General features: G+C 43.9%; 1 protein-coding gene across 1 annotated transcript; it reads right to left on the minus strand.

Moving 5' to 3' along the window:
* Positions 1 to 3,051: 3,051 nt before the first annotated feature.
* On the minus strand, positions 3,052 to 108,280 carry LOC144752672 (transmembrane domain-containing protein TMIGD3-like). The gene is made up of 5 exons (XM_078640540.1): positions 108,271 to 108,280; positions 87,934 to 88,248; positions 31,260 to 31,281; positions 23,687 to 23,805; positions 3,052 to 3,089 (listed from the first exon to the last, which is right to left on the minus strand). The coding sequence occupies exons 1-5, from the start codon at positions 108,278 to 108,280 to the stop codon at positions 3,052 to 3,054; spliced, it is 504 nt and encodes a 167-aa protein (XP_078496666.1).
* Between the last annotated feature and the right edge of the window lie 35,899 nt (positions 108,281 to 144,179).

Here is a 144,179-nt window from a genome sequence, read left to right on the forward strand (position 1 = left end):
AAAAATTACACTGAAAGTAAATGGTTGTTCAATACATTTCATCATTGATAGTGCTGCATGAACTACATTATGAATATTCACCATAAAATAGTATGTCAGTTCCCTTCATTGTTTCGTGGTTTGGGAAAGATTAAGACTATTAAAGTAAAGTTGCATACCGATAAGGACATCCATCCTGTTGCTCAAAGACATAGTAAAAGTGCTATTCATTTACAAAATGCCATTAAAAAAGAACTTGAATTCTTATTTAAGCATTATATCATTGAGCGTTCTACTGGTCAAAAACCATAGATTTCTCCCCTCAAGGTAGTGACCAAAAAGGACAGTGAATGAGCGATATGCATATGCCCTAACATGCGTCAGGCAAATAAGGCAATAGAATGAGAACGACATCCAGGTCCACACATTGCTGACATGATCACGCAACAAAATGGTGCCATGGTTTTCTCTCGCCTTGATTAAAATAAAGGTTATGATCAGTTGGAACTCGAAGAAGATTTCAGGTACATTACAACCTTTTCCACACATGTTGGTCTGTTTGATACAAAAGACTAAGGGCCCGATTCACAAAAGTAAACTGAGATGAAAGCCTGACTTTACGACTTTTGGTATTCACAAAGGACATTTACTACTTGTAAATGCCTTTGTGAATACCAAAAGTTTAACTTTATGATTTTCGGTATTCACAAAGGGCATTCATGAGTAGCAAATGCCCTTTGTGAATACCGAAAGTCGTAAAGTTAGACTTTCATCTAATTTTAACTTTGTATCGGGCCCAGAGTTTTGGTGTGTCATCTGCTGCAGAACTGCATCAAGACGGCATTTGATATAGAACACAGCTTGTTAAGAATGCTCTCAATTACAGTAATGACATATTGGTTTACCAGGTTGTCCAGGAAAATATAAGAGCCCTGCTGACTTCTTTTCCAGAGTGCCCAATCAAGGTCATGGCACTCCATCCAAGTCAGTTGAAGCTTATATCAACTTCATCATAAAATCAAACACACAAACTGGCATTTTATTAGCCCAGATCATCACTATCATGAGCCATGATAGTGACATAGCTAAAGTTGAATGATATAGTTATACATCAGTTATGGAACCAGCTCACTTGGCCTCTTACCAACAAGGGTGAATATCAAAAATACAGAAACATTAAAGATGAACTGCCACTAACTAAAGAGAGATTTATAGTGTTAGTATCTTGATTCCGGACAGTCTACAGCAGAAAATGATTGAAGTGGCCCACAAAGGACATAGAGTAATTGTTGCCACACAATGAGCTCTCCGAGACTGGGTCTGGTTCCCATATCTCGACTATCGAGTTGAGAAAGAATTCAAGGTTAAAGGTCTCTCATGTATGCAACTGCCTATCTACAAAAGTTACTCAACACACCGTAAACATGTCAGAACCCCCGAAGCAGACCCAGAAGAGAATAGCCATGGACTTTTTCAGTCCACTCGACAAAGGACATCATCCGATGGTGATTGTGGATAAATACTCGCGATTTCCATTAATTGAGGATCTTTCATTCAACACTCAAGAAAGATCCTTTGAGAGACTGGATGGCATCTTTCAGACATGTGATGTTCCAGCTACACTAAAATCAGACATTGGCCTGCGTTAGAGCATCTGAGTATAAAGCATCACAACAGCATTCCATGGTTGAGAGATTTTTGAGTATGCTCAAAAGCTGTGCAGCATGCTCTACTCAAGAAACTCAATTTACAAACTGTGTTGCACTCTACATTGCAAGCTTACCGTTGAACATCTCACTTGAACACCAGTGAAAGTCTGGAAACATTGATGTTCAGGAGGGCAATGACAACCAAGATAGCCAAGTGAATCAATCAGAGATAAAGAGATGAGAAAGCAGCTCATACAAGGGACTTGGTTAAAAAACTAGAGATGAAAACTTATGCTGATGGAAGATAACATGTGAAAAACATAATCTTCCCGAGAGAAAAAAAGTGCTTGCTTGGCAGATGCTGAAAAGAAAATCTGATGCACTCTTTGATGCAGAAACTTTCCAAGTGGTGTCGACCAAAGGACAAATGGTGACTGACCAGGGCCCTGGGAAGTCTATTACCAGAAACTCTTCTGACTTCCAGTGTTTGATTCATAGTTCACCAGATCTACATGGTAGAGACGGATTCTGAAACAACAGTGACTGCTACTGCCTTTTCACCATCCCAGCAAATTTGGATCATAAAGATGTCAGGTCTCAACTTCGCACAATACGTTTGTGTTGAACACTTTCAGCACCAAAGAGATTTAAATGTATATATTTGTATATCTTTTGTAAAATTAGCAATTGTTTGTTTAACAGAGGGGAAGATGTAGGGTCTTGCACATGAATAATGGCAGAAGATTTTTTGGCTCCTGATTAACTCCATAGAACTATGATGTAATAAATAGACTGTTTTGCATTGAAGGTTGCTTTAGAATTTTTATTTCGCAGTTACACTCAGATGAATAAAGACATATGATATGGTGTAGTCATTTATGGGCATCCCATCTGGGAAAACGTTACAGTCACCACCTGTTCTGACACCCTTTGAGGGAGAGCAAGTATCCTAGAGTAGGATTAGGTGCTGCTTGGCAATCCTGGAAACTCACAGAACCTCATCAACCCTGCAGTTCTAGCCATTGTGGGAGCGGGCCCATGGCTTTGGTGGGATTCGTAGGTTGCCTTCAAAGCTGCACTCAATTTGTAATAAATAAATAACTACAGGGGCCCAAAATGTTTCTTAGGAGCCTGCTGCTACGCTGCAGGTATGGCACATCAATGCTGCCTATTGTTGATTTCATATCATGCTTCTTTCTTACATCACCCTGAAATTCCTGTCTCCTTATCACTACTTTTCTGTCTTTTAGTCTGAGCCCAAGTTTGAAAAACAAAATAGGTTCTGGTCCCCAAACATGAGTGCCTGACTCCTGCGACTACCAGCATAAATAAGGCACTACTCTGTAAAACACCGTGCATACGTCAAGACCCACAGAAAAGCATCAACAAACTCCACTATGAGTTTTAAAAGGTCGCCATATCTTCAGCTTTGCTCAGAACCACTAATTCCTTCACATTCATCTGATCATCCAATACAAATACAAGAGTAAGCAACATTTTGAAAAATTGATTACATTTCAGGGCACATCGCTTTGGAACTCCCTGGACAATCAATCAAGCACACTCTACTGCTTAATCAAATCGAAACAGACATTGAAAGCAATCTTATTTATAGAGACGTGCTGCTCACAATCTGGCTCTGTTGGGACCGCAATGTTATGAAAAGTTACCCATGCCGCATACAGGTACTGTGCATTCAAGAAAGGGATTGCATTCTGGAATCCGGGGGATTGGTAAGAGGAAAAATGACGAGGAAAGAAGAGGACGCTTGCCCAAATTGTAATGCTCAATGAATTATAGTTATCTAAACTATTATTGCCTCAAGCACTTCTTGACTTTGTTGACGAGTGGGGGAAAATAGCCACACACATGTAAAACCTTGTCAGATGTCTGCCAAACATCCTGAAGTCTCCTGAAAACAAGCAATGCTTTTTGAGACCTCAGAATCTAGGTGGATGGAGTCTGTAGCTGCTCAGGACTGCTGTAAAGCACACCAAACAGAAAGGAGTACCACAAGTAAATAAAAGGCAACATTTGAATGTGCCTCACATGTGTATATATTTATATAAGAAGCACAAGAAACTAAAGACTTGAGCACAGGACCACGAGTGACTCACGCGCTGAAAGAGAGTGTCATATAAGTGTCTTCTATTCACACCTGCATACAATAATTGCACATGTGTGTCTGTTACACTCACATGAGTATCCAGGAATAGGAGCAAAATAGAAAAAGGACTAACTTAAAATATTCAACCAACCAAAGGCAAATAAGACGGCCACACTGGAGTGACAAACCAAGTCTGCGCACAGAGAGACAAAGTAAATCAGTGACAACTATTACCACTGGTTATATATATATATATATATATATATATATATATATATATATATATATATATATATATATATATATATATATATTTTTTTTTTTTTTTTAGATATATAGTATTAACAGCAAAAATTTAAATGTAAATATTATAAAAATACACATTTCTATCTATCTCTTTATGTCTGTTTATCTATCTTTAGTGGCTCTCCTCTGCTCCCTTCCAACTACCGACCGATCAGTCTCATTGATGTCTCCCAGAAGATCTTTGCAAGACTCATTTTGGACCGGTTGCAGGACTGGATTGATGAGTCAGCAATTCTTAGTCCTTACCAGGCAGGGTTTAGAAAGAACACCTCCACCGTGGACCACATTTTCTGCCTACAATTACTATACTGGAAAACGGTGAGATTCGAGGGTGGCAACCTCTACATGGGGTTTGTTGACCTCCATTCCGCTTTTGACCTCGTACCTCGGGGGAAACTCTGGGCTGTTCTCTTCGATCTTGGCATCCCTACTCATCTTCTGACCATTATGATAAGGCTGCATGAGGCCAATTTTGGCCAAGTCAGATGTGGGAAAAATGGTATGCTCTCATCCAGATTCACCGTTGGCAGGGAGGTACGGCAGGGCTGCGTACTTGTGCCGACCCTGTTTTGCCTCTATGTCAACGGGGTAATCAGGCACCTTAATGGAATTCAGAATAATGACGCGCCAAAGCTGGCAGGTAACAGGGTCCCAGCGATTATGTTCGGCGATGACACCCTTTTGCTTTCCAAATCTCCAATGGGTGTTCATCGAATTTTGGATGGCTTTCAGGAATTCTGCACCGCTAGAGGCTTGGAGATCAATACTTTAATAACAAAATGTATGATCTTCAATCCACCAAGAACTTCACGCCCAAATCCAAGCTTAGGGGCAACGATGCTAGAAAGGGTAAACACTTTTGACTATCTGGGGGTCACAATAAATGAAAATATGACATGGGGACCCCAGCAGATTAAGTCACAACTCAAACTGGCCCAACTCTCACACGGAATTCTTAGGCTATCCTACAAGTCCACTATTAAACCCGTGGGACCACCATTGGAGGTGTACAAAACACAAGCGAGGGGTGCCATCATGTACGGGGGCGAACTATGGGGCTTCTGCAACAGGTCTGAAATTAGTAAAACTGAGAACACATTTCTAAGAGGGCTATTAGCTCTACCGCTCAGTTCTCCACTGATTCCTTTAAGGTTAGACCTGGGAATCAGACCTATCGATGAAGAGCTAGCTCTAAAACCCCTACAATTCTGGCGTAGGCTCTGGGTTACCCCGGAGCTGATACACTATAGAGAGGAACTAAAGGAAATACTGACTGACACAGGTTCAGGAAACATTCCCTGGCTCGCCCATATAAAAAAAGAATTTATTAGGTTAGAGATCCCTGATTTATGGTTAGACCCAGAGGCGGGCTGCAAACGACTGTCTCGCACCCAATTAACGTATATATTCCGTGCAGACAGACTTAATGCCGCACTATCTAACCCCTAAACTGGTTCAATCACTGTTTCCTTCCTGCAAGTTAAAGATTGCTACTTATTTGAGCAGTTTCTTGATGATATATACCCCGTGTTAGCAAAAAAACTATATGTTCAGTGGAGGCATGGTGTCCTCCCGTTGCAAGCCTTTACTAGCAGGTGGTCACCCTCTGCCCCGAAAAATTGTCCGGCTTGTGAATGTGATTCTGAAAGCGAATTACATGTGTTGTTTTTTTGCTCAGGGTATCGTAAGGCTAGGAATTACTGGCTTGTTCCACTATGTAAAAATGTAGCCTTTAAACAATGTATGCAGGCATTTAGAATACTTAAAACTGACACAACTGGTCCGACCGTATGTGCTGTCTCAAACTTTTTGGCTGCCATGTGGCATAAGCGCAGGCTCCTAGTTGCCCGAACTTAAGCTGGGTTCGCCTATGGTCACCTATAGTCTTTTTATCTTGTTCTTAAATGCTAATATGAATTTATTTTTAATTTTTTAACTAATGTTCGTTGTAAATTGTGCCATTGTATGAATTGACTAAATCTGTCTGCGGTTCAACTTGCTGCTATCATTTTTATTATTCTTTAACTGTCATCCATTTGCACTGTTTTTTATGCACTACTGCTGTCTTCTTTTAGGGCATTTTGCCGAAATAAAGATTCTTTGAATTGAATTACAATTAGGACCAAATTTCCATAGGAAAAGCATTTATTGGTGTGCTAATACTTTTGGCACCATTTGACGAATCTTCACAAAACTTTCTTGAAAAAAGTCTAATCCGCCTCTAATCCTACCGGGATAGTTCTAAGGTGGTCCATCAAGCAGTGGTCCAAATAATGGAGGGGTCCAAAAACACATTTCCCTCATTTATTTTTAAGTAGGAAAAGGATCTACCACCTTCTCTGGCCCTGTGAAAACGAGGGACGTGGCTAGGGCGAGGTTGGCTGAGAAGAGGTTTCTCTTGGGGCGCGGAAGGAGATTAGTTCATTGAGGTATTGGGGTCCAGTGTTGTGGAGGGCTTTGTAGGCATGTGTGAGCAGTTTGAAGGTTATTCTTCTTTTGACAGGGAGGCAGTGAAGGTCGCGGAGGTCGCGGAGGTGATTGGTGATGTGGTCATGTTGTGGGATGTCAGAATAAGTCTGACTACGGCGCTCTGGACGGTCTGGAGTTTAAGGAGGATTTTTTTGTTGATTCTGGCGTAGAGAGCGTTTCCATAGTCCAGTCTGCTGGTGATGAGTGTGTGGGTGATGGTCTTCCTGGAGTCGGGTGGATCCACTTAAAGGTCTTGCGAAGTATGCGGCGGGTGTTAAAGCATGTGGAGGACACGGGGCTGATCTGGTGATTCTTGGTGAGTGAAGCATCGAGTATGATGCCGAGGTTGCGTGCGTGGTCCATTGGGTGGGTGGATTTCTGAGGGTTGGGGCCACCTGGTGTTTTCCCATGGGGAGGGGGTGGAGCCGAGGATGAGGTCTTCTGTTTTCTTTGTATTTATCTTCAGGCAGCTGTTGCTCATCTAGGTTGCAACGTATTTCCTCCCTTCTTGGAAATTGCTCCTGGTAATGTCGGGTTCCTTTGTGAGGGAGAAGATGAGCTGAGTGTCCTTGGCATAGGAGACGATGTTGAGACCGTGGTTTCTGATGATAATTGCGAGGGGGGCCATGTAGACATTGACAAGTGTGGGGCTGAGGGAGGATCTCTGTCGGTTCTGAGAGGAAGGGCAGGCAGTATACTTATTCTCTCTGTTCTGCCTGAGAGGAAAGATCATATCTAGTCTCAGGCTGTTCCTTGGATGCCGGTTTCTTGGAGCTTGGTGGCTAGTATGCGGTGGTAGATGGTGTGGAAAGCTGCTGAAAGATCCGGGAGGATGAACGCTGCCATATGGCCTTGGTTGAGGAGGGCGCCAATGTTGTTGGGGCGGCTATGAGGGCGGTCTCGGTGCTGTGATTGCTGCAAAATCTGGATTGAGAGGTGTCTAGGATGTTGTTGGTTTCTGTTGTCTGGTGTTCAGATTTTGCTTACTCTCCCCTGAGGCGGAAGCCGGGGGCTCTCTACTCTATTTCTCCCGCTTCATTGTTTACTTTGCTGCTAATTCTGTTTTAAAAATTGTAAATATTTTAATTGGCCGTTTTACTCACCAAGCGTCCCGGACCCTTGGGTGTGAGGTTAGCGTCACACCGAGGCTCCCTGCACCCGATCCCTTTACCGGCGCAGCCGATTGAGGCGCTGACGCCGGGAGTCATAGGGGGTAGCCGCCATCTTAGTGGGAGGAAAGGGTAGTGGTCCAGCTGTAGGACGCCTCCCGCCCTCCCAGAATACTTAAGGGCCATTCACTGCTAGCACTCAGATTTTGCTTACTTTCCCCTGAGGCGGAAGCCGGGGGCTCTCTACTCTATTTCTCCCGCTTCATTATTTACTTTGCTGCTAATTCTGTTTTAAAAATTGTAAATATTTTAATTGGCCGTTTTACTCACCAAGTGTCCTGGACCCTTGGGTGTGAGATTAGCGTCACACCGAGGCTCCCTGCATCCGATCCCTTTACCGGCGCAGCCGATTGAGGTGCTGACGCCAGGAGTCAAAGGGGGTAGCCGCCATCTTAGTGGGAGGAAAGGGTAGCGGTCCAGCTGTAGGATGCCTCCCGCCCTCCCAGAATACTTAAGGGCCATTCACTGCTAGCACTCAGATTTTGCTTACTCTCCCCTGAGGCGGAAGCCGGGGGCTCTCTACTCTATTTCTCCCGCTTCATTGTTTACTTTGCTGCTAATTCTATTTTAAAAATTGTAAATATTTTAATTGGCCGTTTTACTCACCAAGCGTCCAGGACCCTTGGCGGGGAGTTTAGCGTCACACCGAGGCTCCCTGCACCCGATCCCTTTACCGGCGCAGCCGATTGAGGCGCTGACGCCGGGAGTCAAAGGGGGTAGCCGCCATCTTAGTGGGAGGAAAGGGTAGCGGTCCAGCTGTAGGACGCCTCCCACCCTCCTCCACAACGTATAAAAAGATGATGACTTCCCGTCCGCACAGCGGGCGCGCCGGCGGCGCGCCAAAGGCAAGCCGGTCTGCGACCGGGCTTGCACTCATTCCAGGCTATAGATCTGCCAGTGATCTGTCCGGGGTGTACACAGACTCTCAAACCCATGCAGTTACGCGACGCCAAATTGGACTATAGCATGCTTATGTTAAACTGTAGATCCCTACCAAAACATAGGATGGAACTTGCTCTCATGCTAGAAGAACGTATGCCAGATGCAGTTTTCCTCACAGAAACTTGGCTTACGACAGACTCTAACCCTGACATCGTGACAGCCCTTCCTCCAGGCTTCCAAATCATTCGGCTGGATCACCCTGAAGGGAGAGGAGGAGGTCTAGCTATTATACATAAAGAGCAGTATCACTGCCGAGTAATCCCTGAATCAATTGCAGAATGTGAGAGTCTAGCATTTAGCCTGGAATTCTCCCCAACAACTGTTTCTCAGGCACTGTAGTATACCGCCCCCCGGGGCCCTCTAAACAGTTTCACAAGCATCTTCCATCTATTATAGCCGAACGGGTCACAACTGCCTCGAATTACACGTTGTTAGGCGACCTCAATTTTCATTTTGATGCCACCCTGGATCATACCGCCATTGTGTTGGCAGATGATTTAGCGGCTCTACAGTGAGCACAACGGGTCAAGGCACCCACCCATATTAACCACTTCGACGCTAATGACAAAGCCAGCTCGTCATGGGCGTTACCTGCCCTGCGCTCATGACGAGCTGGCTTTGTCACAAACAAGCCATTTACTCCTTTCTCAGCGCACAGCAGGTAAACGCGGTAGCGCTGAAGCAGTTAAGGGTCATCTATTGGACCCAGTGTTTAGTAACTGTACAGAGCTTGTGGTTGGGCTACCAATTTCCCTCCCCTGGGCTGACCACCTACTTGTGCCCCTTACCTGGACTACATGTAAGTCACCCCTCCCTAGCCCCATCGTAAGGAACGCTAGAATCTGGGCCCGACTACCAGTTGACTCCTGGTCCAATAGACTCGCGACTGCGATAGGAAACTAGAAAGACGGTGGCGCATGGATTACTCACTGGATGAGAAAACCCAATATAGAGAGGCAATCAAATCCTATAAGGTCGAGGTTAAATCTGCCCAGTCTATCTACTTCTCGGACAAAATTATGCGGGCCAAGTCTAAACCGAAGGAAATTTTTCAAATGGTGAAAAGCCTTAACAAACTTCCCTCTCCCGGCATGCACCCGGGTAAAACCGCGGCCCACTGCAATGACTTGGCAGAATTTTTCCACCATTAAGTCAACCAAATCTACTCCTCTTTTCCTTCCATAGTAAAAGAGTCCAGAGCTCAGGGACAGGCAAACCTGGGGGATGTTCCATCACAACCCCCGATAAGTTTGGAACACTTTCCTTTACTAGATCCCGAATCTCTGGAGTTCTTAGCCCGACAAATAAAATCGGGGTCTCCATGTGACCCAGTACCCCCAGAAGTTATGATGCTGGCACCTCAGGTTGTTCTACCCACCATCAAGAACCTCCTGAATGCCTCCATCACCTCCAGTACCGTCCCTCCTGCCTGGAAGCGGGCCATGGTCCGTGCTCTGCTGAAAAAAACGAATCTGGACCCCGGTGACTTCAGTAGTTATCGTCTGATCTCTTTGCTCCCCTGGGTGAGCAAAATTCTCGAGAGGCACATCAATATCCATCTGGTGGACTTCCTCGAGAATAACCAGCTGTTAGATGCCACCCAGACGGGCTTTCGCCCCAGACACGGGACGGAGACCGCTCTGCTGGCAGTCACTGAGGAAACCAGAAGGATATTGGACCAAGGGGGATCAGTGGCAGTGATCCTCCTTGACCTCAGTGCGGCATTCGACACGGTCAGCCATGACACCTTGCTGAGCTGTCTCTGGAATGTCGGAATAGCAGGCGGGTCATGGCTGTGGCTCAAATCATTTTTGAGCAACAGGTCCTTCCAAATTTTTGATGGAGACATGGTATCCACGAGCAGGCCGCTGAGATGTGGAGTCCCGCAGGGCTCCTCCCCAAGCCCTGCGCTCTTTAACATCTATATGAGACCGCTAGCTGAGGTTGTCCGTCTGTTTGGTATTAAAATCATCTCCCATGCGGATGACACTCAGCTGGTGGTCTCCTTGGCACAGGAGGATGGCCTTTCAGCATCAGTGGGGCTGACAAAGTGCCTGGAGGAGGTAAAGGGTTGGATGACGTCGTCCTCCCTCAAACTGAATGGGGACAAAACGGAGCTGATGCTCCTGGGTCCCACGAACCCCACATCTTTCAACTCCCTCTGGCCCCCATGCCTAGGCACCCCTCCAACCCCCAAGGACAACATAAAGAGCCTGGGGGTCTGGCTGGACAAAGCTCTATCTTTTAATACCCAGGCCACAAAACTTTCGGCTACCTGCTTTGGACTCCTTAGGATGTTGAAGAAAGTTCTTCCATTTTTACCTATGGAGGCAAAGCAGGTGGCCATTCAGGGCCTGATTCAGTCCCGACTGGACTTTAGCAATGTCCTTTACCTCGGTGTCCCTGAATACACACTGCGTAAGTTGCAGTTAGTTCAAAACTGCGCGGCCCGCACACTGCTCCAGCTGCCGCGTAGACTGTGAGCCAAACCTGGACTGAGCAGTCTGCATTGGCTACCGGTACGACAAAGAATTGCCTTTAAGGCTATGTGTATATCCCATCAAGCCTTTTGGGACACAGGACCTGCTATCATCCGTGATCTAATAACACAGTACCATCCCAGTAGAAATCTTCGCTCTAGTCAGGCGTTCATGGCCATAGTTACTAGAATAAAAAAGGCAAGAGCTGGCGGCAGGAGGTTTACTTACAATGCCGCCAAGCTATGGAATTCACTCCCCCTTCAACTCAGGTCCAACCCTAATCTGTCCTCCTTTCGGAAGCAGTTGAAGACTTTTCTTTTTAACGCTCCTCATTAATCCTCCAGCGAACTCTCTCTGTTAAGCAAATCACACTTCTCATTAGCGCTTGGACGCCTCAGGGCAGCAATCGCGCTCTACAAATATACATTTCATTTAATTTCATTTCATTTCATTTCTATGAAGTGTGTTTTCGGGGGTTGATGGCCTTTTTCATTACTTTGGTGGCAAAAGGGAGCAGTGAGAGGGGCCTGAAGTTCTTGACATCCGTCGGGTCTGCGGAGGGCTTTTTTAAGATGGGGTTGACTTTGGCATGTTTCCAGTTGTTGTCGGAATGTGGCAATCTTGACGGAGCAGTTGATAGTTCAGCGCAGTTTGGGTGCAAAGGCAGTGGCGGCCCTGTGGAAGATGTGCGGTGAGCAGCGGTCAGCAGGTGGTCCGGAGTGGATGCCTCTTCATGACATTACGTTGTCTTCAGTGGTGAGAGGAGTCCAGATGAGGAGGGTCTGTTGGATGGCATTACTGGGGATGGGAGTTGAGGTGGTGCCGTAGTCTTGGTCGTCAAAGTTGTCATGGAGTGTAAACCTAGGCAGAGTTCACGGAGTAGGCGGAACTCCGCGAAGTGCAAGAAAATTGTGCCATGCTACGCAGAGCTCCGCGAGCAGCGGTGTGCAGTAGATAAATGCTGTTTGAGGTGATTCTCAGTGCCAGGTGCTTGTCTGCACTGTGCAATCATCGCAAACGGCACCATGCACAGCGCAAGTGGGCACTGCTTCCTTTCTGCCGTTCGAGTAGATTTTTACTTGAGCAGCAGCTTTCTCAATGCCAACAGATGGTTTGTCAACACGAGAGGTCATGAGCATACACGACCACTCTCAATGAGAAATCTGAAAGCCTGCGTTGATAGTGATTTTCTAGCTCACACTTGCCAACTTGATATTGGTGATCTCAAACGAGGAAAAATCTCGCCGGGAGGTGGATTTTCCTTGCTTGCGCTTACTAACTTGACGTTCATGAACACGAGCAAGGCAAACAACTCTGCTACGCAAAGCAGAATTTTTCAGAACTCCGCAAACTCTGTGAGCGGAGCGGAGTTCACCGCCCAGACTTAGTCTTGATCTTAAGGTGAAAGAAAGAGCTGAGTTTTTTTGCAGGGGTCTTGGGAGGGAGGGACGTTGGCTGTTCCGCTGTTGGGTCTGGCAAATTTTTGTATGATTTTGAAGAGTTCTTGGAATTGTGGGTGTTGGAGAGGACTCTGTCTTGGATTAAGTTTCTCTTTGGTGATAAGATGAGTTGGTAGTGTGCCGTGATGGCTGATTTGTAGGTGGAGTGTGCTTTCCAGATTTTGCTGTTTCTCCACGTCTTTTCCAGTCATCAACAGGTGCGCATGGATTCTCAGAGGCCTGTGGTGAACCAGTTGGCTTTCTTGTTGTGTTGTCTCATGGTGTCTGTCGTAGTTGGGGGAGTGCAGGTGAGGGCGGAGGTGAGGTGTTCTTTGGAGAATTTGTTCCATCTTCAGCGTGGGGCAGAGCATGCGCTTCTGTGGAGTGGGTTTCGAGAAAGAGAAATGGCGGTGTTGTGATCACTGTTGTTGTCTAGGTAGAAGTTCAGGTCTCCGAGTAGTATGTAGTCTGTAGAGGCTGGAGCGTGGGGTGTGATATGGTCTGCAATGACTTTAGTGAAGGGGTTGTGGGTCAGGGAGGTCTGTAGGTGAGTGTTCCACTGAGTGTCGTTCTAGGTTTGGGCTGGATCTGGAAGTGGATGTGTTCCATGGGGGGCGAGGCATCGTCCGAGTTGGTGGTTGTTAGTTGGAGGGAGCTTTTGTGGACGATGGCGAGGCCTCCTCCTGGGCAGTTGGGGCAGTCTTTCCTCAGGATCTTGTATCTGTCAGGGCTTGCAGTTGCGATGTTGGGTGTAGAGCTGGCGTTGGTCCAGGTCTCTGTAAGGAAGGTGACGTTGGGCAAGTGAGTGTTGAGAAGGTCCCAGCTTTCTATGGATTTCTATAGCGTGTCTGTGCAGGGAGTGTACATTGAGGAGGATGCAGTTCAGTGGCTTGTGTGCGGTGGCGTCTGGTGTTTTGGGGGTGGCTGCCTTGGTTCAGAGTTGGGTGAAGGTATGGCGGCAGTGTCAGCAGGAGATTGGGCCTTGGGTGGTGTTCGCTGTCGAGAGCTGGCAGTTGTTGCATTTGGAGTTGAGGGTATGGAGAGTGCTGGGGTCATAGTGGCAGGGGGTCGGGAGACCAGGGTCCCTGGCGCTGGTCATTCGTGGGCGCCACCGGGCATGCCTTTGGCACACCAGTGCGTGCCTGGGCAGCTGCACAGCAGCCGCCATTCAGTAGGGGTCAGGGGGAGGGGGAGCAGCTGGGAGGTGGAGCGACCCGCTGGAGGATAAGGGGCCACCGGGGCAGCAGCGGCGGGAGCACACAGAAAACAAAAAAAGCAGACAGAGAAGGCAAACAAAAAAGGCAAACACAGAAAAGGCATAGACAGAGAAAAAGGTAAACAGAAAAGGAAGATACACATAGAGCGGACTAGCAGAAGAGAAGGCGGTTCCAATAAACCAGGAGCCTGCGGGTGGAGGAGGGCCTCGAACACCTAACAGAAGCTCAAGTTGCCGTTAAGGGCAGAGCCTTAACAATGGAGCTGCACGAGAGGAGAGCAGTGACTCTGACCAGGACTCTGGGACTCAGTCTCCTGTCCTAGATAAAAGTTAAAAAAAATAGCTGGCAGGGTAGAGACAACCTGTCCCTCTAGATCTGGAACTCCCCAGGATCAAAAAATATAAATGTTCCCTTATCGGCGCATAGGATTTACAGATCTGATAAAAAATGTGGCAGTCTCGTACCTTTAATTAAAAATAACTCTGGGATGGGCCAGGGCTCGGAGGGGTGGCACATTTGCCATTTTTGGGTGAGTGGGCCTACTTCCTGAGTCTCAGAGAGGACACATGGACCACATTCCCACAGGTTCATATGTAATATAAAAGGAGAGGGGGCATTCAGCCTCTTCCATGAGTGTCAGAGAGGCTCCAGGGGACCCATCCCTCTGGGCCTGATGTCAAATAAAGGGTAGAGGGCATGCAACCCCCTCCCGATGCCAATTTTGGCCCAAGGGAACCCATACCCCAGGGCCAAATCTAAAGTAAAGGGGAGAGGGGCAATATGCCCATCTCATTGAGTCATTGCAGAGCTGGGCGACCACAACCCCTGGGCCGTTAGTTGGTGGGCATGGGGGTGTCAGGTACCCTCCCAGATCTAGACCATACACCGGCTCCGGGGGCTCCATCACCAGGAGCATGGTATAGAAGAGTCCCTCCTCTTGACCTCATACACCAGGACACTAGAGTTCCCTGCCCAGGCGAGTACCCTGCCGTACTCTTCCCATGACAGGAAATACAAATTTGTTCTCACCAGGGCAGGAGCAGTGCAAAAAGCTGATCCTGCCTGGGCGAGAGCAAAATAATGGAGCTGGCTCCTGCCAGCACCCAGTATGATGATGTCCAGGGAGCAGGCAGAAGCCGCTGGCGACATGGGGCTCCTCTCACTGCTCTCAACAAAAGTGTCATTGTGGATGCCCTAGTTGGGCATTAGGGCACCGACTTAACCTAAAATGAACACAGAAATGTCAGGCTCCTATCACGGAGGTGGTTAGGGAGACTGTATGGGCCGTGGGGACCTTGTGGCTTCCACAGATGCCCCCAAGTTTAAAACATACAGGTGTTGGTGCCCAGTATGGGTATAGGAGCACCCAAAAATGTAATTTAGAAAGTGTTTAAGTGGCATGAATCGCTCATTTACTATTCCCAGCTTCAGAGCACAATGGCTTGTGAGGTCTTTTTACTTACATTATGTGGATCCTGGTGGTGCCCCTTAAATGGGTAGGGGTGCCACCACCATTTTCATTTAATGTTGTGAAATGTTGCAGAGAGTGCAGCAGCCCCCCAGCGAAAACAACAAAAAACGATAGATTTGCTTTATATATATGTTGACCCCTTGATGAAATAGGCCAACCATTTAAATTTGGGTTTCTGACCCTTTTACAAAGTCAGTAGGTTTTGTTTACTTAAAAGGCCACCCTTTAAATTGTAACATCAGATAGTCCGCTGTGGGTTCCCACAGGGGTTTTCCTCATTGCGCCCAACTCCACGCCGTGCACTTTCACCAGCATGGGGTTGGGCACGCCTAGCACCCAACTCCATGCTACGCTCGGCTGAAGACCATGCAGAATGTAGGGTTGGGTATCGGCGGGATTAGGCATAGGATCTGGGCACAGGCCAGGCCCTGATACCAACCCCATGCAACACATGGCAATGGACATCTTACTTAAATAAAAAAAATTGAAATTGACTGAAAAAAATATAAAGGTTTAAGTGACGTTATAGTTAGGTATGGTAATAATATGTTACTTTGCTTTAAAGAAACTTTGAAAATTTACTGAAAAAATAAAGGTTAGAGAGTAGTGTTAGTTATGTGAAATATCAATTAAGGCATGCAATTTAAATGAACAAACCGAATGAAATTCAACAAGTACATTTATTCAAGTAACTATAACTTGTGTTGTAAAGTAACTATGACTCATGCTGTTTCCATTCACTACTTATGACCTTATATAATAATCACTCATGACATGTTCTATAACATCATTGATAAAATCACTACAATATCTGAAATAACATCATAGATGACAACACAGTGCATGGTGCAAGTTAAGGTTACTTAAGGAAATGTGTTACTAATTCAAACTTATGAGGGAAAACCAGAAGGCCTGAATGAGCGAATCGAACCACAAAGAAAATTGGTGACACTGTGACTTTTGACAAAATTCACTTATGAGGAACCAATATGTCTACATGTTATTGGGAGATGTCAGTTTTTTGCAATTAGGATAAAATTGTTAAAATAATAATTTGACTTACCAAAGATATTACAATGGCTCGCTCCAAAGCAAGAGCAGAGTCTCACATAAGTAACATGGAACTTGGACAAAGTAAGATAACAGATCAAATCAGACACATGAGTATGTAAGGAAAGTCAAACAATTATATAAATTGGGGCAACTAAAGAACTAAAGTTATGCAATAAATGTGAAATGGCGTTTCTGCACCCACGAATCAGCGCAGCTATAAGGCACAAATGTCAATCACCAAATAACAATGTCAGATAAGTTCATGAAACAAGGCACTCCACAACACCGGACCAGCATATCTCAACAGACGACTCCGCTTCTACACCCCCACGCGCCAGCTCCGCCCCGCCGACCTTGCCCTCGCCACAGTCCCCCATATCCGAAGAGTGACCTCCGGTGGCAGATCGTTCTCCTACCTCACCGCCAAGACCTGAAACACCCTCCCCATCCACCTACAACAGGCCCAAGACCTGCTGACCTTCAGAAGACTCTATAAGGCCTGGCTTTTCGAGCAGTAGCCGCATACCCCCACCCCCTAGCACATTGAGACCCTCACAGGTAAGTAGTGCACTTAATAAATACTGTGATTGATTGATTGATTGATTGATTAATTGACTGACTAGGAAAGAGAATGACACATTATGTGCTACAAATGGAAAGTTGAAACGAAGAAGAAGTTGACATATCTCCTACCAAAATTGTAGAAGAAAGACACTTTCTGATAGAAGACAAATATAACTCTGCAAAAAATGAATATTATGAACAAGTAAATTTCATAGATCATAAATGAATAAAATAAACAGCTTCAACTCAGTGAAAAGTAGATCACAATACGGTCACATTTGCATTAGATAATGGGGCAACATGTGACATAATTGGTGTATTACAATGGTGTCCAGTGGTTCAGGGTAGAATATGTAAAATGTTTATTTAAGTAGATAGTATCAAGAGGCCCATCAGAAGCAGCCTTCCTGCAGTTCAACCCATTATGAAACTGATTCTTTCACACATCCAACATTCCACAAATCACCACAAACCAACATTCCACACCCTAGTCACACTGGCGGAGCAGCAGGTACAACACATCCCCCTTCTTTACAAAGAATAACATTAGAAACTCTTGGATGCATGTTTACACTAAAGGAAACAAGAGGCAATAAAGGTGCATGGAAATAACAGGTGGAAAACTTTGCACACATGATGTATACCTGAATAAGCAACAAGTCATTGCATATTAATTGCAAAGGACCATGCATGTTACCACAGCAAATAAAGAAAATAAAGGTATCAAAGCGCATGGAAATAACAGGTGGAAAACATTGCACACATGATGCATAACTGAATAAGCAACATATCATTACATATGAATTGCAAAGGAAAATGCATGTTACCACAGCAAATAAAGAAAAACAGATAACCATATAATAGGAATACACTCATCTTCTCCCTTTTCAACCAGAAACAACATACACCCTAACACACCACGGCTAGACTGCCGACCTTGATGCTGGAAACCAGGGTTCGAGCCTCGGGTCGCGTCCACATCCTGTGATTCTGGGTAAATCACTTAATCTCCCCATGCCTGAATGTGAAAGTACCCGGTGCTCATGTAAGGCGCTCCAATACCTTCGGGTTGAGTTTGCGCTATATAAATATGCTAAAAAAAAAACACAAACTCTCTACTAACCCCCTAATGCCACAAACATGCCAGCTGGCCAGGTTGACATAAAAAACAGCACGCCGGGAACCAACCTCCGGAGGCGCAGTCGGGAACCGCCCATAGTGAATGAACAAAACATCAGGAAAGGTGGAAAATTTCCATTGGTATTAGCTAGGTCGGTTTTGGTATCAGGTACTCTTCGCTCACAAAGTTATATGGCTATGTTCAATCTTTATTATACACCTGCAAAACTTGTTAGATGGGGGGTTGTTTGTGGGGGTAAAGGTTCGTTTTGTGCAAGATGTAAATTTCCCTCCGCAGATTCTGTTCATATGTTCTATAGCTGTCCGGAGTTATCTCTCTTTATTAACCAAATTGAAACTTTTCTTATGCAGATTACTCAAATTTCAGTTAAAATTTCCGCTGAAATGGTTATTACTGGTTATGAATATTCTACGGCCTTGGAAAAAACAAGACATTTGCAAGCTTTTCTTTTTATCTCTATGGCCATTGTTAGACTCTGTGTTACATCACTCTGGATAAATCCTGAACCTCCTACTTTTTGTCATTGGAAAGCCAGGATGTTGGCCTGGTATAAACTTGAGACTTCAGTTCAGGCTTTCAGAGGAAAGAGAAGACGTCTAATCGCTTCTAAGAACTGGGCACCATTTGAAAAATGGGTTGCAAATTAATTAATCAATAATGATCATTTTTTCATTTTATTTGTTTTGCTTATATAATTTCTTTTTCTATGTATGTATCTTGTTTGATGTATGTTTAGATGGTCTACCCTTCCCACCACCACGGGATAAAAGGGGAAAAAACTCAATAAAAAAATAAATTTAAAAAAAAGGAAAGGTGGAACACCTTGTCATATCCACTGCCCTTCACCCTAATTCAACGTAAGGGTGGAACAGCGCTCCAATCACACTTAATATGGCTTAAACTGTGTCCCTCACCCTTACCCCGTAGGTAGAGTGGAACAACAAACTTCAACCTCAAGTCATTTGGCTTAAACCCTGCCTTTCACCCATACCCCGTACGTAGGGTGGAAAAATAAACTTCAACCAAGAGTCATTTGGCTTGAAGCCTGCGCTTCTTCCATACCACGTAGGTAGGGCGGAACAATAAACTTAAACCGCAAGTCATTTGGTTAAACCCTGCCCTTCACCCTTACACCATAGGAAGGGTGGAACAAAAACACCACACTACAAATATCAGTCCTTTGGCTTAACCCTGTCCTTCACCCTTACCCCGTAGGAAGGGTGGAACAAAAACTCCACACTTCAAACACCAGTTATTTGGCTTACTCACTGCCCATCACCCTAACCCAAAGTAAGGGTGGCACAAAACTTCAAACACTCTTAAAGAACAAACACCCAAGTCGTATTCATATCTAAAACACTAGTCACCAGTAACACACAAGATCAACTCTAGATCTCATGCCTCTGAAGCACTCAACCTAATCTCTGTATTGTGAGTGTTCAAAGCCACCTATACACTCTACATCTAACCAAAATAGGAAAAACATGTATCCACTGCCACAACACCAGCCCTAACACAGAGTACAGTCACACACCCACTTTATAAAACCCTATCAAGACGATAGGGCACAAAACCCCATTGGCAATTTGAGGATCTTAGAACACCAAAGACCCTCTTACCCCATACACCATACACATATGCATAATTTAAAGCACAACAGCCATGAGATTCAAATGTTTTCCCCACTCATAACCCATTCAAATTGAAGTACTTATGTTGCATTAACTTTGGGTAGCATAGTCATAGTCTAGGGGGTTGCCCGGTTTACTAGGAAGCACTCCGACACTACCTCTGAAGTACAGTGGTTAACCTCCAAACGAGTCCAGCAGAGATCCCCCCAATAGCGAGGATGTTCCTGCGCCCACACTCCAAACAATCAAGTAAATGCTTCAGTTAACATTAAGCAATGAAAGGGAAAATGACCCCTCAAAATGGCACACAATAATAAATGAACAAATACAGTGGTCACTGTAGTTTTCACCATAAACAGTTTCTTGCCAAGTTCTGCTCTTCTGCTGATTATTGGTACAGACCTCCTCTGATCCTTTTCTAACTTGAAGTATAGAAATCACACCTAAAAACAGACACCGACTCAGTTTATCTTGTAATTGAGTCCTGATAAATGATGATTCTTCAGTGGAATAGTAGTAAATTCTTTATTGTTTCAAAAAAAGGATTCTTTCTTCATAAAAACAGACTGTAGCCGATGCCTACGCATTTCGTCCAACAAGGACTTCTTCAGGGCACTTAGATAGCTGTCTGAATTCTTCGCTGTACTTTGCAAAAGATTTCACTGGTTCATCTTTTTGTTACTATTTGCAAAGGTCACTTCCTTAATACTGTTAGCGGGATCCTTATTCCATAGCTCACTTATAAATATGGAGTAATATTTCTCCTAATGTACATCACTTGAGTTTTTTTTGATTGAAGTAGGAACTGTAATGCGTTGGATTTTTATATGTCCAACATATTGTATTTGATCAGACAGCTGGCTCCGTGGCGTCGTCTCCACCGCAGTTTGCAAATAGTAACAAACAGATTAACCAGTGAAATCTTTTGCAAAGTACAGCGAAGAATTCAGACAGCTATCTAAGTGCCCTGAAGAAGTCCTTGTTGGACGAAACGCGTAGGCATCGGCTACATTCTGTTTTTATGAAAGAAAGTATCCTTTTTATGAAACAATAAAGAATTTACTACTATTCCACTGAAGAATCATCATTTATCAGGACTCAATTACTGGAATAATTGGATATAACGTTGTGTATCAAAAACTGTTATGACTATGTTGTAAAGTAATAGACAATCTTCACTTTGTTAAAGAGTGCTGGACATATGTGGATTATGTTTGTTTGAGACTTGTTAGTCTTAGGGAGATCGAGGGGTTTTGGATCTCCAGTCTTCAGCACCTAATTCCTTTGATAAAAACGTGACACTAGTGGATAAGTGCAACTGCTTATAGCCCCAAACCCATGTGTACTGTGTGTAAAAAAACAGTTTACCTTGTGCACAAGGATGCATAGCTGAATTTCTTTCTTCAACATAAATATGTGGCTGAAGAATGCCCCGAATACCCGCGACTTCCCCGTGAGATGACCAGAAGCCAGTGTCATGTAAGCCAGAAAGACAATCTCCGGACACCAGTCCAAGAGATTTTTTTTCCTTGACAAGGAAAAAACATGGCTGCACATTGAAGAGGATGGTCCCGGGGGGCTCCAGGCGCGCAAATGCTGCAAAACGTCCTTGCGCAGGTGGCGTACCTGGAAGCACTGTAGACGCCACAGACTTCTCTGCAGCACCTTCACAGGACACCATTGACAAGGTAAGGTGTGCAAAAGTCACTATGTGGCCATGCTCTACGAACTATGTAACCGTTGTAACGATGTAACCTGTAACTATGATCTGATGCTCATGTAAAGCGTTCTGATACCTCCGGGTCTAGCCAGCGCTATATAAAACTTTTGAAATAAATGAATAAATAAATAAATAAAATCTTGTGGCCCTTTCAAATGCTGGATCTAGTAACGCCCACTATTTTCTCACGATTTTCCAGGGCGGCACGAGATCGAGTCAACTTCTTGGTGATTGTCACACATCCGAGAACAGGTAATAAGGCCATTTTCTTCACTGTGAATCACACAGGCACACTTCATGACGACTCCGATTTGCTGCTGCAAGGTCCACCAAGGCACTTTCAAACTAGTGCCATATTCTGTCTCCTTGTGTCTCAATAATGGTGCACATAATTCAGGCACACCCTGGTTGGGGTCGACCGATCTTGAGGTCACTGGTGGGGCACAGGGCTGCAGAAATTTAATGCTAAACTCTTGATTTCATGAAAAGTTATTCTATCTGTAGGTTCTTTTAGCTCTAATTTCTTGTAGATTTTGTTTCCATTGTTTCTTCCCTCCATCCATTTGCACACGTAGATTCTCCTTTTGTCACCAAAATATGTTGTCGCCTTCCTGCTGCTCAGCCCATTCTCCAACTGACTCTCTCACTCATCCAACATTCCACAGCCTCACCACTCACCAACATTCCACACTCCAGTCACACTGGCTGAGCAGCAGGTATAACAATATAGTGTGTCTGAGTATAATAACATGACAAACAAGCCAGCACTTACAACATCAAATGTAATGTATTTCAATGGGGAGCAAGAAGACATGTAGACAACTTGGGAAAAAGTAAAAACACCACGGCATATGAAACACTCAGTTGATGGAGGAGGTAACAAAGATGTCCCTGCACCTTGTTTATTATGTAATGTTACAGCTCAAATGTCTGGCTATGACATACAACATGTAAATCATAAAGAATTTCCAAAATTATGTGCAGGGCTTGGCAAATTATGAGGCACCCAGATTACACTATGGATAAATGAGGCAATATGTCCAGTAGTTTCAAATCATTGCAGAGGAAGAAATCCTAAATCTACTAAAAAAAGAAATTACTGAACCAATGTGTGGACCAACTCCTTAAGATTCTCCTATTGTAGTGTTACCCAAAACGAAGTGAAAAAATTGCATTTGAGTGACAATGCCATCCGAGCCCACTTTTTGGCGAAATGATCAGTTGCTTAAATGAAACTACTATATTCTCCAAACTGAATTTATGTAAGACATGTCATCAGCTCGAATTAGATAAACAATCTCATTACATCACCACTTATGTAACACAGGTAGGGCTGTTTTAATACAAAGAACTGCAATTTGGGATATCCTGCTGCAGATTGTTGTGAGGAAAATAATCTATGCGGGGCAAATAATTCGATCAGAAAAAGATAGTTTTTTCTTGTAAATGGCAACAGTCAAAAGGAACATTATCATGGGCTTAGAGAAGTATCCAAGTGTCTATTTGAAGTAGGCTTGACATTCAATAAAATCAAACGTGACCTGGATAAAACAGAGTGGACATTTATTGGGCATATTTTTTCAAAACAATACCTGATTGATCTAAAGTAGAATCCATATGCAGTATACCGACTGATGTCTCAAAAGTGAGATCTCTTGCATGGTGAGTCCTTGTTCAAACTACATTTCTCAATTTGCAACTATCACTGCACTGCTAAGAAAGCTAATAAAGAAGCAGCAACATTATTGCTAGACTCAATGTGATCTATTTTACAATATGATGAAATTAAAAGTAACATTAGTGGAAAATATAGCTTACTTTGATACAATATTATGCACTGAAATAATTGTGGAAGTTAATCCATGTGCATCAGATGGCAATTATGAACACAAAATAAACCAGGTTAAGATTTGCCAAGACTAAAAATGGCATAGGCCAGTCAAAGCTTGACTGCAATAGAACCGGCATGTACTCAAGTGGAAAAAAGAAAGCCTTGCTGTTGCCTGGGCTTGCAAACATTATCACTTTCTGTTTATCAAATCATTCACTATAGTCATAGGTCATTAAAAACAGAAAGGTGGATTATTCGTCTCATGGAAACTGGCAAGGATCTCAACCTGGCTAACTATACATCCAGTTGGGGAAAGGCTCACTGTAGGTCGTACTTTGTACACAGCCAACTCTCTTATGTTTGATGTGATGAAGAATAAAGAAAAACATTCATTTGCGGCTGGAACTTTGATTGTCTTGTTACAAACTATGATTGTAGAATTGTAGACAGTCTCTTCCAACTTGCTGAGTCTTTCATTCACACTGTAAAATGTCCTTCTATTTGTTGTCAATACTCACCTAAAGCTTTATTCTTCCTCATGGTTCTTCTGGAAATCACAGCGACCACGAACAGTAGAAGCACAAAGCCAAAAAGTGGTGTCAAAATGTAATACAACCATGTAAACTCGTCATTGTTCCTAGAAAATAAAATAACCATTAAATACACCCTTCATTATTTGCCGACCATTAGTGTAGAATAGTTATATTAATGTGATGAGCCCATGAGGATGCTGACTGCTTGTCAATTCTACCCAATCAATGTACCATGTGAATGTATTTTTGTAGGAATATGTCCCACAAACCAATCTCCATCTCCATTGTATCTATCACGATAGAGACGGTTGACACACTATTTAGTGCTACTTATGTGCACAATGATGTCCACTGCAGTTCAAAATTTTATTTAAAAAAGATTCAGGTTCAAGATCTGCAGTACTTTATAATGCAAAAGGTGGAAGAACTATGTAGCATTTCTGACATACCTAATTACAATGCTTAAATTGAGCCAGTGGTTTCTGGTGCTCAGCACATGCACTTCACATGAACATCAGCGCTTTTAGCGTGAACTCGACCCAAAGGTATTGGAGCACAGACACATTCATTTTTGGTAGACACAGGAGTTCTGTTTTAGGCACTGCTTACAGCAGAAATGGGCTGGTGCAAACTGCCTCCTGGTGAGAGCCCTGGCACTTTTTTGTTTACAAATTAACCACTGCCTAATTAGATTTTTATTTGAAGGAAGCAGTTTGTTATGGTGTGGGGTTGACTATACTAAAAGCAAGGAACTCTGCAAAGTGTGTGTTTTTCTCAACGATTTTGCATTGACCTTCCCATTCTGGAAGCACATGTAAGCACACTACAAAAATAGGTTGGAGAAGGTGTGTCCCCAGGGTGGAACTTTACTTTTGGATCTCTCTCCTGTCTTTTGTACCATCAGCTACACAACCCCACTATGCTGACTGTTCGCATCTATGATTGGTAGATGTGAGAAATTGGGTTGTTAGTTGACTAGGGTATGAGCCCTGGTCAAGCAACAGCCACAATTCCTTGCAGGGTGAACTACAAAAAGTTACTACATGAACTCGTGCTTATCCCTGCGTAGCTTGGCACAAAAGCAGTCCGGCTTAACTTAAAGGCAATGTGTAAAGTATTTATGCAGCACACAAGCAGTTTAAAGTGAAAACACGATAGAAGAAAAATCTCAAACCAATTCTGAAGAATATAGGACATTTTAATACATTATTTGACACCAAAATAACAAAAATCCAATCAGTCGAGCCTAAGTTATGATTTTTTAAAGTTTTTAGTAAAACCTAGCGCCTAAAGGTTTAAATCGCCAACCATGAACATCTAGTCATGCGAGACCAGGTCAATGTACAAAAATATGGCTGACCATGATGGATCACGGTTCGGATCCAAGAAGTGGATTGACCCAGTAAGAGCTTACCTTTGGACTTAGAAGAAATTCTGAGAAGTGTCTGAGAGGGAACAGTTCATCGAGGCAAGGCTGCAGGAGGTGTCCGAGGAGGGAGTCCAAGGAAGAGCTTGGGTGTTGGACGAGGTTGGATTGAAGCTGCTGTGAAGATTTCTAAGTTTGGGCTACATCCCTAAAATCGAAGTCAGAAATCTCCAGTGGGACAAGGCAGAGGTCTGTAGCCACAGACAGTCCATGAGGATGGATACCCCTTTGGCAAAGGACTGCTGAAAAGGATTTGCAGCTGCAGAGAAGAACATAGCGTACCTCTGGTGGTTAGGTAAATAGGTTGGTTCCACTCTCCTTGTTCTCAGAGCACATTTGGGCCACAATGTATCTAAGTCCTCAGTTTTGGTGTTTGGCCTTTTGGGCACCTTTAGCACCACAACCAAGGGCCTAGGGTAGTGGGGTACCTCTTGGGGCACAGAACTCACTGAGTCTGAGTCCAGGTACGGGTAAGATGGTGGGAGCCTTTTAGGTCCCTGTGGCCCTTGAAGTCACTTCTGGTAGTCCTGGGTGCAGGTGAAGAAGCAAGGCTGGCCTCTGAGGCGTTATGCGGCAAAGCAGTCCTTCCAGGTACAGCAGCAGTCTGGCAGAGTGCACAAGAGGTTACACAGCAGGCAGACCTCTAAGAGTCCTTCCTCAGGTCAATCATGTCTATTGAGTCTCTTTCTGTGGTCTTGTGTTTATAGGTGTGTATTTATATTAATTAGGTTACACTATGTTGGTCAAACATGTTTATTGAGTCTTGTATTTATATTTTCTATGTTACACTTCCTTTCAGCCCTGACGAAGTTCAATCCCTTTGAACGAAACGCGATGGCTGAGGATTGTTGCACATATTTATTGGATTACCAAATAAAGAACGTTTTTCACATGAAAAAGAGAAAATCGACCATTTATTGTTACGGAACCAAACCACTGGGGTAGTGCACCACTCCATTTGTTCTCAACATGAGGTAGCTAACTGCTCCTAATAAAGAATTATAGCTTATTAAATGTAATAAGGAGTCCCCAGTGCTATCCTATTAGAAGGGGTAGGACTCACAGTAGTAAAAAGCGAATTTATGAGTTTTTCACTAATCGGACATTAAAACTGAGAAGTGCATGTCCAACCTTTCAAGTACAGAGCACCCTTCCCTATGGGCTACCTAGGGCCTACCTTCGGGGTGACTTATATGTAATCAAAAGTGGAGTTTAGGCTTGGCAGAGAGGTTTTAATGCCAAGTGGAAGGGGCAGTTTAAAATTACCTTCAGGCTGCAAGGGCAGGCATGGGACATGTTTTATGGTGCCACTTAAATGGGTGGCACAATAAGTGCTGGTGGTCCACTGGTAGCATTTAATATACTGGCCCTGGGTATATAGTATACCACTCTTCAAAGAACTTATAAGTAAATTAAATATGCCAGTTAGGGGGGTCTCTCAAAGGGGCATGGCCAATGTGTTACGGGCGTGGCTTATAAACACGTAAGCTAAAAATCTGTGCTTAGCATAGTGTACCGTCCGAACTGTATTTTGCTGTTTCTGTCATTGTATCTAGATATATGATACAACAAGTAACATCATACCTGCAACAAGTCAGGACTATTGGTTTGTTGATGGTTGTTAGTTACATAAGATAAATAAGCAGCAACTATGGAGTGTATATAATATTGAAAAAGCTACCACATAAAGCCCTGGTGACACCACAACAATGTTGCTGCTCCTGAGTTTCAAAAAGAGAAGGGAAATCCAGAGAGAAAATGACTCTCTATAAAGGATTTCCCTTCCCCCTACCAGGCTCACCTGGCATGAAGTCATGCCGTAACTTCTCCACTAGTGAGAAGTGAGCAGTGAGCAGTGAGCATTGTGAGCAAATGCATATCGATATGCCGCTGTCACTGCAGTCCGGAAAAAATGGACTGCCTGTGCCAGGGCACAAAACAGAGCCTGATAGAGAACCGTTTCAAGGCCTCCTTTAAAAAAACTGCCGGTGCTCAGCAATAGTGAGACTCGGCCCACTTAAAGCCCTGGGTATATGCCAATCAAACTATGTTTTTGGGAGTGAGCACTGGTTGTAGACAGAGTTTTAGAGTCAACAAAATGGAATTTCAGCTAAAAATGGAGGCAAGTAGGCAAAAGGTTTGTTGTAAGACTACCCCAAGGCTGACAGGTCTAACAGTAGCCCTGTTCATGGGATTTCTCCCATCTAGAGGGTAAGACCCAAACTATACAAATGTGGGCTTTCCACTCATCACTTAAAACCCTACAAGGAGAAGCTCTATTTTCTCTCTTTCTGTTTGTTCTTCACCTCTGTCCCCTTTCTTATCTGTTAGAGACATTGAATGTTAAAACATGCTTCTGCTTAGACAATACCCAATTCATTTTCAGAGCATGTTGGACTTGGCCTTTTTGCAGGGTCATCCCTGAAATTTTTGCCTTCCTCCTGTATTTTGTCTGACCTTTTTTGTTGGTTTTATGACTCTGGGCACTTTACCACTACCGATCAGTGCTAAAGTGCATATGCTCTCCCTATTGTAAATTGATGTATGGATTAGTGACTCCATGATTGGCTGATTTGGTTTACTGGTCAGACCCTAGTACAGTGCACTGAGTGTGCCAAGGGCTTGTAAACCAAATGCTGCTGGTGGGCTTGCAACACTGGTTGTGCCACCCACAGAAGTGGCCTTGAAAAATGTGTCTAAGGCCTGCCATTGAAGAGCCTGTGTTCAGTCGGGTACTGCCAGGCTGACTGGGCAAGTGCACCCACTTGCCAGTCCCTAAGCCTTCCCTTTTCTTCATATCAGACACCCCTATGGTAGGCCCAAGGGCAGGGTGCATTGTAAGTATAAGGTAGGACATGCCTTGGTGTGAGTGGCATGTCCTAATAGTGAATTACAGCCATTTTCGTTTTTCACTATTGCAAGGCTGCCTGTTCTCTAAAGGGCAAGAATGAGCAGTTAGATTATTACATTTTATAATCCTAACTGACTCAGGGAACATGGTGGAAATTCGAGTTTAGTATGCCTGAACTCAGAATGATACAATATATCTTGTAGTGAAGTTGATTTTAACATCCTGTGTTTGAAAAAACCACTTTTAGAAAGTAGGTATTTTCTTGTCCAACTATCCAAGCCTGACTCTGCTAGGTTGTGTATTCCTTGTCTGGAGGTTGAGTGACGGGGCTGGGGGATTCCAGGAGACATGGTGTCTGCACAGGGCTGAATAGAGCTATCTGCATGTAGATGGGTGGGAGGAGTTGCACCTGGGACCTGAATAGGGCTGTGCCAGCCTTTCACAATGCCTGCTCCACCTCCTGTGGGGCATCTGATGTTTCTGTCCTGCACTGTGAAAGGAAAGAAGGATTCATGTAAACAGAGTGCTCCAGAACTGGTTTGGACTAGGCTAAGGCCCTTCTGCCCTTAGAGGACAAAGGATTTTGGGGTATAAGTATTGGGACCCTGATCCCAAGAATTTAGATCACTTTTGGACTACAAGAAGAAACCTTTGTTGAGGAGAGGAACCTGAAGAAGCTGAGGAGAGGCTATCCCTAAGCTGAAGTGCTGCTTGGGGGATTAGCCTGCAGTGTATGTCTGACTGCCAAATAAAGGAGAAAGGACTTTGTGTGCACCTTATTCAATGTGTGAAGGATCTCCAAGGGCTTGAAAAAAGAGCTTGACTCCTGCTGAAGTCTCAGGGACAACAGAATTCAACCCCCAGCTCCCCAAGAGTTATTTGGAAGTGCCTGCTGCTGTTTTGGGCCTTCTGAGGGACTGCGTGTCGCAAGGAGCTGGAAGTGCGACTCGTGAGGAAGAAGCATGTCACCATCGTAGCCGCTGCCTTCGAATATCTGAACAAGAGTGTCGCTGCTGTAGGTGAATCATTGCACTGCATCGAGAGAGCGTCTCGCACTGAAGAAGAAGCATATCGCTGTCACAGCCGCTGCCGTCGCAACTCTGAACAAGGGTGTAGCCGCTGTAGCTGACGCATTGCTCTGCATCGACAGAAGCGTCGCGCACCGAAGAAGAAGCGCGACGCAGCAACTGTCGTCGCATCTCTGAACAAGGAGGTCGCCGCTGTAGCTGACGCATTGCACAGCATCAAGAAAAGCGCCCAACATCCACGGAGAAGCATGCCACCGTCGCAGCCACTGTTGTCGCATCTCTGAACAAGGGTGTCGCAGCTGCAGCTGTGTCATCAAGCGGAAGTGTCTTGCATCGAAGGAGAAGAGTGTCGCTGCCAAAGCCGCTGTAGTCGCATCTCTGCTCAAGGGTGTCGCCGCTGCAGTTGACGCATCAAACCGAGACTTCTTGCAACAACGGAGAAGCGTGCCGCATCAGGAAGAACTTGACGTCTTTATTTCTTTGCACCGGATTTTGCCGCATTTCCATCTTTGCAACACTTTCGATGCCCCCTGTGTGTCGCATCTTAAGGTACATTGACTCAAAGTGTTGCATCTTAAGAACTAAAGAGAACTAAGCTAAAACTACCAATTTAAGTACAGTATTGTGGATTTTTGTCGTTTGAGGTCTTGTGATAAGTCTGTATAAAGAATACTTATTTTTTATATAAAACCTGTGTAGTGTCCATCTTTAGTGTTGTCACTTGATTACTGTATGTGTTCACAAATGCTTTACACACTGCCTCTGAAATAAGCCTGTCTGCTTGTGCCAAGCTACCAAGGGGGTGAGCAGGGGTTATTTTAGGAGTGTACTCTCTTACCCTGACTAGAGGCAAGGGTCCCTATTTGTCACATGTACCTACCTGCTCCAACTAGAGACCCCCAAATCTAACAGAACAGAGAACAAAGCTGATGACGTTCCCTCTCACGTTCACTATCCCTTGAGACTGCTCTAAATTGGATGGCAAAACATCCTTCAAATGCTGAATCCCACAGACTCAGAAGTACTGTTCATCTACAATAAACTTAAAAAGAGTGGTACTGAAGTATGGCCATGTGCATTGGGCAATAGCCCAAAACCAGTTGGCGCAGCTCAGAATCTTAGCATTATCTATGTCTCCCAGTTATCCCTAGAAAACCACACTGCACAGTTACTAAACCATTTTTTGAAAAATGTGTCTAAGGCCTGCCATTGAAGAGCCTGTGTTCAGTCGGGTACTGCCACATATTTTTTTTATGTGAAACCCCTACGTTTGACTTTCTCTTCCTATCTCCTCTCACAGGAATACAGAAAACCATGCTTACATTCACTCCAGAATGGAATAAGTCAACTCCGTGTACCTAAAGAGAATCATAGCCCGTTTGCAAACACAATATAAAGCCACTGTCAAGATTTTGTTCAGCCAGAGAAAATTCAACCAGAATCTCTCAGACAACTGCACTGGCTCGCCATTAGCAAAATAATTCAGCTCAAATCTGCTTGCATGACCTATAAAGTAGAGAACCAGCCCCAATTTCCTGTCTGACACATTCCTGAAATACAATCCTACCCAAAGACTTAAACCCGCTGGAAAGATGTATTTCACCATAAATCACTGCAAGTTCACTACACAGGGAGGAATTCCTTGCAGCTGCAGGGAGAGATATTACGGACCACCTGCCCATCAGAACCAAAATAAACTTCCTCAGAGCCAAGAAATTCCTCAAAAAAACCTTTTTACTCAATAATTTGCAGTTTCGCATGTGTTCATTCTGCAGTATGAACCAGCGTTCCCCTATAGCTCCAGGAGACTCTGGGGCTTATTTACAAGCCCCTTGTGCCACTTTTGCGTCACTTTTCCCACGTGAAAAGTGACGCAAAAGTGGCGCAAGGAGCTTGTAAATCTGCCCCTCTGTTTATGAGTGTCAGTGAGCTTTACAAATACCCGTAAATAGTATAAATAAATAAAATGAAGTGACCACCCGAAACAGCAAACCCTGTGTGATAGGAGGGGCATGAAGAACTATTTTAAATTGGTTAATAACAAGGGGGCTCATTTACAAGCCCCTTGCTCAGCCGTTGCGTCACTTTTATTATGGGAAAAAGTGACGTGCAGGCGGCGCAAGGGGCGTGTATATAAGCCCCAATATTTTTTATAGATCTCATTAAAGGTTTGATTGACAAGGCTATTTTCCCACAAATTACTGTAGCAGTAAAACCAAACAAAATCAATCTGAATCGTATTAAAATACTTACATATTCTTCTCGGGTGCATGATCTGCAAAATAAAAAAAAGAGACAATTTATTGCATGAACACTTATGTGTTTAAGTATATTTTTAAAACGCAGTCTAAAAATGCACCCGAAGCAAAAATGTAAACTAACAAACGTAACTATTTAATCTGTTTCGATACTTTACGCAGTGCACCCTCACTGCAAATACTGTACTGGTGACTGCTTCTTCTGCCAGACTTCACCCGCATCATAGAGGTCAAATGTTAGTGAGCTGTGTGGAGGTTGCCCAGTTATAATCAGCTACTCCATTACCGATCCATATGAAAGTTAGAACTGTTAAGGTGTTTACAGTGCTTAATTTGTAAAATAATAAGTCCCAGGGCCCTCTCAGGTGATTACTGCTGCTTGCACCACTAATTGCTCCTACCAGCGCTGTCAACACAACTCCTAACCACCACACACCTAGCAGTGTAACAATACAGACTATTATAGGCCCCATAGCTATATGAATGGCTTGTGCCACATGTTTTAGACATTTTGAATATATATTGAATTAATAAACAAATGTTGTGATGATCTCTAAATTAGGGCAGTCTGCCACATGGTGGTGCTGTTGGTTTAAGTGCCTGTGTTGACAATTAAGTGCTGGTGCTGATCATCAGAAACCACCGGCTGAAATGAAGCACTGGGGCCTTATTATGATGTCGATATCGGGTGGACTTGTGTCTGCCCAACACCGTTGTTGGAACGGAACCACTCGACCTTAAGTCGGCGTTTCTGACATCCCAATTCAGACGGAAACATATATTTTTCAATGGAAGCTTGTGCGATGGGCGTAAAAGGCCAGCAGCCCAAGGTTCCATTGAAAAATGGATGTTTTCAAACATCCCTGCACCCGTGTGGGAGGCACCGTGACACAGTGTAGGGATATTTAGGTGCCCCCCAGGCCCAAATGGCCAGGAGGGAAGGGGGTCTGCTCGTGGTCCCCAATGTTGTTTTTCAACAGCCTTTCCATATCAGAAGAGCCGACATGGAATGGCAGTCGGAAACCGACATCATAATCCTGATGGCGGAGGCGCTGTTTTAGGGGATTATGAACTGCTTCTGATGCACCGACAGGCTCCTGGATGGTCCCCCTGGCTGCTGCCTCCGAATGCACACATTGTAATGTGTCGGTCGGACTGCAGGAGCAGATTGCGGTCGGATCGCAACCGACAAGCCATTAGTTGCGGTCCAACCGCCATCGTGATCAGGCCATGGGTGTTTATCATGGACAAACCGAATCTGGAGACATAGAGCCTCACGTTTCAATTTTCAGGTCTTTGAGACCTACTGATCTGCATTGATTCATGGGTTCCCAGTGCTGTGTCCCTGCAGAGTGACAGAATGAATCTGTAATGATTTGGTTAATCAATGTTGGTTGATTATCAAAGAAACAGAGGAATTGATACGAAGAAGGCACAGCAACTACACTCCACTCTGCACATGTCTTTCCCCTCTCTTGAATGTTCTCAGTGCCTTAGAAGCTGTGGATTCCATGCTGTTACGGCTACTGCATTAATGCCATTGTGGTCAATTTTAAGTACAAAGGGAGCTGAATCTCCATTTGCTTCTCCCTTTGCTGCTGCCCTTCAAACCATACAAAACGTAAGTTTCTCTTTCTCGATCATCCACAGTCAATGCTCTGCTCCAGCCCCTGGTACCAGCTTAATTTTTCCTCATGACTCAGACAGCGGTGAGAGTCCAAATTTCCTCTGGTCCAGTGCTCGACTAGATGATTCTTCGATTCTTGTAATCCATACACCTGTGTTTTCTTTCCTGCCTATTGCCTGCCTCTCTATTGCTGGTCCTGGCCTAATCTCTGATTCTCCTTAAGCAAGCTTTTCTCTTTATCTCTGTCCTTTTCTCCCTCCCTGCCTTGGCTTGATTTTCCTGCTGCTTTAGTATTCCTCCTTGTAATTTTTCTACTTGGCGAACTAAGGGTATGAGAGTTGGCAAATGCAATATTGTTGTAAGTCAGAGACCCACAACAACCGGATATTTCTTAAAATGCCTTGTGGCATTATGTGCTAAAATAAAGGTTTACAATTTGAAAGTGTCTGAGGGAACAGGTGCAGGGATGTTGGCACAATGAGTAATTTGAGATCCAAACTAATATCAATAATTTGATTGAAGACAATAATGTGAAGGTGTCGTAAATACAATCGTCTAGTTGCAATAAATGTCAGTGGGAGCAACTAGAGGCTATGAGCTTGTTCTAGAAGTCCTTGTCCGCAGAAAATTCAACTGTTCCATGATTTATGTCAGAAGTGCTATATCTAGAGGAAAGACCTCAGTGGCATATCCTCCACCCCTGAGTAGTATGTTCAAAGGCAGTCAGCCCATGGCATCTCCACAAAATAAGTATTTCTTTCAAAAAAAGAAGTCTGTGTTATCACTTAACTCAAAATCAGGACCTTACTGTCTCTGTGGATCATTATGGAGGGGATAGAGAAGATCAGTTTAAGCCAATAGTGCACAGAGTTGGATGATAATGGTGGGCTAAGCCTGGTGAAGAATGCTATCGTCAGACTTAGTCACATTTTGGGGCAATCTCCTGGTGTGATGTATAGAAGGGGTTCAACCAAATTGAACTTCATTACATTGACTATGACATACGGTTCCACAAGGGGAAGGGGAACGCCAAATTTAAAGCAAGCATTGGCAAAGCCAGGATTTCAGGCTTGTTTTAATTGTGTGGCCAGGTATATGTTGTTTTTACTGTTCCCCTCAGTGACTCAGAAGCTCTTTGGGCCAAAGGGTATTTCTGTGAGCAGAGATTAATCAGAAGACATTTACATTCATAATAAATCCAGAGTTAAACACATTTCAGTTTGCAATAAGACATAATCTATTAGCTAATTACTTATTTTACCAAAGTACACTGCAACATAAGGCAGCCTGCTATAACCATTTCTGGCTGTTCTATTTTGCTTTATCACAAAATTTGTGGCTTTCCATTTACAGTGATTTCCCCTTTATTACACTATCCCCTCTTACTCACCACAATTTCACCTTCAATCAAAAATTTCACACCTTTCCCTTTCCCAACAACGTACTAGGATGGCCTCTCTTCATTATCACAAAATAGTAAGTGACTAGGGGCTGATTGCGATTTTCGAGAATCGCAATTAGGAAATCGTCATTCCTAATGTATGGAACTCATTGAGTTTCAATTAGCGTAGTGGGTTGCATGATTATTAATGAGGTAGATAACAATTTGCGACCCATTCGGAATCACAGCCATCACAGGGATGGTGGCCTGCTGGAGTACGCAGACCACCATGTCTGTGATTGCTTTTAAATAAAGCAGTCTTTTGTTTTTCGAACGCATCCCGTTTTCCTTTAAGGGAAACGGGATGCTTTTAAAAATAAAAAAATTACCCTTTGGAGTTTTAATTTTAGGTCTCGTGACCTGCGTAGCACTGTGCAGCAGGCGAAAGTACTTTTGTCCGGGGTTCAGAAATGGACCCTGGAATCACACACGCTCATGCGTGTGTTTTCTGTTTTGGGGTCTGTAATTGGACTTTGAGTGCGTGCTTTGTTTTAACAGAGCACACATAGGCCAAAGGCGGGCGCATTGCTCCACCCACGGCCTATTGGTGTCTGTTACGTGCACCAAAGCTCATGTGGTTTCAGTTATCGTGCCCAAACACAGGCGCGATAATTGAAAGCACATGAGGCGTGAGCGTGCGCACCACTCGCGGCGTGTTTTTTTTTAGTGCAGTGGACTGTAGTAACCAAAATGAAGGTAAAATGACAAAAAATCGTTTACAGGCAGTAACGTTTGAAAACCGATTTCATCTGTTGGAATTGGAGGCGGATCTGGCTTGGGGAAGAGGCTCACCCCGGGGCTGGCTTGAAGGACAAACTGATGAAGTTCGGACGAGCTGTGGCTGAGGTCTGTAGAGGCAGGTGGAGTCCGCGAGGATGCAGCACTCTGGAGAATGCAGGGACGGATTTATGGAGGTAAACACGAACTAGTGCCATGACAATGTGTCTTATCTGCTAGTCAAGTGAGCGGCCGGAGACAGGCCAGGGTAACAATGTATAACCTGAATCTGCAAAAACAAAAAACAGTAAATAATAAACTGTAGCATGCAGGCCGATTTGGGGTGTAGAAAAGAACCGAAAAACAAATGAGGAAAAGGGAGGTGACAATAAAAGCTAAGAATCGAGCTAGTGTTTAAGTCCCTCTCCACCGCACCTACACACACTTTAAAAAGAATCACTTACTTGGCTGCTTACATATACTTGTAGCAAGGAATACATAAAACTGCACTTTCAATGCTCTCTAGAAGGCGGGATTCCACGTTGTCTGCCTGGTTTAGATTTTAGGCTAGCTTTTCTACGTCCGAGTTTTACTTCCTCCCCCGCCTGTTGAGCACAGCCACACATGGCACCGCTGCACTATCCGGGCAAGGGGCAATGAGAAGCGCTCGGAGACCGCGTGAAGAAACAATGCATGTCCGGGAAAGAAAACATAAAAAAATTAATAATAAAAGCGAAGTAGAAGTTAACATTAGAAAAAAACAAGCATCCACAAAAAGATGGCAGGCAGGGGCCACAACCTAATTAAGATTCGTTTCAAATCACCAGAGATAAATGGAGATGAAAAATAACAAGCAAGCAACAGGCGGCCACCTCGCTCTGGCACAGGTTAGCTCTGTTACACGCGGGACATGGGGACCCCTATTTCATGTGTTTCACTCCATCTTTTCATCTTTGTTCATTTGTGAAGCGGAAACGACATGCTTTCCTAACATCCTCGGCTTAGAAAGTTACAAGGGACGATTATCGACGTCTTCTCATAACCGTGCCCCGGAGAGCTGCCACCGTGCTCTGTTTGGGGTTCCCCTGCCAGGCAGGCACAGAGGGTCCCTGACCAACAAATGCACAGCACCCCCACGAGGGAGTAGTAGTAGTAAAGCTTTATTTCGATATAGAAACATATCATAAAAGCAAAACATGACAGCATAAAAACAATAATCGAAACAAAGCAATTTTACAGTTCATAATACCGTTAAAACATTCATATTTACACAAAAGAAACATAAAATTTATACAAAATGAAAAAAGGGACGCTCTACTGTAACATCAGTTGTTTGGCAGATCTTAGGCTCCAAGCCCAGCCTAAAAATTTAGCCAGACAAATAGCAAAAAAGGGTCTTGTATCTGAGAGCAATATTCTTATAGCTTCCAGATGTGAGCGAGTTCCCAGGCTCCTACAAAGAGGCTTCAACCACCTCCGTCTAGGGGACATATAAACTTGCCACTCAAATAAAAAGTGTGCAACAGATTCAATTTTTAACTCACAGAAAGGACAGTGCGGTACAGTTTGCAAAGGTGGTTTCCATGTAGAGGTAAACTGACATAGAGGTAAGACCCCAACCCTGAATTTAAAATATAATGCCCTGTCATGTGGGCTGTGAATCAAATCCAAGTATGGTTCTCTGGAGGGGATGTCTTTAACCATTAAGAAATTTGCAACAGATTTTGGATGATTAGATTTAGCTAGTCTCTCACTATCCACCCAAGACCAGTATGCCTTCTTCAGTTCTTGTTTGGGAGGTGCTGTTTTATTTTCCCACGCAGCTCCTAGACCAATTTTGTACAATGCCCTCTTGACCTCTCTGAGCCAGGTGATCTTATGCCAGTCAGGTAAGGACAGTACATCTTTTAGGGCATCTGCATAACTGTGGAGCTCAGGGACGTTCCAGATTCTAGACCATAGCAGTAAGGGGCGTAATTTAGCTTGCTCGCAGATTGGACGAGTACCTGCGTCAAGCAAGATGGGGATTGTGGGGGTGCTCTGGGGTAGCCGCATCAGATCTTTATGAAATTTATTTTCTAGGTGGGCCAAAGTATCCACTCTCTGGGTACCCCAAAGTTCTGCACCATACAGTGCTGCGCTCACAACCCTACCCCTATAAATATCAAGAAGTGCCCCAATAGGTTTTATGGAGGAAGCACGCTGCTCTTTAAGTAGAGCACCAACTACCCTCTTATGGGTTAGGAACACTTTTTGGTGATGGGCCTTCCAGCTCATACTATCACTAAGACGTATGCCTAGATAGTCAAATTCACTGACACGTTCTAATGTAACGGAGTCAAGAGTGGGGGGTTTAACAGATTTCTTAGGCGGGTTGAGGACAAGGAATTTGGTCTTGCCGATATTTATGGCCAATCCTTTAGTGTCACAGAAGGCCTTAAAGCTGGAAAGTAGTGACTGTATGCCTGCAGGTGATTTCGAAATCAGGAGTGTGTCATCCGCAAACAGGAGCGTCGGGATTTTCCTTCCCGCCAGGGATGGTGCATCTGCAGGATGTTGAAGAAGGTGCTCCACCACTCCATTAACGTAAAGTGAAAACAGAGTGGGGGCAAGCACACACCCCTGGCGGACGCCCCTGTCTACTGGAATACACGGGTTTTTTTCGCCCTGGGCACCCCATCTGATTTGGGCAAAGTTGTTTTCATGAAATTTTATCAGCAAGGCCAACAGGTAAGGTGGTAGACCTAACTCGTCGAGGACCTTCCATAATAACGCTCTTGGAACCAGGTCGAAGGCTGTTTTTAAGTCTATGAAGACTAAGTACAAACTGCCCCCTCCTAGCACCACTACCTTCCAATAGAGCATTAAAAGGCGGAATGTCTGCTCGACGGTACCTGTCCCTAATCTAAAACCCGCTTGGAAATCAGACAATATCTGATTTTCTTCCACCCACTCCAGAATCCTGCCCAATACCACTTTCCCCGCTATCTTTTGCGTTGAATCCAGCAAACTGATGGGGCGATAATTAGCTGGGTCTTCCCTGCTACCTTTCTTGAAAATGGGGACTACTTCGGCCCCCCTCCAAGAGTCAGGGAAAGACCCCCCCAACATAACCTCATTAAGAAGGGCAACAATTAGTCTGCTCCAGAATGGGGGATTATTTTTTATCAGGTCGCCCGGAATCCCATCCGGACCTGCCGCTTTGTTAGAAACAGTACTCCTGATTGCCTTCTCTACTTCCAAGGTGGTAAATGCGACTTCATTTGGTAGGGGATCTGTGGAATTGGGCCTTAAGAGCGGGTCTAGTTTCAAAGGCCCTGTATGAGCCGAATACAGTTTGGAAAAGTGGGCAAACCAGGCAACACCAGGGATATTACAAGTCAGTTGTTGATCAATGGGCTTGTCTCTCGATCTTAGCAAGTCCCAGAACCCTTTAGCATCTTTCCTTGTGCTCGCCTCCGTTAGGTCGCGCCAAAAATTGAAATCATATGTCCGCTTAGCCTCAGTCACAGTTTTCCTATAAAGTTGCCTTGCAGACCTGATGGTAGTTTGGACTTTTCCTTTTACTGCAGCAACAAGATTACCCTTAGCAAGTCGACATTTGGCTGTGAACCACTTTTCACTTGTTCTCAGGGTCCCCTTTAAAGCAGTTCTGAAGCTGGGTTTGGGGACGATGAACAGCCCACTTAATGCCGTAACAGTCTCCGTAAATAACGATAAAAACATCTTACCATCGCTATTAGTGCAGTCAAGCCTAGATTCAGCCTTTGATAAGATGGTTTCGGCATGTGTCATCCTAGCCTCATCCGCTGAGACTCTTGCCCATTTGAGACGTCTGCCACAGTTGGATGGAAGAATCTCATGTGAAGCTTTCCATAACTGGATGGTAGTTTCTTGGGACCCAGATTGCCAGGGGGCAGAGATGGTTAGAGCGAGAGGGTTGTGGTCACTGTCACAGGTCTCTATAACCTCCATGTCTTGGTGATATGGCCAGAGGTTGTAGTTGAGCATAACAAAGTCAATTCTGGATGAGTGGCCCGTCCTATTGTATGTATAGGCACCCATGGGATCTGATTTGGAACGTCCGTTAGTTGCTCTTAAATTAAACTCCATGCAAAGAGCATTTATGTCGATCACCATTTGTGTCCATTTGGGGATCGGTTCAAGGTTCAAGGTAGGGATGCCCCTCCTGTTATCCTCCTCATTGATGTCCAGAATGTCTTCTTTGGCTAAAGGCTCAAAACAGCAGTTAAAATCGCCTGCCAGCAGGACGAGAGAGTTGGCGTCACAGGCAGACAGGTTGTTACTTAAGCCTAAAGAGTTTAGAGATCCTCTATTCTTGTTGCCCCTTAAGTAAAGATTAAATAGTTCTAGTTTCCTTCCTCCTTTATAACGCAGTGTTAGCCATTGAAGGTCGGGTGTTTCGGTAGTCCTTTGTGAAACACTGAGGTCTAGTGCAATGTTGATCCAGATAAGAAGACCCCCGGATGGACGTCCTTTAGAACCTTGGTGGCATACAGCCGGTACATAGAAGGTCGAGAACCCCACTCTGTGTCTAGGTTCCTGGCACCATGTTTCCTGTAGCAAGCAAATGTCATAGGGAGCCAGGAAAGTATTCCATTCCGGGTTGTCAAAGTTGCGTGCAAGGCCCGCCACATTCCAACATAGGACCTTCAATGAAGAATCGCCTAGAGAGGCAACGCTAACAAGCAGGTCAGTCTCCATGGAATTGGAATGTACAGGAAGAGGGGAGATCAAGCAGGGGCTATCTGGCCTCGTTTCCGCTCTTTTGTGATCTAGAAGAGCCATTTTGGTTGGTTCCATGGCCCGGGGCAAAACAGTCAGAGGCCCAGCATGGATTGTTGGGGGGCCGTTGGTCGGATTTCCAACTATGTCTATAACCTGTGGAGACGATACTTTTACTAGTTGTGGGCATACTGGGAACATAAAAAGTCAGTCGACCTCCTCCAGGCCTCCATATCTATTGTAGGTTGAGAGCCCATTCCAGTGCAAAAGATTGTTCTTTTGCCTCATGGGGTGGGCGTTCCAAGGATGGTGCTGCACCAAGGACCAGTTATCCACTTGGGTGTTCACTTGGCGTGGGGGATAGAAATAGGATAGTGGCCTTGGTACAACTAGGGAATCTTCGCTAGTTGGCCAGGAACAGATATGGTGCGCCGTGTGTGGGTCTTCGAAAGTTACAACTACACAGTCCCCTTGCTTAGATTTCTTAGTTGGGCCCACCCAGGGTATTCTACGGACCATCATCACTCCGCTTTTGATGCCATTTGGAATCGGTCTGTTGACGTTAAGCCAATGCATAGTTTTGTTTTTCAATGACCAGTGGTTTTCGTGTTGGGCAGTGCCGATCACAGGGACTCCTGTCAACACGACCACATAGTCATTGGCCTCTGGAGGAAGATCTATATAACCTCCTCTAAAATTATCTTTTGGACGAGAACCCTGCATTTCGGCAGAATGGAGTCTGGAGGGAGCTACCAGGTTTAGATTTGCTTTTTGAGGCTTAGGGTTCCGTGGGGGAATCTGCGGTTTGGTAGCCTGAGGATTAGTGGTTATGGAAGCTTGGTCCACAGCCACAGTCCTCGGCTTAGGCACAGGCTTTACAGCAACAGGTACTGGTGGGGGGTGCTGTTCAGCTTGCGAAACAGTTGCTGACAAATGTGGGTCAGGTAAGGACACGCCCTGGTTTTCGAGGCTTCTCAGGCCGAGAGTGGCCAGAGCAATAATGCTCTTCTCCATCTCGAGTAGATTGTTTTCAATCCTACACAATCTTAAATCGAGTGGTGAGAGAAGTTTTTTTAATGTTTCCCAACTGCGTGCGCGGGGAACCCTCAGGAAAAACATTACAAGCCTGAGCGTTGGTCATTGTGAGCTGATGGGAGGCTGCAACCTTTGCCTTTTTACGAAAGTAAGCTGAGCGTGATTGGCGTTTTCTTATGGGTTGTGCACCACTGACACGAGAAGTATTTGGGAATACTTGGGAAAAGGGATTAGGGATGGGGGTCTGGACGTGAGAAGGTTCAGGGAGACTTGGCTCTTCTATGATGCATGGTTGTTCTAAGGGCGGAGTGAGGTTGAAATTGATCGGGGGCTGGTGTAAATCAACCTGGGTGGTAATACTATTTGGACAAGCGGAGCGTACTGGCGTGACAGCAGAGGCTATGTGTCCTAGAGATGATTTTTTCGAGAGGGCGATTACCTCAGACAGCCTACGTGCAGCTACCAATTCTAGGGATACCCGGGATTGAAGTTTGGATATTTCCTCATCAATGGCTAAGTTTGTGCGGGTGATGAAGTCGTCCATAGGACCACTGAATTGTGAACCACCTTTGGAAGCTTTGCTACGTGTCATCCTAGTACTCATTGTGTTTACAATGTTATTTGAATCGTCACTCGACTTGCAGAATAGGGGTCTATAGTTTCAACTAACCTGTCTCAGCACGGTGATACAATGTCAAGCAGGTTTGGGGCAATAAGGGGGGGTGGGCCAGGGCCGTTCTCTGCCGTCCTCGAACGGAACTGCCCTTAGAATCCTCGGTATGGAAGATGAGCCTCTGCCTGCGGTATTGTGAGTCCCAACAAGTGGCAAGGGAAAGCGCCTTTTACAGTCTCAGGCGGGCGGGGGGCGGGCCGGCGGGGAGAGCGGACCGGATGGTCAGTCCGTGGTCTCGCAGGGACTCCTGGATGTTGGAGTCCCTGCACACTCGCAGCCCACGCCTTGCCTCACGCCCTTACCTCCGCCTAAAGTGTCCAGGTGCAGTTGGTTAACTGGAAGCGCACTCCTGTGCGAAGCGGCTCCCGCGAAGCGGCTCCCGCGAAGCGGGAGCGGCGAGCCGTGTGGGCGGAACTGCCCTTAGAATCCTCGGTATGGAAGATGAGCCTCTGCCTGCGGTATTGTGAGTCCCAACAAGTGGCAAGGGAAAGCGCCTTTTACAGTCTCAGGCAGGCGGGGGGCGGGCCGGCGGGGAGAGCGGACCGGATGGTCAGTCCGTGGTCTCGCAGGGACTCCTGGATGTTGGAGTCCCTGCACACTCGCAGCCCACGCCTTGCCTCACGCCCTTACCTCCGCCTAAAGTGTCCAGGTGCAGTTGGTTAACTGGAAGCGCACTCCTGTGCGAAGCGGCTCCCGCGAAGCGGGAGCGGCGAGCCGTGCCCTTAGAATCCTCGGTATGGAAGATGAGCCTCTGCCTGCGGTATTGTGAGTCCCCACGAGGGAGTATGAAATGGACACTGGAAGGGAGACGGGGCGCGCCCTGTTATCTCCTCCGGGTTTCTGATGACATGTACTGCCTGGGCCACTGCCTTTCTCATCCCTACAGACTCCCCATCACCTCTAAGGGTGTCTTCCCTGTACGAAAAAACCCCACATCATTTCTACCCTTAATAAAAAGCAAGAAGGCCGAGACGAGGGGCTTCATAGAGACAACGCAATTCTCTTCGAGCCACGGACCCTTACTCTCGGCCCAAGTTCTCTGTGCTGTTCTCTGTGCTTCAAACAACACAGACAGGGAGTTCCCGGTCCGCCGGCTTGAGCAGGCAGAGCTGAAGGTTTTATTGCAACAATAAGTGACCATGGGCGCTTCCTATGTGGGGGGGTTCAGCCTTCAGCGACCCTTGAATCAGACTGTCCTAATGGGCCGTTTGTGAGGCACACAGATAGGCTTTTATGTACATCCAGTCCTGAAGGTGAGAATTTAGGTGCCCGCGCCCCCTCCTAATTTACAAACTTTCATCCACTGTCCTCCCCCTACAAAGTTCATAACAAGCATTTGCAATGCAATAGGTCTTGCATTATTAAAGTTTGAGCTATTGGTGTTGCATTATTTAGCAATGCCAATAGCTCAAACCTTAATAATTGCGAGACCTATTGCATTGCAAATGCTTTTTTAAGAATAGGCATTAGTCCTTCAGACCACTGCCTGCCATTCCTATAGGATAAGAGGTCCCTTCCCATTTGTGGATGGGTTACCACCAGTTTCCAAATTGGGCTAAATTGTGAATGCTTTGCGACTGCATTTTGATAGCAAAACATTTGTGTATACCAATGCAAATCGGTATTTGGAAGGAATACTCATAACACTCCCCTTAAAAAATACCTTTTTCCAAACCCAAAATGCGATTCTGTAACAGGTTATGAAATCGCAATTTGGGGTTTGTACATTGGGAAATGCCTTTTTGTGTTTGCAAACGGCCCAACTCTGCGAATCAGGCCGTTTACAAACATAAAAATGCTCCATAAATCTAGCCCTTGATTTGCTCCCTGTTTAACTAAGCCTCCTGACCTTCTGCTATGTCCGTTTGCTCAGTGCCTAATTTGAGCCAGTGGGTGCAGGAGAGGTCCACCTGCACTCACTTTTGGAGACCAGCACTTATTTTTCCTCATCAGACATGGAACCAGACAAAGAGAGAGAAAAAGATAAAAGGAAGAAGAAAGGGAAAGTGAAAAATAGAAGAAAAAAAACGTGAGAAAGGAAGAAAGCAGTGATGGAAAAGAACCTGCAAGAGTGAGAAAAAGGGGGAGGGCTTGTTCGATGGTGGAGTAAGGAGGCATAATGTCAAATCACTACTCAGAAATCTTGTCATTCCAGTGCATGTACTGATTTCCACCTTATTGGGCAATATTCTGAAATTCCCATTAATTTCATATCAATGTTGGGCTATGCATTACAAATACTATATTTTTAGAACCCTTGACCTTGTGGCATATACGAGTATTGATTCACAGCTTCTTGGAAAACATTCTGGATTTATATTCAGGTCCATCCTGGATTTTGTGCAGACTGTATACTTTTCCAACCAAAGTCTCGAATCCCTAGAATCACCTGCTCACTGCTTCATCTCCACCCCTGCAGGCCCGGGTGGAGAAATCAGTACACCTGCTGCTGGCAGATGTTAACTTGATCACACCAGATGCATGTGATTACTAGTGAATGCATGTAAGCTCCTGATTTATTTGGTGCGGCTGTAGCAGTGTTTTTGTTTGGCTGAGTCTTTGTTTCCAGATTTTCAACTTTCTGAACAATTTCCAATCCTGTTTTGTAGGCCTTAGCGGAATTCTCAGAGTTGCGATAGGCGGTACTGTGCGAAGGGGTCACAGAACTCCCCAGTGCTATGTGCAGTTCCGCAAATGGGCAGAGTTGCCCAGCACGCCCCGCTCACATTGCATTTCCACGTCAAACGCAACACGAGGTGTGTCTTCGCATTGGAAATGATGCGCAAACGACACCACGCAGTTCGCATGGGCGGGACCATCTGTTTTTTCTGGGGTTTTTTGCAGAGTTTCCTGATTCCTCAGTTATAGCAAAATGTATATAACTCTGTTCTGCAGGCCTTCCTTGTATTGTATTGGAATTTCATTTATATAGTGCTTACTACCCCTGACAAAGCTTAGAAGAGTTTTTTTTTTCTTTTTTACTGAGCTAGTACTATCGCAGCACATCCTTGTTTCTTGAATTTTCACTATTTCCTTCGTTTTCCTATTTCCAATCCCTATCTTCCTTTCCTCCTTCCTAATTTACAGTGTGTTACCCTCTTATCCCTGCTGCCTAATTATCCAGCTTACTGGAGTGATTTATTTGCTTTCACTCCAGCAAATATTTGTTTTATTTTCCTTCTTTCCTGTTAAGCACTATTCCTCTTTAGTTACTTTCCACTCCTAGCTGCAAATTTACCTCTCCAATCTTGCTTTTATTGCTTTCTGTGTTCCTGTGAGATCATCAGGCTACATGGGCACAGCTGACAAACCTGGTGGCTTTTCTCGTCCATTGTGAGTATCGTCTTTGCTATCTTTTACGATATGGCTATAGGTATCAGATCATAAATACCAAAGGAAGGAGTGGAGAGAGAGTGTGTCCCGGCAGACACAGGGAGTGGATTTGATCTCCCCTAGCTATAACTAGTAAACAAGTTGAATACACCCACACAAGTTTGGCGAAAGAAGATAGCTTATCTTGGGTTGGATGTGTTTCCTACATGGGTGGGAAGCACATGTGTTCTTTAAATACCCCTCACACACCAAAGTGCCCTTGGTATCATGCTTCATCATAGGGGTCTTCGCGCCCCTCTACGGAATGCGGCGTGCTACTAACCAGCGGATACGCGGGAGCACTGATGTAACCACTATGTGTAGTGTGAGAGGGGGTGAGTGGTAGGGTCAGGAGTGAATAGTGGGTGAGTGTTAAAAAAAATCCTAGCATGTGAGGAGTAAAAGGAATTTTAATAATCCTCTGTGCCGGTATTGTTAAAAAAGACAGAGCAATGAAGAGGGTGCGCAATAACAACATGGAGGTTCTATTGGAAGACAAGGTTCCCAAGAATCCAGAGGCCATACCAATCTGCGTGACAACCTACAACACCCATTCCAACAGGATATCAAAATTGTGAACAAACATTGGAGAATCCTGAATTGCCGTGACCTCAACTTAGAGAAACCACTGTTCGCACACAAAAGGGGCAGAAACCTTAAGGACATGCTTGTCCTCACATGACCACTCACAGGCCCAGTCACGACCAACAACAATCCGACTCTACAACCAGTCCAAGGCCACCACCCTTGTGGAAACTGCAGCACATGCCACCTGACCAAGAAAAGCAGATGTGTCACGTTTAGGAATGGCAGTGATTGGGAGCAAAGAAAATTCACCAATTGTAACAACCGGAACATCATTTACATGATCACGTTCCACTGTGGTTTAGAGTGCATTGGCATGACGTCAAGACCAGCCAAAATCCACATCGGTGAACTTAGGATCAATATCCAATGTAAAAAGAGTACTAAGAAAATGGCGACACATTACCTGTCTGAAAAACACACGGTAAACTACCTACAGTGGACAATCATAGAACAACTACCATCTATGAGCGGCCTCCTAGAAAAAGAACAATGTTGGGTGTTCCGCCTGGGCACCAACATCACTGGACTTAATGATAATATTCCTTGGAGCCAGTTTACTTGAATAAAATAATCTCTGGGTGTCACTATGATAATCTCAATGAATGTATGTTAGCTCATGTAAGCCTGCCATCCCTCGTCTATTTTTGCTTAGTGTCTAATTACCAACGTACTTCCCGCAGCCACCGGGAGGCGAGCAATTGTTTTGGCAAAACGAACCTGTAGATAAATACTTCTTTTCCCCTTTTTATTGTCCTTCTTTTGTTTTTTTTATTATTGTGATTGGCAATATCATTTTTCATAGCCCAGCGCGATTCCCTCTGGAGCACAAATGTATTCATTCTTATTCATTCTAAATATCCCCGTATTGTGTAAATAATTTCCCATCAAACTCCTACATATATTTATCTTTTTTACAATTATAACCTTGCTGTCCCACATGAACCATTACACCATCTCCGCGCACCATCCCTGGTGCATGTCACCGCTGCACCCTGCACACATAATACAGACATTTATTGCCGAGTGCCAAGATCAGAACAGCGCAGCTGTAGTCAGTTAGTGAGTTAGTGGTCCAGTCTTACCGCAAAGTGCCCCCTTTTTGCAGTTCTGGGTTTAAGCTCACCGGAACCGCTTCAGGACTTTATCTCTTTAGATCAGAGCTGCAATGGGGAACGCTCCCGTCACACACGTACACCACACGAGTGGCGGGAAAATTAAATCAACTAAGTACAGCATAAATACAGAGAGCTCCCGGCTTCACATTAACCACAGAGCCGCGGAGGGGATGATCGAATGAGGTAGTATCCCGACTGATGTAAGTACGGCATAGCCGCTTCTGCAAGGCCACTCCTGCTTGTACCAAGTGAGTGCCCGCACATTGCTAATAAAACCATTCTCCTTACAGAGTGCAATTAGCACAGGGTCCCCACCGTCCTGAATGCTCATGACGCTTCTGGCATCTGGATAGCAAATATGCGATCAGTTTCTTGTATTTACAACTTTTTCCATCCTATATAAACCCGCAGTAACCAACAGGAATTGACCAATATAGAGTGTATTTTTTATGTCAAGTGTTGTGGATGTCTAGTATTTGACCCCCTTTTTTTTTCAGGACATTGCACCAGCACTGACATTCTCACGATTAACAAGATACAATGTATATATCACTTTTACAGGTCACAAACTTCACATCTGGAGTAATTCTACTCACCTAATGTTCTTTTTGTACATTTGTCTTTCTTCTCAGATTGACATTAAGGTATTACCATGTCGCAGTACAATTGACCATAATAGGCATATTTTTCAACATATATTCATTCATTCTACACATAGTAAATCCTGTGTATAGATGGTATTATACTGTCCTTGTGAGTAGGGTAGGGATCTGTGTACCCGTCCTGAAGAAGAAGCAGCACGCTTCACAACATGTTGACACAAGCAGGAGGTTTTGTACATTAATATATCAAACTTCCATCTCACTTTTTTGACCGTACCGGCACTGAGGCTTATTAAAATTCCCTTTACTCCTCACATGCTAGGTATTTTTTAACACTCACCCACTATCCACTCCTGACCCTACCACTCACCCCCTCTCACACTACACATAGTGAATACATCAGTGCTCCCGCGTATCCACTGGTTACTAGCACGCCATGTTCCATAGCGGGGCGCTAAGAACACTATGATGAAGCATGACACCAAGGGCCCTTTTGGTGTGTGAGGGGTATTTAAAGAACACAATGTGCTTCCCACCCATGTACGAAACACATCTAACCCAAGACCATCTATCTTCTTTCGCCAAACTTGTGTGGGTGGATTCAACTTGTTAGTTATATGTATCAGATCTACAGATCCTTTGTATGAGGTCCTACAAGTGGATATTTTGCAGTCAGTATCTGTGACAGCAATTGTGGGTGAAGAACTTACTGAGCTTCTGTCTTACCATGTTGATCCCTGGAATGCTTAATCCCACTTTCCCTTTATTATTAATTTTGCGATATGCATAGCTTGCTAATTCTAGAAGTTAAATATTCAGAAAGCTGAATTGCCTCTTGAGTGCCTGCTCCTTCTGGGTTTTTAATTTTTTTGTTACCAATATTCTATTCACTTTGCCTATTTTGTCACCAGTCCTTGCCAGAACCCTGCAGGTAAAGCTAAAGCACAGATGCATTATGCATCAGTAATGTATGGAAAATTGATTTTAAAAGCTGCAGGCCAGGGGCGTGGCTTGGCTGCCGCGCAAGATGGCCGGCTAGTCGCGGAGCTCCGCCGCACTGGAACGCTTCCATGCAGTTCTCCTGATGTGTCGGGGACTTTTTCCATCACGGAGTAGCGGTTCCAGACACCGGATCTATCGGTGAGCACCCGGGTCCTTTCTGTCATTTGGACGGTGCCGTCTTTCCTCCGCAAATTGCGATGTTTACATCGCGCTCTTCACGGCCGCCATTTCACAGCCTCTGCCTCACTGACGTGCCTTGCGCATTACTCGCCTGACAAGACTCGGTCTTAGCGAGTCGCTGCATTTTGGCTGTCACGTCATTTACTGAGCCCAGGCTAATGTTGCTTCAACGCTAATTATTTTTTCCTGTCATTTTAATCTTTTTTTCCCCTCATGACTGGTTGCTTACTCCGGGAGCCGCCATTTTGGATGCGCAGCAGCGGACCTTCGTGTTCTCCCTCACAACTATGATGGAACACAAACCCTTCCACTTATAATGTTTGTATCCTGTGTAGGGGGTTCGCTATTTTCTTATCTGCTGCACGTTATCACCTAAACATTTGTCCTGGAGGACCTCTTCCTGGCATATGCACTCAGCATTCACGAAATGACTTTCCACGCTCCTGTGAAGTTTTTCCACGTCATATTCTGTACTGTTTTATCATTTTGAGGATATTTCTGTCATCTTTATTGGAGGAACCGGTTGCACCTACATTTTCTTCAGCTTCAGTGTAAAAAGTGGCACCCGTCCTCTTCTGGTTCTCTACAGCAATGTGCTTCTTTTCCAGCTAGTCTCTGGTGGGCTTCCTTCAAGCTCCAGTGGTACCAATCCCAACGACCCATTGGTTCTAACTAGACAATAACATTGTATTTCCTTCACCCTGCCTCCTATTCACCACGGGGGTCTTTTTGTATACCCTTGCCAGTTCTCCTTTTATCATTTTCGTCTCCTATGGTGAACCTGCGCAAGCCTAAGTTTGTATTCCGTCCCTCTAAGACTCCTATTACATCTTCGTCCTCGGCTGCCTCCTCACACCTTGTCAAAATGACGACACCTTCCTCCCAACGCTCTTCTTCTGCTCATTCATCATCATCCAGAACACCGCCTTCTGAATCATCCAGTAAAAGACTGAAACAGAACTCTCCTCCACCAGATTCGCCTCCTTCACCTTCCATGGCATTAATTCTAGAGGAGATTCGTGCGCTGCGCCCATTTATGGAAGACATGAGCAGAGACATGCAACATCTGAAGGACAAGTGGGAGATTATGGACACTCGTATCTCTTCTATAGAGCAACAAATCCCGGAGGTTCACTCCAATTCACAGCGCATAGACTCTCTGGAAAAGACTGTTTTATCTCTACAACGCCACACAGAGGATTTGGAAAACCGAAATAGGAGAAACAACCTTCGTCTTTATGGTCTACAGGAAACTCTTGAGGGTGATGACCCAGTTACTTTCTTCACCTCTTTTCTCCCGAAATTAGTGGATTTACCTCCTTCCACGTCAATCAGTATTCAGAGGGCTCATAGACTGGGCCCCCATTCTTCCACATCTACGAAGCCACGTGGAGTCATCATCCTCTTTTTGAAGTACACTGACTTGTTATCCATCCTCTCTGCAGCCAGAGCCAAACGTCAATTATCATGGCAGGGTCAACGTGTCTTCATTTCTCAAGATGTTTCTAATGTCACTGCTTCTCGGCGTAAAGAATTCCTTGCTCTTCGGCCTTCATTGCGAGCTATTGGTGCTCGTTATGGCTTGTTCCATCCTTGTACCTTCAAAGTAACCCACCAAAACAAATCCTGGTCTTTTCAGGATCCTGGAGAACTACGTAATTTCCTTCTTCTACATAACAATGATGGAATGGAATCCTCACCCTCCGCCAGTGGCTGATTATAGTGTTATTGGTTTTTGGTTACCTGTCATGGTTCTGCAGTCGTAATGTCTTTAACTGCTTTTTCTTATTGCAGCTTCTCGCTCTTGATTCAACTTCCTTTTGTCTTCTGTGCTCCCTTTTCGTTGTTGACCATATTTTTCACTGCTCCTCTGATGTTTAACCCATGTAACTTTTTGTTCTCCTTGTCTCCTTTCTTACAGAAATGTCTCGGATATCCCCTTCACTGTGATCTCCACCCTTGTTTTGTCGTGAAGTTCCGGTGCGGTCATGCCTCTGTTCCTGGTCTCCCTGTCTTGTTACGCAGCACCACTTCCCCACCTCCCTTTCTGTGTCTCCCCCTTCAGGTATGTTTTCCGCAGACATCCTTTTGGATTTGTTCTGTCTTCTATGCATTCTCTCTTTTCTCTTTTCATCTCTTTCCTCTAACTCTTCTTCCTATCTCCTCTTATTCCCCCCCTTTTCCCCTTCTCTCATCCTACCACCTATTTTTCACTCTACTCCTTTACTAGTTCGAATAGTTTTTACCTTTTCTGTTTTACCTTATTACATGTACAGTATATTTATGCACCTGTTGTTTTTGAACAGTTTTTTGAGTTTTCATATTTAAAGTTGTTTCATGGAATGTGAAAGGATTTAATCATCCTATTAAGCGGCAGAGAGTACTTTCCCACCTCTCCTCTTATAATCCTGATATTGTCCTTATTCAAGAAACTCACCTTTCTGACGCTGAATCTGTGAAACTTAAAAGACTTTGGGTAGGAAATGTTTTCTTTTCACCTGCTTCTCAGAAAAAAAATGGTGTGGCTATCCTAGTTCACAAACGTCTTAAATGTAAAGTACTCCTTGAGGAGAGAGATGACGAGGGGCGCTGGGTTTTGGTTAAATTGCTTATAAATTCTATCCCGATCACTTTATTGAATGTTTATGGTCCTACTTGCTTTGATTCTTCCTTTTGGCCCTCGGTTACTGCAAAATGTATCCAATATAAGGATGATTCCTTTGTATTGGGTGGAGATTGTAACCAGATTATTGACCCCTTTTTAGACCGCAAGTCCTCTGTACGTTTCACTCCTCACACACCCCACAAGCAGTTCCTTGATATCATTTCTCAAGTTCACCTCATAGATTCCTGGAGACTCACACATCCTGACTCCTTAGATTTTTCATTTTTCTCTCCTCCACATGCTTCATTCTCCCGCCTAGACTATATTTTCCTCTCTTCCTCCTTGTCTCGCAACCTTCTTTCCTCTTCTATTGAGCCTATTGTTATTTCTGATCATGCTCCTATTATTACTGTCTTTGATCTTCTTCCTCCTGCTCCTAAATCTTCTCGTTGGCGTTTTAACCCCTCTCTTCTCACTGACCCTCTTTTTTCTTCCTCCTTTCGTTCTTTCACTTCAGAATTTTTTCAACTCAACTCTACCCCTGACATTCCTCTGCATCTCCTTTGGGATTCTTTTAAGGCCACGGCCCGTGGTTTCATTATAGACTTTGTCTCCAAAAAAAAGAAAGCATTTCTTCACAAACGCGAGGTCGCCCTAACACACATAAAGTCACTGGAGCATCAATTTTATACCTCCTCTTCACATCAGATGTCTCCTGAACTTCTTCGTTCTAAAATCGCCTTTAATAAACTCACTACAGATTCAGCCTCTTCCTATCTTCTCCGAAGTAGTGCTCGTTACTATGGTGGACGTAACAAATCAGGTAAACTCCTTGCTAACTATCTCAAATCACGAAAAGAGCGCACTCTTATTGACTCTATTTATTCGCCTTCTAACACTCTTCTACACAATGATGAAGACATTTTGGAGCAATTTCATTCTTTTTACAAATCTTTGTATACGCCTGAACATCCTCCGACTCCGGATCTTCTCCAGTCTTATTTTGACCGTTTACCTACTCCTGATACTTCCCAGCTTGACTTCTCTGCTCTTGATTCTGAACTTAGCCTCTCTGAGTTATCCACTGCGTTGCTATCTCTCACCAAAGGTAAGACCCCCGGCCCCGATGGTTTCCCGGTTGAATTTTATCTCCATTTTTCCGACATTCTTTTACCTCACCTCCTCCTTCTCTTTCACTCTTTTTGTTCCACCGGCCTGGCTCAAGGCTCCTTCCAGGACGCTACTATCTGTCTCATCCCTAAGGATGGTCGTGATCCCAAATTTTGCAAAAACTACCGACCAATTTCTTTAGTCAATGTAGACTATAAACTGTTTGCTAAACTTCTCGCTCTCCGTCTTGATCCCCTTCTACCACACCTCATAGGGAAAGAGCAATGTGGCTTTGTTAAAGGTCGTCTCACTTCGGACAACTCCAGACTTCTCCTCAATGTCCTTAATAAAGCTTCCTCCCTATCTATTCCTTTGGCGGCCGTCTCAGTTGATGCTGAAAAGGCTTTCGACCGAGTTGATTGGTCTTTCTTGATTGCTTCGTTGAAGTGGCATGGTTTTGGCTCAAAATTTATTTCCTATGTCTCTTTAATCTACTCTATGCCCAAAGCATCTGTTTTAGTCAATGGCCAACTTACTCCCCCTTTTGTACTTCAACGCGGTGTCCGCCAAGGTTGTCCTCTTTCCCCCCTTTTGTTCATCCTAGCTCTTGAACCCTTTTTGACCTCCATTCGCAATAACCCTTCTATTTCTGGATTTCCGTATGGGCCCCACCAACTTAAACTATCTGCATATGCGGATGACATCCTTTTATTTATTTCCGACCCTACTACCTCCGTTCCCTCTTTACTAACCGAATTTGAGTCCTTCTCTTTGGTCTCTGGATATAAAATAAATTCGGATAAGACGGAGATTCTTCCCTTAAATAAATTCTGCCTCCCACATTTCTTTTCTTCCACTGGTTTCGCTTGGAATAGTAAGCACATCAAATATCTTGGTGTTCTCTTTTCCAATTCCATTTCGTCTTCAGTTCGGCTTAATATGAATGCAGTTATATCTAGGATAGACGCCCTACTTTCCTCTTGGAATCCCCTTTTCCTCTCGTGGTGGGGACGTCTTGACTCCATAAAAATGATGGTTGCCCCTATTTTAATTTATTTACTCTCCATGCTTCCGGTCCGTATTCCGGCTCTGTATTTTCGTCGTATTGACTCCATCTTGTCCAAATTCCTCTGGAAACGGAAAAAGGCACGATTATCACTCTCCTTCCTTCGTAAACACAAATTTAATGGTGGCGTTAATTTTCCGGACTTCCGTCTCTACCATAAATCCTTCTCTCTTCGCCAAGCTTCTCGCTGGTTGTCACAAGACATTACCCCTTTTTCACCTCTTTGGTTATCTGTTGAACGCGACCTCTTACTCCCGTACTCGTTCCAGGAAGTTCTCCACTTCACCGCTAAAGCTCCGTGCCTTACCCCTCCTCTATTTAGTCACACTTCCTCCCTTTTGCGACCATTGATTTCCATTGCCCCTATCTCTCGTGAATCCTTTTTGTTATTGCCCTTATGGTATAACTCCCTCGTTCTCATACGCAACAGACCTATTGCCTGGTCTACCTGGAGGTCGAAGGGTATAATCTGGGTCCATCATTTATTCGATGGTTTATCTCCTCGCTCCTTTCCTCAATTTCAAGCCTTCTTCCACTGCCCTGCCTCCTTTGCAAAGAAATATTTCCTTCTAATGGAAACGGTTCTTGACCGGTACTATTCTCTGGATTCAGCTATCCCTCCCTCGTCGTCCTCCTCTCTACTCCCACTTCTATCCAAGGTTCCTAAAGCTTCTCTTATCTATAGATATTTCTCTGCTCCTGATCCTGCTCGCCCCAAATCCAAGTTGGAACTCTCATGGGAAAAAGATCTCAATACCACGTGGCCAATTTGTCTTTGGGATAAAATCTGGGCTAAATCTCTGAAGACTTCCCGCAATGCCTCTCTAACTCAATCGCTCTTTTTCTTCTATCATAGACTCTATCTTTCTCCACTCTCCCTATCTCGCTTTGTATCTTCTTCTACTGCTAATTGCTGGTCCTGCACTGCTACCAATGCAGACTCATTTCATCTTTTCTTTCTCTGTCCTTCCGTTCGCCTTTTCTGGTTACAGGTGTGGACTCGTATTTCTCAAGTCTTTCATCTGTCTGTTCCTTTCTCCGCCTCTGTTGTATTTCTAGGGAGTCTGTCTGACACTTTTGATCTCCCTTCGCACTCAAGAGGTCTCTTTGATCTCATGCTTGCCCTTGCCCTTCAACACATTTCTTCTAATTGGAAGTCCCTGAACAAATTATCCATAATCTGTTGGTGGAACTTGCTTTGTCACTCACATAGACTCGACGTTGCTTTTGCTGCCTCATGTAAACCCTTTCGTAACGTTGATTTATACTGGTTACCTCTCACTCTCCATTTGGATCAAGCTGCCAAGAAGAAACCCTCTACGTTCTCATCTGCCAATTTTAAACCCCCTTGAATACTTGTACTCCTGCTTACCGATACATTCCTCAATGTTTCACTTATAAGGTTTTATTAGCTTTCTGCTTACCTTTTTAACTGCCTTTAGGACAAATATTTGCAGTTCTTGGTGCTTTTATTGTACTGTTTTGTGCTTACTATTTAACATTATTGCAAATTTGCATTTTTGCCTTATTTAATGGTTTTTTCTTCCCTCCCCCCTTCCCCCCCCCCCCCCCCCTTCCCGTCCTCAACAAAAATGTAAAATGCTTTGTTCCTTACTTGTGGCATTAGCTTTCTTCTGATTATCTCCTCATATCCCCTCCTCTTACCTTATTATGCTGATGTCACCTTGTTGTATTGAGTATTTATTTTCAATAAAGCTTTCAAACATAAAAAAAAAAAGCTGCAGGCCACCCATTTAAGAAAGAAAGAAAGCAAGTGTAACACGTGTGTTCATTGTGGTGAGCATGTTCCTTGTAACTCTTTATGATGTGTATTGAGTGCCAAGGGTTGTTTTTCTTGGGATTGTAACATGGTGTTAGCTAAGAACCGTTGGTGCGGGAGCCAAACTTAAAAGGAACTATGAATATGACTCTACCACATGCCAAAAGACAAATAAAGAAGCTTTTCCTGTTCATCACGTGGTGTCCTAGTTCATTGCTTGGTGGAAATATATTGATTTATTTTGCATTTTGCTGAACTATTGTTTTTGCATTTTGTATTGCACCTTGAATTAATTAATAAACCTTTATGGTTTGCATTTTACTACTGACTCCAGAGGTTTATTTCTTTCAAATGCTAATTTTTCACTTGTGTTTGGGTGCCATTTTAGACCACATTGCCTCATGCATGATTGAGGGTCAACACCGTCCCCGATCTTGCGTAGGCACTTTTTCTTAATTATCTAATAAGATAGCTTCATTGAAAGAGGTAGAGGGAGTACTTAAGCTCTACGACAACTTTCCTGTTTGCTGAACTTCCAACACTTATCTTGCACCTTTCTTGCTTTCCTTCCTTCAGGTGCCTTGGGTTAGTGTGGTTAGGCGGGAATTACTCTGTGTGTAAACCTTCTTCAGAAACAGTTTCCATGGCATAATGGGGTTCAACACTGATATGGAGCTCATCACAGAAAAGGGTATACTAACTTCCATGTCTATTGTGATTCCTTACCCTTGCAATTGTCTTGTGTCTTGCACTGTGTTCCTTTGGTTTTGTTTACAACCTTCACCAGACCACCAGACCAACCTGTTCCTGGCATCCAAGTGTTTGTCCTGAGAATCAGATAATTACCAACTGTGTCTCTCTCAGTCCTTTCCACCTTTTACCCCCTGAGACTCTCTTTGTACTTCATTATCTATTAGAAATCAACAGAGAAGGAGCAGGAGCAGTGGAAATACACAGTTTGGGACTTGCAGACTTCAATTATTGTTAAACTGGCTGGAATTCACAAGCAGATTTCATTCGCTTCTTCATTTCATGGTCAGGCAAAAAGTAGGTGGCCCTACAACCATGGCGTCTTCAAAAGTTTCAACTACATTCTATGGTTTTCTTTGGATTCACCTGAGGCCCCACAATGGATAGGCAGTGGGGACTCACCTGAGCCCCCACAATGGACAAGCAGTGGGAATCATCATCAACAGCAAGGGGTAAACATCCTTTACAACGCAACTTTTACCAAGCAGTGGCTTTACGACGCAACTGTTACAACGCATGTCATTACAACACATAGCGCTGGGGGGTGCTCTAGGATAGGGAATAGATTTAATTTACTATCCAACACCTTCCCTACCATCCACGGGAACTGGAGTTGGAATAGTAAATTAAACTATTCACTATCCAGCACCCCTTAACGCTATGCGTTGTAACAGCATGCGTTGTAAAAACTGCGATGTGAAGGCATGCGTGGTAAAAGCATGCGTTGTAACGTCGTACAACCGCTATTTGGCACTATTTGGATTTTAAACTTCCACTTGGAGTGTGATTTTTATTGTGTTATGTCTTTGACTTTGTACTTCTAAATGCGTTACACATTTTCTCAAGTTAAGCCTGTCTGTTCTGGGCCAACAGTACCAGGGGTTGGAGCTCTGATTTAAACTATGAAACCTTTACTGGACCTAACAAGAATATTGACATTATTACTTATGGGCGCTACCATCCATCCCAACTAATAATCCACTTTTTCACAGTAGTAACACTGTAGTATTTGTTGAACCTGAAGGCACTGCCCGGCTGCTGCTGATAAGAGTAGGCTGGTCTTCTCCATCTGTGGCCCATTTGTCAAATCAATGATGACTCAATAATTGCCTCTAATATACCCCTTAGGCCAGTGGGAATGCCTTGCTGTGGTTGTACAACGTTACAACGCATGCTTTTACCACGCATGCCTTTACATCGCAGTTTTTACAACGCATGCTGTTACAACGCATAGCGTTAAGGGGTGCTGGAAAGTGAATAGTTTAATTTACTATTCCAACTCCAGTCCCCGTGGATAGTAGGGAAGGTGTTGGATAGTACATTAAATCTATTCCCTATCCTAGAGCGCCCCCCAGCGCTATGCATTGTAATGACATGCGTTGTAACAGTTGCGTTGTAAAGGCACTGCGTGGTAAAAGTTGCGTTGTAAAGGATGTTTACCCCAAATAGCACTTGACCGGTACCTAGGTGTGATTTAAGGATGGGGGACTGGTCAGATACAGAAACTACGCTTGTGAAATTCAAAATTTATGTGCAAGGAACATCACTCTCAGGCAATGGACTTTTGGCACCACTGCCTGGTGAAGATTTTTGCATTCTAATTTATGGGCATATTTACAAGGAAACTGTTGGAGAGCGCTGGTAAGCCAAAGTTGCTAACGCCGTATACCGACAGTTTCAAAATGCAGGGATGCACTGCATTTACAAGAATGTGGAGGACTCCTGCGTTCCCCCTAGCGATGGTGCTAAATTTAGCTGCCTAGCACCAACGTAGGCACAATTGCCCCATAGTGTCACTTCCTTCACATTAATAATGGCCATTTGTAACTTCTATTTGTGCTGCAGAATGCAGCACATATAGAAGTTGCATAACGTCATTTTTTAATGATGTTTATGTGCAGGAAGGGACACCTTCCTGTACATGAACAATCACTAATGGCAATTTGCTATTTCTATGTGTGCTGCAAAATGCAGAAGCCATAGAAACAGCATAAACCAGGAGAAATGTTTAATTTCTCCTCATTGCACCTGAGTAAGACCAGGCTTTCCCTGGTCTTATTTTTGGCGCTGCCACATATTTTTGCCACCCTTGTAAATGGGGAACACCGTCCAAAAGCAATAGGTGTTGTGGTGGAATGCCCACAGCAACACCCATTGCCTGCCCCATTTCCGCAGCACTCTGGTGCAGTAACAAGCCTATTTACAAGTTGGCGTTAAGCCCATTAAGTGTCTTAATGCCACGTTGTAAATATGAAGCAGGGTATTGCACCACAGGAACATAATTGAAAGTGACGTTCCAGTGACACAATGCCTTTGTAAATATGCCCCCTAGTCTCTTTTTTGGAGCTTGAATTAATCCAGTGATTCAAGTTGCAAGCTGTATCCAAACAGGGGTCCACAAGGCCGGATTTCCTCTCTGCAACGTCCTGCTGAAACGGATTTGATGCTGCGGAAAAGCTTGGAGCAGAAGGAACCTGAATTTCTGGCCCAGTGGCAATGTACCTTCATTGGATTCACAGGTTTGTCCCAGTCCTCTGGAGGTCAATGGAGCCAAAATGTTTTTAAGTCCCAGGTTTTTAAGGAAGTTAAGAGGAGTACACTTTGACAAAGGCACCGGTGTCAGGCTCTCAGCAACAGCACTCTGGTTCAACACAAACTCCAGCAGAAGCCACCGGAGGTCCCAGGGCAGGTCCAGGTTGAACTGGTTAGCTGGGCTCTTCAGAAAAAAGGCTTCTGCAAGCTACTTGGGCCCCTGTATACTAGTGGGAGGGACTCCAGCTTTTCAGGTCTCCTCACAGGTCTCAACAGTAGGTGCTCTCCTTCTGTATTCCACTGGTCTATTAGTGTTTCAAAGTGGGTGCTCATATGTTACATTTTTATTCCTGGCACTAGACTGTGGGTGAGGGTGACTCCTAGCCCTGTGTGCCCTAATGCAAACAATCCCACAGGTCCTTTCTACCTAAAGCCAAGATGGTGCAACCTTTCTTCCCCTGCTCAGAGTTTCTGTGCCCAACCAGGGGTGTGGGCACAGAAACTCTGCGCAGGGGTGTGGCCAGGAAAAATTAGCAACCCCTCCTCTGTGATCACTTCAAACCAGTTTTGGGGCCAGTTGCTCTCCCACTTGGATGGGTGACAGCATTTACGTCAAATGGTATACAACTCAGGCGATTACAACGTAGTTGTTACAATGACCACGTTATTACAACGCAAGCCATTACATTGCAAGTCATTTCTACGACTTGCTGTAGGTGGCACACTAAACTAAGCAATAGTATAATTTACAATTCCAACACTTTCCCTACTGTTGCACATGCTCGAGCTGGAATAGTAAATAATACAGTTCCTAAGTTCAGCGCGCCCCCTACAGCAAGTCGTAGAAAAAACTTGCAATGTAATGGTTTGAGTGGTAGTAACGCGGTCGTTGTAACAACCGCGTTGTAATCGCATGCGTTGCAGCGCATGCGATGTAACATTGCATATTCCACTTTGATTAGTGCCTGCCTGCTCAGGTGGCAGCTAACATTTGCATGTGACAGGTCAGGTCTCTTTGAAGTTAATCCAGTCCTTGGGCGTAGCCCAGATGGTCATCCTGACATAGGATCAGAGCACCTACCCACACCCAAGTTCTTTGTTTCCGTTCTGGGAGCAAGTTCCCACCTCGTCAAGGGGGTTGGATGACAGTTGGGAGCTCATGCACATGGGCTTCTAGAGGCGTTAGGATGGGAAAAGGTAACTTTCTAAAAGTAGCTTTAACAAATTATGTATGACAAATCCGACTTTACCAGTGAATTGGACTTGTAATAAATATTTGTTAAAGTCCAAGAATTAATTTTGTAGCAGTACCCAGGTGAAGATAACATTATTTCATGTAATATTGTATTGCACTGCTTTCCTGTGGAACAGTGTTACAACACTGACCCTACTCAGTTTAGAAACTCAGTTTATTTATAGCAAGCGAACACCACCAACAGTGCAGCATGTCAGTACAGTTTCCAGTTTCCAACTGATATTCAATGGAATGTCACTTCCATGGAGACTGTTAACATTCCTGACATGAGATGCTGGCATACATTTAACCCCTTCGGTGCTCATGACAGCTCCCGGCCGTCATGAGTCATGGTAGGCGTGTGCTCATGATGGCCGGGAGCCGTCAGAACGTTGCTGCTCCACCCATGAGCTGTTAATTCCCCACCTGTGCGGGATAATTAATCAGTGGGCGGAGTTCTGACGGCTCCCGGCCATCATGAGCACACGCCCACTGTGATTTGTGACGGCCAGGAGCCGTCATGAGTACTGCAGCGCGACGCCCAAAATCCCGCCCCCCCACCCCGCACCGCGGCAGAATTCGCGCTGCGGCGAAGTGGTTTAAGGGACTGTGCAACAAGCAACTATAACAAACAGCTAACCCTATTGCACTGAAAATAGCTTTTAAGGCCTTTTCACTATGGGCACATGTTTAAATGTAAACCTTTACACATTATGCTTTTAAATACCACACACCCTGCCTTAAGGGCATTACACCTACTTAGAGGTTAACTAATAATATTTTACAGGAGGATTTAGGTCTGTTCACAGTGGTTATTTGGCAGGCCAAATTTGCAGTTTTAAAACTGCACAGACAGGCTACAGAGATAGGAGTGCAGTCATTTTGACATTGTCACTGTAGTACGTGGCACAATGGGTGCTGCAGTCCACTAGTGACATTTACCTTACAGGCCTGGATACACTTCGTACCATATACTAGGGACTTATAGGTAAGTTAAATATGAAAATTAAGAGTATAGCCAATTTCAACAAGGTTTAGAGGTCAGAACACTTGCTCTGGTGTTGGTTTAACAGAGTCCCAGTACTCAGAGTCAAAACACCAACACCATTAGTCCAAAAACAATTAAGGTAATCATGCAAATACAGGCATTTTCTAACAAATACATAAAAAGCATGATGTGTCCTGTCCAGGTTAATTCTTAGGGTGTGAACTACCCTGGGTTCTCAGTAAGTCTAATCTGCATATGCTGAAGTGTAGCCGTGTAATGCATTTCACTTCTCTTCCCTACTTACGTGGCCAAGATCACAAGTTTGATAAATGTATCCCTTTATACGCATCTGCTCCCGATCAACTTAAACACACAATCATTACTCCATTCTGAAAAAAACCCACAGCAAATGTGGAAGCTACCCGACAAAATCCAACATTCCTTTTATCAGCACAATTATGAGAATTAGGGTAATACTTAACTACACAAGCTCATTGCATCAAATAGTATTCTTCCTGGTTTAATACAGGTTTCTCATCTCTGCAGGGACTGGATATCCCACTTGGAACATAAGAGATTAAGAGATTCAAGCATAATAATTAGTTCTTGACCTTTCTGCACCTTTAAATACTGTGCGTGTAGATCCTTCTTAAGAGACTCAAAGAATCGTCCAGGATCTCCATATCAGAAGCCCAATGTGCATTGGAATATGGATTCTTTTTTACAGATAGGGTGACAAGCTGGGCTCCTCTGTCGCAGTACAAACGTTGAACATTTACATTTTTATTGCTATTATTGTATTTGGGTTTGATAAAACTATAATATTCGATGTCTGGAATGTTGCATCTGGACCAAAGGTCAGCAAGATTCCTGCCTTCATCTAGTTTTGCCAATTTTGTATTTCATTCCTCACATATATTACATAAGCCAGTATTTTTCTGAAAATTAGTTTGAAGTTCATCTAGTAATTTTAATGCCTCATAAATGCCATACTCTTCCACCATCCACATCTTGTTCTTGCTCAGGAAGTTCAAGCATCTGCATCTAATGCACACTAAACATGCAAACCAAACATTGAGGGAAAATGACAAAAACCATAGAAATGAAATGGGTGATTGATCTAATGTGCTCGGTACAGTGCTCATCACTGATTGCAAACACTACAGAATCATGTAGCTAAGCTTTTCCTTAAATTCCAGAAACAGAACTATGCAAGACCTCCTTTGAAAGACCTCTATTGGCTCTCAGTTGCACCATCCCTAACGCTTACTGGAATAATGGATCCAGCTACCTTCAATGAATAACCCAACATTAAATTCCAACCAGGAACATGTGGTGCATAAAACAGCAGCTTATCCAGCAACAGACCTTCTAATGTTAGAAATATGGTTGGCTGGGCCAAAACCTCTGGCATTCTTGGAACCTAGCCTATCCTAATTAGGTTTTTACTGCGTAATGCCCTTTTCTTCTGTCCATCACTGCTTGGTAAAACCACCCTGCCATCGGGGGACATAAAAAAACAAAAGCCTCCCCCACACCAATAGGAAAAAGTCGCTGTGGGTAGGTGTCAAATCAAATCAAATCAAATCAAATAAAAACAAGCTTTATTCGATTTAAACACTTAAATCATAATAGCATAATACTTAAAAGAATAAGATCATATGTCATGAAACCATTAGATTACAACATTCTCAGAATAATTTAAATAACACGATCATAACTAGTCAACCTCGTTACATCTTAATATATTCTCTTAAAAGAGCATGCATGTACAAAACAAGTTAGAAGTTCATGAAACAGTTTTAAAACTAGGTCCATAGCATGGATTTACGAGTTTAATCACTCCCTTCAAATATATTGGTACACATTCCATAATCATTTCTTCATCCAGGAGTTGTAACCTGAGAAAAGCGGGCGACATTGTATCAGGCCCAAACTTTTCAGTATTGGAAGAATCCATCTTCTACGCAAAAAATCATAACATTTGCAAAAATACAGAACATGAATGGTGGATTGTGGGGAAATGTCATCACAAGGACAAGGGTCTAAAAGCCGGGACCAATCATTCATATTGGGGAACGCAGTCAATCTGTAGAAACTGCCAAAACGGAATCGAGTTAACAGCATCCTGTTGTAACCCCCCTTCACACTTACAAGATAGGGTTGAGTCCCTGGTTGTAACAGTAACAGTTGGTTCTCTCAAACGGTTGGTTTATCAATTTCTAGGGCTAGCCTATTATTTTACAAAAATTCCAGGCAAGTGGTCTTTAGTACTTTCCTTGAAACAGAAGAAATGCTAGACGGGTTAAAGAAGTAGTCTGGACAGCCCAAATTAATCAGAATTTTTTTAACATAATTAAGCCATGGTATTTGTGACTCCCCTATCAGATTAAGACAATCATTAATCACGTCACGATTAAGGCCAGTAGCAGGGCTAGACCAAACCTTGTGCCATAAAAGGACCGGCGGCTGTACTTTAATAATATCGATAGGTATGGCATACCAAGTTCTGCATGGCAGATGTAAGTAGCTGCGCTAGTGGGAACCGCTAAAAGATATCTTCTAAATAGGTTCTCCACTAATTGTAAAGATTGTACTTCTGCAATACCCCAGATGCCGGCACCGTAAACATGGCTGTTGATATACATTTGGCCTTATAAATTTTGATTAGTTCAACAATCGGTCGTTTGTCCAGCTTCCTGGCAAAGTTCAGGAAAGCTGCCTTGGATTTTGCGAATCATAATTTCCTCGCTCTTACTGCATTTGCCCATGATCCCCTTTTTTCGAAAACTATTCCCAGATATGAGAAATAGTTTGTGAATTCCAACTTTTTGCTATTGATAAAAACATCTAGACACTTTAAACTATTTTTGCCACTTTTCATTACATATGGTTTGGTAATATTGACTTGAACATCCAGGTTAGACATAAAAGAAGCAAAACTAGTGACTACTTTTTGCAGTCCTATTTGTGTGCAGGAGAGTACAACAGCGTCATCCGCATATAATAACGCTACAATCGCGCGACCGCCAATAAGAGGGGTGGTAAACAGTCAAAATATCGAGTAAAAAAATATCGAATGGACATAATATCGAGTTCAAAATATAGACTGGACAAAATATCGAATGGACAGACTATAGACATCAAAAATATCGTTTTTAAGGTAAGTAATGTAATATCGAATGTTAAAAATATAGAAAGTTAAAATAACGAAGTATATAATATAGGTTATTAAAATTATCGAATTTTTAATAATATCATTTTTTTTTAATGTTATTATATGTGTGAAAAGTGTGTGTTTATGTTATAATTAATTTTAAATAATGAATTTTGTTCTTTAAATTTTTGCGTAATTTAATTCTGTAGCGGGTTGTGGGTTTATAGGGGAATAGGGTGGAAAGTAATTTAATTATAATTAATTAAATATGTACATTTATTTATTGGCATTCATTTTTAATTAATTGTTAATTAATTTATATTTGGTAATTAATTAAATTTTTATTGGCAATTAATTTTAATTAATTGATTAATTGCTAATTTTGTTAATTTTACTAATTTATTTTCTGTAGCCGGTTGTGGGTTTATAGGGGAAGTGGGTGGGAAGTAATTTAATTAAAATTAATTAAATATGTAAAAATATTTATTGTTTTTTTTAGAATTGTTAATTAATTTTTTATGGGTAATTAATTAAATTGTAATTGCCAATTAATTTTATTTCATTGATTAATTGCTAATTATGTTAATTTTACTAATTTATTTTCTGTAGCGGGTTGTGGGTTTATAGGGGAATAGGGTGGAAAGTGATTTATTTATAATTAATTAAATAATTCAATTTTATTGTATTTAATTTGAATTAATTGTTAATTAATTTTTAATTGTTAATTAATGAATTGTTAATTTGTAATTAATTTGGATTAATAGGTAACTAATAGTAATAATTAATTTTAAATTGTAATTCTAATTGATTAATTGTTATATTATATTAACTTGGTAATTACTTTAAATTAATTTTTTATAGATATTAATTTATATTTTTTTAAATAATATATGAAGTATTTACTTTTCCTACTGTTTCACTCTCTGGAGTGGGAATAGTAATCTTTACCCCTACGCTATCCAACGCTTTCCCTATTGTTGCACTCTTTGGAGTGGGAATAGTAATTTCACCCCTACGCTATCCAATGCTTTCCCTACTGTTGCACTCTTTGGAGTAGGAATAGTAATTTTAACCCCTACGCTATCCAACGCTTTCCCTACTGTTGCACTCTTTGGAGTGGGAATAGTAATTTTTACCCCTACGCTATCCAACGCTTTCCCTACTGTTGCACTCACTGGAGTGGGAATAGTAATTTTTACCCCTACGCTATCCAACGCTTTCCCTACTGTTGCACCCACTGGAGTGGGAATAGTAATTTTTACCTCTACACTATCGAACGCTTTCCCTACTGTTGCACTCACTGGAGTGGGAATAGTAATTTTTACCCCTCCGTTATCCAACGCTTTCCCTACTGTTGCACCCACTGGAGTGGGAATAGTAATTTTTACCTCTACGCTATCCAACGCTTTCCCTACTGTTGCACTCTTTGGAGTGGGAATAGTAATTTTAACCCCTACGCTATCCAATGCTTTCCCTACTGTTGCACTCCTTGGAGTGGGAATAGTAAGTTTTTACCCCTACGCTATCCAACGCTTTCCCTACTGTTGCACCCACTGGAGTGGGAATAGTAATTTTTACCCCTACACTATCCAACGCTTTCCCTACTGTTGCACTCACTGGAGTTGGAATAGTAATTTTGACCCCTATGCTATCCAACTCTTTCCCTACTGTTGCACCCACTGGAGTGGGAATTGTAATTCTTACCCCTATGCTATCCAACGTTTTCCCTACTGTTGAACTCTTTGGAGTCGGAATAGTAATTTTTACCCCTACGCTATCCAACGCTTTCCCTACTGTTGCACTCTTTGGAGTGGGAATAGTAATGTTTACCCCTATGCTATCCAACGCTTTCCCTACTGTTGCACTCTTTGGAGTGGGAATAGTAATTTGTTCCCCTACGCTATCCAACGCTTTCCCTACTGTTGCACTCGCTGGAGTGGGAATAGTAATTTTTACCCCTACGCTATCCAACGCTTTCCCTACTGTTGCACCCACTGGAGTGGGAATAGTAATTTTTACCTCTACACTATCCAACGCTTTCCCTACTGTTGCACTCACTGGAGTGGGAATAGTAATTTTTACCCCTACGCTATCCAACTCTTTCCCTACTGTTGCACCCACTGGAGTGGGAATAGTAATTTTTACCTCTACGCTATCCAACGCTTTCCCTACTGTTGCACTCTTTGGAGTGGGAATAGTAATTTTAACCCCTACGCTATCCAACGCTTTCCCTACTGTTGCACTCCTTGGAGTGGGAATAGTAATTTTTACCCCTACGCTATCCAACGCTTTCCCTACTGTTGCACTCTTTGGAGTGGGAATAGTAATTTTTACCCCTACGCTATCCAACGCTTTGCCTACTGTTGCACCCACTGGAGTGGGAATAGTAATTTTTACCCCTACACTATCCAACGCTTTCCCTACTGTTGCACTCACTGGAGTTGGAATAGTAATTTTTACCCCTAAGCTATCCAACGCGTTCCCTACTGTTGCACTCTTTGGAGTTGGAATAGTAATTTTTACCCCTACGCTATCCAACTCTTTCCCTACTGTTGCACCCACTGGAGTGGGAATTGTAATTCTTACCCCTACGCTATCCAACGCTTTCCCTACTGTTGAACTCCTTGGAGTCGGAATAGTAATTTTTAACCCTACGCTATCCAACGCTTTCCCTACTGTTGCACTCTTTGGAGTGGGAATAGTAATGTTTACCCCTACGCTATCCAACGCTTTCCCTACTGTTGCACTCTTTGGAGTTGGAATAGTAATTTTTACCCCTACGCTATCCAACGCTTTCCCTACTGTTGCACCCACTGGAGTGGGAATAGTAATTTTTACCCCTACGTTATCCAACGCTTTCCCTACTGTTGCACTCACTGGAGTCGGAATAGTAATTTTTACCCCTACGCTATCCAACGCTTTCCCTACTGTTGCACTCTTTGGAGTTGGAATAGTAATTTTTACCCCTACGCTATCCAACGCTTTCCCTACTGTTGCACCCACTGGAGTGGGAATAGTAATTTTGACCCCTACACTATCCAACGCTTTCCCTACTGTTGAACTCTTTGGAGTCGGAATAGTAATTTTTACCCCTACGCTATCCAACGCTTTCCCTACTGTTGCACTCTTTGGAGTGGGCATAGTAATTTTTACCCCTACGCTATCCAACGCTTTCCCTACTGTTGAACTCTTTGTAGTCGGAATAGTAATGTTTACCGCTACCTATATGTTTTAAGAAATAAAATTGTATTATTTTTTTTATAACTTAAATTAATAATTTAATAATTTTAGGGTTAAGTATTTTTAAGTATATTTTAGTTATTTAATTTTAATATTTTTTTAATTTTTCATTAATTTTAATAAATTCGATATTTTTACAAAGTACACATTTTTAAACGATATTTTTGATTCGATATTTTTGTACTTACCTGTTTGTAGATAGGACTTCGATATTTTTGTAGTCGATATTTTGGAGCCGATATTTTAAATGCCTATATTTTTTCAGTCGATATTATGTCAGTGATCCAAGAGGGGTATCCAGACATTCCTTGTTTAAAACTGCACCCAATCCGTTTATATACAAGGTACAAAGAAAGGGCGCTAGCACGCATCCCTGCCTAACCCCCTTTCTAACCGGAAAATTCTGACTGCACTCCCCTGCTCTACCATATCGAACACTGACCTGCGCATCGTGATACAAGTGCCTTACAATATAAATAAGTTGCGGGTCCACACGCATTCCCTCTAAGATGCGCCAGAGGTTGTGGAGGCTAATGCAGTTAAACGCTGAACTTAAGTCAACAAAGGCCAGAAAAAGATTCCCACGTTTAGCATGTACAAATTTGCCCCAGATTAAATTCAAGTTTACACCTTGTTCGATGGTACCTAGGCCTTGTCGGAAGCATAGTGCAGCTCTGAAAGTATACCCAGCTCCTTGGACCATGTCTGCAGTCTATTCAGAATGATACGGCCAATCACTTTCGCAAATGCATCTAAAAGTGAAATTGGCCTGTAACATGCTGGATCATTACGATCTCCTTATTTGAAAATAGGTACGAGGATAGACTCAGACCACGTGGGAATAAATCCGTGCTTACAACAGGCTTTCAAGACTGACGTTAGAAGTGTGCCCCCAGAAGAAAGGATTAGATTTATATAAATCCATAGGAACACTATCTGGCCCAGGGGCTTTCCCACACTTGCTTTCAATCATTGCATCTATAACTTCCTCCACCGTACAATAAATGTCCATGGGGAGGAAATTCGGAGGCTGTGTGTAGGTGTCATTAGGATTTGTTTTTCAATAAAATTGGGAGTCAGCTTTTGAAAAATAAAACATTTGTTACATTTTGGTGGATTTCTGTCAAAACTGGCAGTGGACATCATCCAAATGTTCTGTACCTTGACAGGAATGACCATGACGGCGTTTCCTATCAAGGTACAGAGAATTGGGAGACAGTATTATATCGGAGTGGAGGACATAAAGACCTCTTGGACTCTTACAAATGGAGTATTGCCGGCTAAACTTTAAGTCAGGCCCAATGTGCCTTTTACCACATTTAGATTTATGTATTGGTGCAGTCCTCACATCAATATCTCATTGCTGCCTAAAGACAAATTATATTTCCATTTTTTGTCAACAAATTTGCTTAATAATTTCTAAAACATAGTAATGTTTACGCCAGTCTCCTACAAGGAGGAACATAGTGAGATACTCTTAATTGGCAAAAGTATAGGAACAGAAGGTGGTGGGATTTTCTTTTCAACAAAATGTCTGAAAAATACCATCACAGAAAATTACGAGGAAATTATATTTTTAACCAATGTTTGGGCTGTGCAGGGAAGATAAAGTGGTGGCTTCGTGCAGTATTCCTCTAGGTATTTGTGTTCGGAACCGTTTGGGGTTGGTTGGGTTCTGTAGGTGGTAGGTGACCACAGGCCCAGATATGTGTGTCATAATATCCAAACAACATCCGACTCCTGGCTGGGGCACAGACCTGCTTTAATAGGAGATGGCAAAGGGTGTATGACTTGCTCTTCTGAAGGACTATATGCTTTTCTTCTATAAACTGTTGAGGATAGTCAGGATGCTGCCAAGCTGATCTTACTATTTGGCCAGCACTCAGCAGACTCTTTGCCAATGATAGGGGATCTGGCATTGTCATTGATATGCATAACTGAATGTGCTCCAAAAGATTTTTGCCACACAATAGGACCACTTTGATGGGCATGCCGTTTGATCGAGACAAGGCCAACTGTGCCATATAAAGTTATAAACAAAGCTGTGCAATGGCTAGCTCACAGGGCCTCATTTACAAACTTTTGGCACACTGCATCGCAACAGGCCTTACTGCTGTGCTGCATGCATCAAAAGAGAAAGGCAGGAATGCACCGTATCTACAAGATATGGCGCATTCTTGTCCTTCTGCCCTGCACACAAACCACAGCCATGCGCCAATGCCGACGCCCTTGTGTCATGTTGCGGGGATGATTGTTTTTGTGCAGGAAAGGACACCTTCCTGCACAAAAACAATAATGTATGGCATTTTCCTCTTTCTATGCATGCTGCATTCTGTTGCATGCATAGAAAGAGGAAAAATAAGAGGAAATAAAAGTATTTCTCCTCTTGGCGCCACTTCTACGCCACCCCTGGGGAGGTGTAGGAATCTGGCGCATTCCCAGGTTTATGATTCCTCGTTAATCCGAGAATGCTTCACATTAAATGGGTTTTGCATACGAACACCCACCGCAACACCTATGGAATACCCCTTCCACGCAGTGTTCTGCATGAAAGGGCACCTATTTACAAGGCCATGGAAAGTGATTGCGTGGCGCTGTTAATATGCTGTGACATATTGCACCACCGAAGCATCAAAAAAGTAATGCTGCAGTGACGCAGAAGAGCTGCTAGGGCCTCGCAAATGAGGCCCACTGTATCTAGCTTACCCAGCATGCCAATTCAGACAAAGAACACAAACATTTTGGGAATACTCTAGGTTTTCCCATTTCTTCAGAGGCAGTTGTTGCATCCCACACCACAGCCTATTTAGAACATTTAGGGCTAGATGTAGGTAATTGTAATTTACCGATTTGAAAATACCGAATTTTACCGATTCAGTATTTTCGTATCAGTATGGGCCTATGGGCCTGGAGGCCCATAGGAATGAATGGCAATTACCGAATTGGTAAATACCGATTCGGTAAAATAGGGAAAGAGTCAAGGGTGGCAGGGTTTCACTTTGACACCCTGTGGCATCCCTGAATAGTGCTGGTGTGCACATGTGGCATACATACATGCCCTAAGGGCATGTATGTCTGTCACATGGCTCAGGTGTAAATGCACAGATGTGCATTTACAGAGGAATTCCTTATTTACCACCAACTAATAGTTGGTGGTAAATAACGAATCCTTATAGCACAAAAGCACTCTTTAAAGTGCTTCCTACATCTCATTTACCGATTCGGTAAATACCGAATCGGTAAATGATGATTCGGTAAATACCGAATCGGTAAATGATGATTCGGTAAATATCGAATCGGTAAATACCGATTTGTTATTTACCGAATCTGTAAATAGACCACCTACATCTAAAAAGGCTATTTCGGCCGTTACTGACCGGTAATAGCCTTCCTACATCTGGCCCTTAGAGCCCTAGCTGGCAACAGTCTTGTAGATAATTATGGGCAGCATTAACCCTGGCTTTCCCACTCCCCAAAACCACACCCAAAACCCCTTCAACTTAGATTTGGGAAAACACCGAATTGGGTGAAGGGATTGTGCCATTTTTGGACTGTTGTGTAAGTTACAAATTTGGCGTAACTCAACAAGGTGTGCTTTCCCACACACGGGTGCTGTTAGTAAACTTGGTTCAAATCCACTAGCGATGAATGAGAAAAAGAGGTTATTTAAGCCCCACAAAACGTTATTCAATATGTAACTGAAGTAGAAGTAACAGTAACACGCCTTATTTTGTTAATCACAGTATCACACACACACACACTGTACTAAGAAGAATGACCACTGTTAGACCCAGAGGTTTCTGGTGGGCTAAGACACTTCAAAGCCAGAGAGAATCTACCGTCCCAGATAGGATGAGTGTGATACACTTGTCTGATAACTTGTACTCACCCTTGGTTAGCTTGTCACAGAGCTCTCAGGCTTATCCTCAGGACCAAAGTGTGAAGCACTGACACAACACCACCCTCGCAGCACACAGCATACACTAAAAAAAGACTCCAGACCATATCTATAAAACACTGGTCTTTGTATTACACATACATTGAAATCTAAATGACACAAGCATTGGATATATGCTTTACAGTTATATGCAATTGTCGAACACTCCCATGAGCAGCAGAACAATATGAACATAGTTGCACTGACCATGGGCAATCACCTGTCCCGGTATCCTCTCAGCCTGGTAAGCAATATAACCGTATGTCCGTACTACCCCGAGGTGTTCACGATAAAATCAATCCTTCCTACATCAAAAGCGACAGAAACATATATCAAGCTGTTCAGAGGTATTCCAATTTCCCGCTAACACATTAGCATAGAATACAAATTACCCAATGTCCCATACCCTGTACAGTTGTAATGGTCAAGAAATTACAGGTTTTGACTAAGCCAAGTCGTGACCCAGCCCCTCAGCCACCCCAAAGTGCACCAGCCAATGATACATTTTGCATCCACAAGCGACACTTGGATTACACTGTCAGGACCACCTAAAGTGGAAGGAAACAGTTACGTGATTTCGTCCATTCTATTTAGGCCTACAGGCACCCAACGGCACCTTCACGAGTGCGGGATCACTGTCCCCCTCATAGGCAAAAGACTGTGCCACCAGAAGCTGGTGCGCTTCCAAATTGGAGAAAGGCAGAGGTGTGAGCTGCAGTTGCTCTAGGCAGCCAGCCGTGGGTGCCCACAAGGCACCGGACCCCATGGGTCCAGTCACTATAGTCTCAACAACAGAGTACCTTGTGGCCTGGGTCCGGGAGAGGGAGCCGCGGACCTCAGATGGAGGCCACGATGTCAGGACTGTCGTACTCCCAATCTGGAGGTCGGAGACAGTCTAGGATTACTGCTCGGGTCCTGCAGACTCAGCAAACATCCCTCAACACCCCCCATGATATGAAGTGCAAGCTAGCACAGGTTTCCAGTTGCAAGGATGTGTCACATGGACTCAGCAAACTTCCCCAGCACTCCTCAAACTCCTCATGTTATGGAACCCCAGGTGGGCTGCTGATCTTCACTAGCACAATCCTCTACACAGTGTGATTACGGTATACGTCAGGTTGGTCCTTGTCCCAACCGACAATCACTTCCATCCGTCTCCGCCACACCCTGCGTGGTCCTTATGATCTTGTGGAAATGGGGAGATCCTTTCTGTCTCTGGGATCTCATCGACAGGAGGCAACTGGCCCTTGGAGAGCACTTAGAGACCCGGGCCACAACAGTTGGCAGTTAGCAACATCCAGGCAAAATTCACAGAGTGATAGTCCCCTTCCTCGAGCACCACACGCCCTAAGCTACCACAAGTATGCTGATAATCCCGCTGCAGTCCCTCCTGCCCTCAATAGTTCCTCTTGTCGATGTCCCAGGATCGAACCAGCGTAATATGAATCCAATCCCAAAAGCCCCAGTAGTTATTCCCACAATGGCCTTTGAAGATTAGATCAGTTTAAAAGGCCACCTTTGAAATGCACAGGCCATCCCTAAATTTTGTCCTGTCTGCCTTCCTACCCTGGAAGGCTTGATCAATATCTTTATTGGGGCCAAGACCCAGCCCCTTGGGATGCAGATGCCAATTCCACCCCCTCGTATTTGTCCCAGGAAGACCCCTTAGAGTCAGAATTCTGCAGTTTCCCTTGAGCCCCTAGTTTATGACCTTCTTCCAGGCATGTACAGATTTAGCTGTCCCCCCAGCACCCAGATGTGGTTTGGAGGCAGGCTGGCAGGCACAAGGAGTCATAAGCACCTAAATGCCCACCTTCCCAGAGTGGCTTTTCCACAATAATAATGTTGAATCCACTTACACTACCAGAGAGGATTTGCCATTACTAACTCATCAATATCAAACACTATACTACTACTCTTCTGCACATAGGAAATACTACTCAATAGCCTTTCCACTGGTCCCCCATGTTAATCAGTGCGAGAAGTAGGCCCCTCCATACCGAACACACAATCCGGTGCTATTCACTACCAGAGCATGTAGTGCACATGCCCTGCCTCTTCCTGACACCACACCCTGCTCCCAGTAATAGTAATCTGCACACACAGGCCCTGCCAGGGCAAACCTATGGCACGTTTAAAGAACTACCTCCGTGGATGGCACATCAAGTGCTGCAGACCCACGGAGGAGCATTTTAATTACATCCTCTAGGTATATGTATTACCCCTAGAAACGGGACTTACAGCGAACTCAGATTTGCCAATCATCTATACACCAATCACCAGAATGTATATGACAACCACAGCGCAATGGAACTGAATGGCTGTGTCAAAGCGCTCAAAGTCCTACGCCAGCAAAACAAGGTCCAAACTGGAGGTCGAAAGCCTAAAAGGTCAGGGGAGACCATGCCAATAGATGCCAAGTCTAACAAACACTTTTAAGTAAAAAGTATTTATTACTTCAGGAATAAACTGTTTCTTAGTTCATCTAAAACAACTACGCAGAATATTATGAAAGCAGCAAGCTGACACATTATCATTGACAAGAATAAAATGAACATTTCTAGCATGTTTTAAAATGTCATTTAAAATCTAACACCCCAATGCCTATTTCTATGCGCTATACTTGTCTTAGGGAGAAGAGACACACTCAATACCTTGTTGACCGCAAAGGCTGTCTTTATCAGTGGAGGTGTGAAGACAGTAATCCCTGTAAAGAGCAAACACACACTGCAGTAGCAGTCAGTTGGTCTACCTCCAGCAGTTGGCTTTGTCAGCTTCAGGAGAGATGTAGCATTTGCGAAATACGAAGCGTGCTGGCAGTAGGTGTGATTATCTCTGGCAGCATCTCGCGATAATCTGGGTGAAGGGCCTGTCCTGAAAAGTGGTCAAGTGGCAGTCCTCATATACTAAATCTCATCAGAAATGTTTCTCACCTAAGTTTAGGAATGTCTGATACAGACTTTGTGCATAAAGGTGTGCATCCTGGATTTTTCCTTTTATACATATAAGGTGAGAGGACGTCAATTCAGACTACATTGTTTTGATTACATGTCTGTCTGTGTTCTTATTAAACCATGACATGGTGAGGAGTAGACTTTTAACCTAGACCAGTGTTGTATCTATGTCATCATTCAACTTGACACTTTCACAGTTTTTAGAAATATAAGGTCAAGTGACATTTGTGTTTAATGGCAGACATGGCAATGATTCTGCATATATTGAGAAATATAATGACTTTCATCGTTTGAGAGTGCGTAGCTACCCGCAGACATCCCAGCGCTAGTGACGGTGAGCAGATGGAGTAGGGGAATTAAGACGTATTCTGTAAAAGTCAGGTCTTCAGTTGCTTCCAAAAAGAAAGGTGGTGGGCCGTTGAACAAAGATGAACAGAAAGGGTGTTCCATAATCTAGAGGACTTGTAAGAGAAAGTACGGCCCCTGGAGCGGGCTCATTTTATTTTAGGTACAGATGCCAGAAACACATTGGCTGAACTGAGGCATCTTAAGGGGCGATAGAAAGTAATAAGGGAGTGATTGATTTTTGGACCGATACCCCAAAGGGTTTTATGAGCTATACATAATAATTTAAACATTATGGGGTCCATTAGGATGTTGGGCACATTGCCTCCGCCAGGGTGGCGGTGGCCCCCGCCACCCTGGCGGAGGCAATCCGCCCGACAACCACTCTCGGTTTCCCCTCCGCCAGATTAGGATCGCCTTGCGACCGCGGCGGTAAAAAGATTAATATGGTGGCGTTGTCTATCAGACACCGCCAGCCATATTATGATGGTCATTTGGGAATGCCTTTCCGTGGCGGCAATGTCGCCACGGAAAGGCATGCGGAGAAGCCCTGTGGGGGCCCATTGCGGGCCCCCAGGGACTCCGGGCGGGTGGGGGTGCACATGGGGGGTATCTATGGTACCCCCCAGCAGTTCCATGCACAGCATGGCAGGCACCGCGCGGTGCCTGCCATGCTGTGCACGGAAGTGCACAGCATGCTTTCCTGCCATTGTGGCGGGCGGTGCTGAGTGCACCGCCCGCCACAATGGTAGGAATGCAGGATGCACCTGCCACTGTGGCGGGTGCATCATAATGCTGGGGACGGGACCCCCACCCTTAAGGCGGGCGGTCCCTTTTAGCACGAGGATGGCGGGCGGATCCTAATGGACCCCTTAGCGTTCATTTATTGGCAGCCAGTGCAGTGTTTTAAGAGCAGGCTTGGCAGAGTGTGTTTTGGGAATATTGTGTAGCAGCCGGGCTGCACAGTTCTGCACAACCTGCAGTTTCCTTGTCGTGGATTTTGGGGCAGCAAGGTAGAGGGAGTTTCCATAGTCCAGGCGGGAAAGAACCAACGCCTGGACCATGACTCTTCGAGCGAGTACCGGAAGAAGTAGAAGAATTTTCCGAATCAGTCTGATGATACCAAAGCAGAAGGCTGCTAGCTTCACTGCCTGGTGATCAAATTTAAGAGATCTATCCAGCCAGACTCCCAAGCTTTTGATCTTGGTTTTAGGGGCTGGTGGGGGGCCAAGGCAGTTGGGCCAGCTCAGTCCAGATGTGGAGATGGAGTAATTACCCAAGATCATTAACTCAGTCTTGTCTCCATTGAGCTTGAGGCACGACTGGTCCATTCATGTGGCCACAGTTTCCAAACAGACTTCTAAATTAGCTGGAAGGTACTTTGGATGTTTTAAGGCTACCACTAGCTATGTATTGTCAGCGTAAGTGACAATATGGATCCCATATGGCAGGACTAACTCAGCAAGAGGTTTTAGGTAGACATTAAACAGTGTAGGGCTTAGCGATGAACCCTGGGGGACTCCACATGTTAGTGGCACACGTTTGGACGTATTGTTTTCTTCAAATACCTGAAACGATCTCTTGTGTAAAAATGACTTAATACAGGCCATGACATCACCTGAGACTCCAACCATTCTAAGTCTATCAAAAAGAATGTTGTAGTTGACAGTGTGAAATACAGAGCTCAGGTCAAGTAGGATGATTGCCACCGTGCCTCCCTGGTCGAGGATTTTCCTCTATCCTCCACCACTAGTAACAGAGCGGTTTCCGTCCCTTGTTGTGGTCGGAATCCTGTCTGCGAGGTATGCGGTAGGGAGAGAGTTTCTAATTACTCAGAGGAAATTCTGTTGACATATTTCTCTAATATTTTGCTATTCCTGGGGAGAAGCGAGACCGGACGATAATTACCCATACCTCAGGGTTAAGATTAGTTTTTTTTTAACAGTGCTCTTATCATGGCTTATTTCCATGACGAGGAAACTTGACGGGTGGATATAGATGAATTTAACACTTCTAGTAAGACTGGAAGTATGGTTTCCTCTACCTTACGAAGCATATGAATAGGTGGAACCAGATTTGACCTGGACAAAGAGTTGAGATAAGGTGGACAGGTTCATAGTTGGAAGTTCCTCCAGTCGTGGAGTACTGCCCAATGGAGTATCTGCTTCCAGGGCCGTGTTATCAGGACAGAGGGCCTGGAGAAAAGTGTTGTATGTATCTAAAATGTTCTTATTGAAAAAACTGCAAGTTCATTACAGTACAACTGAGAGAAGTCAGACGGTGTCTCATGTGAAGGGCACTTCGTGAGATTTTTTGGTATTTGGAAGATTTCCCTGGGAGCATTAACAGCTGATGTAATTTTTTCCTCAAAATGCTGTGCCTGTGCTCCATTTATTTCTGTTTGGTAAGTTTTGATGGACTCTCTATATTTCTGTTTTTTTAAGGTGCTATATTCTTTCCTCTAAGCTCTCTCTAGTCTTTTGCAATTTTGCTTAAGTTTCCGAAGTTTAGGTGAATATCAGGGTGTTGTTTTCTCCATAGGCCTGTCTGGCTGCATTTAATCAGTATGGTGGCATCCAAGGATGATTCAATCCAATGATTTAAATTGTCAGTAGCTATGTTAGGTTTGGGGTCCCATGGAGGTTTAGTATTCGTCATGGCTATGGTCCATGCCTCTGGTGAAAGTTTCGCCCAGGGGCATTCCCAGCTCTTAAAGGATGGGATGCTAGAGGGCTGTGACGGGGTGTTCCATTGGATCGGGATTAAAAAATGATCCAACCATGGCACCGGGGCTGGATTGCCTACTAAAAGCTGTTCATTATTAGAGAAGACTGGGTCCAAAATGTGACCTTTACTATGTGTTGGGTTAGTGACTTTTTGGACTAGTTGAATAGCTATTAAGTCTTGGGTAAGATCCAAGGCATCAGATTTGAGAGGGTCCTCTAAGTGCTGGTTAAGGTCGCCTAATAGGGTAATGTTGGGCGAGGTACTTGCTAGCATAGCAGCTGTATCTGTAAGGGATTTTGGAAATTGCACACAGGGACCAGGGGGACGATAGATAAGGATTCCTGATAGGGAGTGGATAGTCGAAAAAGAGATTGCAAAGAACATACTTTCGCAATCTTGAATAATATCCGTCTCAATACGCCCCTTCAAATGATCCTGTCCTAACAGTACCATCTGGTCCAACAGTACATTAATGATGGGTGGAAGATTAGCCATTGCTAAGCATAGTTGGGAAGTTTGTGTTTTGCTATGCTAGTGAACATTTCCGAGTAATTTTCATTTTGTTGTAAAAACTGAGAGAGTTTTACAGAATGTTTACCTGAATAGCAGATTCAATTAGATCATCTTTCATCTGAAGGTGTCCTTCAGTAATATTTACCATTGTTTTTGTTCCTAGATTAGGAGCACTGTCTACATTAGGAACATGGAGTTTGTGGTGTGAGAGCTGCATTTTTTGGAAGAAGCCAAGTGAGCAAGATGGTGAGTTCTAACCACAATGAATATGTTTAGTGTGGCATCCCCAACTGCAGAAACAGTTTGTGGAGTTTGTGAAATGTGAAGTTTTAAGAGAATGACTCATGTCCATGATAGTACCTAGGTTAGAAACTATACCTTGATTGCATACATTTGAGTGAGGGGGGGTGGATATTGTCAAAATAGGTACAAAAGGGGGTGGTGATGGACGGAGCATCTGAATCAATCAAACACTCACACCCAGTCAAAAGATCTGGGTTTAATCCATCACCGTTCTTTAGCCCACTCTGCCACCCCAGTTCAGACATGGCTATATGCAAATCAGTCTGACCCTGTGCCTCATGGGAACAATCCAGCCCGAACTATTGTCAAAATAGGAGATGATGGGTACCAAATCTAGTGATTGAGGATTCGTTTCCTGTGCTCTTTCCAACTATGGCTCGGCAAAATGGGTGAAGCACAACCCTTTCTTCACTTGAATGTCAGATTTGCTAGGGCAAGCAGTCCAAGGCTTCACAGGTAGGTGGGTCACACCTAGCAGAGAACTCATCAGTCAATCAACAGACAACATAACGTATTGCCCAGCCAGGTCATTATCTTTTAGTTAAAAGAAAGTGTTTTAAGATCACAGCACAATCTAATTATTCGCGGTTCTATAGGACTTACAGCTAAAGTCATTTCAGTTAGGATCTTCATTAAGGAGCAACATTCTCACCTTTCATTATTGTCACTGTGCACTATGGGTGATATCTTCTGACTAAAGTCTCAGTATTCTGTGGGCATAGGCATTGATAAGGCATTGGTGCACACTGATTTTCATACCCCATGGATCAAATGTGCAACTAATTTCAACATATATTTTAGCCTGGTTCCTTTTCCCCACCTGAGCTGGGGCCTCAGCAGCAGCCTTAGTTGGATCAGGATCGCTGAAAGCAGTCAGTGTTGAAGGCCTGTACAGCTGCACTCGCCTTCAACAATGGTGGCCTCCATGGCTGGGCGCAGTCAGGTGCTCAAGTATAGCAGTTGCAGCCTCCAGATCACATCATACATGAGGTTGTGCCTTCCGTGCTTGTGGCCTCCTGGCCAATCAAGAATCTCGACTTTGGAAGCAATGCACTCTTCAACCTGACTTCAGTAGTGACTGCACAAGTCTCTCAGGCTCATGACAAATTGCAGTACAAGAAAGGGATTCTTATTCTGTAAAAGTCGTGTTGCAGTACACATTAGAACCAGTCAGAGAGACATGGGAACTCATTCAACTGATGTACATGCTGGGCTTCTGCTTCTGGATAATCACTCCCCCCGCAGACCCCGACAGATTCCTTCCATTACTTAGAAGCTGGCATGGTTCTAGGCACATTATGCAGAACCTCAGCTCCTCCAGCAGAGAGTGAGGACTTCAAGTGATGTTCTCTCACCTCTAGTAGATTACCTGTCGGGCAGTAATCAGCCTTGGTCACAAATCAGCTCGTTTAGTAATCTGTGGAGTACTCCTTTCCTTGTTCAAGAACTTGGAACTAGAACAAAGTGAGGTGACTAGGATCTAACTTTTCTACACATTTTCTAGACAAGCGATGTGTATCCAATGTTTAAAAGGCTGCAGAGTTGGTTTGGGGTGGTTTGTTTTAAATTACATTTATTACGTTTTATGTACATTTACAGAAACTGGAGTCCCATCCTTTACCCCTGTCATCTACCAAATAACAGTGCTCAGGGAGAATTAATAAGCAGCTTTTTGCCAGCAAGACCCTCAGCTTTTTGCCAGCAAGACTCTCATTAAATAGCTAAAGAAATCCTTGCCTCCATCAATCTCCACTTCAGTGCCTGCGTCTCCACCCTACAGCAACAGAAATGGAGGCAATACACTTCCACTGTCTGTGAAACGGACCTCACCCTCCATCTTGGACCATGCTAGATCAGGGCCATTCAAAATGGATCCCACGTTTCCAAGTACTCAGACACACACAGTCATACTACCATACAGGAGCTACACATTCACTGCACTCTTGGGCACATGTTATGAGCATGGGATGCCAGCCCAAGGTTTTGTAAATTCACTTAACAGCAGGACTTTACTCAAGAGGGGTCAGTAGACCACAATCTCTATAACACAGATAAAATGGTTTGTTCACGTTGAAGACTCAAAAACCACAGTATGCTGTTAACACCTCCTATTAGGATGCACCCAGGCCTTAGGCAGTAGTCCATTTCCCACTAGAGGGCCTGTTATAGATGACTCTTTAAGGGACAGGCCTAAAGGCCAGATGTATTAAGATTACACTTTGCGAGTCTATAATAGCAAATGCTACCGATTAGCTATTATAGACTCGCAAAATGCAATGTATGTAGGTTTCTGCAACTATTTTGCGATTCCTACATACTCCTTAATAGCGAATCGCAAATTGCGATTCGCTATTAAGGAATGACTTCACATTTATACCTAAAGACCTATAGAAATGAATAGGAATTGCATGCGCAATTTGCGAGTACCCAAGATACTTGCAAATTAGGCATGCAATTTCAAGTGTGCCAAAAGGACACTGTTGCACCCCTGAAATATGCATGTGTGCACATGTGGCACACATACATGGCCTAAGGGCATGTATGTGCGCCACATGGCACTTAGAAAAATGCAAAATTGTGCATTTTTCTAAGGATTTGCAATTGACCACCAAATTGAAATTGGTGGTAAATTGCGATTCCTTAAAGCAGGGTCGCAATTTAATAAGCGCTTCCTGCATTGCATTTAGAGAATAGCAACTTGTTATTTTCTAAATGCATTCGCAAGATAGGTAATCGCACAAATTGTCATTCCCTATTTTGCAATTTGCATTTTGGGATGATACATCCCAAAAGGCTTTTTTGCCGTTCGCAAAGATGCCAATTTCTCGAATCGACCTGTTTGCGAACGGCAGAATACTTGATACATCTGGCCCTAAGTCTCTGAGCACATGCTAGATTAGTGTGATGCCAGGACCAAACAAAACGTCAGAATTCCAGTTTCACATGCAGTTGGCACACAGGGCTAGCTTACATGCCTGTTATGATGCAAGGGGCATTCATATCCCAACAGTGCTGTTTTAAATTGGCTTCTATGGACTTCTCGCTTTTCTCGTTAATCAATGATGCATTTTAACACATTTGCTATTTCTTTGGCATCATGGAGTAATACAGAGAGACGGCCAACATGTGAGTTGAGGATAGGTTGTATAGTAGTTAGATACATTGAGAATCAAATGACTCAATTTATATCTACAAAACCTTTTTTTATTAAACTGTGTAATAAATGGCACAGCATTATATGTCCCTCTGTCATATTTTTTTTGTAACATTTTTTTTAAAGATAAGAACACAGGAATACATGTATAATATTTCGTTCAGAAAAAAGAAGCAAGTATATGGTTACATATTAATAACATCTATAAAATCATTGAGGTAATGAATGTAGAAACAGTATAATGCAGAACATTTGTATTAATATTCCTAAAAAAGTAACCAATAAAAAAAATACATATTAGAAAAAGTACTGAACTACGTACTGGCACATAAATAACCTGTGAAAAATATGGGAGGGCATATTATATTAGAGAAGACATTTTTTTTTAAAGAAAGTAGGAGAAGAAAGAACGACCAAAGAGAGAACGAAAGAGAAAGAGAGAAAAGAAAAGACCCTTTGACATATTTGACTTTTTTTTATCAAATTCGAAGTGGTGACAAGTAACCAACCCCGATATTGAGCTCCATATAAATAGCATGGCATTTTATAATTTTACAATTAACAACAGTGGTCTGAATAGAAAACGAAATTACATATTTACTTGTGACCAAATACCTAATTTGTGATATACGTAAAGTGCCAGCAATATAAGGAAAAAATATTTTTCTCTTGACCTTTTAGGGTAAAATCAGAACTATAATTTATATTTGAGTTGCAGCAACAATTAATTATTGCAATGCTTATTATCAAGTGCTGATTGGTAGTTCTGAAGAAGCCACTTGACTCTTAAAAAGTGTTATTAACAAAGGTGCTTTTCTTTGGAAAAGTGGCTCATAGCCACATTCTGCACCTTGAGTGGGTGATAAAAGAAATAGTGAGTCAAAAAGAGGGCTCATCTGTGAAACACTTCAGCCTGCCTGAGATGGTGAAATAGTGTTATTTTCAGGTTCATTTCAGAGGAAGTCTGACACAACTCTTTAGTTGTTGTCTGGAGATTTAGTAAGAGGAACAAGACCGGATATGTGGTTATTCACCCCAACGAGTCTGGATCACAAGGTAAAGTTGCAGCTTGTTCGCTAACTGCCCATGATGATGCACGGTTTACATCATTTGCTGTTAGATGCATTTTTCGAATTTAAATTATGAACCCCTCAATAGTTCCTCGAATAACCAAAGATGTTATTGCAATAAATATACAGATCGGTTTGTTCCATTAAAGTAAAGTGCCTCCTTCTATCAAAAAGCTGCTAATCCACCAGGCTGGCCCGGTAAGCATGAACTGGTTCTTGTTACTAATCGGCAAACACCAACCCTAAAGGGAAGTTACGCAGGCTTATTTTCTGCGGATCAGCAGCCCCCATGCCCCCCTCAGCGCCTTGAGACTCTTACGAGTGAGTAGCCACACTATATAACCCCCTGATTGATTGATTGATTGTTTGATTGAGGTATCGGGTAACCTTCCAAAAAGATAGATAATCATATTTAGTTATAGTTTGTTCAATTTGCAGCTTTATCCAAAATATGAACTAGTTTTACATCCATTAGACCCTCTGGCCCACAGCAGGCTCATAGCCAAATTACTAACCTGAGAGAGGGAACCTGTAGGAGTGTAACCCACGAACCACCTGCGCAATGGATCCATCATGTAGCCCACAAACCACCCGCTCATTACTGGAAGAAGGTGCGTCGTAGGCAATTATCAGTCCTGTGAGACTACAGGATTATTTTATGTTAGTGAATTCTGAAAACTCCTTTCACCACCGTTGGGCACACACACGAGAAGCCACTCTATACATTGCTAGGATTGTATTAAAATCGAGATCCTAAGAGAGTGTTCATAAAATGTATAAATACAACTATAAAATGAAACAATGTAATGGCAATAAAAACAATTACTAAGCAAAACATTTTTTTTTTAAATCGCAACATTGTTAATGTATTTCAAATATTCACTGCACTGAATGATGAACTCAGTCTTTGTTAATTAGCACAGAACAACTCTGCTATTTTAGAAGCAGAAATGTCTATCTGAGTATCTGAAGTGACCTCTAGCCAGTGTACATTAGCCTGAGCAACAAGTCTGTTGTTCTGTTCTTTAAGAAGGTCACTTTCTATTTCTGCCTCGCTTGTGGTGTTGATAGGGCCGTGCCTGGCTCCAAGTAGCTGATGTTCTCTGCTAGTGATGTTTGTAGCTCAGCTCATGCAAATCCATCTCTCAGGAAGAATACTGAAGATTCCTCTCTGCCTAATACTTGTCTGTACTGGGCTTCAATACAATTTTCTGATTCTTTTGAAGATGGCATGGCTCATGATGAATGATGTAAAATGCAAGAATTAACAAATTACTCTTGCTGCACTTTCACTAAATTCTATCACACATTATAATTAACATGAATACATATACATTAATAACTGATGTGCTACCATTCGGTACTAAAGAAATGTTATAAATTGTGCATGTCCAATGAACACTGATGCAGCATGTGTTTATAAATGAAAAATGGGCACTCAAGTACATATGAAATTCAGTAGGGGTACATAAGCAGAAAAAAAAACAGATTACAGGGATGCTGGGAGGGCGGAGGGCGAGCATTTAAACAGGCTGGAAAGGACGCGCAGCCAGTGAAGAAAAGGTAACCATAACTGGGTTACGAGTGCCCGTGTACTTTGATGTTTTTTTTTAAATTGTACTGCCTGATTTGTTTTAATGTGTATGAAGGCTACTATTTGGCATTATACTTAACTGCTTTACTGCCGCCAGATCCTTTTTTGTCATTTAGGCATTTTCTGATTTCCGTCCCCAGCTGTGGTTTTGCCGGTGAGCCGTCTAGTTTGATCAGCTGCTGCACAGCAGGGCTGCTGGGAGGGCGGAGGAGGAGCATTTAAACAAGCTGGAGTGGACGTGCAGTGGGCGCGCAGAGCGGGTGCGCCGATGGCACTCCGAAGGCACGCATAAGGCAAGCCTGTCTGCACCTGTCCGTGTCCCACCTGGGCCAGAGGCCAGAACCCCTGGTCATAGGCTGGTTTACTCCATGAAGGAACTCTGAGATTTGAATGGGTCGATCTGCACAACTGCCCTTCCAGTAGCACTAGAAGGGAAGCTTCTTATGGGAAACCTGCTAGTCGATAAGGAGGGGCCAGCAAGGAGCTACACTCAAGTTCAAAGAGCAAAAGGTATGGGGCGGATGATCCCTCTAGACTAAGGGCCGCACTGCTGAACACTCGGTCCCCCCAGAAGCACAACTTGGACATTTTTACACTACTACAGGAGAAAGAGCTAGACATGCTCGTACTAACGGAAACGTTGTTACAGGATGCCTCAGGTCCCGCTCTAGTGGCCTCACTTCCCCAGACTATGATGTCCTGACATATAAAAGACAGGGCAGAAAAAGAGGAGTGGGGTAGCAATATTTTGCCGTAGGTCCCTGCCCACAGAAGGGATAGTAGCTGAGAACTTAGATGGAGCAAAGTTCCGAGGAAAAAAAATAGGGCTAAAATCTATTTGCCTGATAGTAGTGGTAGTATATCGTCCACCCCGGTCAACCCCTCTGTTCAATGATCTACTCACCGAAGTGGTCAGCGATCTTTGCTCTAGATATCGGCAGATTCTAGTGTTGGAGGACTTTAACTATCGCTGGGACCAGGCACCAAGAGAGCTCGTGACTACCAGGTTCGGAGAGGTAATGACCATGCTGGAGCAGAAAAACATTGTGGAGATCCTCACCCATAAGAAGGGCCACACCCTAGATCTCATCTGGAATACGCTGCCTGCTGCACAACTAATAGAGTGTAGGCCATGCGGCTGGTCAGATCTCTATCTGATCACTTTTGTGATCCCTGTGCCCAGTCAACCAAAGTACCTACCCCCAGTCTGGAGGACGGTATGGAGCTGGCATAAAATAGAGGAAGCTGGTCTGAGGGAGGCACTGTTTGAGACAACGCACTGTGTATCGCCAACTCCTATGCCTCTTTCTAATCTGCTGCCATAGGTCTTGCTCCTACACCCCAAGGTGTCACCCATCTTTCTCTCCGACACCCCCAATTCTCATTTTACTGTGCACTCTACTGTGCACCGTCCACTACTTCACTGTCCCTGACCCTACTTGACATACTCACTCCTGCCCTTAGGTCTCAACTTTTCATCTCCTCTTTTAACATCAATGCTCATCCCTCTCTTCTGCAACAGGTTTCTCTCTCCTTCCCTTCTTGGTATTACCAGTTTCTTTTCAGCCTCTCTGCCATACAGCTCTAGCAATACACACCAATACCCAAAAAAGCAATCATTCCCATCCACTTACAGCTGGGACTGTGATTAGGTTTGTCAGTACTCAACTCCCACAGTCCTCTACAGTTATAGGCCAGACCTAGGGACTTTGCCAATGTGTATTATATTTTATTTGACATTATTAGAAATGTATTCATATTTCAAACTATTAGAAAGGAATGCAGGTAGGGACTTAAAATAAAAACCCCTAGGAAATAGTGTTAAATTAAAGACATTTTTTTAAAACTGTGACAATATAAACATGATATGTACTATTTAAGTATATTGTTCTAGCAATAATATAAACTTGTTAATAATGTTTACTTTTTTAAATAATTTAAGTTTAGTAGTACTTACACTTTTGTAGAAACTTACACTTTGTTGTACACTGAGCAGTACACATGGCCAACCACTTGTATAGCAACACTCTCCCATAGAAAATATATCAATATATAAATGGAGGTAGAGGCTTAAACAAACTCCCCATAGGAAATAGTGTACAATAAAACGAAATTATTTAAAGTAGTTAAACAGATAAAAAAATATAAATTAATATTAAAGCAATATATGAAAATAGTACGTGTATTATGACCTGTGTGAACCTTGTAAAGTTTAAGATTGTAAGAAACACTCCCAAAATTGGCATTAGCAAAGTTGGCCATCTTCGTACACCCGTAAAAACCAACAGCTCATAATGAATTTCAGTCTAGACACTGCTAACCAGTGCTTGGTTTATAAGAAACTGCCACATTGACCTGGGTTACCTACTAGTGGGAAATTTCGACTGGATCAGATTTGCACTAGATACATACAATTTTAAGACTTTGTTCTTATCTGGATTGACATTGTTCACCTGCAAACTCCAAACATTCGACCTGACTGAATTAATTAATATTCATGACATACAATTGCCCCTTCAGCCTTTGATGTATGCGACAGCGGCCAGGAGAGTAAGAGCCCTGAGCCCTGCTACTAAAGGACTTATGAAGGTGGACGTTGACTATTAGTCTCCAATTGAATGTGGACCTGACTACTTGCTGGTACCACAGACAATTTCCATACCAGTAAAAGTATGGTAACTTTCTGATATATTTTTTTCACACAAATGAAGCGGAGTGACATAACGAACAGTCCTGAAGAATGCTAAGAACCTTTTCAGTCTATTAAGGCAGAAACATGTTGGCCCTATCCTAATAGGGAACATCTACATCCCTATTTTCACTAAGCTTCTTTTAATCTATCCACTTAGGACATCAATAAAGGATTGACCCTGTCAACCAGGAGATAGTTTTAATTCACAATTAAAAAAGTTTTTTGCACTCTGCCCCTCAATCTGCCCTACATTGGATGACAAAAAAACACCTCATGCTCCTCTCCTGCAGGGGAGTTGTAGCCCACATTGGGTACCATGCGGTCCCAGTGTGCAACAGGGAGCCCAATTATGAAGCATGTCACCTTAGGGTCAGTGAGGGTTCTTGTCTTAACACATGTGTGCGTCTGTCCCTTCCCCACTCGATTTGCTTCTTTGGTGAGTAGCTAGGGTCCACCATCCGGTTACTTTTTTGTGAGTTTATACAATTGTGAGTGTCAAGAGGAAGTGAGATGGTGTAGCTTCCCTTATTTGAAGAAAGAGGCGCATGCTTACGTCTACAACACCAGCTTCCCTTGGTAGCACACTAAGGGGAAATGCATGGTGGCAAAGGGTACATAACTGGGGTGGAGTGGATTCATTTTCAGAGGAAAATATGGAAAGCAGGAAATAAAAACACCTAATTGTTCAGAGATGAAGACAGGATGCTCAACTCTATAAAAAAAGGAACAGTGTAATGATGACTAGAAACTGAAGTATGAAGGTCAAGGAATGATGCAGTAGTGACCTAGATCTAGCCAGTAGTTGACCGGGAGTTACCAGAAGCCCTGGAAAATGTGTCCATACCAGCCCTGTATTATATAAGTGAGTGCAGAGAGTCAACAAAAGAACCCAGGGTAAACAAATTACACCAGTGACTATAATAAGTTTGGATGCATCCCCTGAGTGCTGATTTGACGGAATATCTAAGGGTTTCTCCGTCCTTCGAGCTCTATAAGAAGCCTCAGGTTCTCAGCCTAAGGAGGCTGTTCGCCAGTGGTGGCTTCTCTGCAATGGGGGAGGAGTGTCGCCCCACTACCTGGTGCAGAGCCAGGAAACGAAAAATAAAACGATGCCGTAGCATCATTTTATATTTTGTTTGCCAGCTTGTGCATGGAGGGGCGGGTATCGAAGAGTGCAGGAGGAGTGAATGTGCAAATCCCGAAGTACTCATGTGTGATTAGTCGGCCATCTCAGACTGACCAAAACATACATGTGCACTTAAGTTTCTCAAGCCGGCTGCTTTCATCCGCAGGCTGGAGAAACCCCACAGACTCCCTAGTCTGAGCAGGGCGTCTTTTCAGCCCACTCAGATTGGCTGGGAGTCTGTCCCAGGGGTTGCTGAAACCCAGGAAGAGGTCAGCAGTAGCGACGCAACGCGGGAAAGGTGTCAGGTAATTAATTTTTTTTTATTATTAACGTGTCATTCCACCATATCCCACCCACGCTCGCTCCTAACCCTGCGCTCACCCCACCCGCCTCACCTCCCTTTGTTAGTGGCAGCCACCACTGCTTTTCACTGTGTCCTACGCTGTGGGCGTAGCCCTGGAGTTGTGTGTGGTATTTGTGGGTGGCCTAGAGGTGTAAAGTGTGACTCAAATTGGATGTATTTTGAAAACTCTTGAACAAACAGCTGTGTCATCATATCCCACTGTTTTCTAAAAAATAGAGGCATGCACTAAAACATAACACAAAAGGAATGACAAATTCAGACAGAAGAATGTTGTCTTTTCAGTTTCCTGTAGAAAAGGTAGGTTGAAGGGACATTCCTAATGTCACTCACCAGCCACGGTGAGGTAGGTGTAGTCCATGATGTCGAGAAGGTGGCTCCTTTCAATGCCGCACCAGTACCAACCAGTGTCTTCACTTCTGAGCTTCTCCATGGTGACAGTCATCTTTCCATCGGTTGCTTGGTCATTTATCATAATCTCACCATCAGGCGTTTGTGAAGTGTAACGTAGTATCGTGCAGGATGCGCGGTAGTAACCTTTGCACCAATATTTGACATACTCTTTGTACGCGGGATCATAGTCACACTCAACATTGATGGGGCTGCCTTTATTGCCAGTGTACTGCTTCTCCTCGATTGTTAAGCAATCTGTGGATTAAAAAGACGGCATGATTATTTCATCATCATCATCAAAATACTTTATTCGGTATTTTAGAACCATAAAAGTACACAACAAATAAAAGCAATATACAAATACATGTACAATAAAGTTTTTTTTAAAAAGATAGCACCATAAAACCTTATAAAACATGGTGTAGATTCAAAGCAGAGAATGGCTTATAAAAAAACAAAGAGACCGTCACTTGTAAATAGTTAATAAAAAGGGAGACAAATTTAAGAAGGATAAATAGCCCTAAAAATCTGTCCATTTTATCATCTGCAAAAGAGACCCCCATTAAAAGGTAAAATCATTATAACCAAAACCAGTTAAGAGGGAAGGATTTTAAAAAGACAGGCAAGGTTCTTCAGGTAGTCAGATTAAAAACTGTCTTCTGTACTATCCAAAAGTTCAGACCAACGCCTCCATTCTAATGCACCGGCTCCAATATAGGTATTTATATACTGCACAGCCAATAATCCGACTCGTTTCAGTGCACAGCAGCCATAGAGCATTCTGGCACTGCAGACATAGATGATTATTCCTAAATTTGCACAGGTGAGTTCCTTTATTGTGCTTAAATGTTCCTAAAAATTTCACCGAATGCAGTGTCGGGCAATATAGAGGTGGAAAACGTATACAATGATCCAAACATTTTTGCATTAAAGACGTTGGTCAGTCTAGTGGGAGCACATACATTCTACGCAATGCCAGCTCATGGGTTTTTAGAGTATTCTATGTTGCAGTTTGGAGTGCATTTGCAAACTGAGGCCTCTGCAGAACATGCTTGTTATCAGTGTTGTGCGTAGCAAAGGCACCATTATCTTCTCACCCACTTCCTTTTATCGGTGATTACTGTTTAATGCGGGACAAACTAACAAGAAATTGTCACTATAATTTTTTTTTTAAAAACGAACTGGGATGGGCTCTAAAGGAAGCTTCCACCCCCCAACAAAAATTGCGACTCAGTGGTCCAGGACATTCTAGTCAAGTATGGAAAGATAGGTTCTAGCAACGTACGTTGAGTGAGATGGGCCGGCATTGAATGGGGTCCATTTGTTAGATGCTACTTGTGCTCCTGACGGGCATGAGCCGAGGTGAATAGGCAGCATAGCTAGGAGATCACTGATTTTGCCACAAGAGGCTCTGTAGATAGGTTACAAATGTTGATCTTGCCGACATTTATTGATCACAATACCGACCCTAGTGCAAAGATTCCCTGCAGCACAAATTATCCTCCACTGGTGGTGCCGCAGGTTCTTGGCCGACGTGTTCCATGATAGCCAGACACCGAAAACATAATCACCTGCTTCTGTTCTTCTGAGGGATCAGCTTCCCTGGGCAGCTCATAGGTACTAGGCTGCACCTCTATCGAAGGAAATGCAGGTCAGTCACCCCGGCCGTGGCAAAGATCATTTCAGTACGAGTATAAAGGTGCCTTGATGCACAGGGAGGACCACCAACGTCCTTACAGCTATGGGGCAGTAAGCGCTACACAGTCGCCCTGGCTCCTCCCTCGATGCAGTGTTTTAGCAGCTCAGGGTCTGGCAGCTGCAGTGGAGCAGGGTTTCCATAAAACAGCACCTGGTTTACAAGGATTGCAGAACAGAAGCATACTCTGTAGCCCACTGGGAACTCAGGAAGAGGCCCAGATGGGTGTAGACATCTGAATTATTAGCGCCAGTGAACTAGGATGGACAGCTCATATCAAATGTCTGCGGAATTTGCAGTTTTCTGTTCATGTTTTACACTGACCTTTGATACGTGGCTTTCGTTTCAACCCACTTCTACTGATTCTGGTGCCTTGCGGGTGATAGTCTAGCTGAGGGAAATATTACCAGCACGAGTCTTCCCCTCACAGCTCCCAGATGAGTAAGAAATGTGAACTGTGGGATGTGGGTTATTTATTTATTTTGAAAGTTTTATATAGCGCGAACCAGATCTTTGCAGATATCAGAGCGCTTTACAGAGCATAAATAACAGGCCATTAGATATGGCGTACTTGTGGGTAATAAGTGGGGTGGGGTAAGCATAGGAGGGAGCATAGTAAAACAGTTACATCAATAATGCAAGTGGTACAAATAGGTGAAGGCATAGACCGCCAGGTAAATCAACAACACAAGTAATACAAACAATCAAAGGGATCGAACAGATAATACTGATCGGTGCAGCGACTTTAAAAACCGACGTCAATAGCTCAAGTGTATTTAGCCATCAGGATAGCTTTTACTTCTTTCTTAAAGAGTGTGATGGATGATATGAGCCTGGTTTCAGGAGGGAGTGAGTTCCAGATCCTGGGTGCCATTCCTGAGAAGGAGCGTTTATAAGTTTTTTCCTTCCGGAATCTTCGAGGTTTTAGCAGAATATTGTTTGTGCCTCTAGTGTTTCTAGAGCCGCCAGAGATTGTCAGCTTCTGGGTGAGGTATCCGGGTGAACTCAGGTGTACACATTGGTGGCATTTCCTTGTCTGCTCCTCATAAGAGAACAGATTGAGACGCCATACGCCTACCTGCTTGGAGGAGGGAGAGCTCTTTGTTTCGTTTTTGCTCCTGAGTGCTTGCTGCTGAACCTCGCGGTACCCGCTTCGCGGGTCCCGCATCGCCCGTCTGCCTGGGCGCTTGACTTTGCTTGTTGGTGCTAACATCTACCGACCAGTGACCAGTGGGATCTGCAGGGCTGCGAGCGCCAGGTGAGAGACAGGGACTCCATTTCCCAGGAGTCCCTGTGTTGTCATCACCTGCACCTGGACGCTCTCCCTGCTTGACCCGCCCCCTGAACACCTCTCTCCTATAACAGGAACTGTTACTTCCGCTGCGCGGGAGCGTGCACGGGAGAAGCCCGGGACAAGGGCGGGACCGTTTTGTGGCCGTTCGGGGGCCAAAGGAGGCCGGGCTGGGCCAGCCCTCCAACATTTATTTTCCGTTTAACCATCCTGACTTTAATCCACAAGTAAACAAGTTGTGTGGTCATATTTAAAACTTGTCTAATATTTAATGGCTGCTACACATGGAAAAATGTCGTCACCTGATCCTGGGGGAAATAACAAAGGGACTTTGGACAAGTACTTTAAAAAGCCCGTTGGTGATACAGACAGGGAGTGCGATCTGGCAGAACGAAGGGCAGAGCGCCGACGCTCCATTGAATCCATTAAAAACAAATTGACTAGGGGCATATCACCAGAGATTAGTCTAGTGCAAGTGGGTGAGGGTTTGTTACAAGTAAATGATGACTCGCAACCATCACAGGGCTATCCCATGCTTTTGCGAGAAATGACCCCCCCATCATTATTAGTCATTAGTGGTACAGAAGGAAGTGACACTGTGGGTACAAGTGATATTACCATCGTAATTGAAACCATACCCACTAACATACGAGTACCGCCACCTGGGAAAAAGAAACCTGGGAAACAGGGGGTTGGCAAAACTGTTGGGCCACCACCAAACCAGAGACAGAGGAAGGGAGGGGTTCAGCAAAGAGCCAAAATCAGCCACACTGATTTTGGTAAGGGTAGATTAGTGACAGCTGCTCCCGCACCCACAAGCATTGTGATCCTACCCTCTGCCCTGGCTCAGGTTGCCCCACATGATTTACCATCTTCCCCAAATACCTCTATATCAACTGAAGTTAGACTAAATTTAGCACCTGGTAGTATTTCGCCTCCTACTGATAATCTATCAACACTCTCCCTCGAAAATATTGAACACCTACTGAGGGCATTTACATCTCCCATATTAGAGAGGCTGAAGAGGTTAGAGGATCGTTTGGGGGTCATAGAATCGACGATCACTAGAAAAATGGGTCAGTTGGCAGTAACTGCAAAGCAAGTTTTAACGCCTAGAGCTGTAGACCCTACACCAATAGTCCTGACACAAAAGGTTTTAAAGCCTCCAAGTAACCTTGTCAGTAGTACCGACCAAGGGGTAAATCCATCCAAGGCAGTGCGTCAGCCTACCCAAACTAGTAATAAGGACACCTATAAAGGGGTTAGTACAGTGGTTGCTAGAAATAATCAGGAGGTAGGTGGAAAAGTAAACCCGGGTAAGGTAGGGAACCAGAGGGTTCGCCATGTTGAACTACCACCAGAGGCAGTCCCCTATGTGGTGGTACTTACGGGAGTCCCCAGGTTGGCAGACAACAAGAGGGAAGGGTTCAGCCAATTAAAAAATAAAACCATACATTGGCTGGGGCAACATAGACCGCTCCCATGTTTCATTAATAATGAGATAGTTCATGTAAGGCGACTCCCCTGGTTGGGGAGTAGAGTAAAGGATATAGGGGGGGATTTAATAATTATAAATTTTAGAGATCCTGGGGCAGTGACACACATCCTTAATTGGATGCCAAGGACCACTGGCTCACTTATTGTCCCCTGTGATTTAACCTACTTCTATCCTAGACCCCAGGTGCCTGCAATAACATCCGTTGGGGTACCTTTTGGTCCTCTTAATAATCCTCCCGGAATGTTTAATAATCAACATATGTGGCAGGATCCGAACCACAAAATGCCAAATCCATTTGCATGGAATACTGTACCACATAGGGAGAACAGAAATACCTATAGAGGTATGGACCACTTACAAAGTGCAGGTGGAATGAATCATTTGTTGCCTTTCACCCCTTTTGAAACCTCGAATAGGTTTGAAGTGTTCTCTGGGTTAGACGATTGTGAATGACGGTCGGGGCCCCCTGTTAACAGGTCTGAAGCGAGGCGAGTGTCTAGTACCGGATTGAGTTCCCCAATTGCCTCTGTTTCCGGGCCTATGCAGGAGAATGACACGGCCTTATGTAAATTCCTTAGTTGGAATATTGCTGGATTAGGAGCCAAAAAGGATGACCCGCTATGGATTAATTTTATCACCTCTTTTGATGTCATAGCGTTACAAGAATCCTGGGAAACTTCATGTGATGTTTGGTTGGATGGTTTTGTTACATTCTTTGTCCCAGCGATACCCAGTCAAGCTGGGAGAGCTAAAGGGGGTTTAATTTTTCTCTTTTCACTTAACCTCGCAGGGTCTTTTAAAAAGCTGGACTCAGGTTCTCCTAACCTATTAATTGTAGAATGGATTGTTTCTTCGACCCATTCAGTTTTATTACTTAATTTTTATAATTCCTGGGAGAGGGCAATGGATACTGATCACATTGCACACCAAGAGACATTCTTATATAATTTCAGTCTTAGTAAGCACACTGTATCTGAGCTCATCGTGTTAGGTGATTTTAATACGCATTTATGTAATTTTCCCTGTCACTTGGGTGAACATTTAGGACCTACTGGAACATCCATACCCCATTTTGAACATACAAAATCTGGTGAGGCCCTGGAGGTTCTAATGGCCAGTTTTAACCTTTACGAACCCCTAAATACAGATGGGAGGGAAAGAGTCCCTACATACAAAGGATCTCCGCAAGGATCTATAATTGATTACATATTTGCCACGCCGGTGCTTCTATCACAGGTAGTAACCTATAGAACAACTCTGTCACCTTACAGTGATCATAATCCTGTGGTAATGAAGATGAGTTGGGGGGAGCTTAAACGAGTGGGGTCTGGCTGCCTACAGGTGCAGGCAATACCCGTGCCCTCTGACCAAGGGAGAAGGCTCAAGTGGGGCAAGGTGATCCCAGAAGAATTTATGTCAATTTTATTGCCTAAAATTGAGGGAGAAATTGAGGTATGTCTGGATCAAGAGGCCTCTAATAGCTCAATTGTTCAAGCCTTTGAATCCATATGTGCCCAAGTTATGATGGATTTGACTGTTATGCCCTCTAAGAAAATGCCTAGTATGTCAAGATGGTTTGATGCTGATTGTTCACGGATACATACCCGGTTATTGCATGCACTGAAAGCTGTACCAAGGGACAGGCTGCTTATTGCCAGCTTGAGGAGAGAATATAAAAAGACTTTAAAGGGAAGAAAAGATTAAATTAAAAGTGAAGCGTGGGATAGACTGCTTTCTGTTGATGTCCTACGTGACAGCAAAAAATTCTGGGAAATTATTAATCATCCTTTCTTTGCAGATGAATTAAATGTAGCCACCGACTGTGTTATCCCAGACGAGAAGTGGGTGGGTCACTTTAAAGATATCTATGGCGAGAAGAATGGTATAGTCCAGCATTGCCAATTGATAGCGCAGGCCGCCCCCCCGATAGTATTTTCAGAGGAGGAAGTTTTAAAGGCCATTTTGGAGACATCAAAAAATAAGGCCCCGGGAGCTGATGGTGTACCTGCGGACCTATATAGATACTCTCCGAAAACCTGGTCAAAGATATTAACTAAAGTCTTTAAGGCAGCAAATGATAAGGTGTTCCCAAATACCTGGGCAATCTCTATCATAGTGCCAATTTTTAAAAAAGGAAAACGCGATGACCCGGGGTGTTATAGACCCATTTCCCTTCTGGACTCTGCCATTAAGATCTTGGGCAGAGTCTTATTGGCTAAACTCAGGGAAAATCTGGAGACCTGCGGAGGGCTATCAAACATACAATATGGGTTTAGGGAGAAACGAGGCACCCTGGACCAATGTTTGAATTTGCACCTTCTAATTGCCAAATACGTGGTGGCCGGGGAGGGTTCCCTTTACTTGGCCTTTATGGACCTCTCCTCGGCCTTCGATTTGGTAAATAGGTCCAAATTATGGTCAATCCTACTCGAGATGGGGATAGACTCTTCCCTGGTTGCTTTTTTAGCCTCTCTACACCAGGAGTTATTTGCCAAAGTAAGGGTCACAAATGAGGGGAGATGTACGGGGACTTTCAGGTCAGAGAAAGGGGTCCGCCAAGGGTGTATCCTGCCCCCCTCCTTTTCACCATTTATATAAATGGGTTGGAAAAACAGCTGGAGGAAGGGGGTGCAGATGTGCCGCGGGTGGGAGGTCAGCTGATTCCGGCCCTCCTATACGCAGATGATGCGGTACTGATTGCCCGTACAGGCATCGGTCTGCAGACATTACTGGATTGTTTTGGCTCCTTTATGGAAAAACTCGACCTGAAAGTAAATGCGAAAAAATCTCACACTATGATAGTGGGGAAGCAGAGAGGGAAATTAAAATCTAAAACCTTTAAATGCAAGGGGGAGGTGGTTTCCAGGGTCCCGGTTTTTCCCTATTTGGGGGTCCTTTTTGACGAAAGGGGGTCTTGGGCCCCACAGCTAAAGGCAAAGAGTTTAGCCCTGGCACAGTCAACAACTGCGTTGCTGGGCTTCACCAAAAGGTTGGGGGCCAGGCCAATGGAAGCACTTTTGAAGGTTTATAACACCAAGTGCATCCCCATTACCTCCTATGGGGCTGCCCTGTGGGGTTATGTTACCCAAGAAAACATCCAAAGGGTAGAAAACAGGCTAATTAGAACATTGCTCTCAGTGCCAAAATCGACCCCCACATTCTCTATTCATGAGGAAGTAGGTTTGGGTTATATCACAGACAAGCTGAATTTGGCACCTCTCTTACTTTGGGCTAGGACATGGCTGAATCCAGAATTAACTTTAAACCATCTTATTCTAGAGGACATCATGTCTTTGGACCATGCCATGAAAATACCCTGGTTGAAGTTTTTAAAAACTACTTTTTCAGCCTTGGGTAGAGTGGAACTTTTCTTATCTCCTCGCAACATCAAGAGAGAGGATGTAAAGTGGATTAAAGTCCATTTTACAGAAAGGGCACGCCTAAGTAGAGAGGGGAGGGAAATGATGAAACCATCTATGAGTTCATGCCATGTTAATTACTACCCCAACCCTGGAACCATATTTGAACTTTGTCACAAGACCCCTTCACAGATTTTTATTAACAAGATTCAGGTTCAATCTAATCCAATTCTCTTTAGGTTATTATCCTTCATGGAATCATTCGAAGGATGCACCCCCTTGTGACTGTGATACATTTTCTGAGCAGGATACCATGCATTTTATGATGTTCTGTGAGTTTTATTCTGCTGCTAGGAAAAAACATCTATTACCCGTGCTGAGGGAGGCGGGTTTTATTCAAGTTAGACCTGCCTTACTTTACCTTCAGATGCTGGGCAACATCTATATTACCTTTAGTGTGGCCAGTTTCCTAGCAGAAGCTTTTCATTTTAGGAAAAAACGAGCCCCACTGAACATTTTATTGTGAATAAGGTATCTTTTATTAGTATCTGACGTGATGTAGCTTAGTAAAATTATATGTCATTTTGTTGTAATATTTAATTATGAATTGTGATTTTAATGTATATGTATTGTATGTGCTTTTTATGGGTTTTTTGAAAATCGAATAAAGCGTGCTTTGACTGACTGAGAACAGATTGATGTAATGTCCTCTAGTCTAGTACCACCTCTTTTATACTTAGTTTGCATATTGGCCCTCATTAATACGAGTAAACGTTCCCTAACTTCAGAATATTTCGTAGGTGATTGGATGCATGTATATTTTGTCCCATGAAGAAGCAGGAGGAATTAGATGCTCTGGGCAGACACATTCCACTTTAGCATTCCTATCTCTTTCTTATTGTAAAATATGTCCTGCTTTAATATCAACCACCGATGCTTGACGTCCTATCCATTCAGTGAATTGCATTGTGTCCACTGATGCGGGGGAAGTCACAGTGGGAAGTCTAGCATGTGATGCCTTTGCTGTGCACCGATTTGTGAGGAATATTGCATGCTTTGCATGTATGTGCCTCAAAGCTTGGTGGCCAGCTTATTTTACCAGCAAAAGCATGTGCAGACCAGCTCGCTGTCAGTAGTTACATTACGTTGGGTAGGCCTCAGCCTTTGCATTGGTAGAGGACAGTGTTGAGCCTGATATCCATCTGGCTAGTAGTGCCTTCCTAGGATGCGTACCCTATCTTTTTTTTAGGTTGTTTCCAGCCTTGTTTTCAGAGATGTGTCCTGCCTCCAGATACTATCAGCATGCTTTAATGACCAAGGATTGGACAGAATATTTCACCCTTCCATGGTGGTCTAGAGGGAGCCTGCCTCAGTTAGTTGGGTTAGAAGATGGTCCAGATTCTCTTCCTGCTCTACCAAGGGTAAAGTGTCTCCGTGTTGTATGTGGCAGGCATCTAAGACCGAGTAAGAAGCCTGAGCTCCAGGAGATTTGTGATATGTGTGTCGTCTTACGTTAGTTAGTTCCGAATGTTTGGGAGCCCACCGAATCGATCCCCTAAGGTCAAATAGGAAGATGTAACTTTTTCACTAAAAAGGAGAACTGGCAGGTGTGTCTGACTCCTCCTCTAGCCAGATATGCTGTGGTAGATGGGAGTGTTAGGAGTCAGCCATTTGTCAGACAATCTCTCAACTGTAAATGGTAATATAAGCAGCTCTGCATTTTAACCCAAAATTAGGAAGCACACTATAGTTGACCGTTTACACTATAAGGTTATTTATTATATACAATTTATGCAATAACTTTACAAATTACAACAAATGTTATGTAGGCCACAATCACATAACTTCACATTTCCATATCCTATTAGTCTAAGTCCCACCTACATTATTATCAGCCATCAAACAACACAGTTGCATGTATAGTCTTTTCGCATACCTTACAGCGCCATCATGCCATACTTTGCAGCTACGTCTTCATTCACCTTTCTCCATCAACCAGTCTGCAAGTCTAACCTCGTTGCTACTCAAGTACTTTATATGCATTTATCATGTATGGTGTCTTGTGGGGTGATTAGAACGAATGAATGAATGAATCATTATTGTTTAAGTTCATTAAAACCATAACACTATATCAATAAAACTGGGCATGTTATGACAAATATAATATACATTTTAAAAGCTGATGGTCACCAGCAGTACATTTGAAGGAGAAAGAAACAATATTTAAACAAATGTCCCAAAACATTTTTTTGACATAAAGTGCTTTTGTACTTTTCACACCATATTGGCCTGTATCGAGATATTTTTTCAGTTTAGTCTCTCGTAAAGAAGTCAACATTTTAGCCATTTGCAGTTATGCTGTGGATCGTTCGGAGATCTGCAGGTGTGAATACCCCTAGCGTTAAGAGTTTTTTTTAGCACTAAAAGTCGATTCGGTTTTAAAACAGGACATATGCAAATTGAAATAACAAAGTCCTGCTGTGCTGCACCACAAAGGGTGCAAGACAATGGCCCATTATATTCCCAGGCTGGTTGACCAGCATTAGTCGGTAGTGACCCAAGACGTATTGCTAGTAGCTTTCTTTTTATATATAGGGAGTATGTAATGCTTAAGTAAGCTGCGAGCTGTAGTACCGAATACGAGTGCAATACCATCCACGCATGGAAGCGCTGGGCAAATATGATTTTATCTTCAATTAGCGAGTGCCTTTTTGTCACTTTATTCAGTGTTTGTTGAAATGTCGAATACGGTAGGTTCTGTTGCCAAAGATCTGTCATTCGTTTACTTTTTGGATGACCACAAGTGCTTGTTGTAGGCTGATCGAAGATCATTTTCCTGTGCCTTCCAGATAGAAGTATTAAATGGATTCTGACGATTTGACCAGATTTTGTAAATCCATATTTGTAAAGCGCGAACTACTCACTCTTACGGGTCTCAAGGCACTGGGGGCCGTTGTGGAAATTAAGTGAGCTATTGCCCAGAGTCACATGGTGCTGAGCTGTGCTGCCTCCAGAGCCGGGTATCGAACCGTGACCCCTGTGCTCCCAAGTCAGCTGCCCTGGCCACTGCACCACACCTCTCCAGCTTTATGGGTGCATACTTCCTGGATAGATAATGCTGCAGTAGTCCAAATTCCAGGAGGACCTGTGCTGGAGAGGAGCTCCGTGGTAAACTGAAAACTGTTTTGTATATTTTTTTTAAGTCTTTCATGGATTAATGCGTCTTTACCATGTTGGACTTAATTTACATAAGCTATGGTCGGCAAGAGTTTTGCTATAATAACAGCTGATAGTGGTTTAAACGATGGACCATTTAAGCTCTTTGCTATGGTGGAAAAGGCATATATCAACCCATTTGCTAGCTTAGTTAGATTGTCGGTTGTCTATATGTAAGCCGAGCTATTTGTAATTTGTAACTGCCTCCAGGTGGTGTTACCTAGTTTAAGTGGTTGTTGTGCGTGGAGACGATGGCTTATGGTCACGACTTTTGTTTTTGCTATATTTATTTATAATGAGTCTTCCTTGGCAAAGTGTTCCAGTTCATTAATCCCTCTTTGAAGATCTACTCTTGTGTAACTCAACAGAGCTATATCGTCTGCATAGTATAGGTGCGTAAGTCGTAATGGACCTAGGCATGGTGGATGCGAGTTTACCTGGTCTAACTTTGACGAGAGATCAGCCATAAAAGCTGCACAAATGAGGGGCTAAAACGCAACCTTGTTTTAGTCCAGCTTCGGTGTGCATTTTTCTCGTTAGTCTGGTGCCATCTGCTACAATCACTTGCATCCACGTATTTGTGTACAGCTGCATTATGGCTTAGAGGGTTGGACCTGGAAGGCCCCACTGCCTTAGTTTGTTCCATAATATTCCTCTAGTGACTCAGTCAATTGCCACCTTGAAGTCTAAGAAACATAAATGCAGATTTTTCCGCTGTCTGGCGGTCTTTTCTGCCATTAATCCTAGAGCTAGAATGTTCGTGATTGTGCCAGAGCCCTTGTGAAATCCAGACGGGTTAAAAAGGATTATGTTGTTATTATCTGACCAGTCTACCAGGTCTTTAAGAACCAGTGAGGCATGGTATTTTGCTTTGAGTCTATTAAAGCAACCATTCTGTAGTTTGCTGGTTCTATCCGGGACCCTCCTTTGTATACATGGTTAATTATAGAGCCTCTCCAGCTCTCTGGAAGTATGCGTGAACTGCTAGCTTCATTGTAAAAATGAGACAACTGGGATGGTCAGAAGTCAGGTTCCGATTTAGAAATCACCTGGGGGACACCATTTGGACCTGGGGCAGTGTCCATTCGGCCTGAACGTATTACTTTGAAAACTTTGTCTTCTGTTTATTGCATTGAAAAAAATGTTGTTATATAATTTGCTGCTTTTGGGGCATATTGTAGCTCTTTCTCTATCTTGATAAATGTGTATACTGGTTCGGCCTATTCAGTTGAACTATTTGAATACGGAAGGATAATATTGGTACTTGGCCTTCTTGTAGTTAAGCATGTTATTGTGTTGTCATCCATCATTGATGGATGTTTAGGGGTTCTTGTTGCTTCGTCCCTTCTATGTTCCACTTACACAAAGGTTTTAGTTAAGTAAAGTATCCAGGCAGGCTCTGTAACACAGGCAGCATTAATTGTTTTTGATGATATTGTGAGGCAATTTATCTGTTACCACAAAGCTCTGGCATTTGAATGGTCTGCGTTAAAAAGGAGTTTGGACCAAAAGTTATCTGTTTGCATTTTCTTGTCCTCCCAGATTTCTTTTTTGTACTGCTTCTTGAGGTTTTTATTTTTTTTCCTAGGGGTTTTAAACACAACATTGTCCCTTTGGGTCTAACTGTGCCTCTTATTTCATTCCTTATAAGCCAGGCTTTTTTCCCCAGACATTTAAGCTGTGTGTGTCCCGATCTTGTGGAATAGTGTAGGGACATCATGTAGCAAGTTTGTTAGAAAGGCTACCCAGGCAGATACCTGAGATTCCTACAGGGGCTCGCATTTTATTATCAGTTCCTTTGGCTATTTCAGGGAGGGTGTTGCTCGACCATCTTATGCTCTTTAGATTGGATGTTGATATTTGTCCTGACTTGGTGGAGGGGCGATTAGTTTAAGTTGCTGATAAGAATGATCACTTCTAGTGTTATATTTATTGGAAAATTCCTATATATGTGAAGTTCGGAGGTCTGTCCTGTTGGATTCTACCATTTATTACTCTCATGCCTAGGTACTCTAGATCTGTCACTAGTTTCCATCCTCTTGAATCATATCATTTAAGGGTTGGGGTGCTTGGGATTGCACTGCCCATATTGTCTTTACTGAGGTTAAGTGGTTAGCTTCCTCTGGTGTATATATTAGGTTAGAATTAAATCGCCTGTTACTATTATTTTCCAGGATGGATTCTCAAACCATATTTCCGTTATTACGGTGGTCAGTTTGTTGAATTGGGCGTTTTTTCCCTCACTCCTTGGATGTACACAAACATTTATAAGAATGATTGTATTCGCTACTTTACTATGCACCAGGTTGATATTAATCAATTGAATATCAAATATCGTGGCAGGCATTTGAACAGATGTAATATGTAATGCTGCGGAGAAGTAAGCGGCCATGTCACCCATTGGCCTGCCATGTCGTTGGGATCTTGTTGCTTTTACGTGGTGTAGAGTGTAGCCTGCTACTTGAACTGGAGTGATCAGCTATGTTTGCTCCTGCAATGTTCCAGGATAAGGGATTTAGTGACAACTGGTTCCCTTTGTTTCTATTGAATCATTCCCTACGTGAAGCCATCTGGGGTCTGCCATAATCAACCTGGGTGTTTCTTTGTGTTTTTAGTTCTGACTCGATACCTCTTGAGTCAACTCTCGCGTTTTGTAATACAGAATATACTGGAGTTATAAATCTTGTTTAGGATCGATTGTTGTACAGTCGTAACAAGGGTAAGGGGTAGCATTGCCTTACGGGCTTAGAAAGTGTTCTACTCCTGTCTTTGAACTGTTGGGTTATATTTAAAATTAATGAGACAGTCTCTGGTAAGTTCCAGGTGGACAGAGTTTGCTCATTTTGATGTATATCTCCCTGTTTGATTAACCCAATATATAGTAGATTTGGAGAGATGGTTTAAAGTTGGTATTGCTGCCATTAAACTTAGAACATTTCCTCTATTCAGGTAATCCCGAAGGCCCTGTGATATGTACTGTGGTGTTAGTATGATCTAATTATTTAGATGTTGTGCTTACTCCTCAGTTTTTGACTGAGGGAGAGGATACATACAGGGCTCCGTCTTTACTGGCTGTTGTCTTGATGATTGTTGCATCATGTTGGCGTGATAAGAATTTATGCTTCTTAGTGTCCAATCATTTGGGCCTCTGTTTATTTGAGTGCCTTTCTGTAAGACCCCTTCTTGTTGATTTTTTCTAGGTTCATTATTTTCCTTCTGAGTTGATAAACCTATATCCGGTCTTTTGCGGTCATCTATTCCTTTGTTTGTCGTGCGCGTTGTTTAAAACCGGACCTGTATGGGTTTTAATCCTATTCACGACTTCAGTGTTCACTGCACTTTTAGGGAGCTGCATTCTTCATTCTGTATGGTTCCTTGTTTCTTTTAACATACTCTATGTAGTTAGTCTTATAGGCTTGTACGGTAGTTCATGCACACTTTTTAACCCTATGGTTTCTTTACTTGATAAGTCTGAAGAGTCTTAAAATTACAAGCTATATTTAGAAAAAAGTTTAAACATTTATATAGACAATAGTAACAGAGAAAATTCATATATCAACTAAAACACATTAAACACATTAAAATAATAAAATAACAATATTGTAACCACCATACCAGTGGAAACAATATTAAAAACATCAATAATATTCACAAAGATATTACTTACCTCAAAAATGATTTTCTTCTCAATTATATTTGCACATCATGATATTTGTACGTCACAATATTTAATGTCCAATATTTCTGTATCCTGATATTTTCTTTTAAACATTTTGTCCAAACACCCGTGATGTCATGGCAGCAGGCCAGGTGCTACTACTCCAGGGAACTAGGGCCTAGAATACCTGCTCTCAGAACTTCACTGCTATCATTGGAGATACCTTTTATGTTCATCATATAATGATAGTAACAAATAGAGGTTTGAGGTTGTACATAGGGCCTAATTACCATGTTGAGCAGACTTACAGGCACATGCTTCAAGGTAGGATTTGTGTGAGTCCTTAATTGCGAATATTAAGGAATCTCAATTAAGGACTCGCAAAATCCTATGCATGTAGGAATCGCTATAAAAATAGCGATTCCTACATATTCTTTATTTGTGACTCGCAAATTGCGAGTCGCAAATAAGGAATGGCTTCCAATTCATTCCTATTGGGTCTCTCTCAAGAACAAGAAGTTCAAAGTATGCAACAGACCAATGTGAGTCTGTTCTCTAAGTATCAGTGACCCATCTCTGACTCACCATCTTTAATAGGAAAATACACTGTAAAAATCACAGTCAGCATGTACACAAAATGTTGTATAGGCTCAGTGAATCATAATTCAAAACAAAATGCAACAACACCTAATACTATCCCCTAAATGAATAATAATCAGAACATTGGAATGCTGGAAAATCCATTGAAAACAATGGAGTGCCCCGGGCTTCAGATTTCATGGAGAAGCCCGGAGCACCAGCATTCCAATGTCACCATTTGCAGTTGTTGCTATGAACAAGGGCCTTATGGAGACCATGTTCCATGTTAGAGTGCTTGCCACTTGGTAAGCTAAGAAATTCTGAGGAGCAATTCAGGAATATTGTTTTACAATGCATAGGAAATGGCTTGCAATGATGCATAGGAATGTCCCATCATCAACCATAGCATTTGAAGTCAATAAAGCTTCACTGTGGTTACTCTGCACAAGTTCTAGATCCCTTCCGTAAAGAGGAATTTTCTCTGTACTTTGAAAAGTACTGCTTCATTTTTGACTACTTCAATAACTCTGAGGGTAAATTCACCCAATTCAACGCATATGTTGCAGAACCTGTCCAATAGAATAGCAATCTTCAGGTGAACAAGTATTGGCATGGAAAGCTGTGTCAGAGTTAGAAAATTGTGTACTGGCTGTTTTGGCACAGCCCTTCTCAAGAGCCAATGCTGAGAGGGCCTTTTCACATATAAAAGTTTCCATGAGAAGGAAAGAGTGAACGTGCATGACCAAATAGTCACTGAAGAAGTAGTGTATGGTGTACTACAATAAGTTTGATTTCTTAAAAGTATCACACACACTGTACGTACAGTTTCCATATACCATGCAAAATCAGTGCAGAAAGCAAGCAAAAATGAAAGCAAAACTTTTCATAAACACTGAAAAAAAACACTGTTTCTGTTGTTTTTAATCATGCAAAAATGTGTAATCACTGATAACCACTGTTTTTCAAGGGATTGGAATTGTTGGAAAACACTGAAAACCCCCACCAGAACTTACTAAATGTAGAAAGTGAAAACAGGAAAGCCTAATTATAATTTTTGGGCACGATGAAGAATTTCACGTGAGTTATATTTTTTAGTGACAATGTTGGCATTCTCCCTCATTGCTTTAACAAAAACAAGCATTGACAAAGCAAATAGGTCTGGGCAATGCCCGAGCTCTGAGCTATTGGCATTGTCAATGTGATGGATTTTTCGTCCCTCACAGATTCTAATTACTTTATTGGCCAAAAATCATTAGAGCAACATTAAAGTAGCAAGTGGTATATGTGAGAAAGTGGCATCTTTCTTGCACTGGTATGCCCCCACTTTTTTCTGAACTGCTGATGTGCTTTGACTGAGTGAGCCCTGGGTTCCTGCCAACCAGGTACCCAGGGCCTGTGTTCCTTCCCTGAAAGCTGTGTTGAAACTAAAACCCAATTGGCATCTCTGGCCACCTGTTAGCCCCTAGTAAATGGTACCCTAGGTACCCAGGGCATGGTGACCAGAGAAGACCCCTGAGGACTGCAGCACTTATTGTGCCACCCTCAGGGGCCCTGTAGCCTGACACCCACACACTGCCTTTGCAGGCTGAGTGTCTAGGTACAGAGCTAAACCAAGAGTCGACATGGCACATAACCCTGTGTTCCATGCCCACAGAACCCACTGCCCTGGCATACTTCAGTCACCCCTCTAGCTGTGTGCCCTATGCCAGAGGTGTGGGCACAGGTGCATGTGCCCTGTGCCCCTACAGTACCCAGGGCCATTCCTGGGCACTGTAAGTGCAGTGATGCCATTAAGAGTATATGGTGCTGGGAGGTTGTCATTACAAACTCCACAGCACCATAATGGCTACACTGAAGACTGACAAGTTTGGTACCAAACTTCTAAGCACATTAAACCCGCACTGATGCCAGTGTGGGATTTAATGTGAAATGTACCCGAGGGCATCTTAAAGATGCCCTCTGAAAACCTAACCTACAATCCACGTCTGGGCTTAGTGGCTGCAGAGGCTGCCACACAGCAGATATGTTGCTGGACCCTTGGGTGGAGAGCCCCCAGCTCTCCTGGGCCTGCAATAATGCACATCCTGGGTGAGGTGCTAGGTCTCCTCCCCCAGGATGGGCAGGGGGAAGCTTCAAAGGCATGCCGCGTCTGTGAACTTCTCCAGACCATTTTCTGTTCCCAGCAACTGGCACCCACCAGTTCTGAACCCCACTCTGACGGGAAGACTGGCGGGAAAAACTACGTCAGAAAGGGGGTGTGCCAGCCTGTGCCAACCCCACCCCTCAGGTGGGGAAGATGAGGTGAAGCACGACCCCGGGCTCCGTCCATCTTGAAGATGCGGAGCCCTGCCCAATCCCAGCTAGGCTCCTACCCCCCTCCCACAGGAGAGGAGCAGGCTAGGGGGTGTACCCACCCCAGGACAGGGACCTATTGGTCCCTGCCCTTGCCCTACCTGTAACGCTTCTAAATTCAGTATTTAGGGGCTCCCTGAACCTTCCTTCCTCAGATCCCGATACCAAAAGAAGAAAGAAGATCAAGAAGAAGAAGAAGAACTTGAAAAAATCCCTATGGCTGATGTTGTATTCCTCATGTAGATCCTCAAACATCTTGAGGCAGCCTTGTTTATAAAAGCAGCCCAGTTGCACCATCCCCGCTGATACCCATCTGTTTATGCAGGTATCATGAAATATTAGTGGTAGATCGTTATTACCATTCATTGGTGTGTAAAACGAAAATCGCCCGAGCCCCAACACCTTGCGAATACTACTCCATGCTTTATATGCCCCTCTAATAGTCTTAAATTTGACTTTCTTAAAGTAGTTATCATTTGTATGTCGCCAAAAGCAGCCGGCACAATCTTCTCCTAATAGGAGTTCTTGAGGTGACGGTATCTCTTGACTATTGCTACCATTCGAGATCAAGTAGGCACAGTATTTTATAACAGTAGCCCAGTAGTATAATTTAAAGTTCGGTAGGGATAGACCTCCCTTTTCCTTCGGTAATGTCAATTTTTTAAGAGCTCGACGTGGTTTCTTATATCCCCAAATAAAACTTGAAAGCATGGAGTCAATAGTCACAAAGATCTTGGGGGGGAATTCAAGGCAGATGGTCCTAAAGAAATATAAGAATCGAGGCAAAAAAACCATCTTAATCAAGTTACACCGGCCCCCTATAGTTAAATGTAGATTATCCAATCGGATCATTTCCTTCTTTGTTCGGGAAATCAGAGGTTTTAAGTTAATATCGACAATGTTTGTGATTTTTGCACTTATTGTTACCCCTAGGTATACGGCCTCCTCAGTCACTCTTGGATCAACCATCACAATCTTGTTGTTTAACACGATTTGAGTTTTATTAGAATTCAGTTTGTATCCAGACACGACTCCAAATAAGTATGCCTCTTCTTCTATTACCGGCATAGCTATACAGGGATCGCTGGTGACAATCGCAATATCGTCGGCATATGCCAATGTTTTAGTATTATGCCTACGTATTGTAATTGGTGATATATATACACAGTTATCTAACCAACGAATGAATGGGTCGATATATATTGCAAATAAAAGCGGTGAGCAGGGGCATCCCTGCCTGGTTCCTCTTGTGATTGCAAAATTTTCAGATAGGAGCCCATTAACTAATACTCTCGCACTCGGTTTATTATAAAGTCCTTGAGCAGCTGTAATAAATTTGTCATTGATTCCACTATAGAGCATGATCTACATGAGGAATACAACATCAGCCATAGGGATTTTTTCAAGTTCTTACAAGTTAGAGATTTTCTAACAAAGAAAACTGGTGGTCGGGAGAAATTCCTGAATAATCAATTGATTGACAATCTATGCAGGAACAAAGAAACTCTCGGGATCGGGGAAATCTATGAATATTTTAATGTAATGGCCCTAGATGATATGGAGAAACAATACGCATTCTGGCAGGAACAACTAGAAGTACAGTCAAATATTCCCCGCATGGCATACGACTTAGCTTTGAATTCATTGATGTCAATAAAACTACAGGCACAATTTTACAAAACCTTCTTCTGCCTTTACTATACCCCTAAGAAGATTACTAAATGGGGAACAGGGAAGGGAACAACATGCCCTCGTTGTGCACTATATGGGGCCGATATTATTCATATATTTGCTACATGTAACACTCTTATTAAGCTGATTAATGATATCTCGGAATTCTTATCAGAGGTCTGTGAAACAAGAATAGAAATCTCAACTGAAGAAATAATGCTTGGTGTGGCAAACCGGGAATTGCAGATAAACAGTCAGGGGCTAATATTTGTGGCCATGGCAATACTTCGACTTACAATTGCATCAGCTTGGTTAGATCCAGAGCCACCGGCATTTCAACAATTGAGGGCTAGGTTTTTAGCCACCTGTAGTCTGGAGGTTGCAATTTATAAAAACAAAGGCGTTAAAAAAAGATTAATGGGTATGCGGATCTGGTCACCAATGCTATCATGGATTCAGAGACATACTTGATTTCATTTAGCGTATATAGTATTATTTACATATATATTTCTTTATACTTCTTAAGCACAGTGAAAATTAACTGATGCATGTATGTAATAAGCATATAGTAGTATACACAGATGTACTCCTTTTATAACTTTATAAGCTATCTTGGATTATAGTATTATTTACATATATATCATTTTGTATCCCTATAACGTAGCTTAGACCAACAGATGATGTATGTATATATTAAGTATGTGGTATTATGTATACGTATACCTTTTTGGAATCATATAGCACATTCCGGATTAATTTGTATTGTATGTTGGTATATAGTGGCTTATTAATTTATCTATGTATCTATGTTTTTTTTCTTTCTCGACATGCTCTTGGTCAGGGAAAGGGGGGGGTGGGGGGGAATGTATTAATTATGTAAAAATTGTCAATAAAAATATTTAAAAAAAAAAAAAAAAAGAAGAAGAAGAAGACCTGTTCTCCAAGATCCTAACTTACCTCTCGACATGCTGGTCGCCCCTTGAGAGTCTCTGCCCCTGAGCCTGCAGCCTTTGTTCCCTTTTGACCTTTTCCATTGGATAACATTGAGCGCCCGACGGCTCAAAAGCACCCTGCACCCAGCCGCCCGAGTACCGCTGGCTGTGCCACCTTTGTCCTATCCTGCTTCCCCCGTTGCCCTGAGCAAGTGACCAGGAGCCCAGCTCCCACAGCCGCGTGGCTTGCTAGCCAGCAACAACCAACCGGGGGCCCCACGCCCCCGTTGGATAATACTGGGCCTAACTACCTCTGCAACCGGCCGCCCCTGCGCCGCTGAGGGTGAACCAACTGTACCTACTTCACCCTGGAGGACCCCTGAGTCTCTGCCCAGAACCACAACTTCACCAGTCGAGTACTCACCAGGAAACCGGTAACTCACCTGCCATTGAATAACATTGACTGGTTTGACTCGAAAAATCCTGTGTCTACTTTTGAAAACTTGAAGTATTCATATAAAATCATCCGAATTCCGAATTCCGAAATGCTCACCTGTCAGCAGGAGAAGAGCCAGTACTGTACCTTGTAGCCCAGTGCTCAAAGGCAAAAGTAATCCCTAGCGGGTTTACTAGTAAGTTGTATTTTCTCCATAGGAATCCATTGTCTGCTTTTCTATGAAATTTCTTCTAAGTGTCTACTTTTGAAAACTAGAAATATTCTTTAAAAATCATACGAAATACTGAAACGTAATTACTTACCTGTTTTGAGTTGAAACCCAAGTGCTGGCCCCAGGAGACCAGTACTGGATTACAAAAGTAATAAAATCGTACTTTACCTGCAACCTGAATTGTCTCCCATTGGATAACATTGCCAGATTTCTGTGGAAAAGTTTCTAAGTGTGAACTTTTAAAATAGCTTTTTATTCCTGAAAAATCACCACAATACCTAAAACGTTTTTGCTAAACTGTTTCCAGCTTAGACCCCAGGACTGAACCTAGGAGCCAGTCCTGGAATTACCAAAGTAATCTACAAAGTAATCACCTGTGTTTATATAAGGGAATCCATTGACCTCAATGCTAAATTGTGTGTAGAATTGCATTGCCTACTGCAACCCCTTACCTATTGTCTTTACAAAGTTTATTGCCTTTCTGCAAAGTACTCATCTGAGACTTCTCATATTGAGAACAGTATATTTTTGATGCCTGTTGGTTCTAAAAATAAAACAACTATATCTTTTGATATAACAACAATTGGCCTGGAGTTAAGTCTTTGAGTGTGTGAAACCTTTTGCTGACTGAGTGTGTACAGCAAATGATTTACACTGTCCTGGTCTGGTACTGCCTTACTGCTCGACCAAGCTACCACTTTAGAGAGTAAGGCCACACCTGGCTTTAACCTCTGTTATACCTCTGGGGTTTATGGACTCTATACACACTGTACCTTATTCTGGTCCATTATATATAGAGCCACTTTCTCACAGTATAATATACAGGCAGCAGATGGGAAGTTCCAAGCAGGGCCGGACTGGCTACCGGGCAGTTTGGAATGCTGCTGAGCTGGGGGCTGATTTTGTTCATGGAGACCTGCGTGTGCTCAACGAAATTTGTTTCACCTTAATTATTTCGAAGCACACGCAGGTCTCAATGAACGAAATCAGCCCCCACCGCAGAGAAATCAGCCCCCAGCTCTGAGGCATTCCAAACTGCCCAGTAGTCAGTCCGGCCCTGGTTCCAAGGAGAGGTGGTGAAAGTTTTATGTATGTCATGTGGACACCTAGGAGAGGAGTGTTATTTGTGAATGAGGTAAAAGGGGTTGACCAATGCCTTTACCTTCCTGCGCTGAGAAAGTGCAGGGAAAAGTAGATCGTAAAATGCTAGGACAAAGCGGCATTCTGAAAAAGCTGTTGGTCTGTCTGGAAAGTATGGGTTAGGTCTGCCTATGGGATGGTAGTGCAGTTTGGAGGAATTTAAGTTCCTTTAGGAGAGAGGTATTGATAGTCGACCTGGTATCTGATCCGAGCACATTTGTGTAGTTGTAAGGACATACAAACAGATTTGATGTGACTGTGTGGCAGGTCACATTGTGCTGTGGTAGCTCGCACATCCATGCGAGGGTCTGTGGCTTACAGGGACAGAGTCCTGTAATAATGTGCAAAGCCCTCCTTCTTTGTACCCGTCTCTAAGTCAGACATCAGTGGTAGCTCCCCCTTGTGCCTGGTGCTCTATTCCAGGACAGCCACCAGAGAGTTTAGGTGTGCCCGCCAGATCGGACTACAGAAAATAGGAGTTGGCAACTTTTAGCATGCTTTTCGATGGCAGCAGCCCATGTCGACCCAAGCTGGAGAATGAACTGTAGCTTGTGATGACTCCCTTATGGTTTTGCCATGTTTTTGCTTATTGCTCCGAGGCGAATAGCAAACCCTTTGTGCTTGTCTCCACTCTACATTGCACTCATGTGCACTCAAATCCTATAGTTGCATGGCTGTGACTGCCTTTTTTTAAACATGTTTTTAGAATAAAAGGTTGCCAGTTTTTGCCACTACTAATAAGAAATATACAAAGCTCAATAATGGTCACTTTATTCTTCAGGAATCTGAAGATCCAAACAAAAATGTCGCACAGGGGCTGTCTGCCACTCAAGAAAGACAAAGGGTATTATTTATGTTTTGGTGGGCTGGGCTGCCATATTTAGATATTTCCACCTTAGAGGCTGATTTTTTGGTCTTTAAGGCTCTCCTCTTCCAAGGCTGGAGTCTATCTTAGGAGCAAATTTCAGTGCCTGCAGGACTATCTCTGAAAATGTTGATACAGTGGTAATGCTACCTCTCGGTTGGGGAGTAATGATGTTATTTGGGTCACAGCTTGGCAGTGCTGAAATAAATTACACCATCCAAGCTCCTGTCTTTTTCTGTGGAAACTGCAAGGCGCCACCCCCTTAGGGGAGTGGTGTCGTTAGTGGCAGCCAAAGGGCCGACCACGGCAGGGAAGCACTTCCGGGTCATTTGACCCGGAAGTGAAAGCGGCAAAAAGGACCAATGGAAGCGGGGGGTATTAACGCCCCGGAAGTGGTCGAAGGGCGCGAGGCTTAAAAGCCTGCGTCCATCTTAGGGACCCCCATCTTCGTCCACTGACCGCCCAGGAGTCGGACGTCTCGGGAAGAAGGCAGGACCGTCGCGTGGACGAGGGTCAATCCGACTCGGAGGTTAGTGGGCCTCGCAGTGTGTGTACGTTGTTTGTTAGCCTGTATGCCTGTAGCGTGTGAGTGGCATGTGGGCTTAGGAGGGTTTCGCTTGGCGGTATGCGGAGAGAAAGCGCATGGCGCATGCGAGTTGCGGGGATGCGGTGGTGGTAATTGCATAGCGGTGATGGTAGATAGGGCGGGGCTGCGTAGGACCGCTCACGGTAATAGAGAACTTGGTTGCGCTTGGCGGTATGCGGAGAAAGCGCATGGCGCGTCCGAGTTGCGGGGAAGCGGTGGTGTAATTTCATATCGGTAATGGTAGTCAGGGCGGGGCTGCGCAGGTCCGCTCACGTTAATAGTGAACTTGGCTGCGCGGGCAGAACCGCTCCTACCTTCTCATTGTAGTGTCTAATTATATCGGACCAGTGCCCGTGGGGCGGCATCAGAAGAGTCCACCTTTCCTTTGCAGCCAGGCAGGCTATTGTTCTTGACATCTACTGTTTCCCATTGAGTTTTATGCTGAAGGGCTTAGAGGAGAGTCCATCCGAAATTCAATCTTCACATTCACTCAATAATCTAGTGAGCACGAGTTCATATAAAGGTATTAAAGCTCAAATTTAAACTGATTTTCATGTTTAGCACTTACAGTGGTGGCTAAGGCTAAAATAGTGGTATATTTTTGAAGTCAGAGAAACATCAAGTGAAATAGGCAAGGGGGCACGCCGTGTCTGAACAGAGAGCTCGATGCAGATTGCAAAAAGTCTCCAGAATATTTCTTAAATAGAATGGTTTTATTAGGATTAAATAACGGCCTAAATAATATGAAATGTTGAAAAGTGACAATATTATGTCTTCTAGCCAGGGGGGAGGCGCAAGCTTCTGAGGTACAACCTGGTTCATCTTGGGCAAGCTAAGGCAGGGTGGCTTTTGCCGGGTGGAATGGGGTCCAGGTTAAAGGGCTGATAACCCAAATGCATGTACTGTCATTTAAAAGTGCTAACGCTTGTTTTCTTCAAGTGCAGGATGCCGCCAAAAAGGGCAAGGAAGGGCAAAGAGCCCCCAGCCACAAAAGATGAGCAGCTCGCTTTTACGGAGCTTCTGGAGTTCACGAAAGAAAAAGGCGTGGACTGGGCACTAAAGATGATGCGAGAGGGGGCGAGAGCAGATACGAAGTCACAGGAAGAAAGAGGGAGAGGGAAGAGGCGGCTAAAGACAAGCGGCCCAAGGCGGCTGAGCCACGGTCAACATCAGCAGGTGAGGAGGAAGTGCTAGAGACAATTGATTTGAGTTCAGTCGCTGATAAGGACAAGGACGCTGCAGAAGGACAGCACGTTACTGCCAAGGCTACGCACATAGGGGGGTACCCTGTCGCTCATGCGGGGGTGCCTGGTTCTCAGGTGGCGCTACCGCCAGTAGTGGCGCAACCGGGTAGCGGGGTGTCACAAGTTTGGGTACAGTCCAGAGGGGTGGCACAGTTACCAGGCATGCAACTATATGGTTCACATGGGCAAGCAATTGGGAATGGCCCTATAAGCTCGATGATCCCCAACACGAATCACCCGGCAAGTGGGGGGCCCGTTATGGTGAATGCTTACCCGAATTTAGGGTGTCCACCACAGGCCCCAATAGCTAACACCGCAGTTGAGTGGTCAGTGTCTAGTAATAACCAGATACAAGGGGGGGCTGGGGGGCAGACGGCCGGTCAACCAATCTTGGCATTCAGCCCGTTAATGTTTGGTTCAACCTCAATGACCCTATCACCATCTACGGGGATCACCTGGCACGTCCCAGCGGATATAAAAGAAAAGATACTTAGGGGTGAATACACGGATGTGTTTGATCTCCTTAATGCAGGGGTGGCCTCAGGGAAGTCCAGGGGAGCGAAAGAGGGCGAACACAATCAAAAGAAGAATTGGGTAGATTGGTCCATGAAGAACTGGATCACGGGATTTGCCATTTACGCCGCAGTTATGCTGGAGAAATATCCCGTGTTGGGTCCTCAAATGATGAGTTACATATCCCTAATACATGGTGCGGCAGCTGAGTTTCCAGGCTTGGGATGGTTAAAATATGATAGAATGTTCAGACAGATGAAGGCAGTTCACCCGGGGATAGCATGGGATCAACGGGAGATCAATCTATGGCATACAGTGTTCTATTCTTCGCCTTCACCTTCAACGTCCAAGGCTAGTTCCCCTGGTCTGAGTCAGTCCTTTCGGAGTGACAAAGGAGTCGGTGATAAAAAACAGGCCTGCTGGCAGTTCAACAGAAATGAGTGTACTAGGGGGATCTCGTGCAGGTTCAAACACAGCTGTTCTTACTGCGGGGGAACATCCCATCCAGAAATCAAATGTTTCAAGAAAACAGGGAATCCCAAAGACCAGTCCTCCCATAACACCCCAAAAGGAAAGCCACCTAAAACATCCGACAAAGCTCCCAACTCCCATTAAACGTCATGTTTTGATACACCTCCTTAGTAAGTATGACAAACTTGAGGAGGCGCAGTTTCTGCTCCACGGCTTTACATTTGGTTTCCGTATCCCATCGTCAGCCTCCCCCACTAATGTTCCGCCTCGCAATCAAAGTTCAGTGCTTCAGAATATGGAAGCAGCGCGAAACAAAGTCATGAAAGAGGTCGCCTTGGGGCGGGTCGCGGGTCCTTTCAAGAATCTACCTACCCCTGATCTGATCTGCTCACCGTTGGGTTTAGTTCCAAAAAAAGAGGAGGGCAAATTCCGTCTTATACATAATTTATCAAGCCCCCCAGGGTTGTCTGTCAATGATAAGTTAGACCCAGAACTGTGCACGGTTCGCTATACGACATTCGACACAGCAATTAAAAAATTACAGGCTCTGGGTGAGGGAGCCTTAATGGCCAAGGCTGATATTGAGTCGGCGTTTCGGTTACTTCCTGTTCACCCAGAAGATACCAAGTTCTTTGGTTTCACTTTTGACGACAATTACTTCATAGACCTGTGCATGCCCATGGGATGCTCCATTGCTTGTGCAGTTTTTGAGACTTTTGCCAGGTTCTTAGAATGGGCGGTGGAACAATTCCTGACCTCAGACAGATCCCATGGATTGGTACACTACTTGGATGATTTTCTATTCATGGGCCCTAAGTGTTCCCAGTCATGCAGGAAGGCCCTGCTGGGCTTCCAGCACCTGGCTGAAGCTCTTGGGGTACCACTGGCAGTCGAAAAAACAGAAGGCCCAACTACATGTCTGACATTCTTGGGCATTGAAATCGATACCAGATTAGGCGTGTGCAGGTTGCCAGGGTCAAAAGTGGAGGCATTTAAGGCAGCAATTGACAATTGCCTAGGAGCAAGGAAAGTAACTTTACATCAGTTACAAGTCCTCTTGGGGCAACTGAACTTTGCCTTGCGGGTCATACCAATGGGCAGGGCTTTCTCCAGGAGTATAGCACGGGCGATGTCTGGGCTGCGGGCAAAACACCACAGAGTGAGACTCTCAGCTGATGTGAGAAAAGATTTATTGATTTGGAAGCATTTTTTGCAGGAATTCAATGGCACGGTGTTGTGGCGGTCAGCCAGCACCTCAAATGCCGACCTTGAGCTGTTCACTGATGCAGCAGGAAGTATTGGTTTTGGAGCGATTTTGGGTCCTAAATGGTGCATGCAGCATTGGCCAGATGAATGGACAGAACGAGGTCTGACCCGTAACGTTACTTTCCTAGAGTTATTCCCCATAGTGGTGGCGCTGCACTTGTGGGGGGATATGCTTTCAGACAGGCACATTGTATTTTGGTCAGACAGCATGTCAGTAGTGATGGTGATCAATAACCAGAGAGCAACCTGCACATGGGTGCTCCGTCTTTTAAAAGAGTTAATATGGCAATGTTTGAGCCACAATGTCCATTTCACTGCTAGGCATGTTCCTGGGGTTGAGAACAAAGCGGCTGATGCGTTATCTCGTTTTAAGTTGACAGAGTTCCGTGTACATTGGCCTCAAGCAGAGAAGACAATGACAGCTTTCCCAGCGGAGCTATGGAAGTTTGGTGCCCCACTGCCTCCGAGTTGATAGCAGCATCCTTGGCCTCCAAGACTAAGTGTATGTATCAAAAGTCTTGGGAATGTTATAAGGCATATTTAAAGGGGGCGGGCCTAGTAGATGCTTTTGTTCCGCAGAGCGTGTTAGGATTCATAGTACAGCAGAGAGAGAAGGGGAAATCAGTGGCATTTATGAAGAGACAACTATCAGCATTGGCATTCTATGCAGGGTTAAAGGGAGTTAGAGACCCAACGAAGGATCAGAGGGTGAAAAGAGCTGTGAGGGGTGGGGAGCGCTTGACGCCTGGGGTGAAGGACTCCAGAAGGCCCATAGATGTAGGGAAGTTGGTAAAAATTTTAGAGACGTTGCCGCTCGTTTGTTTTTCACCTTACGAGACCCAACTATTCAGGGTGGCCTACGTGTTAGCGTTTTGTGGAGCATTACGGATCTCTGAATTACTCCCGGCATCAAAAACAGATAGGGAGGGAGGCTTAAAGTGTTCAGACATAATAGAGTCGGAAGATGTCCTGAGACTCAGAGTTCGAAGGTCCAAAACGGACCCTTTAGGTAAAGGGGCTTGGTTACAATTGGGTAGAGTAGAGGGAGAGCCGTACTGCCCGGTTAGCTTGATGAGAGGGTTCATGCAAACCAGGCCTCAAGGGGCTGATGATAGAATACTGGTTCACATGAATGGTTTACCCCTTACCAGGTTCCAGTTTACAAGGGTAGTCAAAATGACCTTGGCAAAGATCGGTGTTGACCCGACCGACTTTACATCCCATTCTTTTCGCATTGGTGCGGCAACCACAGCTGCTGGCCTGGGGCTGCCCGAGCAGGCGATTAAGAGATTAGGTCGCTGGAAATCAACATGCTATGAACGTTATGTACGTCCGCAATTAGTTTAACAGTCTTTATCAGTACTTTTCCCTCCCTCTTTCTGCCTAGGTCCGTTCTTACCGTGTTTCTTAATGTTTACTATAGGTACTTCCCCTCAGAGGATCCAAATATGTTGGTTCGGCCATTCCTTCATTCGCAGGGCGGGGGTGATCTTCAAAGAGACACTTGGACAAAGGGTGCACATGGCGCAGAGATGGGATCATCATTGGGTGGGGATAGGCGGGCAGCTCCTAGCCGACGTCCCGAACGATTTAAAAGCAGCGTTGGCCAGAGGTATGCCTTATCCAGATGTATTCGTGTTGCACGGTGGAGGCAATGATATGATTCCGGCCGGAAGGAGAGGAGTTAAAGAGTTCTTGTTTACTACTCTAGCGGCAGTCAAAAATATTTTGCCTAAGGCTGTATTGCTATGGTCTGAAGTCATCCCGAGGCAAGTATGGTCGCGGGACGCACCCACGAAAGCAGTGAATAAATCGATAAAAAGGTTAAATCAGTCAGTGGCAGAAATCTTACAGAAATCCAGCATTAGAACTATTCGTCACAAGTTAATACAGACGTCCAGACCAGAGCTATATGCGAAGGATGGAGTGCACCTTTCGGAGGCGGGTACTGAGATATTCATACAAACAGTCTTAGGAGCCATCTCCGAAGCTCTTGAGGGCAGGGGGGGAGGTCGAGTCCGCCAGTAAGCGCCTCGCCCTGTGGCGGGGTTCCGGACAAGAATACCACGGGAACTTCTTGTCCAGTGACAGTTTTACCTCTGAACAGGTTTCTCTAAATCATCATGGGCTCCGGGCTGGCGGGAGAGTTGGGGCTGACCTGCTGGTGGCCTCGGCTTCTCCAGCCCTACCTCGGAAGCCGCTGGTTGCCACAAGTGGTGGCACATTATTCACCTGCGGCTCTGTTGACCGGAAGGGGGTTAACTTAAAGAGAGCAGGCTATCTTGGTTGTGGCCTGCTGGCGCAACCCGAAGTTAAACCAAATGCCCATTGGAGAAAGGGCGGTAAAAGAGTATATATATGTATATAAGTGTGAGTTTCTTAATACTGTGGTGTAAAAATAATTTGGACGTAAATAAAGAACTGGAGGTCAATGAAGTAATTGACCTGTGAACTTGTTTTAATAAACATGCACACTGCAGAAAATCAAAGCATGACTCCTGAGTTTAATTGTTGAAGGGGGCCATCTTTTTAATGCATGCTGTGGGGGGGGGAGAGTGCACTTTGTATGCCATCTATGCAAGGCGCCACCCCCTTAGGGGAGTGGCGTCGTTAGTGGCAGCCAATTAAAGGGCCGACCACGGCAGGGAAGCACTTCCGGGTCATTTGACCCGGAAGTGAAAGCGGCAAAAAGGACCAATGGAAGCGGGGGGTATTAACGCCCCGGAAGTGGTCGAAGGGCGCGAGGCTTAAAAGCCTGCGTCCATCTTAGGGACCCCCTCTTCGTCCACTGACCGCCCAGGAGTCGGACGTCTCGGGAAGAAGGCACCCACCCACCCATCCCAAAAATGTTAGGACTTCAGGCAAGGCTTTAGCGGGGTTCCGGACAAGAATACCACGGGAACTTCTTGTCCAGTGACAGTTTTACCTCTGAACAGGTTTCTCTAAATCATCATGGGCTCCGGGCTGGCGGGAGAGTTGGGGCTGACCTGCTGGTGGCCTCGGCTTCTCCAGCCCTACCTCGGAAGCCGCTGGTTGCCACAAGTGGTGGCACATTATTCACCTGCGGCTCTGTTGACCGGAAGGGGGTTAACTTAAAGAGAGCAGGCTATCTTGGTTGTGGCCTGCTGGCGCATCCCGAAGTTAAACCAAATGCCCATTGGAGAAAGGGCGGTAAAAGAGTATATATATGTATATAAGTGTGAGTTTCTTAATACTGTGGTGTAAAAATAATTTGGACGTAAATAAAGAACTGGAGGTCAATGAAGTAATTGACCTGTGAACTTGTTTTAATAAACATGCACACTGCAGAAAATCAAAGCATGACTCCTGAGTTTAATTGTTGAAGGGGGCCATCTTTTTAATGCATGCTGTGGGGGGGGGGGGGAGAGTGCACTTTGTATGCCATCTATATATTAGTCCACGTGCATGACATGAAAGCTACTTCCTGCACAGAAGACGTTCTGCTGTCTAATGTTATAGAATAACCATTTTCAGCACTCACAAGCATCTCTTGGTTGATTTACAGCACAGCTATATATCTCGGTGTTGCATTATTAAATAACGTTAGCATCCATTTCTGAAAAATAATTAAACCCAGCATCAACATAGAGATCCCAGAGTGCTTATTCTCACCATTGCTAGGCTACTCAAAGGCAAGCAGTACAGTGACAGTTGAGGTTGACAGTTGATGGCTGAATGCATGGAATGTTCCAAGGTCAGTGGGGTTACAGGTGGGAACAGGGAGGGGGGAGATACCACCTGAAAGGAACAAAGGTAATACAGCACATGAAGGGTAGAAAGCTGGTTCATGTTGAAGTGCAAAATGATATGAAGATTGTAAATAGGGGTGAAACTAGTCATCTCCCACTACTGTCTCTGCCTGCACCCTGTGACGTTCATAGGGCCAAGGCTGCCGCCTACATAGTTAGTGATATCTATGTAGTTAATCCAAGTCATTTCTCTGGGCCCTGGACTGTGCTTTCAAAATTATGTTCGTGTACAAGTTTGGAACTGGATTAAAGTAAAGTGGCATAGATTGATAGAATGATGTGGCATCAGAGATCTTGCTGTGCGCCTCCTATTGAAAGTTGGCCACAGGAAATCTCACTTACCAAGCTGTAAATATGATGATTTTGGCAGCATGCCTGCATACAAACTGAAAACCCTGCGTGTGTTCTTCGATTTCTCTCTCTGAATGTTCACCCTAGTAGTGCATAACACTTACCTGAAGTTGTTCCAGAGGACTTGTTTTTCAGACAATACTAGTTGCGATTGCTCATACGATTTTTGGCGCTAAATTGGATGGCATTAATATTATTTATTCTGATACAGAGAAACGTTTTAGGCATAAGCTGCAAGAAGACCAGACACAGGCAGCATGCATTGAGACTCAAACTCCCAGAATCTCCCGTATTTCTCAGTTGTGAGAAACGACTGAATTTGATGTCTGTTTCCTCAAAGACAGCATTTAAACATGATGTTACTCATCACGCTGGATGGAGTTCTGCCCTGCCTTTTTAAGATTCAAAATCTCTGCGCCTGTGAGTGAAGTTAGGCAAAGGCTTACACGTTTTTAGTTTCAAGGTTCACTAAGGCGAAAGCTATGGGTCAAAGCCTTGTTGTTCGTGGTACCCGGCTATAGAGCAGCCTGTCTGAACTAGGAATACCATTTCACATACCAATATTTGTAATATTTATTTTTGAGTTAAATAAACTTTTTTATTTTTACCCGGACTTCTCTGCCTTAACTCACTATTGTAAAGCATAGGATCGCTGCCTTGACTCGCTATTGTAAAGCATAGGAAAAATGTATTTTCCCTCATGGTCCGCGGCTGGAGAGTGTTGCAGTATCAGTAATTGGCAATGTGTGGTACTGGATTTACTACTTTTTTTTTTAGTACCAGCTTACACTCGGAATTTGTGAATAAGTAAAAAGCAGCAAACTTACTCATCAGTGTAAATTACCTAAAAGTGTAATTTCCTTTATACATCAGGCCTTCTCTGTGGAAATGTGGCTCATTCACACAGGAATATGGAATTGGGAATAACATGCAAAAATGCATATTACTGAGTAACTGTGCAGTGTCATTTTGAGTAGTATTCTCCATTCTCGAGCAATACTCAGATTGTGTGTTATTCCACATTCCTCAAAGCACAAACAGCATTTTTGCGCTCTTTGCTCCCACAATATGCGTAACGTTTTTCCAGCAGCTCATCCTGGGAGCAAATACCACACTTTACTCCCATAACATAATTCTTTAACAAAACATAATTAAAGGGCCATTAAAGTTGGAACCAAATCAAATTGAATGTCAGAAGAACATTACAATTGCTCGCCTCCAGATGAAATAATGTCTGGAGAGAGTCCATAAATTAGCATTTATTGCAAGTATATATTTTAAATATCCGGCAAATGAGAAATGATCATCATGAACCTTTGTGAGATCTGAGGCACCCATCACAACAGCATAAAAACTAGAAACAGTCTCCACGATTTCAGCAGAAATTTTAAAAAGTTCCCTATCAGGTTTGAGGTCGTCTGTTAGTCCTAACTTTTAGTTTTATCTTAAACTCGCAGCACTTTGAAATATGGTGCATGCACTTTTATAGTTCAAACGTGTGCTATCTAGAATACCAGATGAGTGTCCTAGACCGAAATGGCGAAACATCTCGAATCCGACATGAGTTTAGTTATCAAACTCAGCTTGAGGAATGGGTACTAAAGTGCGCCATGCTAGGAGTGAGCGACCTCCCCGTGATATTTCTGTGTCTCTGATGCTATTTCATTGTTGACTTCCGTAACCGGTTCCTATTTTGGTAGAATAAACATGTCGATTTCACGCTCTTTTTGAGCAGCGATGCTTTTACTGTGACCTATACATGACACTACAGCCGGCGTTTAGTAGGCGCGGGATAATCGTTAGGGTTCATGTATCAATCTAAAAAATGCTTTTACTAAATGTATATATTCTTTCCTTCTTAGAAACGCAGTGGGCTTATGTACCTGCTAGGCTGCTACAAATACTTTTCGTATAGCGCTTCATATTGTTGTTAATAACAGAGGTTATTATTGGCCAATTTACTAGTAGTTAATAAAACGACATCACAAGAATGCAAGACTGAGTTTGCCTTGCCAGAGCCTAAACCGAAGCCATGGGTCACGTATTTGTCAGGAGTTTAGGTAGAACTGACTGAGGCATCTTGCAAAAGAGTAAACAAGCGAGACACACATGCGCGCGCGCAAGATCACCTGAATGACACCTTTAGGCTACTATAGGTTTTGCCTTTCACATTAGTGAGGGTCAAAAGTCTGAATATCTTTGAGCTGGGTAATATTTACGGGTGTAACTGCAACTCATCTATCACAGGACAAGAGTGCTATATATAGTACAGTCATTTATATTATTAAATCCGTCCAGCTTACCTGTTAATATTGGGAGCACAAGGATCGCTAAAATCTTCATTTCAGGACAAAAATATGGCCTGAGGACCAAGCACCGATCTGAATCTGTTCTCTATGAAATCCCCCCCCCCCCCCCCCCCCCCCCCCCCGAGGTGTTGATGCAGCAACTTTCATCGAAGGAAGTGAATTTAAGGAACTGGGAGGGATGTGGTTCTTTTTCGTTTCTTTTGAGCTAATGAGAAAAGCGCGAGGGCCAGAAATCTGCTGTGCTAGGGGCATTTCGAGCATGAAATAGAAAAGTTCACATCATATTTTTATACACAACCAAGGGTGCCCTTTTGTAAATTCGATTTGTGTAATCAACGTCAAGCTCTGGTCAACCAGTGGCATCTTCAGAACGGGGACTGGAGAAAGGAGAAACGGGGTGAAAAAAAGGTCAACAGATAAAACTGACGGAGCCACGTATAACTGACAATTGGGAAAAGTGTGCGCCTCACATACACACTCACTCATGCTCACTCCTCCTCTTCCTCCCATCTCTTCTCCCTCCGTCCCTTGATCTCAGCTGGCAAACTAGACTAGGGAGTTAGCCGTCTGGGTGCTACCAGCATCACATGCATGTGAATCCTGATATGGCTGTCTTGGCCACCCATTTTTCTAATGTTGATAACTGAGTACCGACCAGTGACTGCCCCACTATGCGGTGTGCTACCGGCCTGCTAATGCACTAATGCTCCTTGTCAGGGGGACAGCGTATTAGGCCAATATTTCCTACACCAGGGTTCTCCAAAGTCGGTCCCTGAGGGACGAATCCATGACAGATTTTTTAAGACAACTATATTTATCTAAATGGGGATTTGCTAAAAATCTGTCATGGATTCGGCCCCCAGCACCAGCTTTGGAGAGCCCTGCCCTACACTATAAAAGGTAAAATGATGGTAGCACCGTGATATAAAACAAAAAACTGCCATTGTACAATGCTCCGCCTGTCAGACCATGTTAATGTGCACCTCAGAAGTTCCTCTTCCCCTCATTCTTCTCATACTAACCCTTCTTCCACAGCATGCCTGCTATTTATCTCCACTCTTCCCTGTCACATCCCCGCAACCTCTTACTTCAAATATTCACATCCCTTCAGCATTTCTCCCACGTTGTTGTTTTCTCAATCCTTCTCCTTCCTTTCTAGTTGTAGCTACTCTCTCCTTTTCATCGTTTCTGCCCCTATCCTCTCCCTTTCTCCTTAACTTTCCACATTCTGGTCATTCTTTTTAATGTCCTTCTCTCAGCTGCCTCTTTTACCTATTCTGTCTGTCTAATGTTCTCTCCTTTGTTTTTCTCTCCTCAGTTTATCTCACTTTTCTGTCCTTAGCGCTCCTTCTTAACCCTCCACATACGTCACATGCCGCCTGTTTTCTAATGTACACCACTCAATCTTGTTCACCAGTTTTTTACAGTGTAGGATTTCAAAAGACACTGAGTCACACATACATTGCATCTACCCACATCCTGTATCAGTGCTGATTATTATATGAATGTAGAAATGCAAACGACATACTGTTGCAAAACAAGTCTAGAAAGGGAAATAAAGTGGGTTGAATTAAATGAACATTTCTTCTCTTTTTATTTACAATTCAGTTTCAAAATGCAACGTCTACATTCATTGTATGTCTCAATTTAGTGCACTAAAATTAAGTAAACTGTGCAGAGAGTCCAATGAGACCCAGATTAGTACACAGAGACGAAAGTAGATAACACTAGCCCTCTATTTGTGCTAGTGTGGGCAAGCAGTTAGGCTTATCAGAGGGTAGTGTGGAGCATTTGTAATACTCACTGAGACAATAAATGATACACACACTCAAAAATAAATCTGAGACCAATTTACATAAATAATGCCAAGTTTTATATAATTCTTCAGACCAAAAACTTCGTTCTACAGTAAGTACTTTTCGAGATATGAATTTTTAAAGTTTGCAAAAAAATCACTTTGTGCGCACTACACACCATTGAAGTCCCTACATTAGCTTCTGGTTGCCAGAAGATACACATTTAAGCTGCTTTGTATCACCCACAAAGAGGTACTTGGAACAGGACTGCTCTTCATCAGGAATAAAATTCCAAATACATTCAACAATGGAACCTCCGCTCTAGATTGGTACCACGCCTCAAAATACCTCCATACAAGAAAAAAACATAAGTGGCACATCCTTCTCCGTTCAAGCAGCCAATCTATGGAACTCTTTACCCCCAAACATAAGATTCATGGATAACTACCTTATCTTTACAAGAGTACTCAAGAGTTGTCTCTTCCCCACATAACCACCATACTCAAACATAAATATACAGCATATCCCTGTGTATATAATCATTTATTTGGACTATGTATATATATGTACCTACATATGTGTATTCCTTAGTATAAACAAGTATAATAATATACCCTTATAACCCGCCGTAGCGGGCTATACTGGCTATTAAAGGCCCGCTCGCGGGTTAAAGGCCCGAGCCGAAGGCTAGGGTCTTTAACATGGGAGCTGGACTTTAATAGCAGGTATAGCCCTGCTACGAAAGGCTATAAGGCTACTAGAACATTTAGCCACTAGAGGGCTATTAAAGGCCCGCTTGCGGGTTAAAGGCCCGAGCCGATGGCGAGGGTCTTTAACAAGGGAGCTGGACTTTAATAGCATGTATAGCCCTGCTACGAAGGGCTATAAGGCTACTAGAACATTCAGCCACTAGAGGGCAGAATGTTCTAACAGCGCCATATGCGGGAGAGAGAGAAGACTCTTAGTGTGATGCTCGATAGTTGCGTTCTCCCAAGGGTAAACCAGGGGGAGTGAGGTCACCGGTGAGCGTGTATTACTATTTACAGAGTGGAACGTAACTAGACTGTGCAAGACAGGTGAAGGGTATTCGGGGAGGAGAGGAGGTAAGGGGAGGCAGGGAAGAAAAGGGAGGGTAGGCTGGAAACGAGATGTACACTTTTTACACTGCAGCTCCCCACCTTCCCAACCAGCCCAACACACGGTCATGCACCTGAGTGAGCCACACTCCTCCGTGAGTGTGGCTGGGCGCCGCACGGTATCGTTGGCCTCCTGGCACAGCTTCTATCGTCTTCTTCTCCTCCGCAAACTCCGTACAGCGTCCTCCTCCGATTTCCACTCTCTCGACTCGCTCACCTCTCTTCTCCTCCTCTGAGGTGCCGGGACACACCGCTCCTTCTTCTTCCTGCCTTTTGACCAATCCCCTGGACCGTGCATCACCGAGGGGTGTGCCTGTTTCCTCGAGGCTGTCCATTCGGCAAAAGAGCGCGTCACAGGGGGAAGTGCTTTCTTCGATACAGCCAGCCCCGTAAAAGGAACATCCCTCGTTTTTCATAGCCAGCTGATTCCACCACTCTTCGGACTCCGATTCCCAGGTGTCCTGAGGTGGTGACAGAGAGGAGGTGGAAGGTATGTCAGTATACCACCAGTCTTTTAGTGTGGTATCGTCCGTATCCCTTCCCGCCTCCCTGCTACACTCTTCTATCCCTCCACTATCCTTTTCAATCCAACAAACAGACTCACAAGTCCACCGCTCAAATTAATTTCGCTAATACTGTTTGGTATCCAGAGTAGGGTGCTACCCGCTGAAAAGTGCTCGAAACCTCATCAGTGGCAGCAAGCACTATGTAAATGCAAACCCTTCCCTCTTCTGTCCCTCCATTATTCTTTTTCAATCCAAAAAACAAACTCACTTGTTCACCGCTCAAATTCATATCTTCCTATACTAATTCACCACTAATCCTTTTTGGGTTCTGAAGTAGCATGCTAATTGCCGAAAAGCACTTCGACGCCTTGTCAGGAGTAGTAAGCGCTAAATAAATGCAATTGCAATTATAATTAAATTCTGAGTCGCAGAGAGCACCAGAGTAAACACTGTTCAGCATCATATCCTAATCAGAACATCTAGCACAGGAAACAGATGTCAACATCAATGCAGATATATCAAGCATTTCACCGAAGTCTCGTTGCTACTAAAAAAAGATATGCCTCGTAAGGGTAACAAAGACCAGGGGAAAGTAAATGAATAACAGAAGAAAACAAAATTACAAGCATAACTAGGTTTAAAGCATCCACCCTCCCCCAGAGGAGCGCCAACTGACCCACATCATCCAAAAGAGCCCCACTCATTCAGCCATAGGTGCACCCATTTATCTATCACACTGTCTGAGTCTGACATCCCGATGTCAGACTCAGACTCACAGAGAAGGTCCTAGCCATGTCTACTTGGTAAAATAAAAGACCTTCTGACTGTACTTTATGGATATACTTCCCAATCGTTGGCTTAAGAAAGAACTGTTAAAGGTATGGATTGGAAAATATCCATGTTTTGTAAATTATATGATTAAAAGGGCTATGACAGACCGCAAAGGGAAGTGTACCTGTAACCTAGGCACAAAATGCAATACTTTGCACATTTTCTTAGCAGCTTCACAGTTATACACCAGCTTCACTGTTCATTTTTGTATTGCCGTACACAGGATCCTGTTTCCCGCCTCCACTGACTGTGCCACTGAAAAGTGCTTTTTCCTTCTCAAATCGGCATGAATCCCACTACCTTCTACTTGAATGCGTCCATGACACAGGGCTCAGCCTATCTCCCAGCACCAGCGTCCTGCCTCCAGTGGTCTCAAGCTATTGCTCTCTTTCAATACTCTGCCTCTACCGACCTCATGCATCTCTATGCTCTTCACTACTGATTCAATTGGAAGAGTTATTTGTATTTGTATTTTTGCGATCTATTGCCCTTTTAGGGTACCAAATCACTCAAAACGAAGAATTCCGGAAATGCATAGAAACACTACATGAGGTGCTAGATTTGCGGAAATACCCAGTTCTTTAATGTCATTCTGAACTTTATCAAAACAGATTCAGAGCAGTGGGACAAAGGCAGTACAGAGCAGTGGGACAAAGGCAGTATATATATATATATCCACTACTTTAATCGAAACGGCTTTACAGTAATCATTTTTAGCCGTACTTTTGAAATCACCAGAAGATAAAGGTTTGCAGATGTTAAAGCAATACAAATATTAACAATTCCACATGTGTAAAGCGATAACTTATTACCCCTAGGGGTATCCATGTGCTGGGGGCTGTAAGGGAAAGTAAGTGAGCTATTGTCCAGAGTCACATGATGCTGAGCTGCGCTGCCGTCGGCAGTCAAACTGTGAGCCCTGCGCTCCGGCATCAGATGCTCTGGCCGCTGCGCCACAACTCTCCCTCATGAAAAGTGATTTGAAAAGAATGTGTTCCAAGGCCAAAAAAGATGCAATTAGATTCCTGTAGTTTATCTTACAGGCTGCATAGCATGATTCTGGCTCAGTTGTTATTTCTGAATCAAGTAGAGCTATAAAATAGTGTAAGAAGGTGTGTTATTGTGAAAGATGTGAGTCCTTCACAAGTAATACACCTGCAACTTTCCCTTACATGGGAATCAAGTACCCCATTGTGGCAATTAACTGTCTCAGGGTAGCGAAGCAGAGCAGTTCAAGGCCTACTCAGGGGAGGTTTTGTGGGCTAGTACCTTGTATGGTCCATTCAGGGGGCATTCCAGGGCCAGCGTCACTGGCCCTGGAGAGACCCATCCTAGTCCTGGGTCCAAGTTAAGGTCAAAGTCCTTCACTCCATCTTCTCAGTGGGGTCAAGTGGCTTCTCCTTTCAGCTATGCATTCTTTTGTATTTGTTTCTCCCAGGTTCAGTGTCTTCGGAAGTGCCTCTCCATGTGCAGGGGTTTATAAGTGGGGGTGGAAGGTTCTGAAAGGTAGGGACCTCTGCCCAATCGTGAGTGCCACATCTTCACTTTACCCCTGCTCAACACTCTTGCCCAGCATTCTGGGACATTTAAACACAGGGGCATATGTAAAAGCCCCTATCCCCACAGGAATGTCACTTTTTGATGTTCCTGTGTTGATAGGGGTTTCGCCTTATTTACAAGGCAGCGTTAAGCCAATGTGGCTTAACACTGCCTTGTAAATAAGGCCCCCTTTCACGCTAAGCTTACTGTAAAAGGGGAGGACAATGGGTGTTGTGGTGGGCGTTCCACCGCAACACCTATTGATTCTGGCGCTGCCTCCTATTTACAAGGGAGGTGTAAATAAGAGGCAGCACCAGAATTAAGACCAGGGAAAAACTGGTCTTAACCTGGCAAAACGAGGAGGAATGTTTCATTTCTCCTGTTTTTTGCTGTTTTCATGTGTGCTGCGCTGTACACATCTTAGTACTCTTAAGTGCAGATGGCAAGCACTGTCCCATCAGGTTGAAGGATTGTGCCCACTCCCCCACGTGGGGTGAGCACACCAAGCGTGTAGCCAATCTAAGGCCATGAGCCCATTGGCTACTACCTGAAGACCCCTAAAACGCCCCCTAAATATAATATATAGGGGGCATCCCTGAACCTGGAAGGGAGATTCAAGGAAGAAAAAAGAAGGACGAAAGAGCTGGGCTGGCCCAGGAAGAAACAGAGGACACCAACTGAAATGGCCCCAAACCTACCGGCCTGTCCCAACCACAACCTGTCTACAGCGAAGAAACCAGCATGTCCCGCACAGCACACCCCAGAGCCCGGACGACATGCCCTGCCCCCCACTAACAGACACTTTCTCCCGTGGGCACTGGATTTGCTCAAGCCAAAGATTAACCCGTCAGAGTCCAGACTTCACTACACTGCACCAGTCTGCACCCGACGCCACGGCCCGATGTCGAGTGGTGCAGTGGCATAATGAGATTTGAGGGACCCCCCCCTGCAAGGTGCATGGAGGGACCCACTCCAGATCATATCAGGAGCTCTCGGGCAAGAGTACTGTGCTCCGGGGGCCTGTGTTATGCCCGTGGCGTTGCCCCATGCTGTAGGCACTGCACATCTTACCTTGACTTGCGGTGAGACTGTGCAGAGACGATATGTCCCAACTCCACTGCCCCTTACCATATACTCGAAACACTAAGGCCTATTCGAGAAGAAAGGTTGGGGTGCAGGGGAAGAAGGCCAAACAATATCAGGAGTGTCTGTGATCGGTGTGTAGGAGGGCACCTAAAGAAGAGATGGACAATATCACAGTCTGTAACAGTAGAAAAAGCCCTGTTGTACTTTGCCCTCCCCATATATCTGGTAACTACCTGAAACAAGGAATCCCGGGTATAGAAAAATGGTATGTATCCTAATGGGCAAGGGATGATACTCAGTTACGGGGGAAGGGCTTTGTTGTTTTGGACTGGTCCAGGAAAATACCCAATTAGTCGTCACTGAAGATCAAGGTAGACATCATGTGACTATGCCCCAGCTCAGTGTCTTGAGTTGTGCCTTTTTACACTCCTTGTGTAGTAGAGTAAATGTGCAGATAAATGCTCCAGCATAAATACCAGTAAAGGAAACAAATGAGCACTCCTGCATGGTAATCCAAATGCAAAGACACAAATATGTGCTCCTGCGCAGTGAAAAAATAAAAGTATGTGCACAACAATTGCTCCAGCATGGTGGTTTAATGGAATGCACCAACAAGTGCTCCTGCGCTACCCAGTAATAATGATTCCTGTAACCACGTTCCACGCAGTACAGGACACAACATAGCGCTCCTGCACTAACCAGTAACTATGATTCCTGTACCCACATTCCATGCGGTACAGGACATGGCACAGCGCTCCTGCGCTACCCAGTACTTATGTTTCCTGTAATCGCGTTCTACGCAGTACAGGATATGTCTCAACGCTTCTGCGCTACCCAGCACTTATGTTTCCTGTAACCACATTCTACGCGGTACAGGATGTCTCTCAGTGCTTCTTTGCTACCAAGAATCAAAAGTTCCCACAACCGCTCTCCTTGTGGTCCAGGAATAGACGTGCCTTCGCGCTCCTTCGCTCTGGTGATGAAGGAAATTGAGGCCGGGAATAGGCAGGTCTCACAAATTGTGCTGAAGGACTTGACGGCCAGGGTGTGGCCAAACGTGACTCGGGTTCCGAACTGGAGACGAAGCAGCGTCTGGTTCCATAAACCAGCTTTTAATATGCTGCGACCCGGAAGTGGAAACCTGACCTGCATCATCCCAGCGTGATCCGGAAGTCATAGGCTTACATCGCTGATCATGGTAGGATCAGCAGTGCTTTCTTCTCCGTTAATCAGGTGAGTGATCGGATTAAACGACATTCCACTCCCATACACATTCATGCTAGTGCAGGTCAGGGGGGAGGAGCTGTGAGTGATGCCCCGGGGCCAGATTCATGACAGTACCCCTCTCCTTCAGAGACAGACCCCCAGGCCTTGGGAAGCAGGAGGGATTTTGATGGATGACAGACATGGAAGTTACGGACTAACCGGGGAGCATTGCTGACATTGGAAAATGGTTCACATGAACTCTCCTCATGCCAAACCTCTTCCAGTCCACAAGGTAAAACAGTTTATCCCTTGTTCTACGTGAGTCCAGTATCGCTTTAACTTCATATTCGATTTGGTCGTCTATTGAGTGTGGGAGAGGTGGAGATGGACCCGACTTTCTGGCGGTACCCTTTTTAGGAGAGATATGTGAAACATGGGATGTATTTTCATGGTTTTGGGCAAGTCTAGCTTCATGGATACCTCATTGATGACTTTTATTATAGTGAAGGGTTCCAGATATTGTGGTAAAAGTTTCTTTGGTACATGCAGATTAAGGTGTCTAATGGATAGCCATCCGTTATCTCCCTCTGTATACTCTGGTTAAGGCTGACAATGTTTATCGGCCGCCTGTTTGTATGCGTTTTTAGCTTTTGTTAATTTGAAGCATGTGTGTTGCCAAAGTTCATGTAACGTGGTGTGAAACTCTTAGACTATATACATGGGGCTATTCACTTGTGTTTCCCATGGTAAGGTCTGTGGATGTTGTCCCTGAAGGCATAAAAATGGGGGAAATGCCTATGGAAGAGTGTTTGGTATTGTTATAAGCGAATTCTATGGCCCACAACATCTCTGACCATTCTTTTTCCATGGTAAGCAAAAGGATCCATGTTTTGGTTGGTTCTTTCTACCTGACCAGCTGTCTGTGGGTGGTAAGCTGATGAGAGATGTACTTCCATACCCAATGTCGTGCAGAGTTTGTTCCAGAAATGGGAGATGAACTGAGAGCCCCGATCACTGATTAAAACAGAAGAGATGCCATGTAGTGTTACTATGTGTTCCAAAAAGAGCAAAGTCATTTCTGTAGCTGAAGGAAGCTTTTTGAGGAGGACAAAGTGAGCCATTTTAGACAATTGGTCCACCACAGTGAGTATTGTGGTGTACCCTGTCTTGGTTTTTGGCAATTCTACTACAAAATCCATCAACACTGCATGCCAAGGACGGAGAGGTATAGGAATTGGATGTAATAAACTTACAGTGGGTTGGTGGGAGGTTTTTCCTTGGGCACAGACGGAGCATTTGGTTATGTACTCCAGCGTGTCTCTAGTCATGTTAGGCCACCAGAAGTATCTCTGTAGATGGTCTATGATTTTATGGTGGCCTGGGCGGTTAACCAACATGTGATCATGGCATGCAAAAATAGCCTGTTGCCGTTGCTTTTCAAATGGTAGGTAGTACCTATTGTCTTGTATTAAAGCCCCTCATGATATGTAAGTTTAGGGCATTCTTCAAGCCTATCGTTGGACGTTTTTGGTCTATCCCCTCACGGAGGGAAGTAAGAAAGGAAGAAGAAAGGATTGGACCTTGGAAACAATGTGTGGGTATGATAGAAGGAGGATCCAGTTCTCTTTTGGAGTCTTCATTCTCGCCGAGCCAGGAGAGAACATCAGCTTTTAGGTTCTCTTTCCCAGGGCAATATGTGATTACAAATTCGTAATCATTAAAGAACAGAGTCCATTTGGGTTGTCTGGCTGTCAAGGCTGTGGCGGAACGAAGAAAAGGTAAATTCCTCTGGTCCATATATATTATTAGGTGGTGTTTGGCATCCAACAGATCATGCCGCCATTCTTCGAATTCTACCTTGATAGCCAGCAACTCACGATCGGCTATGGTATAATTGCATTCAGCTGGTAGCAACTTCCTGGACTAGTAGGCTACCGGATGTAACTGCCCTGTATGTATATTTTATTGTGATAATATTCCACCTAGAACTGTTTGGGAGGCATTCATTTCCACCAGAAAAGACTGATTAGGATTGGGATGAGCTAGAATAATTAGGACTCAGTATATAACCCAAGAATTCAAACTATGTGATATGAAAATATCTTTTCTCCAATTTTACATAGAGTCGTTTTTTGTACAACTTTGTAAGATAGCATGGATGTGTTGGATATGCTCTGTCATGTTTTGGGAAAAGATCAAGAAATCGTCTATGTAGACAACACGACAGATATCAATGTGATCCTGTAATACCTCGCCTATGAAGAACTGGAAGGAAGCAGGGACATTGCAGAGTCTAAAAGGCAAGACCTGATACTCGAACAGACCGAACTTCGTTCAAAATGCCGTCTTTCACTTGTCACCCTACCGGACTCTCACTACATGGTATGCCCCACACAAATCCAGTTTTGTGTAAATGTTTGCATTCTAAACTTGGTCCAAGGGACTGGTGATTAGAGGTAGTGGGTATCGCTTTTCATTGTGATATCATTTACCGCTCTGTTGTCTATAAACATGCAAAGATCGCCCTCTTTTTTTGCCACGAAAAAAAGGGGAGAAGAGACTGGGGAATTAGAATGCAGTATCAACCCACTCTCGAGATATTGGTATAAATAGGAATGAAGATGATCATTCTCTTTCTCTGTTAGAGAGTAGATTTGACTACATAGTAGTTTAGGACCAGGAAGTAGGTCTATCCCACAGTTGAAGCTATGGTGTGGCGGTAGGGTATTAGTTCCCTTTTTGTCAAAAACATGTGCTAGATTGGCGTACTCCTGGGGTACCTGATTTTGTGAGAGAATACTTGCTGTGACCAAGGGAACATATGGGCTTGGATGGACGTCATGTAGTCCTTATGTTGTGTTGGATTGCAGTTGGAAACACAAAAAGCAGAGTTAAACTATATTATCCTGGTCACCCAGTCAATATGTGGGTTATGGGTTGTTAACCAAGGTATCCCTAGGATAAGTCTGAACTGTGGGGCATTGATCACGTCAAACGTGATGAATTTGCAATGGCCGTTTAACATGTCATGGTTATTTCTTCGGTTTGATATCTGATGAGTCCAGAGGTCAGGTCTTTCTCATCTACAGCTTTGACCACTTCAGGTTTTTCCTTCCTGACTGTAGGAATACCCAGATTAGACAGGTATTGAGCATTTATGTCGTTGCTCGTGGTGCCAAAATCAATGAGGGCGTTCACATGCCATGTTTGGTCAGTTGTGGACCCAAAAACAACGGCCAAACCAACATGACTGTGAAGCTTACAAGAGAAGGCACTGAAGGTGGGAACTCAGTAAACCGACATCTGTGCCTACTGAGTTACTTCGTTTCCCGCTGTTTCTATGTTCACAACAGAAGGACATATGGTCTGTTTTGTCTAGATCTAGATCAAAATGCCTGCTCTTACCGCTATACAAGCACAAGTTTTGTTTGCGCCTCTTATCTTTTTTAACCTTGGATACGGGACCTTGTGAGGTTCTGTAATTCTCGAGACTGACTCCATTTTATATTGTGCCACCATTTTGTGTTGCCCTCACGTAGGCCTGTGAAGGTAGCCTGGCGAACAAGTGGCCTGGCCTTCTGAGTTCATGTATACATTAACTCGGTTTCTTTCTGACTCTGGAATGAACTGTAAGAAATTGACCTCTTCACCTGAAACTGACCTCGCAAAGCCAATTTCCCTGATCGATCTTTGTCTGAGATTGCCAATCAATGTTCAGGACATCGTTAACTTTTAGTTTCCTTGCACATGTTTTATCTTGTTCAGCATCTATTACTGTTTCCTTTATGCTCTGACATTACATGGGTTATGCTTTCAATTATAGGTTTGTCCGGCTTTTGGAGATTGAATTTGGGACATTCCTAATGATTAACTTTTGGGTTGGGATACTGTACATGTAATCATGCCATGCCCTGCAGTGCCATCTAAATCAGATTAACCTTTGTGAACTATGTAATTATAATGTTTTGCCCATATCCTGCTAAAACCCCAAAAGGCTACTCACCTGCTGACCCTCCAGATTTTCCATTTGTTTAGGAATGTAATTGGTACAACTCCCTTACATGCCTGGGGCAGTATAAAGAGTATATAATATGTGAAGTAAGACCATTCTAGCAGACTGCCTCATTCAGTTGCTAAGGCTTCTGTGTGACGTAGTCTCACTCATTTGAGTTTAATAAAATTGTTCTCTTTATATTCCAGCTTCTGTGTCAGATCCTTCTTTTGTATTAGTGAGACCCTGAGAATGAAGATTTTAGTTTCTTCAAATGGCGCGGCCAACGTGGGCTTCATCAGAGAAGTGACTTTCTGAGGGAGTGATCTTGTCAGGAGACTGAAATCTACTGAGGAGGACAGGACAAGACTCTACTTTGTGCACAAGGATTCTGGAGATTCTTTGTCTCTGCAGCCCAGTATATTTCTGATCTTCCTGATTTTGATCCTCCACATGATGTCACTCCTTACTGAGAACCTTTTTTGCGTGAGTATTCTAAAAGAAAAAAGACCGTTAGGTCATGTAGAACTTAACAGTTAGAATTTGGACAACCTTTTGTTGGTAAGAGTAAGGTAGTTAAGTAACGCTTACTGTAGCTTTGGAATTTTGGAATTTGTGTTGGCCAACTTTGGATCTGTATAGGTTTGTATATGCGAATTGCAATTTGTGTAGGCAGGTAATGAGGAGATTTTTCTCCATCTGATTTTGTTGAACGGTGCACGTACGAACAGTACCTTAAGCACTATTTTGATTATAATACTTGCATATTCTGCAGTATTTTTGGCATGCCTGTTTTCACGCTCACATCGAAGAATGTGTTGCTTTTTTGGAAGGTACCATAGTGTGATGTGAAGTAAATTAGCCGGCTCCCCTAGAGGGAATATCTAAATAGGTTTAGATTTAAAAACATATTTCTTCCTTGGTGATTTTGTATCCCCAGGGAATTAAAATATGACATAATACAAAACAAGGATCCTTTGTTCTGTGCAATTTTTTTTGAATGAAGATATGCAGAACGATTTTTGGTGTTCTGCCAGGTAAAGCTAGTGAATTGAGTGTATTTTCGCTTCTTGGATATACATCAGTCTGTTTGGCTGTTTTTGCAGTCTTTTGGAACACTATTGAGAAGCGCTTCTTGTAAATATGACTCACAACTAGTATTTACAAATGGTTTGGTTTAAGAACAGTCTGTGGGCTGTCCTTTGTTTCTGTCCTGAGTGTTGATCTGTGGGTTAAATGTGTGTTTAAATGTCTATGTGGTTTTCCCATTACTGCAACTTCTGTAAGTACATAGCGATGGCGCTATTCACGAAATAAAATGGCTAAAGCGCGCTGTATTGTGTGTACTGAGTGTTTGAAACCTTTCTGTTTATGTCTGAAATGAGCTCAATGTGTGGTTGTGGTTTTTCTTGATGTTTTCAGTCTATTAAGCAAAATGTCCAAATGCTTAAAAAAATACAATTAAAATTCACATTCACTAGGAATGAAAAAGGCCTCAAAAACGAATGGAGTGTTTTGTAGAAAAACAACCTTATAGCATTTTTTACTTACATACATTGTATTAGATATTAACAGGCAAACACTTCAGCGGAAGTAAATTTTTGCTGAACTCAAACGCATATTATAGAACACGCATTGATATGTCTTCGTTTGAAAAAGACTGCCACCGTGCGCATGTTACAACCCTGGGAGACAAGCTAAATAAACACGAGTATTTACTCAGCCAGGACTTTTCCCTTAGCTAAACACGGGTGAATCTTTGCATTTCAGAATAGTATTTTAAAAAAGGTTACAAACTAAGGTTCATTATTTTGTATTACAGGAAGACATTTCAATTAAGGGTTTTCCTCTCTTTAAGCATTTTTGTACGCATATTCTTGGTTCTGTTGCTAAATAAAAATTATCCTTTTTAGAAAGAAAAAATGTGGCGCCAAATTTTGTCATGTTTCAAGTTAGGCTTCTCTGCTTAGGCTTATAAATGAATGCGTCTAAAATGATAGGCAAGGGATGCAGCTTGCTTTTATATGTGGTATTATCAAACATTATTGGGTTTATCAAAAATAATTATTAATTATGAAAAATAATTATTAAAAATAAGTGCTACAAAATTCGTTTTTTACGATTCATGAAGCTTAATCCTCATACTGTGACCTCCTAGCATTATAATTTAATTTAAGTTGTGTTGCACTGCATAATGAGGACATTAGCATATGGAATTTCACTTAGCGCAGGCTTGAAAAAACTATTTTTTCTAAGGATTTACATGAGATATGTCTAATGTCCAATCTCTGTAATCTGTAAAGAACATTCTGAGGATGATTAATATATAACATAATTATAGGATATTTATTTTTAAGTGCCCCAAATATCAAAGTCGAATTTGGGTATCATTGTCCTTATTCAAACAGCATTCTTGCCATTTAAAATAGCTTTAAAGTGCCTTAGGCTTCAGTAAATGCATACATTTAGGTATAATACAAATTTGCAGGTTGTTCCCATTTGGGGTTGCTTTTAATCGCTCAGTGAGCCAATGTGCCTGGTGCAGAGGTTTGAGTTTAATATCAGGGTTGAAGGTTTTAACTCTAGCTGGACCTACTGAGACGTTCATCCATTTAAGGTTGCTGAAATGAGTACCATTGCATAGGGTAGTAGCAAACATTTGTTCTAAAGCTGGTATGTTATGTTATTATGTTCTGCGAATTATTCACAGTAAATGTTTTAGTAATCTAAGAATGAATAAATTGTAGCCCCTAACAGGAGTAATATATATATCATGTGTTTTTAAATAGGGTTGGTTATTGCAGGTTAGAAAGAGTTGGGAAGGCTTTTTGTCTTTGTCAGCCTCAGAGTGAGGAAGAGGGAGAGGGCTGAGGAGCCCGCAAGGCAGATTTTGACCTTAAGGTCAGTGAGGTGGGAGTTAGGAGTAAGTGTAAACAGATGGAGAAATCATTGCTTGGAAAAGCAGGGCCTCAAAGGGTGTTGGCGCACGGGACACGCAGAGTATCTGTGAAAGAGTTTTATTTTTGGAAAGTCAAAATTAAGGTGGTTTAGCATGTTTTCAAAAGATGGTTGGTTACAGTTGATATTTTGTGTGTTATGTGCAGTGTCAGCAGTATGTTGAAAAAAGATGTGTTTTTTTATTATGACTTCTTTTGAAAAGAAATGTTCGTGCGTTTTACATATTTGTGCATTTTATCCTTTTATGAATTGTTCCTGCTGGTCCTGTGTGTCAGAAGAGACACAGTAAGTTGTATTTGACAGCCAATCTCCACTAACTGGTGATTTGCTGTCAAACGGAGGGTGAGGATATTAAACCTGACAAATTATGCAGGCCTGAATATTGGGTTTTGGGCTGCAGGTTCACAGTGCACAAAGTACATGACATGGTGTTGTGCGTCACCGCTCATTTATATATGCTATTGTTTTGTCTATGCTTTTTGTGCTTGATATACAGCAAATATATCTGATGGCTTGACATGTGCGTTTTTAAAAATTATTTTTTGCATGTTTTTGTTTAATGTTGCTGCTTTTGATACTATTACAAGTTTACCTGTGTTGTGAAGGGATGTACATGACGATGCATATCGCTGCACAACAGTTGGGTAGATTTGCTCTGATACTAAATTTCACAGATATGATATTTTCATGCTGTGAACAAGACAGACAACACTTCATCAGTGTATGTCAAATTTGGCTGTAATGGTATTTGAAGAAAAATAAAAGAGATATACAGGATCAAAGTGTGTCACCTGCTGTTAGTCTCGTTACTGCCCCCTTCCCTTAAGGAACAGTCAGCCCTAGATTTATGTATCCTGATTGGACGTAAGGATAAATTATAGATCTGTGACTCTTGTACATGGTGACCTAATTTCTATAATACATTAGTCAGTTTTGTTCTGCTTCCTAAGTAATGTATGGCTTTGTACCATAAAGGAAACAAGGTTTCATTTTTCCCTGAAGAAGGAACTGGAACATTAGCTGAGGTTACCGTATACGGTTTAGCGGCCAGTGGTAGAGCTAACATTTGTGAACTATTTTTGACTTTTGTGTTCACCCATACTCTTGGTATTGTGTCACAAACCTGACTATCACCTGAGTAATTTCTTGTTCTTCCTATAGATTTTTCTTTTGCCGTTTCTCCCCTGATTGATGTCGCATTGTACCTAGTTATTGGGGATTTTAGCTGTGTCCTAGTCCCATTTCTCTTTTCCGTATTCCTTTCACCCGTCAACTTTTATTATTGTTGGTGTATTGTTCAGGTTCACACTTCCAGACTGCAGTAATGTACCAGAGACCCCCATATTATGCATAATTCCCTTTTGTATGACCAGACTGGTTTTTAAGAATTTTCTTTAGGCCTACTTCGATGTTTTCCAGTCTGACTGTAAGGGTAGTGATGGACTGGTTAACTGACTCAATACTATAGTAAGACAAGTTTTCCACCTCAGTAGGAGATACCTTACGTTTATTTTCTGAACATGACAAATTCAATGCCTATTTTAATTTGGTTTTCAGTTCCCTTTTGTTCCTGCTGCTTTAATTTTTGGTGGGATCAGATGTGTTCTAATCATGGAAATACTAGGACTCTCTAGTTCTTGTCTTTTGTTCCCACATTTTGATCATTAGCCTGTATTGCATCATGCACCTAATACACCATTGTTAAAGGGAGGTATCTGTATGCCTCTGATAAGTTGTTTCATACGTTTCCCTTTTTGATATGTTCTAGATAAGAATTGTAGGAGCACATAGAAGTAGTATTTCAAGAAATGTTTACCCCATTATACAATGCTATTGTGTGTGAAGACATACATGCAGATAGAATTCCCCTGTAGCTATCTACCCTTAGATAACAGAAGGTAATAGAAAGTACCCAATTGAAAAAGCCAGAAGCACTGTCTTGGCCTTTGTATCCTATGAGAGTAACAGTGCATTCTAGAGCTATCCCATGGCGTATTGCCACTCCCTCAAAGATTGCAGGCCACCTGCTTGCAGTCACCTTGTTAAATACTAGGAATTGTTTTTCTTTACTTGGAAGAAAACTAACAACTGTGTCACATTTCCTACATCACTAGGTTCTGCGGGATCTTCCAGAGTCAAAGGAAGAATGATACCCTGCAGAACGGTGATCAAGACGAATCCTAACTCCCATCAATGATAGCTACAGATGAGAGGCGGACGTCTTGGCCCTACAGTCTCAACACCCAGAAAGTAACAAAGCTGGACAGCGATTGCCGATGATTCATCAACTGCATCTCCAGAGCATCGTGCTTGCTTCATTAGACGGCGGTGGACTCCAGAGAAGAAGGAGGCCTGTTCAACGCAGAACATGAGTTTCAGTGCAAAAGAGCGAAAGAGAAGGATCCCTGTTGTTTTGAGGCTTGAGTTTTCTACCTGTCATGTGCTGGTAACCTCTGACAGTGTGCAGCCCCTTGAGCCCCTTGGCCTGAGTTTTGGCCACCCCCCTTTTCCTTTGTTCCAACGGAATGGCAGTGCACCGGAGGATCTACGGTTGGTAAAAGGCACTACATTTGTGGAACCCATGAAACAGCGGCCCGAGCATCCTCTGACACTGAATAGTGAGTGTTGGAGCCTGAAAGTGTTGCTGAGCGTGAAAGTCTGTTGCTCTTTCTCGATTAATAGTACTTGGGTCTGCACAATGTGATCTGCACCCATGACCACCGAAGAGCATGGTATTTGTAGTGTCTGCCACAGAGGAGAGACACTGGCGCACTGCCTTGAGACATTGAGACTTTCAAGTGAGCTGTGGGTGTTTGCCAGGAGGGCACTCCAACTAAGCAGTACTATTTTCATGAAGAGGCCTGAATTGAGAGGCCCAATGCGGAAGAAGACAATGGAAGCAGATTTGATGGACGATAGAAGCCTGCCAGAGAGGTGTTGAACGGACTTTGGGCACATTGCACAAGCGATTCCAGTGCAATTGTATAAAGTAAATGTTAATTAAGTTCTCATTTGACTGAATTGCCATGGAAGTGGCTCCGCCTCTAGCATCCAAAAATGGTCCACCAGAAGTGAGTCTTTGTGCTACTATGTGTGTTCGGAGACCTGTCCCGAGAGAAGTAGAGAATAATAAGATGATGTTACAGCAACACCTTGACGACCTAATAAATATCGATATAGACCTAGATACAGATTCACATGAGTCTTAGGTTATTGCCTACGTAATGGCAAAAGGAGGGTCTGAGGTTCTGTAATTCTCGAGACTGACTCCATTTTATATTGTGCCACCATTTTGTGTTGCCCTCACGTAGGCCTGTGAAGGTAGCCTGGCGAACAAGTGGCCTGGCCTTCTGAGTTCATGTATACATTAACTCGGTTTCTTTCTGACACTGGAATGAACTGTAAGAAACTGACCTCTTCACCTGAAACTGACCTCGCAAAGCCAATTTCCCTGATCGATCTTTGTCTGAGATTGCCAATCAATGTTCAGGACATCGTTAACTTTTAGTTTCCTTGCACATGTTTTATCTTGTTCTGCATCTATTACTGTTTCCTTTATGCTCTGACATTACATGGGTTATGCTTTCAATTATAGGTTTGTCCGGCTTTTGGAGATTGAATTTGGGACATTCCTAATGATTAACTTTTGGGTTGGGATACTGTACATGTAATCATGCCATGCCATGCCCTGCCCTGCAGTGCCATCTAAATCAGATTAACCTTTGTGAACTATGTAATTATAATGTTTTGCCCATATCCTGCTAAAACCCCAAAAGGCTACTCACCTGCTGACCCTCCAGATTTTCCATTTGTTTAGGAATGTAATTGGTACAACTCCCTTACATGCCTGGGGCAGGATAAAGAGTATATAATATGTGAAGTAAGATCATTCTAGCAGACTGCCTCATTCAGTTGCTAAGGCTTCTTTGTGACGTAGTCTCACTCATTTGAGTTTAATACAAACATAATTAGTGGATAGTGCAGGAGCGCTGTGTTGTGTCCTGTACCGTGTGAAACATGGCTACAGGAATCATTATTACTGGGTAGTCCAGGAGCGCTTTTTGATGCATTCTATTAAACCACTGTGCTGGAACGCTTGTCGTACACATCCAGAAAAGCAAAGCCTAAGGCAAAACCTATACATTTTACAGACCCAGGTGGCAGCTAGGTCAATGGGCGCTTGGGCCCCAGAACCATCAACCACACCCAAAAAGAAAACCATTCTAAAAGCACCAGTGTTTAATCCTAATGGAGCCTCCTCCCTGTGAAATGGGGCTGGTTCAGAAACATATACCGTCCCTAACAAGATACAAGTTATTACACCTCATCCTATTCCCTTTATATTCCAGCTTCTGTGTCAGATGTTTCTTTTGTATTAGTGAGACCCCTGAGAATGAAGATTTGAGTTTCTTCACATGTATAGACCCCGGTCTGCATGGGCTCGATAGAATCGTGGTTTTTGTTACTGTTGGACTTGGCCCGCAGGGCAGGTTCGCCCCTAAACTTTTTGCCTTATGTGTGACCCTGTGTCAGTGATTTTTGGGTCTCTGCGCACTTTCCCCTGGGTCCCAGAGTGAAAGTGCGTGCGTGTAGTATGGCTGGCCTGCCCTCCCATAGGAATGCATGGGGAATGTGTGTGTACCCTGGTAGTTCCTGATGTGTGGGGAGTGCAGGCTCGAGTTTAGTATGTGTAAACTCGTGAGAGTGAATGCTGCGAGATGGTGTCTGCGGCATGTATGTGTCTAGAAGGGAAGTGTTACTTCTGGACATTGAGATATGTGTGCATGTGCTGTGAGGGTGATGGAGCGTGATTGGCTGGAGCTGGCTGGCATGCCAGGCTCCAGGAAGTCTGGATGGGTTTGCCCGGTGGTGAGTGGGAGATTAGCATGAGTGATGTGTGGGAGGAGTGTACCTGTGTCCTGGATGGGCTGGGTTTTCCCCACACAATGCTGGCTCCGCCCCCCTGTGGTGTGTCTAACGACCCTAGCCTCCCCAGTGAAAGAAATGGGTGGTTGGGCCATCAAGAGTGCTCCAAAGCCAGCTGAAACTGGTTTTCCCCCCACCCTGCATCTCAGACAAAGGGAAATACTGTATAAAAATGGGGCTGTGTCCCCACTGAAGTTGTTCTACTTGTGGATCCTTGCCAGAGGGGGCTGTTGCTGCTGCTGGGGCCAGGAGGACCGCCACTTGGCTTGTCTCCCTGACTGGAGACCCAGTGTGCTGGCTCTGGCCCTGCCTTGCCCCCCTGTCTGCCTCCAGACCTTGCTGGAGCTTTGCTGTGCTGGGGGAGCGCTCTCCCTTGTCCCCAGCGCTGGGAGCGCTTCGTTTTGCTTTTAGCGCTGAGAGCGCTTTATTTTCCCCCGAAGCGCTGGGTGCGCTTTATTTTGATTCTAGCGCTTTGGAGCGCTTTGCCAGGCCGAGCGAGTGCCTACCTCGCTTTCTATTTTTATTTGAGGCCGGTGCCCACCCGGCATTGCCCCGTTTCATTGAATTTGAGCGGCTGCCCACGCCGCATTTGCCCGGGAGATCACCGCCGCAGCCCGGGAGCACTGGAAATCGTTGCCGGGCCGCTGCCTACCGCGACCCGGAAGTCCCGCCTCCTGATCCCCAGGGCCGCGCTGCCATTGGCGGCCCCGGCGGAAGTCAGGCGGCGTGCAGCAGAGACTGGTCCAGGCGGGAGCACGAGAGGAGCAGTCAGCGTGTCCTGCCCGAGGCTCCCGACCGAAGGGAGAGCCCCGGGACGAGTGAAGAGGAGCCCCGCCCGCCGTGGAGACAGCCGGTGAGTGAGGCAGAAGGGAGGGGCGCCGGGACACATTGTCGGTGTCCGCCCCCTCTCCCCCCGGTAGCGCGATCTCGCGCCCCTTGATAGAGTGAAGCCACGAGGGCTTCAAAGCGGCATACCCTTGGTTTTCTGAGCGGCCCCGGTTGGCAGAGGGCCGCTCCAACGTGGGCAGCATTTCTTTATTTTGAAAGCCACGAGGCTCTGAGGGGCCATTCTGTTCTTTGAGCCCGAGAGGCTCCACCCGCCCGCATTGGTTCTTTTCGAGCCCCGAGAGGCTCCAGAGCCCACAGTTGTTGCCGAGCCACGAGGCTCCCGCCCCCATTGATTGAGAGCCCTGACAGAGGCTCCTTGGGGCAATCTGCGTATTTCGAGTCCCCAGGAGGGGGGCTCCAACGAAGGGGCATATTCGTTTTGAGAGCCAGAGAGGCTCTGGGGTGCCACAGTAATTTCTCTAGAGCCCAGCGAGGCTCCCACATTGGCCCCACCGTTGCTCTTGAGCCCTGAGAGGCTCCCCCGCCCAGATGTTGTTTCACGAGCCCTGAGAGGCTCAGGGGCATAATTGATGTTCAGAGCCCAGTGAGGCTCTTGAGAGACAGTCAGTTGGGCAGAGCCTGCGAGGCTCCAGCGTTGGCCCATTATTGATGATTCAGCTGCCCAGCACTTTGTGGGCAGCTGCCACGTTTAGGCCCTGACATTTGGACACAGAGACAGTCACAGGTGGTGACTTGTGAGTTGGCGCCATTGTTATTGTTCTGCACCTCTGAATGTGTTTTTATGCGTCATGTGCCTTACACCTCTGAATGTATTGTTGATGCATCATGTGTTTTATTTCCCTACACCGCTGAATGTTAATGTATCATGTGTTTTGTTCTTACACCCCTACAGGTATTATGATATGTAGGTGGTTGTTTTCTCCCTAGTACAGGTGGTGCTAGTGAGGTCCTGTTACCAGTGATTACTGGTTGTGTGCTCTATTTTTATATTGTGTGCTACACTGATTTTTCTTTCTACAAGTGCTAAGTTCTAAAAGTGCTGATACCCCTGACAGTGGTCCAAGGGGCCCTGTCTTGTAAATATCCCCCTGTAAATTCTGCCCGTGCCTCTGGCACATTGTAAAGTGTGTGTTTTATCTAATGTGTTTTGGTGTAATACAAAGGCTATTTTTACATAACCTTGTGTGGAGTTTCCTTTGTGGTGGGCCTTTGGTTGTTGTTGCTGGGGTGCGTGCGCAAATACTTAACCTACATCGCCTCCAAGTTTAGCCTTGCTGCTCGCGCCACGTTACCTAGAGGGTGAGTAGGGGTTATCTTGGCGTGTAACTCCCTTGCCCTGACTTGGGGGTGGTGGTCTCTGACTGACTTTGGCGAAAGCCCTGGCCAGCCGGGGATCCCATTTCCAACATTGGCGGCAAGCGGTGGGATAAGGATTTGTGTTTGCGTTGTACCACAGTAGCAGCTGGCCGCACTTCAAAGCTCTACCTTTGTTAGATAACCACATTTTTGGGGATTATTGTTGTTGGTAAAATTCCATTGTTTCTTCTCCTGAAGAGTGTCATTTGATAATTGTGTCCTGTACATTTGTCCCCCGCCCTGCTTCCAGAGTTTGGTACCTGTGTCGCTTTTGGTCAGGTTGAGAAGTCAGGGGTGGTAGAAACTGCCTTACCGATCCGAGGGGAGGGTGTGTGTGGATGAATGGTGTGTTTGCCTGGACGCATGAGTGAGTTCTTTTTTAAGGAGAGTGTGGAAGTTTTGGAATTGTGTACTTCTACTTCAGATTGCAAGGTCCCTTGTGTTGCACGTGTCTGTGAGCATCCTGTCAAGATGGAATCTCCTTTTAACCTTTGTGGCCTGTTTAAGTACAGTGTGCATGAGTTGGTACGGTTATGTAAGGAGAGAGACATCCCAGTGAGTGAGTCAGACA

Source organism: Lissotriton helveticus, chromosome 5_1 (assembly GCF_964261635.1).
Source record: "Lissotriton helveticus chromosome 5_1, aLisHel1.1, whole genome shotgun sequence".
In the NCBI taxonomy this organism is placed as follows: domain Eukaryota; kingdom Metazoa; phylum Chordata; class Amphibia; order Caudata; family Salamandridae; genus Lissotriton; species Lissotriton helveticus.

Bases quoted from the DNA above. Each gene is read 5' to 3' on its own strand.
- LOC144752672 (XM_078640540.1), bottom strand. The intron at 31,282-87,933 runs GTGAGTGACATT...TTTATTTTGCAG, and splicing joins CACCTACCTCACCGTGGCTG to ATCATGCACCCGAGAAGAAT. The intron at 23,806-31,259 runs GTAAGTATTTTA...TTTATTTTCTAG, and splicing joins CATGCACCCGAGAAGAATAT to GAACAATGACGAGTTTACAT.